The sequence below is a fragment of the Falco cherrug genome, chromosome 1 (assembly GCF_023634085.1).
Source record: "Falco cherrug isolate bFalChe1 chromosome 1, bFalChe1.pri, whole genome shotgun sequence".
In the NCBI taxonomy this organism is placed as follows: domain Eukaryota; kingdom Metazoa; phylum Chordata; class Aves; order Falconiformes; family Falconidae; genus Falco; species Falco cherrug.
In genome coordinates, this window is record NC_073697.1 from 58,254,836 (window position 1) to 58,380,811 (window position 125,976).

Sequence of the window (125,976 nt, forward strand, 5' to 3'; positions counted from 1 at the left end):
TTGCACATATGTGTAGCGAGCCAGATCAGGATATTCATCTGGCTGGGAAAATAAACAAATTAACAAAACCAAAAGTAGTGTTGCAGTTTTTTGCTTTGTTTTGGAGCTTTTTGCTTTTGGGGGAGATTAGGAGCAGTCTTGCTCTTTGTTCTACCTTGCTACCTAGCTGTCCATGTGGTTACACTGGCACAAAAGAAAGGATGCCAGGATGTCTTTGTCCTTGAGACAATGCTCGGCCAACCACGATCTGATTGATCTGCTCTATGTATACGTGAAGTATTTCTGCGTTTTGTAAACTCAGGCTTCAGAAGGAAAACACAGGCGTGATTTTGTAGCATCTGCCAGCCTGGAGACTTGTATAGCGGTTTACAGCTAGTGGTGTAACAAAGGGGATATTTATACCTTCTTGAGATTGGAATGAAGGTGCATGTTGTAATGGGCCATGCTCTCGTGGGGCAGGCCTTTTCTGGCCAAAGCATACATTCCCTTGTTTAGCAGGCAGAAGCAGAAAACAAAGTCTCTTTTGTGTTTCCCTATGGATTTCTTTGCAGATCTAGTTTTTAAGGGTCAGGGATTATACTTATGCGTTCAAGTATTCAAAAATATTGTGAGCTGTTGTTTGTCAAACCTACAGTGTTATTTTCTTTATGCTTATGGATAGCAGTAGTTATGGAAGCTACAATCTACAGAAAGATTTGTAAAACCAGGTGGTATCTTTCCTTTTAGATGAACATAAATGGGGAAAAAAGTACAAACCTTTCTGACTTCAGATACAACCAGATAGGGTTTTTCTGTGCCACCTTTTTAGAACTGTGTCAGTTTACAGCTCTGTAAGGCACGGAAGAAGATTTCTTTTCGAATACGTTTTTATTCTGAGTCAGCAGTCTATGTGCTTTTTATGGTCAATGTGAACAAACGGGCACCCCTAAAGGAATTGTTCCTCTCAATCCAGAATTAGAAAAAATCAGATTAACTGTAACTCAATGGTGCCCCTATTGGGTATAAGAGTTTGGGATGACACACACAGACGCGAATGCCTGGCATGTAGAATGTTAGAACTACTCAATAAGTGAAACCTAGCTTATACTGCTGTACTCTATGATAGAATTATTATTTTTTTCAAAGGTGGTGGTGTAAAATATACCGCTGCTAAGGTAAATAAAAGATGGTGCAGACAGGAAAATATTGGAGGGGCAGAAAGTTCTACTGAAGTAATTTCAAGGGGTTAGTGAACAAGTAAGATTTTTAAATAGTGGGTCTTTCATTGCTCTGACATGGTCTTTGTACATGACTTCTGAAGAGCGAATTCATTTTCTTAAGGACTCAGTCTTCTTTGCAAAACAGGCAGTTGAAAACATGAGATGTTGCTCTGCAAAATATATAGGCTGCACTTAAACATACTGACTGGTTCACTGAATAAGGCAAGGAGTCATAAAAAAAAACCAAACCCAAACAGGTGTGTGATAAGTTAATTCAGCACTGCATACTAATGCATTGCTCCAAAGGGACAATTACCTTAAATCTGGCACTTACTCAATTCTGAGTCCTTGACTTTCTTTTAACTTAACCTCTTGACTTCCCCCCCCCCCCCCCGCCATGGGTAATTTCTGATTTAATAATCCTCTATCGTGTGCAGGTGGTGCTGTAGCAATCCCTTCTCGCCCGTGTTTCAACACGGAGTAGGGCAAGGGAAGGCTGTTATCCCCGCAAGGGCACGAGGTGGGGAGCCCACAGCCACAGTGGCTGCAAGGTGCCTTCCCGCTCCGGCTCAGCGAGGGCAGCGCCCTCCGCGCCGCCAGCAGCGGGCAGGGGGGGCCGCGCGCCCATTCCTGGGAGCGGGAACGGTAACTGCGGGGAGCGAGCCGGGCTCACCTGCCGGCGAGGAGCCGCCGCTGGCCCCCGTGCCTCCTCACCACCCAGCCTGCTGGAACAGCGACCCGGCCCTCGGTGCGCAGCGGGGGTGGGCGGGCTGCCATCTTCTCCTCGGGAGGAGGGAGAGGGGAGGAACAAAGGAGCCTTTCTGAAGTAGTTGGCGATTGGGCTACCCCGAAGTTGGGTTGGCAGAGCAAAAGGAAGGTGGCGTAGCCCGCAAGTCTTCCGTCCCAACCACCAGCTACCTGTTCCAGCCACGACAACAGGGCACCGGCTGCCCGAGGGCAGGCGTTACCCGAGCAGGTGGGGCAGGTGCGAGGCTTGGGAGCCCCCGGCATACGGGGGCCTGGGCTTGTCCCGACGGCGGGGGCGCCGAGGGAGCGGCTCTGAGGTGCGGCGGCCGGGACTGGCTACCGTCCCCCCTCAGGCTGCCGCCGGAGCATCCTCGGTACTGAGATGGGGAGGGCGCGCTGCCGCCGGTGCCCGCGCCGCGTAACGGCCGGCAGCCGCGAGAGGAGAGGAGAGGGGAGGGGGCGAGCGGCTGCGGCACCTGCCCGCCGCCCCGGGCAGCAGGGCGCTCCCCAGCGGGGCGGGCCAGCCTCGGCGGCCTCGCCCCCTGCCCCGCTTACCCAATCGTGTCCGGGCGTGGGCGCGGCCCTCGGCCGCCGTAGCCAATCTGAGCTACCGGTGACACAAAGTGGTGCTCTCTGCACGCGCTTTCAAGGCCAGGAGAAACTGGCACCGGCAAAGCCCAGTCAGAGCGAGGGGGGGCGGGGTCGGCGCAGCCTGGAGCCCAATGGGAGGCCGGGAGAGGGCGGGGCAGGCTGCCCGGGGCAGGCAGAGGGAGAATGGCAGGAGCCTCGTGCAGTAGGAAAGCAGGACTTGCGGCCCCTCAGGGCGGCCCGAGCCAATGGTTGGCGGCGGTGGGCGGGGCGGGAGGTGTCCCTGCTTGGGCGCCGTGATTGGGAGAGGGGCAGAGGGAGCCGGGCCGGGCAGGGCAGTGTGTGCGCTGCACGAAAATGCACTCGGATGCCGCCGCTGTCAGTGAGTAGCGGCGAGGCTGGGCCGCGCGCTCCCTCCCGTCCGCCGCCGGCACGCGGCGTCACCGGCCTGGTCTTTCTGCCGGCGGGCGCCGCCGCCTGGGTGGGGGCGGCTTCTCCTGCCCCTCACCGAGGAGGCTCGGTCGAACGCTCCGCCGGGGCTCCCGGTGACGGGGGAGGGCGTCGGGCCTGCGGGTGCGGAACCGGCGGGGAGAGACGCGTTGTGCGTACCTGGGGGGGAGGGGGGCTGCTGCGGGTACGGCGGGGGCCCGCGGCCCTCGGCGGCCTCCCCCGGGGTGCGGAGGGGCCGGGGTGGGGCGGTAGCGGCCCGTGTGGTGGCGTCGACGGGTGAGGGGAGCAGCACCGGCGGGGGCTGAGGGCGCTCGGAGGGTGTGACGCAGTTTCCCCGACCCGGCTGGCGAGCGGGTGAGGCCGCGGCCGGCCCTCGAGGCTCTCGGCGGGGGAGCCGGGGCTGCCAGCGGGAGGGCGGGCGGGGGCTGCGGAGCTGCTCGGCGGCCTCGCTACGTGGGAGCGGTGCGCTTGCGGGGGAGAGGTGGGTGGCGGTTGATTTAGCGGATTCCGCCGGGCCGGTGCAGGAGAAACGGGCTGGGAAGGGGACCGGGGGCCGCGGCGCATTGTGGGAGGTGGAGTCTCCCCTGCGGCTGCCCCGCGCGGCGGGCTGCTGGCGGCGGGGCGGGGGACTACAACTCCCAGCAGGCGCCGCGGCGCCGCCCCTCCCCGCGCGGGGGGCCAGCGGCAGCCCGGTACCCCACGGCCGGCGCGGAGCCCCCGGGGCCGGCGCGGCCTGCCCTCGGCGCGGGGCGGGACGCGGCCCGGGGCGAGGCCGTGTGGCGGCGGGGCGGGAGTAGGGGCGGGAGTCGGGGCGCCTGCTCTGCCGGGGCGCGGGGAGGGCTTTGTCTCCGCAGTGTAGTTTCCGGCTCTGCTCGGGGCAGGCGGGACCGTGTGCTGTCGGCGGGGCAGGGCAGGCTGCCGGGCGCGGGGGGTCACACACCTGCGGGGGGGCCGGGGAAGGCCCTGTCCCCTGGAGGGGTGAGGCTGTCATCCCGAGCACAAAGCGGTGTCGGCAGAACGATGTTCCCGATTCCTGTGAAATCTGCCAGGAACATGTTCTTACTGTGCAAGGAGTTGCTGCTCTGAGACACTTTATTACTGCGGAGCCAGCTTATGGGAAAGATAATGGAAATGGAAGCTTTGATCCTACGTTAATGAATGATGGCCTGATTTTTGGACAAAGTCCCGAAAGCAATTATGGAAAGAAACGCTGCATGAGGCCTGCCTGGGTTTTCTTGAATCCTCCTGCGTTTCTCAAAACAAGAGATTGCACAGGGGTAGCCTGGTAAAGGCTCTGACTGTTAAGTTTTTAGAACTTGAGTGGTTCTGGTATATTTTGGCTTTATATTTAGGGATCGTTGTATGTTCGTGGCTAAGGTAGCCATTAAAGCACAAGTAACTGCCTCGTATTGGAAATGGAAGGATAATTATTCTAGAAAATGCCTTCTGATCAGTATCTTTTGTCATGTGCTCTATCCAAACAGAAAGTGCAGATCTTCATGATACACGTGTGAGCTGCAGTTACACATATTCCAGTGCTCCCTCATGTAGAATGTTAAGACTCTGTGGTGATTTTTTACACTTATCTGCATAAAACAAGAAGAGTGCTGTTTCTCAGCCTTCAGCTGTTACTGGCTTCTTTAAAAATGTCCTTTGGCATGATTGAATCTTTCATGTCAATAGTTTTTTCTTTTTTTTGGGGAGGGGGAGGTGGGTGGGGTGGGGCAGGGCACAGTTTATGGCCTTGTGTATGTATTATTTTAAATAGGAATGTTGTCCTAAATTAACCTCATTATCTCTAGCTTCATAGTAGTTGGGTTTTTTTCCTCATTGATTTCAGTGCTTGAAACTAAGTGTTAGCAGCATGTCTTTACACATACAGAAGCTGGCTTACGATTGTTTCTTGATTGAACATTTCTTTTGAGCCTTCTTTTTGATACTTGTTAGATTCTTAAATGTTCTTATGATATAAACTCCATTAATACATTTTTGTTCAGTTTCAATTTTACTTTCCAGGACTGAATATACTCCTTTCATATTGTATGAGAAACATGAACTTTCCTTTTTTCTGTTGCAAATGTTTGCTTAAAAGTTTCTTGCAACTCCAATAACTGTAATTTGAAATGTCTTTTCTGTGCAAGGCCATGCAGTAAATTTGATTAGGCAGGTAAACAGTCTTCCTTGCTCCTTTTGATTTTTTTTTTTTTTCATCAGGATAAGATTTTGTTTATTTGCAGCACTTGATTTAAATTTTTTTTGTCTGAGTACTTTTGGTGCTAACTTTAAGCGAATTATTAATCCAGTATTTTCTTTCATTTTTTTCCACCTTACTTTGGTAATATTGAAAATAAAGACTTTGGTTTTTTTCAAAGCATTATTTCCTAGTTTTGTTTGGGTCTTTGAAGCAGAAGAGGAGGACTTCCTTAATTTGTCTGTCCTGTGCTTGCCAAAAAACATTGCACTAGGAAGTACAGTACATCCCACGAGAACATACAGCTCTTCTCTCCAATCTAAATATTAGAGCATTTAATAGTGTGGTTATTTCTTTTGCAATAAATAAGACTACTAACAAGCTCTTCAACCAGAACCCTTATTTCAAATGTGCCAGCATTTTTCCTATACTGTCCAATTAAGCTGTCTTATTTTAAATCATAGGTCTGAGATGAAACAGAATTTCTACTTGCGGCTCATAAAGAGAGAGAAATAAATATCAGTTTGCTTAGTGTTTTGTATATATGTATAGTTGTGTATATATGCATATATAAATACACATATTGTTAGAGCTACAAGGCTTTTAGCTTGTCCTCAGGCCAAGCCCTGGTGTGACATACGCTTTGGTATGGCTTGATGCAGATGTGTGGCTGCACAGACTGTGGGACTCAGTCTGCTGCAGCTGCTCATCACTGCCCATTAGTTGTAGATTACTGCTTCCCTTGCTCTACTGGTGAAATGGTTTGCAGGAGCACTCTCTGATCCACTCAGTCAAATGTACCTGGGTTAGCTCTTGCTATTTACTTAAATTGTCTAAACTGACAGGGTTGGTTGGTTGTTGTTGTGTTTTGGTTTTTTTTGTTGTTGTTGCTTTTGGTTGGTCTTTTGCCTTGAGTGGTTTGTGGTGTTTGCAGGGCTGTAGGGTCAGTAATTTTTACCAGAGAGGAAGAAGCAAACAGCTGGGGCAGTAATGCTTCTGATTGGCATAGCTGTTCCTAGGCTGCTGCAGATCCATCATGACGAATCCCAGATCTGCGTGGTGCTGGATACCCTAGTAGTGCGTACTTGAGAGGGTTGCATTTCTGCTGAATTAGCTAGAGCACAAGATACAAAGTTTTTATTAGCTTTATGCCCTTTGTGGGATGCCAGATGACACCTAATCTGGCATGAAGTTATGAGTAGTGCTGGCAAACAGCTTTCAGGCCATAGCAGCTGATGATGCAAAACTCACTGACACTTTTTTTGAATTAATTTGATAGTCGAGTAAGAGTTAGACTGGATGAACACTTTTCATCAAATGGGTGCAAAATTTGTTCTGTATTAAGTGCTTTGTAGCTCAGTTTCCTGTGTTCTTGAATTGTAGACTGAAAGAATGTCTCTTCACAGTTGGAGTAACATGGAGTTGCTGAAATGCTGTTTGATTTGGTAATACATGCTTTAGAAACAGATTTAAAGTAGCTGTAATTATCCACTGCTTTTATTCATTATTTTCCAACTGTGGCTGGTCACTCCAGCTTTATATTATATATTCTGGCAAGAATCTCCATTAGGAATGCTTATCAAATACATGTAGTAGGTATACAAGTGGTATTTGCAGCAACAGAAACACATTTTGCACCAGAAATACACTTAGTGTTAGGTCTTTTTCTAGAAAAAACAAAACACCTGAACAAAACCACCCCACACCCCCCAAACCAAACTCTGACAACCCCTATGAGCCAGTGTGCAGGGGGTTTTATCCTACATGTTCGTATAGCAAATGTTGGCATAGCTCTTATTTATTTCAGAGTCTATATAAAGTAAATGGAAATGCATTCAAACTAAGGTAACAGTTATACAACTTTTGCGCTGCTTAAATTGCTCCAAAATTTGCAATGAACTTTAGGCTGCCGTAGCTCTTTTTGTAAACAAGCCTTCAGATTAGGCTACTTTTAAAATATCTAGTTAGACCAAAGATTTGTTCATACGGGAAAGAAAGATTAATGCTTTTCCCTATTTATGTAGCATGCAGTAATGTTAAAATATTTTGTTGCAGAAAAAGTGAGTAACTGATTACATGTGGTAATACCAAATGTTAGAGTTAAATGTGAACAGTTTATCTTAAAATGGTAAGTAGGGTGTTTTTGTTTTTTTTTTTAGTGTGTTTAGTCATTTCAACCACATCTTGTTGTTTGGGCTTTTTGCCGGTTTTCTTTTTTTGTTTGTTTTTGTAATAGTTTAAATCACTCTGTGTTTAGCTTTAGAACATTTTAGGCTGTTGTGTTTGGCAAATGTACACAAATTTGCAGCTGTGGGTTTGGATGCCCCTGGCATCAGCAGTAGCTCTGAGCTTGGTGCAGCTCTGTATGCACATACAGGAGAAACATCCTGCAGCAGCACCATGTTTTAGCTTTAATGGCTAGGCCCTGTTGCTCCTCAAGCTAGGATGGATTACCCCATTTAATTGCATGTCCTTACTATCCAGGCTGGAATTCACTTCTATTTTCCTTTGCTTTCTGAATCGTACCCGGTGTCCAACCCCACCAAATCAAGGGAGATCCTACTTTTCAAGCCTGTTCTTCTCTGTCTTCCCTTACCTGCATGCTTGCTCTTGCATCATGGGCTGGGAGAGAGAGGTCTTTTCTGCAAGCTGCCCCTGCTAAAGGGTAAGGGTGTCACTGCCTGTGCAGATTCAGCTACAGACACGCTGGAAATGAATTTTTAATCCTGTCTTTGACAGGAGTGCAGAGTCAGTTCCTAGTTGCTCTGTACTGTGGTTTGGGAATCTCGTTTTTTGGGTGTGTTGCGCTGTTTTTGTGTAAATAAAACTGATGCACCTTTTGTTTTCTGTATTTAGTAATGAATATGAAATTGTGCTTCCTGAATATAAGTATTGAAGGCTTTCACCAAATGTAGGTTTCAGATCTGAACTTCTAAGTTCATTAATCAATATAAATTATCTTACCGTTAGGGTAATTTTGTAAGACTACAGAGCATAAAATGGTGTAGTTCACAGAAGATTAAATAATTCTCTTTTTGATAAGTAAAGTTTATTTAAAACTGATCAAGAACACAGTACTTTGTTTCAAATAATAAAGACCTTGTAATAGTACTGGAAATAATAATTCAAAGGAAACCGATTAAATAAAAGCAAAAGCGTAAACATCCCACTTTAATTTTCAGGAATGAGTCTGTCTAGTACGTGTTTTCTATCTATTTTTTTTTCTGTGAAGGTTAAAGAAAATTACCCACAATATTTCTACTGAGTCAGATCTTAGCAGTAATAAAATTACTACTACAACTACATCCATAGTTAATTTTTAATACAGAGTTCTATCTATAGCATTTATATGGCATGTCTGTCTAGGATAAATATTTTTAGACCTACTGTTACTGTGAGATTTTGTATAGATACTCTATTTGCTCAGAAAAATAATCTAGAATCTTTTAAAGGAAACTTGAACTCAGCTGCTGATTTGGTTTAGTACTATTGTTAATTTTTCACTAGGTATTTAGTAGATTGTAGTGCACTCTGTAGATGTGTTTTGTCCAAGCTTTAAAGGGATAATTTTGATGGTGGGAACTAAATTAAAGTTTTTGTTCAGGCAGGTACATGTGTATGTGTTAGTAGGCACTTTTAAAGGCATTCATTTATGGTTTCATTTGAATAGTTTGGCAGTACATTGTTCCCTCTGATAAAAAATTGGATTTGACCTTTAAAGTTTTTTCATTTCAGATAAGGAAGTGGAGTATTCAAGTTCAGTTCGCCTGTGTCATTTGCTTATATTTAAGAGATCTGAGTTTTTTGTTTGTTCATTGTATTTGATATGTTTGCCTTAATTGAGGGGATGTAGAACCATTTTTGTCTATAGTTTGTTATGGAAACAAGCCCAGCTAGCTGTTTTTTCTTTCGTCTTACCATAACTATCAGGTCTGTAGTGTAAACCCTAATCTATAATATTTTAAAAGTTATTTTTTAATTGTTTGCTTTTTACTTTTAAATTGCATGTAATTGTGACTAATGGACTATCCCAGAATTTAACACTTAACAGTAAGTTTTAATGATAAACTATAGACAGGATTTATGTTTCATGATACTAGGTTAGCTCTGGCATTTCTTTCCTTTCTGGATTTGCAATTATTTTACTCAGATTTTTTTTTTCCCCTGTAGCTGTTACATTTTGAATTACTGCAGAGTGTTTAATAAAATTTTGAAATTTCTGTTGCTTCAATCCTTGCTAATGCCTGCATGAAAAGTAATTTAATCAACAAAATATGTACACTTGTTTGACATACACCTCTTAAAGTCAGAGCAAACATTCCAGCACATCTCTTTTCAGTATTCATGAAGCAAGCAGGTTTCCTTCTTCTGATCCTGGGTCAATAAACTGTGTGCTACTTTACTAGAAACAATTTTTTTCTGTAGGAAAAAACCCAAAATATTTTCAAACCAATTCATGTGCTTTGAAACTCCTGTATTCAGGTGGAAAATAGCTTCACACATGATGGCTTTCTTCATGTAAAGTTCATATAACGAGCTATTGAGTGTGTAGCTTCATGTGATGCATCACTTTTCTCATAGTGGGGCTCGGATACTGTTTAACACATTGCTGCTGCCACGAGAGACTAATTTGCTCCCACTTGGGAGGACCTTTCCTATTTCTTGCTCTAACTCTGCTTATCTGGTGTTCTGGTGATCTTGGTGATCTTGGAGATCTGATTCAGAACTCCTTGGTGATCTGATTCAGACCACTGAGTTGGCAGGGTTTATTTGTTCATATTTTTTGCAGCTAAGGTTCCTGGGGTGGTGGGCTGACCAAGGGGGGGGTCAGGCCAGCACAACTTGGAGGCCGCATAAGCAAGTGCGGAAGTTCGGGAGGTGGAGGGGATAGTGCGTGTTCCTGAAGCATACAGTTGCAGCCAGCTGTTGAATCGCTTTTCATGTAGACTACACCATTGTCCCCTTGCTAATTTTCACGATGATGTTATTGGAGCATAGGAGGTGTTCCTTTTTGGATTCTGTTTCTTCAAAACCTTTTTTTCAAAATATGCCTTTTCAATGGGATAGGATACTTCGTGTATTTTGCAATATAGATATAGCAGACACTGTAACCAGTTCAGAAGGTGACCCAAACTGTAATTTTTAACTTCCATAATTCAAGGCCTGCTGCATGTATTTGCCTTTATAACAGTTACTGTAAAAGAAACCTGGGTTTGGTTTTGGATAATATTTCTACTTTTCAAGCTTCCCCTGTGGGAGAGAGAAAACTTTGGACTCTGGTCCTCTGTATTTGTACAGATGAACCAGTCTCTGTGGAACTAAGGTGTGACATTTGTTGTATAAGAGCTGTAAAATATATTTGTGTAACCCCTCTTAAGTCCATCATGATTATGTAACTTATTTTTAAGTAACAGCTTAAAATTGTAAGGATATTTCCAGTGGATGCGTGAAACATACTGGTATGATGTGCTTTGAAATGCCTAGGAATGTCTTATTTCAAAGGCAATACCTAATACATATAATACAAATTTTAAAATACTTTTATATTTTCTATCTAGACTACCATCTGAAATTATTGTTTGATACTAGTTTAGAATAAACTATCTGCTCAGTGGTCTCAGCTTGCTACCTTAAGATAGAACTAGTTTCTCTAAAGACTCACGTTCTTTATAGATTTTAGGCTGAGCAACAACAGAAATTTTAAAGTTCATATTCCACAAAGCTTAGTCTGATCTGGCAGTTCACAAAATCTTTTATTTTAACCTTGCCCTTCTCAGAATGGCTTTTATATTCTTCAGACCCCCCCCCCCCCCTTTTTTTTTTTTTTAAATTCCTTTATGTTGCATTGAAGGTTGACTAAGAAACTCGGGGTTGGTTTTTTGCAGAATGGTTCTGCTTAGTATTGTTTGACTAGCAAAAATGGAACTATTGAGCACTTAATGTAGGAAGAAATTAGCACCTGTTCAAAATGCAAGATCTTCCTATCGTATCTTGGTAAGATGATCTGGATTGTCTTAGACTTCATGTAGATACGTACATCTGAAGTTGGAAACTCCCATGTTTGGCACTTCTGATTTACAGAAACTGTATTGCTGGGGTGGTGGCTTGGGGACAATACTTTAAGAAAAAGGTAGCAATTAGTGAAATGATACTCTCTAGCTAACAGAATAAATGGAATGCATGATTGGTATCTTTTAAATATTTTTTTTTATTGTTCACCACGACAGAAGAATTCCATGACAATGTCTGTAACAAGTACACTTACGGCAGGTGGTTCCTTCAGATCCACTTTTTAACTTCATGTCAGTGTGGCTCGCTGAACTGGGGATCTGATATTTTATGACAATTTCTTGACCCTTAGATTCTCGGTCATGTTAAGAGCATGTTTTGAGAGCATTCGTTTGAAATGCTAGGAATGGAAATGTGGAAATCATGGGTTTGACCTTACTTGCATCTTTTATCAACTGCTGGGAGAAGTCAAATCAAATGTCTCACAGTAGAAATGCTCTAATGCATTAATTGAGTGGTTACATTAGGTACATACAACTTCACACTTACAGAAGAATTTTGCTTGAAATACTTTGCTTGTTGTATAACACGTCTCTGTTTAGAGTGGGTTTGCACATGAGTTCTAGTAGGGTAGCTAAATTACTTGCAGTTCAAATGGAAATACTCTATAGTAGTTGGCTGTCTTTGATCCCTGTCAGCTGGTCTGGGTCCAGCTTCTGAGCTTCTTGTTGGTTTGCATGCTGTCTGGCTGGGTCACAGTTGATCTTTTTTATAAGTACTTATTTTCCATTTTTGTCCTTGATGTTTCTAGCAAAAATAGGAGATTTAAAAGAATAGAGAAAAATTAGTCACTTTTTTCAGCTGAAGCTAACTCAAGTGTTTTATTTTTGGAGCATGGAATCAAAGTTAACATCTATGCTATGGCTTCTTTGCTGAAGTGTCAGAATATTTCATTTTCAGTTTTATTGGCTCTGGTCTTAACAGCTGCTGGATTGTGACCTTTGGGTTGTTATAGAAAAGTCATGTTTCAACTGTGTAACTGTATTCCAGTCACTTAGTTTTGCAAGGCAATTATTATAAAGAAAAATATGGGTGTATGAATAAAATCACCTTTTTAAAAAACTAGCATTTTTAGTAAGATTTTAGAATGTTACATGGTATTTAAATTGGGTTTGGAATAAATGAACAGAAGAACTGGGTAGCATAGAAATTAAAGCGATTCTCAGTTCAAAGAAAAGTAGTTGTGTATATACATATATATTTAATATAATTTTGTATTTAGCTGTAGCTCTCTTTTGCTGAGGGTCACCCATGCTTTAAGAAAAATGCATACGTAGAATATCTTTTACAGATTTCACTTATTACACTTGGTATTGAAAATGTTGAGGCGGCTTTTATTTCATAGTTTTGTGATGATTTAATTAAATGACCAGAACATACTAAGATCTAGGTTGCTACAGCTGGAAATCGGAGAGTTTAAAACTTTTTTTTTTTCACCCCCATCTCTAGATTTTCAACTGAATTCTCACCTGTCAACACTGGCAAATATTCACAAGATTTACCACACCCTCAATAGGCTGGTAATGACTTGCCATTTTCTTTTATCAGAATAGTTAGGGATTTAGTCCAGAATGTTTTGTGATTGTAATTAAGTGATTACACTTGTAAAAACTAGGACTGCCTTTTTGTAGAAGCTGTTAGTTTTGAATCCCGTAAGAGATAAGCAGTATTAGTAAAAGGTGAAAGATTATACTCTGGGGGTCAGAGTGGAGCTTGAGCACTGTTCACTACAATATTGGATTTAGATGTCTTCACAGAAGGAGCTTTCCTAGATACACCAAATAATGGTAATCATCATTGTTACCCAGTTTCTTACAGTTCCTGTGGAAAACATATTGAGTGAGCAAGCTTTCCTCTTACAACCATACAAAAAGTGAAATGATGATATTTTTTTTTTAAGACTATCCCTGCTTGTTTGTTATGCAAATGCATTTGTTTATTGCAACCATAGCTGGAAATGCTGATATAGCTTCTGTGTGTACACCGACAATTTAATTGAAAAGACGCTGCCTAAAAAAAAGGGTAATTTGCTTCCAAGATTTCAGCTGGTTTTTAATCAGTTTTATTTAGAATATGTAGTGTGTTTGTCATTAAGCAAAGCCAGTTCTGAGGTGGATGGTAAATTCAGTGTTTCTAATGCTGTTTATTAATGGAATTGTTCAATACAGCAGTGCAAATTTCCCCATCCAATGGATAGTTATTTCCACTCAAATATAATTTGATATGTTGATTTAAAAAAAAAAATATTCCAATTTAAAGATTATCCTTGAACTTTTTAGGTAAATTTGCAAGGGTAACTTTTTAAATAAATATGAACGGAAAACACAAAGGCTCTGCAGTGCTAGCTAGATGCTCCTCAAGTAATTAAGATTAATATTAATATCAAATAAAGGTTAAAAACATTACTGAACAATGAAGATCACCATTTTGTTTAACTCTATCATTCCTACTCTCTTGCAGAATCTGACAGAGGACGTTGGTCAAGACGATCACCAGACAGGTATTTATTAGGGATGTAGTAGAAATGAATTGAAACAATTTAAACATGCTTCATCAAAGTTGTCTCTCTAACATAATTGAAAATGGTATTTTAGAAGGCTAAGGGAGTTTTAGAAAACAAGTGCCAGGATTTTTTAAAGTTTTCTTCAAAATAGATGTTTGTGCTTTTTTTTTATCCAATTGTGAAGGACTCACACAGGTTTCAGCAGTATGTCATTTTACTATTTCTTGGTACTTTAGAAGACTTTATGGCAAATTGCTCTCACTCATTGGACTCAACCCATTAGACTAGCAGAATATCCATGTTCTTAGAGTGTTTTGACTCTTGAAAGAGCTTTAGTGAGAACAGAGCAGAATCAAGACCTCTTGTGGCTATTGTGATGCCTGTGACCGAGTTTAAATGCTGTGCTCCAAACAACCTGGCTTTTTGCTTGGGTGGTGTTGATGCAGATTGTTCCTGTTTCAGTGTCTAAGTCCAAATCTGTTTTCTGTTAAAATAAAATGTCATCATTTTTCAAGGCCTTCATCTCAGGTGCCGTGTAGTAGCTTGCTGCCATTCTTGATTCATCAGCATTTGTGCTTTGTGACTTGGTATCTTGCAACATTTGTTACCTCCTTTTGCACTTACTACTTATGAGCTGGCATCTTCCTTGATTTTCTTCCTTCCTTCCTTCCTTTCTGTGTTTCAGGCGTGATACCTAAGGAGGAAGGAAAATAACTTACTGGCTTCAAGCCCTGATCACTCAGCAAAACTGTTCTTTAAAACTGACCGTATCTGTCCTACCATCTGTCTCAAAGTTTTTCTCTATCCTGAGGTGTTGGCTATGTTTGCTGATGTTACCTTGAGAACTTAAGAAAGAGGGGAGAGCTGTTAGCTCCTCCTGATGATTTCTGGGATACACTTATATTTCCAGCGCACTCTTAGCCTAGAACAGTGAGAAGAGATTGCGTTGTTTGGGATCTGACAGAGCTCACTTTGGGCTTACGTACCTTCCTCCATGTTGTGACAGGTGACTTTATTTCATAGTCGAACTATCTTATCCTAGACACAAAAGGCTTCTGTCAAATATTTTCTAGAATATTTTTTTTTTAATTTTCATGATACTTGAAATTGGCTGATTATGTAAATGAAAAACCTCTGCAAAAGAGGTTGAGGCAGGTAGTTCAAGATAGTCAGAGGTTTTACTCTCTGTGTGTTAGAACTGATGTTCTGTCCCGTCTCCTGATGGAGGCTTGGAATTTTCCCCTTGGTGATACAGGTCCTCAAATTAAACACAGATCCATAATGATTTCATGTATGAAAACACATTCCATAATTTTTGTTTACTTTTGATCACAGAAAGCTGTTGTGAAGCATTGAGGTAGTCCCTTTCTGTCACCAACCAGTAAGAGTAGGTGTGCTTAAGGTATTTGGAATTTGTCTTATGTCTTGCCTAGCACTTCTGTCATAAAGGTCAGTATAAGAAATTAGCCTCAGAGCATTCATTATCTCTGTTGGAAGGTGTTTGAGCATGTTACTGGTTTTGATGAACTGCTTTATATCCTATTGCCTGCATCGTGTTGTTCGAATTGAGACTGTCTCAGAAGTTTAAACATGCCCATTGAATGAGTTTGGGCACAAAATCCCAGTAAAGAGTGTAATTTTTTAAAAATGATTTAACTTTTCAAACGAGGAACAAGTGTGAAATGAGAACTGAAAGTAGAGGCTGACACTTGCAAGCTCCTCGTCTTTAGATTTCATTATGGTATTTCTTAAGCTTCTGCCCTGTTTTATGTCTCCTTGTAGAGGAAGATGAAGCCCCAATGTCTGTGTAACTTCCAGGCAAATTCAGTTGGAATGTGTGCTTGGTTTTCCTCATACGAGGACAAATACATGTGCAAGGAGCTATTTTGGCCATTGTGAATGTAGTACAATGAAGTCTCCCGTTTTTGTTTTGTATGGGACTTGACACTCCTGAAACATCTTACTGGAGAGCCTTATCTAAATCTAAAAAGAATTACTTTTGCAAATTGTTTGATTTTGATATGTCTAAATTTTTGAGTCTTCTATTTTCCAGTATTACTGACTACATAGTAAGAAGTGTCGAGAACTATTCTTTTGTTACGCAATTTATAGAACTTCATGGGTGCTATGAATTTGAGATTCCATGTCCAGAACTCATTTGAAAGTCATGTTAATAACTTCATTTCAAAATATTTTTTGAGTGTTGCCAAACCCATCTAAATATTTATTTTTTTTTTTTAGTTTTGAGATTTTTTTTTCGTTTGTTTTTTTAACACCCAGTTTTCTGGAGCAAACCTTAACTTAGATTACTCCTCATTTTCTGATATAACTGTCCTAGTTAATGTTACTAGGTTGTGGGCCCTGCTTTTGGGATGACTTAATAAATGCATATCTAAATTTGTTGAGATTTATAAAAGCTATTTTTAAAAAAATGAGTATTTCAATTTTAGGTTAATACTTATTACGAGCTCTTAATGCATATTACATTTATTTCAAAGCAGTTGTTCTGAGCTAACAATAGATGTACTGGACATCTAAATTACTTTAAGCAAATTATATCTTTTTAAGTATTAACCAGGTTTCCTTTCTGGAACTAGATCTTAGATACCTAAGAGCTAGAGGGTGGCGGTTTCAAAATTCCTTCAATGATTTGGGACCTAAGATGGATCTTGCTTCGAAATTCCTATAATGATTACAGCCTCATAAAATGTGTTAGTATTTGGTGTGCATGTATATCTGAAAAATAAGGTAGGCTGTAAATGTGTCATGGGCCATTGCCTTTTTAGCTGTTTGTAGGAGTAAGAAAAGCAGGCATTCAGATTCTGTAAATAGTTTCTTCTAGTATGTATATGCATTAACTTAGAAAACTCTCTAGAATTTGAAATAATAGTTGTTTCTATGTCATAACTACAAACCTAGTGACTTGTTAATAGCTTACAGTTATGATTTTGTTATTAAATTGTGACCTATTTACCTATCCAGACTAAAATGTCTTTAAAAGTAAAGTACGTTTCCTGTTGTTACCTAGCTTTTTTAAAAGAACAGAGGTAACTTCTTCCAACAAAAACAAGGCTTCATTGCTATTCTTGAGGCTTGTGGGGGGAAGAAAATTACTTTTGCCTCTACTATTTTTTTTGTTTTAGAGAAGAAAACTCTCTTGAGTCCAAACCAATTCTGTAGTGTGGAATTCAAGATAGAGAAGATGATTTTTCCTTTTACAACAAGATTGCAAGTTGTTTGATGTTTTGATGAGTCCCTTGGTTTTCTCATCTTGTATCTGAAAAACGATGATTGTTAACTGTGCTTGTGGTGGTCTTGTTGCATCATTAAGTGAGCAGCTATATCTTTTCCAATTGCTTCGGCATTCACAGTATATAATTTTTCCTTTGAAACGTCCCTCTAAGCATCAGAAGAGCAGGATTATTCACAGGCATTATCTAGAGAGAAGGTGAAAATTACATGTCTGTAAATCACTTCTGTAGGGACATAGCTTGTAGAATTCTCATTTATTGACCTCTGCTTTTTCTTTTTGTTTGTTCTGGTTTTGTTGCTATGCTTGGAGTGTCCCTCCCATGTGGTGATTATCTTGCATATTGGTTTAAATTTCTTAGGGTGAATTTTAGCTCTTGAGTTGATATTTCCCTTTGGTAGCTTTGTCTCCTGCAAATTTGTAAGTACGGAATAGAATGTTTGGCAAACAACATTTATACTCGGCAGGCTTTTGGCTGATGGTGGCCTATTCAGCAGCCATTTGGAGGCTCTACCTTGCAAATGCTAGCTTCAAGTGTCAAAAAAACAGTGAGAACTAGGAGGGTTCTGCCAGTCTTGAGTTGAGACCCAGGAGTAAGAAAACTTTGAAGATAATCACATCAGAGAAGCTGCACTTGGTAAGTAAAGTTCCTGTCAAAACTTTGCATGAAGTCAGAGGAAGCTGCATGTTCATTTGCAGATGACCAGACCTTTGGGAAGTGAAATGAGTTGTGAAAGGCTAGACCTAGAAATGACATTGGAAAGCTGTATGTAGGAAAAGTTAATATTGATGCTACTTAGTGAGCTATACACCAAAATAAGAAATTGCAGGAATTTAAACAAAAAAAAAACCACCAACCCAAACTCTGGTAGTGTTTAGCTTTAGATGGAAATAAGACATGGAAATATTCTGCAGATTGAAGCCTCAGAGTTTGTTACAGGGAAGTAACTGCCCTTCAAATTCAATATACTGATTCTAGTAATAAAAGGAAATACTTTTGAAGTCACATTCTTGTACTGTGTTTTTAGTAGTTGAGGGAGATCGTTCAACAGTTAAAACGTAGTGAAGACTTGGTCCAAACCTGTGTTATTAATATGTTAAATCTCTGAAAACATGTACAATGTATTCGTTCACCTGGTGTCTGTGTGTGTGTTTGTGGGCGTGGGGGGTGTACATATGCATTTAATAGCCTTTTGCCAATTTATGAGCTATCTCTTTTCTTCCTTTTTCTGTCAGTTTGAGAGCTGCAACTAGATACATTCAAACCAAGAAGGGGTACAAGTTTTTCATGTGAGACACTGGAAAAATTGCGTTATGGTGAATTCTATTATCAGTTTGAGACTTTAAAACAAGTTCAGTGATCTTCCTAAAAATGGCTTATCATTTAATGAGGAAAAGACTTCAAGCAGGAATTCTTGGGTTAAATTTTTTGGTTTGTATGGGGTTGCAGATCTGACAAAGTGGTTTCCCTGTTTTATAACTGTTGTTTTCACTTTTTTGTTTACTTATTTTCACTTTTCAATTTATTTTTTGTCTTTTGCTATGCCTTTCTTTTCACATAGGCCTTGCATATTTCTTTTTGCAATCAAATAAGCAGTAAGCTGCACAAACCCTGGTCGGGGTGGCGGGTGATGGTTTTTCTTGCATTTTACCAGCATCCAATGCCTGTAGCCATCATAAACAGGTTTTTTTTTTTTAATAGAAATGCATTTTTAAACAATCAAATCTCTCTCAAAGGAACGAGATAGCTACAGGTTGTACTCAAGTACATACATATTTTCCAAAATTAGGTGTTCATTAGCACACGTTTTCATTTATTGAGTTTAGTGTGTGTCCAAGACTGTTGGCTGTCTCTAGCCATCTGTTAAGTTCTGCTGTCATCTTTAGTGTTTCTAGTTTGTGTAGGTGTTCAAAAAATACTTACTGGCAGAGTCTTTAGAAGCTTGATCTAAAAAGCCATAAAGCATCACACTTTCTATAACTTCTGGGAACACAGTTTTGTGGTATCATTAATTTGCAGGCGTAATCAGATGGCTCAAATGTCGTTCAGCAGGTCAGGATCCTTTGTTTGTTAAATTTGGTTTGTAAAATGTATCAGGTGTGCTGTGAGTTTTTGATGGTCTCTGGCTTACCTGTTTCAAATATATCTTGATATTGGTGAGAAGAAGATAAATATTATGGTTAATTTTGTTTTGTAACGTATTCTGGACAGTGCTTCTACAAGTATAGTCTTCTGACATAGCCATTAAGATTTTTTGATGTGATAGTAGTTTATATAGTGTAATTCTTGGAAAATTTTGATAAGTAGTTAAATTATAATTTGAATTTACAATACTCATAAAATTCTTTTTCTGTAAGATAGTGTAGGTATGGCCATACTTTCCTAGGAGGATGCTGTGGTGGGGGAGCTTCGGGGTAAAAAAAAAAAATAAAAAAAAAGGACCATATTGGAAGAATTTTTGAATTGGGAAGAGTATTTCTTGAACTAGAGAGATTAATTTTCTTAATAGAATTTAATATAAAGGTAAGAACAAAGAAGGTGTACTAAGTGCAAAAGCTTTATTAGTTGAAACAAAATTAGTTCATCTTGATGTAAAAACTGGTCTGAACATGTTGCCTAATGCTAGGAAAAAAATCCATACTTTCATATGCATAACAGTTTCAGTGCATGTTTAAAATAAAGTACATGTAGCAAAGCCTGTGAGGCTGTAAGGTTCCTTACATGTGTTTCTCCTATAACAGGAGAGAGACTTTCAAAGATACGAAGAATAGGTAAGCAAAAGATTGCTGTTAGTATTTGTTGGGAACTGGGCCTCTGATTTCAGTCTGCTCCCTTGGTGTCAAAAAGTAGTTGAAGTTTTATTGCTTGCTTCTGTGCTGTGACTTAAAAGATTTTGTGGATGTCTTAATAAAGCATAGCTAAACTTGGATGCGGTTGAAGCTAAGAGAAGGTAGCTTAGGCATGCTGGAGTTCTTCATATTTTCTTGCAAGTTTCTTTGGCATCGCTTTGTGTCTGAATTTTTATACCTCACCTCTCTCTTCCTTTCCTTTTAAAATTCTCTGCGTAACACTTAGAGCTTTGATAGCTCTTTGAGTTGCTCTTACACACACCTTTCTCAGGTGTCCGTGTGGTGTTCAATACATGAAAGTAGGACAAAATTTTGCCTGGAGTGTTAGCCTACTGTTTTCATGAGACAGCAATGGCAATTTAATGACTTGCTGTGGTCAAAAGGGCTGGTCCTGTGCTCTTTCTTGTGCTAATTTACAGAAAGTTGTTATTCTTTTTTGCTTGGGTTAATTATTCTACAGGTTTGGTGAGCTGGATTGGCACACTGAAGAGTCACCAGGGACATAGGAGTGTGTGTAGCTGAGAGAGAAGGGGAGGGAAGGATTGCCACTTGATTGGCATCAGTGTCTTGAATTGGCTGTTTCCTATTTGGGGACCCTTATTCTTTGAGAACTATCCAGATGATACAGCCAGCCACTTACGTTTTTTTCCCCCTAGTGGTTGCTGAATGTCTCTTCCCCTGTCCCCGTCCCTGCCAAAAAAAGAAAGAAAACAAGAAACCAAAACCAAAGAACGAACAAACAAAAAGCTTTCCTACCCCGTGCTCTCTGTGTCATGAAAAACTTGGGCCTTGAAAATAAAAAGGTTCTGTTTTCTAGAGGTAGGTGCTCTAGTTTTTGAGTCACATCTGTATTTCAAAAAGTAATGAACGACTCTTAGAAGTTCTGATTTGAATAAATGGCTAAAAATAAGGATGCCTTTTTGAGGACTGAAATACCTCTTTAGGATAGTCTCAGTTCTTTCCTTTTGTTAGACTGAAGTAGCAGCACTACCGTACATTTTGATACAGTGCTTTTGGCCTTAACTGAAATCTGGTGATAGAACACCATGTAAAAGTGAGACGGATTTTGCTATTGAAAGAAGACCGTTTCTTTTGTACTTTTAAAATCCACTAACTTCCCTTCCCTTCCTTTCCCTTTGTAATATGCCTATTAGTGGACACAGTTTAACTGGTCTGCAACAGTTTCATTTCTTGTACTGGTGTTTTTAATTCCCTCTGTAGGAAGTCTCCGGTCTTGCAGTTCATCAGACTGCTTTAGTAAAGTGATGCCTCCAAGGAAAAAGAGGAGACCTGCAGCAGGAGATGATTTATCTGCTAAGAAAAGTAGACATGATGGGTATGTCATCTTACCATGAGCTAAGACTGATGGAATATCTAAAGTTGAATAGCTGATATGATCGTGTTTTTAAATACTAATGGAAATGGTATTCAAATTCGCTTGGTTTCTCAACGTGGAACCATAGCCTGTGATTGAACTGTGGGATATTGATAAGCACATCTAGGTTCAGTTTGCATTTCACCTTTTTCTAGTTGTACAAGAAGCTTATAGGGAAATTCTCCTTGCTCTAGTTTGCCAGCTGTCAAATAGACATAGAAGTTGGTTTTGAACAAACAAGTAAGAGATACAGTAATATCTTTCTGTATACATGCATAAGATCTGGATTGGGCATTCTCAATTTGCAGCCTACCAGAAAAGTGAATGTAGTTGTAGTCCACTCAGCTTTCATTTGAAGCCCTGCTAGTCTCTCCCTGCCACGTTGTGATTTGACGCTGATTGTGTAAGGGAAAGGTGAAGATTGCACAAGCAAGGTGATAGCCAGTGGTAGAGTGGTGATGGAGGCGGTGCTACTCAGCTTCCCTCTGGGCAACAGAAGTGCAAGCATGTTACAACTGTGTGCATGAGCAGTGTGTATTCTTTTGGCACGAGTGCTGCATAACTGAGACTTCTGTAAGTGTTGGATTTTCAGTATGTGTATTTCAGTCAGCGTCAGTCATTCAGAAATCCTCAGATGTGCTCCTTGTGTGCAAGACAGTCGCTATTTATATGCCCTGAATTCAGAGCTTGTGGGAGTATGGGACTGTATACTCCTGCATGATAGGTGCAGGACTGTCCTCACGCTGAAAAGTGAGTGACGTTTGCAGCCAGAAAGTTTGCCACTGCGTCAGTCAGTGGAATTTGAGCTTTATTACGTTCATGTATTACCGGTGACTCAGAAAACACATGCTTCCATAACAAGTAACTTCAGGAAGGGAAAAGATGCGTTTCTCTCCTGTCAGGCTGGGTGCTTTTCTTTTTATTCTCTAGCATGAGTTAGAAAAATGCTGGTAGCCAAATCAAGACTCTGGTTATGCCTCTGTGACTCCATTGTGTTTAATAGGGTTGCACAACTGTAGCTGCACTGGAATTTATTAAATGATCTGTTGATGCAGAAGAAGAAAGAGATTTCAACTCTCCCTTTCATTGCTTTGCATATGTAACACCTGCAAGAACAAAAGAGCAGTATGTGTTCTTAATATTTTTTTTTGTTGCTTTTCAGAAATAATAAAATACAAAAGCTAAATAGTTGGTCAGAGGACATGTATGCATATCTTTGAATAACCTGTCGATAAGGGAGTGAAACAAGGACAAAATGTTTCTGGAATCTAAGTAGGGAGGTTCATGAAAATTGACTCCACCTCCCTTTGCCAAGGCACTGATGGTAAAACAAAACAACCCAAACCCCCTAGACAGTAAGGTTGTCTGTAAGTAAGAGATACTGATTTGTGTAATGCAAATATGAAAATTAGGAGAAACTGATTTCTTACTCTCAGTAGTATGTATATATATAATAATTTTAAGAGCTTTTTGAAAGCATAATTTGAAGGATTTTTTTTAAATTTGCCTTTCAGTTTATAACTAATGGATCTAGTCCTCATTCTACTGCCATGTAGTGCTTTATGAAAAAGACTGCAGCCCGCTTTTAGAAGCGGAGGTGAAATCAGATCTGGTCATGGGCCACAGAGGAATACCCTTCTCTCCTGTGGTTCCAATTTTTATCTTTCTTCCTTCTTTTTTGGCTTTCCCTGCTTCCCACTGTATGTTTCTTTTCTTTTGGTCTTTAAGAAAACAATTTTTATTTCAACTTGACTGGCAGTATGAAATCATTTGCTGAACATTCAGTTCAGTCTTGGAGCTCTTATTTTCTTTCAGGGAAGGATTTCTTCAAATTTGGCTTATGCCCCTGTAACCTTTTGTGAACAAGTTAGACAAAGAGCAAGCTGCCTCCCACTTCCATGCTTCTTTGTCAGGCAGAGCTCACGTCTGTCATGTTTGGTCTTTGGAGGTCAGGTATCTCAGTTTGTCTAGCAAAAATCAATCTGAAATCAGGAACCTCTGCAGCAGTGGGCTTTGCAAATAACTAGGTCTGCCACAGCAGTTTGTATGCGGAGAATGGTGTATACAATAAACCCAGTATAGATAGTGCAGTGCCAATTCATGGAATGAGGGCTTGTAGGCCCAGTACTTTACCGTTGCCTCTGTTTTAGTGGCATACTTCTCAGAAGCTGTATATTCGTAACTCAGGATAAACCTTCAAGGGACTTTAGCCTTTGTGGGTCCTGTATTAAGCAAAAAAGGTAGTAAGCAAGCACCTGTTCTTGAATGTCTTGGTTTCTGTGAAAAAATACGTGTGCTCTCCAGAAGAGACCGTATTTCCTAACAGAGATGATTTGTTACTTCAAATGTTTATGGAATTATGCAAGTTTTGTATGTTTCTCAGTGACAACTTATCAGGGCGACATTAACGAACTGATTCAGTAATGACAAGTCTCCTATGTGCTTTCAGTGTGAAAATGTGAGGTAGTAGTCTGAAGATTATCAAAGGAGCATCATCATTAACATAATTGGTGTTATAGCTGAGACCAAATGTTGGATTCCTCCTGGTTTGTCCATACAAAGGAAATACTATTTTTTTTTTTTTTTATCCTTACATGGGTAATTTTGTTGGGTGATGTTTTCAGTCTTCACTATTTGTGTTGTGTTCCTATAATCTCTTTTTGACTATGACAGTAATATTTTTGAGATATGTATTCTTTCTAGAAAGTTTATTTCAGCAAGGCTCTGTGGCTGAAATACAAGATGATTTCTGGAGGCTCTTATCATACGTTTCAACGCATCTGATACCAGGGAGCTTGTTAATAGCCTTCACACTGAGTTCTGGGCTGTTAGGGATACAACCTCATCTTGGAAGGATTAGTGGAATAATGGCAGTGGGTACTAAGGGAAAACATTTATAGGAACAAATCTAGTTGTTAGTGAAGTCACTTGGAAATGCTGATTGCATGCACAGACTGATGATGGAAAACAAAGATTCCAAACATGTTCTTTAGCATCCCACCCTTATTATATAAGAGCTTGAATTCTGTTAATTAATGTTTATAACTTCACCTTGAACCATGAATGGCAGTGTTTCAGTGGGAGGGAAGTTTTATACCAGATAATGTATGATGAAAAGAACTGGGTGCATTTATATCTGGATAACAGTAAGGTTTATCCTGTCTTGGAGAACAGCCGTTGAAAGTAAACAGTTTAGCATACACTCACCAGAACATAACGACTTGAAGACTTAGTTTGTATTTTCTTCTTGAGTATCACAGTCTTGACTTTATTTTACTTAAAACTCTCACAGTACAGGCTATTTCTACATTGAAGTTAAAAATACATTTTCTGTACATTGCCATTCCATCACTATGTTAAGGGTCTTAAGAAAGGTAAAACAAGTTTTGTGTAAAGATACTTGCTAGATAGGGATTACAGAACTCATTGTATAATTACCTAATGCTCTGCATCTGTTACACAATCTCTAGCCAGATACTAGCTTTTTCTTTAGGGAAAAATGAACTCTGTAACGTAATGTCTTCTCTTTTTTCTGATAGTCTTATTTAAAAAATAATTCTACTCCTTATTCCAGAATCATGCTTACAGTATTGGATATTTGGACCTTAGAAGGATGAAAACTAGGAATATTTATCTGCTTCCCTGAAAGTTATGTTTTCAGGCAATTAGATCTAGAGTCTTAATTTAGCCTGTATGTGTGTATGAACCACATAAGGGCTTATTAACATGCAAAATAGATTTTCTTTATTGAGTAATAAGCTCCATACTCTATGGTGGAAAAACGTAAGTTTTCAAAACACAGTCTACACACTGTTGCTAACATGGGAAAGCGAAATGGCAGTGTGTTAAGCTTGGAAGTTTCCAAAACCTGTAGCGTTGAGAGGATTTTTGTTCTGTTGTGGTTTACTAACTGGTTTGCTCCTGCCCCGTGCAGACAGGCTGTGTTACCAGCTGTCACGGGTATCTAGACCTTATTCATTGAAGTAGAGATTTTCAAGTACGCACAGGTATAATTTTGCCTGTATCTACACCTTTGCAGTGAACTTCACCTAATAGTGCTGAAGAAACTTAAACTGGATGTGTGACTATCATCATGTACACTGTTATACATACTGCTCCTTAAGTAAGCCTGATGAAGTTCCAAACGTTAATTTAAATGTTTAGAGATGATTGCAAGTCTTTAAATAGAGAGAGATAAGACACATTAATTCATAAAACTTACCAGTCAGGTAAATTTGTCCTGAGGGTTGCTTTAGACAGTCTTTGTCATGCCTTGTGAATTGTAAAACATCTCTCCCCCATCCCCCCTCTTGTTTCTACCACAGTACTTATGAAACTATTGTAGAAATCATAATTGTGAATGAATAGGTGAGGCTTTATAAAAATGCTCCCATTGTGATGCAGGGATGGAAATTCTCAGCTGAAATTTTAAATGTAGTTAATGGAAGTAGAAGGGGACTGCTTCTTCAGTCAAATGTTTGCATCTTACAAAATATAAATAATCTGAAAGCAAGTAGTTACTCAGTTCAAAGCTTAAACAAAATGAGGTAAAGGTTTTTAATAAGTTCTGGTCACACAGAAACGAAACTACTGTTGGTAAATCTCTAGATGTTTTCATTCAGTAAACACTGACCATCTGAAATGAGCAGGCTGAAAATGTTCATGAGGGAGTAACTTTTGACTTACCATAATAAACTGTACCTTTTTTTTTTAACTCCTTCCTTTAAATAAGCTATTACCAGCTTCCACAATCAAGAGAATGTTTTGTGTGACCTAAACTCTATGCTTTCACTGATCTCAGTTTTTGAATATTCTGGAGCCACACAGCCCAGAGCTGCTGCTGTGGTAGATGGATCTCTAAAAAATTCCAGTACAGCTGAAGCATGCTCAGAGCAGGAGTAGGTAACACAACTTCGAAGGCTGTGGTAGGTTGAAGAGAATTACTGTGACCTTGTGCTTTTTGCTGACAGGATCCATGTACTCTTACAATGACTTGCCTAGTCACCCCGTAATAGCTGGATGGAATTTTCATGCTTTTGCTTTCCCACCAAATCAGTTACAAATGGAGGAAAATAAATCTGGAAAAGATATAGATGATTGTGTATTTAAAGAAACATTAAAGGCTTAGACACTCAGGGTTTTTTTTAGTTTGTTTACATCTACCTATAGCACTTCCAATTATAAACTACGTTGTCTTGTCTTTATTGCGGGGATATTACAATTACAATATAAGAATATAAGAATATTTCAAAGATAGTTCAAAAATGGATGTTATGAGTTGGCCATTAGGTCATGATGGAGATGCAGGCATTTCTAAGAAATTAACTTCATTTAAGTATGGTTCAGTAGTTAATACAACTTCCATAAAATTCAGGCAGGTTAATCTCATGTTGCTTTTTCCCTGCCCTGTCCCACATTATTTCCTCTCTCTAGTTGGTAAAATGGCTGTTAAAAAGAGAGAATAAAAAAGATGAAACTAATGCTCCTGAAGGAGATACTGGTTATAGTATATAGAAATATTTTTTAAGTCTGCTGTCACTTCCCTGACACTGTGTCATGCTAAACTAATAACAACTATTATTTTTCAAGTGAAGATTTTCTTCTGAGTCTTTTTACCTGCATGTGTGTCTCATCTGAGAAACAAATACAGACTCTCTTCCCATAGAAAATGTTTTTTTTTTCCTTTGCTGTTCCTGAAGGGGCAGCATATCGGGCTCAGACATGGAGGAGTAATTCTAAATGCGAAAGCTCAGAGTTTGCTGTTGTCCAGTGGTGATAAGTATAGCAGACACTCTGGGAGAAAGTTCTGCACTCCCCTTTCTAGCTCTGGTGATGGAGAAAATGTCCTTTGGCAATCCTGTTCCAGTGTCAGCATTCTCTTATGGTACAAATTCTGGTACAAGAAGTACCAGGTATGCTCACTGGGCCCATTTTACTGCTCTCTGCACTCCGCTCCCCCTGCTCCCCGCCCCCCCCCCCCCCCCCAGTTTCTGAGCAGTATGTGCTTTCACTTCTGGTCTGGGATTGAAATTCTGCAGGTTCCTCTTGCAGACCATCAGTACTTAAGCAAGTTATCAAACTAATGTGGTCAGCATAATGGTTGTGCATCTGTTTGAAGGTACTGGTGCTGGTCATCTTGGGGAAGCTGCACTCTGTTGAGGAGTTGCTGTTTGAAACTTGAATCTGTCCAGTAAATGTGTGGTGCTCCCAAAGTATTTAGATACCTACCTGGTGTGCTCTGGCAGTTTGTGTTTGTCCACATAGCAAGAGACACTGTCCTTAGCACAAAGACAAGGCATACCATTTTGCAGTATGTACGGAAAAATTCCAAAGATACGAGAATTAATCTTAAGATGCAAAATGGATGCCAGACGTCCCTGGCAGTTTGCTTCTCTCCTCTGCACATATGATTCTGGAGACAATCAGATCTGTATTAATGATAGTTCAGAGGGGACAGTGTTTGGAATCACCTTTACCCTGTGCTGCCAGGTTGGCCTTGCTGTGATAATTGAACCAACCTAGGCTGTAATCTTAGATACTTGTCTAGTTACTTGCTTGTATCTCCCTGCTCATCTTACTTCATCAAGCAGTTCAGAGATTAGGTCTATCTTGCTAGTAGAAATAGCTGGTTTGTCTAGACCGGGGGAACAAACTCATTTGGTGTTTGGAGGTAGCAGGGAGAGAACAACCTTCATCTTTATACATGAGAGATCACTAATACCAGGTTTGCACTGGTGTTACTTGTTTCTGTCATACTCCTTTTCAAGTGATCCTTATCTTGCAGAATACGTGGTCTCGTATTGGCTCCTTTAGGTTGAGAGAAAGGCATCTGAGATTCATCCAGCCATCTTTGTTGCGTAGTTTTATACTTCTGACTGTGCACAGTCTGTTTACATCACAAATGTGATATGATGCCACCTGCACTTTTAATGAATGTCTGGCTAATTAGCTTGCAGCAGAGACTGGAATAGCTCAAGATTGTCCTTTCTGATTTTATTTTATGAGTTTGTGAAGGAATTTCTCTTACTGGCACAGGTTGGAAGATCTGTAATCAGTCCTGGTTTCTTAAAAATCAGGTGGGATACTGAGTTTTTTGAACAATGGTAAGTTTTGAGGCCAGAGCATTTTGCTTGGAGTTACATAGCCGTATGTTGGGCGCATGAACTTAGTAACGAATACTGTGGTTTCCCTGTGGTTCCTTAATAATGAACTTTAGCCTTAAACAGAACAAATGACTTTCAGTCTTATGAAAACTTGCTATGCATAGATGCAGTGAATGTATAAAAAGGGCTGGGATTTTTTTCTGTTCTCATTCACCATTCCTTTTGCACATACTGCTGTCATTGGTGTCTTGGTTCAGCCTACAGTATTTAGCTCTGCTACTTGTAGATGCAGGAATCTTTTTTATGAAATACTTGAATGACCTAGAGCACTGTCAATAAATTTGTTTCTTGAGGGTTCCTTTCGAAATCCACTGTTCACATACTGACAGTGTGTTGATGAGTTATGTGAATGAGCAGGGCAAGGCACTTGGTTATCACCCCTTTGTCAAAAAAAAGAAAAAAGTCATGTGATGAATGTCTGTCTTTGGGAGCTACATTAGTTTTGTATGTCCTAGGTCCCAGCAGTGCTCTTAGAGATTTCTTGAATTAATAGAATAGAGTAGAATAGCGATGTGGACTAGCTCCTGCTACAGTCAGTTTTTAACTTGGTATTCTAGTTGGTTTTTGTCAAGTTTGTTTGCTTACAAAAAAGGGGATACTGAATAATTGGACTTTTGCCAGAGTGGTGGAATGTCTCCTTTCTTTGTCTCGAGACATTTTTTTGATTTCTCTGAATTTAGAATAGCCTAAAAAATATCGGATAGGTCTTTCATAAACATGGGGTTCGTTCTGCAAGTATGAGTTACCAGGCCTTTTTTTTTTTTTATTGGAAAAAAAAAATTGTTCCAACGCTGACTTAACACCTTAGTTGTTTACTTACTGGACGGTGCTGTCAGCCTGTTTTTTGCAACTGCAGTAAAGCTTATACAAAGTAGGCAATTCAAGTAGAAAAAAGAGTTTTCAAAATAATAAAGAAACCCTACAAATTGTAGGTATATTATGTATGTTTGAGACGTGTGACTAGCATTTTCCTGCTGTGTGTGTTTGTTGCAGATCAATGTGTTTCGGTACAGTGTTAATTTTTCTTGCCATCTCAAAATTAAAGAACCTCATTTGTATTTGTCTTCGAATTAGCAATTTGTCATTTTGCTCTGACTAGTATTTTCTAATGGTTAGTGGATTTAAAAGAACTATGACAACAGACATGGAACAGTTCTTTGAATTACTGTCAGTATGATCTGTGTGTCATTGACTTCTAGCTACAGTGCCTCATAGCTCATACCTGAGCTAGGTGGAGGATAGTAGGATCAGTGTACTTTAAGCTCGTAAGTATAGACATTTTTTACATCTCTTTCTAGAAGGACAGAGTAGTGATGAGACTAACTCGAAATTAATGCCTTCAAGTTGTCTGAAAATTATCCTTGAACCAATTAGCCACTTGGTTGTCCTCCCCCAGCAGAGTTTGACACAAGGGAGGAAGGGCTGCATGCTTACGACAGCTGCATGGCTACCTCCTCTAGTCCAAGCCATTTGTTGCTCAGCTCTTCTAGCCTTTACGAGCCCAAGCTAACTGCAGAGCGGTGGGAATGGATCAGAGACTATACGTGCAGCAGTGAACAACTACTTGGACTGCTGTGTCTCTTTCCTCTAACAGGCACAAAATATATAGTTTATGTTATAAGATTAACAGGGTGGAGTAACTTGTCAACTTCTGCTATGCCTTCCCTGCTTTAGGTGTTTCAGGTACTAAATTCAGGAGACTGGTAATTCAGTGTTGCTTTCTGCATGTAGTTAAAATTCCTTATGCTCCTTGTCGAAGGAGAGCATCACCTCGCCAGCCATCAGTGCGGGGAAGGGGAGCTATGGATCTAGCTTTTCAGGTAGTCTTTACACCGTGATGAATGGGGTTCCCTGAGTTACTATCAGTGAGGATCTGTAACCTGGTCTCTCTGGTTCTACTGTGTTGCCAACTTACTGGCTTTAGGGTAGTATGTGTGGATCATGCCTCTTTTGGCCTTTAAGCCTTTTGTAGGATCTTTTGAGGAGGCAAAAAGAGTATATGCAGTTCTCCTTAGTTAAAGTGCACAAAGGATGTGTGCGCCTACAGGTAGGGTCTGTGTTGACTGTGACATGGAATTACTCTGGGTTTAGACCCACAGCCGAGTTGCAGCCCATCAGTTGATTGTAATAGTTACTGGTGTGCGCAAGTTTTACTTGAAATTACACAAACCACTTTGGGGTTGGATTTGAACTAGTCTGTTATAAGGAAAGTTTATGTACATGGATAACAATTATGAATCAGCTGAAATGCGACAAACTTGAGCACGCACAGTATTAGGTTCAGTGATTCTTACTCTGTTAAGCAGTGTCCCAAATGACTGGATATGAGGACAGTGTGTTGGGTAAACTGGTTCATGAACGGAAAAGTACTGCTGCTTACAGTGGTTGTTGATTAAAAGATTGCTTTACAAAAAATGGATTAATTACTTGTATCTCTTTCTTTAAGTATGTATAGAAAATATGATTCGACTAGAATAAAAGCAGAGGAAGAAGTCTTTTCGAGTAAGCGATGCTTAGAATGGTTCTATGAATACGCAGGTAAGGGTGAAATGCAAATTTCCTAATAAAAAACGTATCTATATTGGAATATAAAAACTGCATTAACTGAGCTTTTCCAAGACTGAATATAGAGGCTTTTTTTGTAAGGGTCTTAAAGAAGGGTCTTGGTTTATATTTTGTGTAGTGTGAAGCTGAAGAGTTCAAGGGGCAATTTTGTCTTTGTCTCTGTTCTATAAAAAGAATACAGAAGGTGTGAAACAAAATGTTTGGGAACATGTATACTTCACTATTCAAATATATAGTTAAAGGTGTACCTCTGTCTAAAATATTATCTCTCTGACTTTAGAAGTTCTGACATCTGCCATGTTAGTGCTGAACAGTACAGAATTATGCTTCAGAAGTGTCTTTAATTTTAAAAAAAAAATAAGGTGGGGGAGATAGTAATATTACAGTTGTTCCTGCTGAATCTGGTGCTTATGGTTTCAAGGAAGGAAGTGAATCAATTCGAGTATCTCATACTAGTCTTGTTTTTATATAGTTTTCCATCGCAAGGTGTAGGGAAGATAGACTGAATTATTTATTCTTGCCCCTTTTGTATGACAGCTTTCTTCAGGCATTACTTCTAGGATGGTTAATTATGATCTGCAATCACAAAAGATGATCCTTTAATAGTGAAGTTTGTTGTTGTATTCATTTCCTTACATGTAGTTTTCTGAAGGGGAGAACTTGAAGTATGGGGGAAAATGATCTCATGACTGTAAAGACCAAAAGGAAATTAAATAGGTGATTGACAAAATAAGGTTGTCTTGCAGTTTTTCTGATGCTGTCTTGGATAACATTGCTCACAGATTGTTCTGGTCTGTCTGCTTCTTATGCATAATGAAGAATGACTTAATTTGATGTAATAAATCTTTCTTCTATTAAAATCATATAAACAAAATTAAATACTTTGAGATGTCATTTGTCTGTGGCAGTCTGAGAGGAGATTCAGACAAATACAAGTCAAAACTAACCTGTTAGATTCTCTGCCTTTTTGACCAGCTTGATCTACTTTTTTACTCTAGCAACAGGGATAACTCATTTTTGTTCAGTTTCATGGAAAGACGGTATGAAAGGAGGGCTGTATATGAAAAAACTTTTGAGTTTCCATTGGATGCATATACCAAAATAAACCAGAGAGAATTCGAGAGTATGATTCTGTTTACAGTATTCAGTAACACTCTAAAAAATGAGTTTTCAAAAAATAATCTTTTTTGTGTTCTTGCTTCAAGTCTTCTCCTTTATGCAGACAGTTGACACTGCATTTGTTTGGGATTTTTTCCCTGCTGTATCTTTACATTGCAGAATGAGTCTAACTTTTAAAGACTGTTGTTTACACTCAGAGAACTGAGAGGATGTCATGAGAAGGTGGGAAAAGACACAATTAAACCGTGTTATTTCTAGAATATTAGGTCGCCTAATAATAACTCACAGGTTGCTCATCCCTTTATAAAACCTTTTTTTCTTGCACATGTGATCTTTTTATTGGATGAAAGTAGACATTTCAGCCTCTTATGTTTTTTTCCTAAATGAACCCTTTTAAATGTGAGTAAAATAATTCCAATCAAGTAGTCCAAATAACTTAAAATGTACCTAAAAAAATAGAATGGCACAGTACAAGTCTAATGCCTGTATAATTTTTTCAACAGAATATTGTAGAAGTTACAAATATCTTGATTTAACAGCATCTATTAATAGTAGTGCATTTTAATAGCATCTGTATTTTGAATCTTTTTTTTTTCTCCTTTTCAGCTGGCAGAGAAATAGCTGTAATTCATGTTTTCTTTCCCCCTGCGGTTACTAAAATTTGGATAATGTGTGGCTGTGGTATAGCAATATGAATAAACAGGAGCAAGAGATTTTTATTTTGGGCTCTTTCTTTGATAGATAATGTTATTGTCTCATACACTATCTTTATCTAAGGAATGAGATTCTGGGAATGGTAATGTCTTGTATCTTGTGTAGCTGTGCGTTACATTTTTATGTGATATGATCTTATGATAACCGTAGAGATTCAAGCCAAGAAATGAAATGAATGCCACTAACAGTCATCCACTCATTTAACCGTGGTAATATTACGTGGCTGTTGCGCTAATCTTAAGTGCATTCTTGAAGATCTTATAAATGTACTCTTCCAAGATTATCTCAGTAAATGGGTAGAATAAAGGATATTGTTAGGAATGAAAAGTTGTTTTACAGCTTTTCTGTCTCTATTTCCAAAGGTGAGATAAAGACGTAAGTGTATCCAAGTCGGATAGGAAGTGTGGAAAAATTTATTGCATAAACAAACAAAACAAACACAAAATCAACAAAAACTTATTCGGAAGTTCAGGTTGTACTGCATGATTGCATTTGTCTTGTGTGGTAAAGGTCAGACTGTTTTAATTTTCAGAGATAAGTAAAATGCATTTTGTTTGCAGGCACTGATGACATTGTAGGGCCAGAAGGTATGGAAAAATTTTGTGAAGACATTGGAGTTGAACCAGAAAATGTAAGTTCAAAGTCCATTCAAAAGATGTCTAATCTATTATGATGTACATGAGCCAGTCTTCTATCTCTTATTTTTCCAACAAGAATTAAAAAATTCTTGGCAGTTAAAAGAAAAATAATGAAATATAAACCAGGGAGGTTTATGTATACATTTGGAAACAACTGTATTTTAAACCCTAAACTGTCAACATGTAAAACCTCAATTTGTCTTTGCTGCCACTCCTTTTTTGCTTCCCCCCACTTAAAAAAAAAAAAAAAAAAAAAAAAAAAAAAAAAAGATATGTAAAATAACAAACAAAAAAACACCACCAAGCTGATGGTTGTCTCTTCTGAAACAATGAGATGATGACACTGGAGATTATTTAATGTAGCAACTACAAAAATATGAAGTAATGTTTTCTTCAGGTTTTCTGGAGAGAAAGGGATTTCAAATGTGGGCAGTATTAGCACTCCCATTATGCCATTTCAAAACACAAATAAGGAATGTATATAATTACATATATCTATTTTATGTGTAGTTATATACAGAACTAAATGAAATTCAAAAAGGCATAGTTGTGCCTTTTACAGGCTTTTTCCTAGTGCCTTATTTTTGCTCTTTATATGCAAGTCCCATCTTTAGTAGCATTCATAAAGCATCTTCTCTAAGTAAAATGAGAATTGTGGTTTTGAAAGATTTACTGGAAATATAAGATGTAATCTTCTAATTTTGGAGGGTATTAGTATAATAAACCCTTGAGATTTATGCAAATATTTGGGTATATAAGTAGGTATTCTGATTTTGCATAAAAAATGTACAGAGCTGCCCTAATATTAGCTAGTTAATGGCTGAGTTGCAAATTTAAATGGCTTGATTTTTTTTTTTTTTTTTTTCCCTTGTAGTCTGCAGGGTCAGGTTTCCTGTGGATTTTTCCATGTATATATCAGAGCTGTTTTTTTAAGTTCCTGGATAAGATAGTAATCTTATGGTATCACTTTATCTAATTTTGCTTCAGTCTTCTATGTGACATGTGGAAAGGACTGTCTTTCCTTTTGGGCAAAACTGTATCAGCCTCTGTTTTGATGTGTGTTAACGTCAGTTCACCTAGTTTTATTTTAACATCTACTTGAATTATACTGCATGGTCAGACCTGCAAAATTAGGTAGGTTTACAATACCCTGGGGTAGCTGGATTCAGGTAGGATCATTATTAGCTTTAGAATAATTGGATTTCACAGAGCTCATGGATTGCAGCTGATGTTCATCTACATGAGTTTAACAAATGTCAAATGTAACATCATCAGATCAATACTTAAAATCTGTAGTTGTTTTGGGAAACCTTTTCTGTAGCTTTGGCACAATTCCTCTTCTTCATTGCACTGCTTGCTAGGTGACTCTGCATGCTCCCTTAAAGTAAAGTGGCTGGTGGTGACTGATGTTCATGCTCTTTGCACTGTTAACTTTTCTTTGTTTGGACCATGTACGGGTTTGTCACTTTCAGGTTTTTTAAATTCTAAAATACAGTCTAGCAAAGTTCTGAACCGCATTTATACAAGTAAAGCATTTGTAGCCTACTAAACAGTAGTTATTTGAAAAATATGTGGATCTCTTTGTTAATTTCTTTGTCTTAATTTTTTTTCTCTTTAAAACAGGTAGTTATGCTTGTATTAGCGTGGAAGTTGGATGCACAAAACATGGGCTACTTTACATTACAAGAATGGTTAAAAGGAATGACATCACTGCAGTAAGTGCTTTGAAAAAAACTCTTTAAGTTTGTTAAAGGAAACCCAATGTTTTAGAAAAGACATACGTTGATGTTTTGACTCATAATAGCTAAAGCAGAGAGTTCTGCTGTGGAGTAGAAGCCATACATTTTTGGTCCTATTTATGATGATACGGCCACTTAGAGACAGCTTGAAACCTGACAGCTGCGTGTCTAAATACAGTTGGATTAGAATGTCTGCAGTCTCAAGAAAACAGATATGCTGGGAGCTTCGACATTGTTTCTGTCCTCAAGGACACCTGTCTTTGTCACTGGATTGGACCTATCTGTGAGATACTGGTATGTTGTTAGAACATATGTAGTTTAAAATGCTAAATAATACAAAGCTTTTCTGTGACTCTGCGTTGTCATGTTCTTCCTAAGAGTTGCTTTCTCCAGTTGAGAGCTTATCTTCATGTCATAATTAACATGAAGGTACTTGAATAATTGTGTTTCATAGAGAGTTGGAGAAAGAACTATGTTTTGACTTATCTTCCAGAACAGAATGGCTGAAATTGTGTAGGAAGTTTTATAGTTCCAGCAAAACTATAGAAAGTATTGTTTCAGTGCTGTGGTTTACTGGTTGTTTGTCATGTATAGACAAGCTCTTGGTTTAATCTGTTGGAGAGTGCATTTTCTACAAAGCGAAACAAATTTTTATCAGAGTACCAATGTAAGGCTTTGCTATTTTGTCTAGATCCATTTCACAGTGTGGGTTTAATCAAGGCATTTTATGCAGACAAACTCATAAACATGCCTTTGTACAGAGCGATGTATTTTGGATAGGTTAATGGAGGTACATGTTAGAGATTCTTTTCTAAAACATTGGATATCTATATAAGAATGCAGACTCTGAATTTGCTTTGTGTTTTTCTTGTAGGTGTGATACTACAGAAAAATTGAGAAATTCTCTGGATTACTTGAGATCTTTATTAAATGAGCCTACCAATTTTAAACTTATTTATAGATATGCATTTGACTTTGCACGGGTAAGTACTGTGGAAGACCAGAATCTGAAATGAAAAGTTAACTTTCACAAGTAATAATTGAAATACTGCATACTTCTGTTTCTCTTAAGATACCATCAATCTTGTTTTCAACAAATAGAACGTTAATGTTCTAGAAAAGTAGATGCAAAATGCCAGAAACGGAACAGGAATGTATATAGGATTCTTGATGCTCAGTGGCTTAGTGTTTTGATGTGTTTTTGTTACCTTCATAGCTTCAAGCTATTATGTGACTTCAAGGAAATCATGTAAGCCATATTGGAGCTTTGCCACTTCCACTGGCTTTATAATTACCCTGGGTTTTCTTCTTACTGATTGGATTTTGTGAGCATATACGTATTTAAAACAGGAAGGCACTTCAGGCGTTTCTGAAGGCGGTAAAAATAACTAACATGATAAAAGCTGGATATGATATAATACAAATACCGGTTCAGAAGAGTGTTGGAAGCTCATTAATGATGTTCTTAGTATTTATTAAACAATATCCCAATATCAGTCTTCCTACTGTAAAATACATATTGATAAAATTGTACCTGTATTGGAATCCATAATATGCATAAGACTATTCCTACTTAAAGGGAGCAATAAAAGAACTATAATTTTCTGAATTGATATGGAATTTGAACATCGGTCTTGCTAATGTGATGAAATCTACAGAACATGTAACATAAAAATGATCACAGGCAAAACTGAAGCTCAGGTTTCAATGAAGGATAATCAAAAGCACCAAGAAAACTTGCAGGAAAAAGAAGTAACGTGAGAAAAATAACAAGAAGTTGAACTGATAGCAGTTCTGATCGTTAAGTCTGTCATAAGTATTCAGATTTGTGGTACATCAGTGCTTTCTGCATGTCATCATGCAGAGATTTACAGTAGTTCACTTTTAAGCAAGGAAACCTACAGCTGAATAGGACAGAATGCATGGTATTAGTTAGTATGAGAGAACAAAAAGCCATATCAACATCTTAATTCCTTCTTTGGTGTGTGAAGATTTATTCTGCAAGTTTTGCTCAATGTAAGATGTAAAGGCTAGAAATAACTAACGTTGCCAAAGAAGTTCAAAATACTGATGAAATATTAGGAATAGATAGCAAATCGGTGCCAGCTGACAGCCTGTCAAAAGTAAGTGCAGAAACTTAAGAGCATAATGGGTGGAGTTTTTTCGAGAGGTAATGAGCTGATGTGACAAATATGGTCTTGGAAAAATACTGAGATACAGATGCTGTGACATAATTTGTGACAAGAAACCCCAGATTGTAGAACTGCAAGTCAAAGGCATATCAACAGGGGAATTGTAAAAACAGTATTGCATTAATAGAATTATTGAACTTTTAGTACTGTGGAGCCAGGGGAAGTCTATTGGAGAATGGCACCCAGTAAGAATAGAAATTAATGTTGACAAAGGCCGATACATTTATCTAGATGCAGCAGATGAATCTACATAATTTTAATCAGAATAATTGAAATGACTGATAGAAAAAAAGCTGATGGGAACGGTTTTGGTTTTTTGATTCAGAAGATCGTATAATTTCCATCCTAAGGGTAATAATTTCAGGGAGGTGCTCCATGGCAGAAGTACTTGTCTAAACTTCTCAGGTTTTAAGAGAGAATTTTTGAAAGCTTCTGTTGAGATTCAGTATTTAGTCAATGAAAATAACCATTATGCATGAATTAAGTCGGCATGGATTTGAGGAAATAATTTAAAACACCGTATGTTGGTATTAAGCACAAATACCTTTCTTACTCCCTCTTTGACATTCATTGCCAAGTCTGGGAACACACAGATGCATGTATTTCATGGCTTAAATAGGTCTTTTATTGAAAATATTGGGAGGGGTGTGTGTGTGTGTGCAAAATCTCAGAGTGTCTGTCATCAATATAAAATGAATACTGAAATTTATCAGAGTTTTTCAATGTTCTTTCCACTGTATCCAAGAAAGAGAATGTAAGTATCTGGAATGTATGTTAAGAATGAAAGTGGAACGTCTGTCATGGCAGATGTTCCATTAGGCAGTTGGAGGCGGGTATAAAGGGCTTATCTGAACAATTTTGTCTGAGCAGTATTTTGAGAGGGAGAATGTAGAAACTTAACAATGTAAGGCATGTAAAAATAGCATGTCCAAAGTAAAGGCAACAGAGCTTGATTTCATTAACACCTGAGTGTGTGGGAAGAATTCAGAGTATAAACAGTATGGAAAATAAAAGGTATGCTCACAGCAGTATAATTTTTGCTTAAAGGTGTTTGTGGCAGAAGTGTAAATAGGCCTTGGAAAGAGGTTTAGTTTTTAGAATTACTTGATGTTTGAAATAAGTGAAAGAATTGTATCATATGAATACAAAAAAGCCTTTGCAGGTTTGTTTTTCAGCTTTATTACTGATTGAAAAGCTTTCTTCATCCTGGAATTTGCTTTTTTCCTCTAGATGAGATTGGGGGAAGTCCCTCTTGGGTTTAGTGACCAGACTGTAAAACAGCTACTGATGTTTTCAGAGTTGCTGGCCTCTCTATTTCCCTTCCAAAACAAATCTACGTTAAATTCTGTCTACACAATTTTAGAATTGAGGTGTATTGTATGAAATGGGTTTCAAGAAGAGAGGATAACCTTGTGGCTAAGGTATTCAGTTGTCGGAGAGCTGGGTTCTTGCTATACCAAATCCTTCCTACATGATGAAAGACAATTCAGTTATGTTTTGAGTTTGGGATTTTTTTGTAATAAAGGTGTGTATTCTATAATACACACAACTGCACTTGTACAAGTGAGGTGTAGGACTCAACTCCCTTTGTCTTGGGTAGCTGTCTTGCACTGTTCTATTAGGTACTCCCTCTATCCTGGATATCCCTATATCCCTGTTCTTAATTTAGATTTTGCAGTCTGCAATCATGAGTACATATACAGAGAGTTCAATGTCTATAGTAGCTAATATGGAAATTTTGTTTTGATTTTGTTATCATCTGAATTTGTAGCTTAATGCTGTAACCAAGGCGTAAAAGAGTAGGGTTTTATGTCCCATCTGTCACCAAAATTTGTTTACTTTCAAGACAACAAATGTAAATGGATAATCTACTTAACAGAAAGGAATTTAACATGTACACACGTTACTTTTGAGATGTGCAGAAGTTGTGTTACCAAATATATTAACTTTCCCACTGATTAGATGTAGTGAATCTGCTGGGTACTGCTGCTTTTTCTTAGCAGAAACAAAAAAATCGCCCCCTAAGCCTTAATATACTACTACTATGTTGAAATAAAACTGTGACAGTTCTGAGAGGGGTCTCCATGTGCTAGTGTATTATGCTCCCCCTGTTCATTTGATAATTAATTTTAATCTGAATTTCATGTAATCAGTAGAATAACAGAACAAAGAACCTCCTTGGCTCATTCTTGCATAGTTAGTGTTACCTGATAGCTACTGACAGTTTGTGTAGTTGTAATAATACCACAGGAAATATGTGCAGTGATACTATTTTAAGAGTTCTCTGGCTAAGCAGAGGCATATATGTGAACATGGGTATGGGTCTAATAGCCATTGCTTTCTAGAAAGGTCTGAACCCACAAACAGGAGGGTATGCCTCATCTGCGATAGTGGTGACAGCTTTTTTGGAAAGTTTACGAAAAGCAGTATCTCTTTATAGCAAACCGTTAGCTCTGCAGGTGAAAATTTTACTAGGAAGTTGTTTTACTAAAAACCACTGTTAGACACTGCTATTAATTATTTTTTTAATTTATTTTATTTGTGGGTGAACTGTAGTACAGGCAGTGGGGGAAGTGAAAAACCCTGAACTCATGCTCTTCTTTCCTTTTTGATCTTTTCCTTTTTTATGCAGGAAAAGGACCAGCGCAGCCTAGATATCAATACTGCCAAGTGTATGTTGGGCCTTCTTTTAGGAAAGACATGGTCCCTTTTTCCAGTATTTCACCAGTTTCTAGAGGTATGAAGTTTGAAACAGTGAAGTTTGAATAGCAAAGAAATTTTTGTTCTAATTTAGAATATACTAACCTCCAAAGCAGTACTTGTAGCTGGTTATCTTTCCTTTTTTCCTTTTCCCCAAGTCCCTATGCTGTTAAGGTTTATTTAATGCAGGACAAAGTATAGAATGTCTTTGATTTGCTTTTGGACTTTGATTTTACTGCTGTATGTTTGTCCACTAAAAGATGTCTTAATCAGAAACGTGGATTATTCAATACTGGTTTGACTACTTAGTAGTTTCTTTAATCCTGTTTAGTTTTAGATGGTATACAGATTGAAATAACTCATCACAAGGCTTAAATTTTCTGGAAGCAAATCTGAACTTGAGGGAGTTGAAAGTATATTTTAGTAACTTCTGTTTCTTGCCTTAAGCAGCAATCAAAATACAAAGTTATCAATAAGGACCAATGGTGTAACGTTCTTGAATTCAGCAGAACAATTAACCTTGACCTCAGTAACTATGATGAGGATGGAGCCTGTAAGTACTACCATATGTTGGTGTTCTAAAATAATTTATTTCTCTTAGATAAATCATTCAGTGTCCTTTTACAAAATTTTGTAAAATACAGTTATTTGATCTCTCTACAGGGCCAGTGTTGTTGGATGAGTTTGTGGAATGGTATAAAGGAAAACAGATGACATAGAAGTTTAACTATGCACAGCCACTCAAGAGTCACTGTTACCACAGTTATGTCAACCATTAGCCATAAACTGCTATTTGTATCAAAGTGCATGCTGCTTTTCTTGCACTGCATCCCTTTTGCAGGGAACTTTTGATGTTTGCTATTTAACAAGCTAGCTTATGCTTGCTGTGTAGCATTGTTCTCTTTGAAGGCTGCTTTGCATTTTGTATTTACACTACAAATTGGTGAACTTGCCAGCGTCTTCACTGTGATTATGTGTATATTGCTGTCTAAATTTTGTATATGTGTATAAAAAAAAAAGCTTCACCTAGGGATAATTTCTGCAGAAATGTATTGTAAAAATAATTTTGTGGCATATTTCTAGTCATCACTTACATGTTTGCTGAAACTTAGGTTATTTTGTTTTTCTTTTGGTCTCAAATGTAGCATTTCAGAAAATGAAATGAACAGACTGCTTGGACATAGTTATGTAAAGAACTATTGTCAATTTTAATGTTACTATTTGAGATGCCAGTTTCTGAGGGGAGAAGACACGCTGTGACTTTCTTCACTGGAATTCGCCAAACCTGACCTATTGCTTAATAGGAATGAAACATCGGTGTCTTAAAAAAAAAAATAAATATATATATATATACACACACATATAAATATTAAAACACTGTAATAGTTGTACATGCCACAGATGATTTCCATTTGAAGAAAAAAGTATTGACTTTTTAATGTTCAAACTGCAGTAGTCATTACAGGTACAAATGAACAAATTAAAGTACCTTTTAAAAATGGGTTTTAGACTTTCGTAAATTGCCTTTGGCATACTCCTTTTGATTTTTTGTCTACCGAGAGTGTTTGGTCTATGTTGCGATCTAGCAAAATTGAAAGTTCTAGCTACAAGTAGTGGTTTGGGGAATAAAACCTGCTCACCCCTAGCATATAGATAACAGAGGTTTGAGGGGTTTTTGTTTGTAACATTAGTCTTTCCCAAGGTCTTTAATTTTGTGTTTCTAAGTAATTAAAAATATGATATCCAGTAGCCAAAACATTACTTTTTCTTTCATGCTAGGATTGGAATTTCCTAGCAGAATGTCCATTGCAGGCAATGGGCATGTTAAACACCAGCATTAGATGACAGTACTTTTTAGTAGGGACCACTGCCTATTTCACTCATTTCTTTATCTGTATAGGACAGTTCTAGTGATTATTTTGGGGAAAATGAGTGAATGGAATTATGTTTATGTTCTGTAATTGTCACGTTGTCTTTGCCTTACCCTTCTTTATTAAGTAATGTTAGTGTTGATTTTTACAAATAGGTCCTCAAAGTATCCGGTGCTATTAAACTTTGATCCCTAAGCTTTGATCCCTAAGGATTTATTAAAATGTTCCATATTGATTCACGGAGCATTTAACAAAAAAGGGCCAGTGGATGTTTTGGAATGAGTAACATTACTTTTCTGTAGAAGTACTTTACAAGGTATTAGCGGTTTTGTTATTTCTGTAGAATGCAATCCAGGGGAAGGGGTGGGAAGCATTCTAGGTTGAATGTGAAAATTTCAGCTGTATTGAAGGTCCTATTCTGCCATCACTGAAGTCAGGAACAACTGTCATTAACTTGACTACTTTCAGGATTAAGCCTAGTTTAGCAAAAGCACATTAATTTGCTGCCCTGGGCCTGGAGGTTGTAGTTGTGGTGCTGCAGGTGGTCAGTTGTGTTCAAATCTGGTTGTTGTTGGGTTTTGTTTGTCAAACTCAGCTGCCAAAGACAAAAAATGTGTGTGTGTGTTTCTGTGTGTTTGTATATACATAAATATACAATATGTATGCATATACAAAACCTAAAAGTTCATGATGCTAAGAATAAAATACTACCTTTCCCTGTGAAGTAGTCATGTTCAGATTTCCATGACAGTAAACAGCACTCTTTCAGGCTAATAGTGGTAAGACATACATAGTCATTGCTTTGTTACGTACTAATATGCATAACGTTAATTCCATGTTTGATGCCAGTTTGCACAAGAAATTAATTCAGTGGAGTGTGGTATTTAATGTTTACAATAAGCCTCTTACTAAAACACATGCGTTTTATTAAGATTTTTGATGTAAATGTGTATATTACCATAGTATAACCATAAGGAAGTATCAGTGGAGCTGCTGGTGTAGTTCTTAGAAGGATGAATTTAGAAGCAATAGAACTTTTAACAATAGGCTAAATTGTGGTTGGTAACATTTTAAGTGATACACTGTAGTTGTTCTGAAATGTTAAGGTAGTTAATGACTCCAGAAAACTGTTTAGCACAAATTGGCATGAATCCTGCAACAAATACAAGGTTTGCATAAAAGGTTTTGTATATCACAAATAATTTGACTTCCAATAATGGAAGCAAGAGCCAAAGACACTTTTAATCTATTACTATTATAACTTTCATAAAACAGGGTCAACAGAAATCTGTTCAGCTCAACCAGGTGCTCTTTTTCCAAGTTTTGCTAACGTTTAGCAGAATACAGAATTTAACTAAAAACAAAGAAAGAAGAGGAAAAGGACCTCAGAAAGTACTCACACTGCATAAGTAAACAAACTTTTTCTCTAGGTAAAAGTAATCAGGAGTGATGGACAGGAAGAATGTTTGGAAGTGAATGAGATGCTGCCTTTTTTTTTTTTTTTTTTTTTCCTTCCACTTGCAGGCACGGTGAATCTGTAGTCTTTAGCTGGTTTGTAAACATTTATCTTCATAAAATAAACCACAAATTCAATTACAGCTAGTAGACAACTTTACTGACATTTATAGAGAACGAACGGACTGAGATGGACCTGTATGGCTTGATAAGCTTCCCTGTGCTATCCATCCTTCTGTTTTTGCTATATGTGCTGATAAAGCAGAGGATCCTAATGTTGCCATTTCTTGTATTGTGGAGAAATTACCTCTAATTTTTAATTAATTGTGGAAACTTTACTAAGCTACTCAGCTTGCGTTGTATTTAGTACAAGTTTGGCGTTTGCTTTTTTGTTTGTTATGCATCATATAGTTGATGTAGGGCTTTGTTTTGTTTTTCGTTTTGAAAAGTAATACATGGAATACTGCTGACTTCTTGGACAAGACACTGAGAGGTCACTGTGGAAGAAGCGTCACAGGTCTTACATTAATCTTTCTGGTGTACTATTGCTGTCCTTACGGCAGGAACTTGATGATCTGTGTGCAATTCATGCTTGGTATTTGGGAGATGTAAAGTGGAAAGCCAGTTAGTGGAAGGAAAACAGTGTCCAGATACTATAGCAGTGGACACTTTCTAAGTTGATAGATGACAAACATTGGAGCTCTTTGGACTTGATGATCTTGAAGGTCTTTTTCTATCCTAAATGATTCTGTGATTCTATGAATATTAGTAACCAAAACATTCCACAAATTAAATTTCATTCTACAGCAAAATAATATTAGGTGCTTAAAACACCACTATAATTCTGCGTTACTGTTGTTTTTTCACCTTTTCAAGGAAAGCAAGCTGAAGAGGATGGAAATTACGGGAATACTTTATGTTCTTTGAGTTACCGTATCATAGGATATGAGTAACACTTCATGAGTTTTCAGTTAACCTGTTCAAGGTTTTCTTTCAGGTACAATAAATATTTGGGTTACCTTTGTGTAGCAGTTTCTAACATTTGTAGAGGACTGGAGGCTTCTTCCATTTCCCCACAAATATGTGACTTACATTTAATCACAAATATGCTCACATGAGCAAAACTTGTTACAGCTCATTAGTACTTGATTAATGTTCCCAGCTTTCTTGAAGGGCAAGAAATGGACATCAGTTGTGTTAAGGTTTTTCCAGATTTCTGTTGACCCTTGGTCACAAGTCTAACAAATTGTTTAATACTCTTGGAATTCATATAGACAGCTTTAAAAGTTAGCTTGTGCCCTGGTTTTAATTATAACTGCTAAAATACCTCTTTCTAGGCCTTAGATTTTGTCCTTTCATATTGCTGTGGAAGTCTTTAGAGTCTAGCCAAACTATTTAGTTTGTTGTCTGTAACTGAGACCAAAACCTGGCTTTATACTTTGTTTTTATTTTTTAAATTCCCATCCCCCCACCCCCCACCCCGTGTGTGTACATACATTGTCACAAAATAGTACCTACTGACACTGCTGTTGCAGGAACAGCAGCTAACTTATAACTGTGAATGCTCTATGTCTTAGTAATTTGGATATTACATAAATAAGGTGTGCTAAACTCCTGTGACTCACGACCTGACAAAAGTACTGTTATGCCACCTAACATGAGCTCATCTGTTTAATTTTTAGGTCTTTTGCTGGTGTTGATGTAAAATGGCATCCCACAAATAAACAGTATTTGTGTTGGTTTCAGCAACTGACTTCAGATTTTTCTGTGGCTCATACTTCAGAAATTCTCATCTGAACTCACACCATGTCAGCTGGCAACCTTTATCATTTAGTAGCAGAGAACTTTATGTACAATCTTGTCATCCTTATTTCTAATAGTAAGGTAAATCAGTATTTAAAACTTGGTTGGAAAAAGGTATGTTTCAAATGGAGTGTGTAGATGTAAAACAGTATTGTAAATACAAATGTTTTCAATGAGAAGAGTCCATTTGAGCGGGAATGTCCCACTCATCTCAGCCCACACTTTTTGGCCCTTGAGGTCCTTGTAGCAAAGCTGTTGATGTATAGGCTGGATGAACAGACAGTGAAGCAGACTGAAAACTGGCTGAATGGCAGGGCCCAGAAGGCGGTGGTCAGCAGTGCTAAGTCTAGTTTGAGGCAAGTAACAAGTGCTGTACCCCAGGGGTCAATGCAGGGATCCAGTCCTGCTTTTTCATTTATGACCTGGATGAGGGGCTAGAATGCACTCTCAGCAAGTTATCTGATGACCGCAAACTGGAAGGAGTGGCTCATACACCAGAGGGTCATGCTGCTGTCCAGAGGGACCTCAACAAGCTGGAGAAATGGGCTGAGAGGAACTTCGCAAATTTTAACAAGGAGAAGTGCAAAGGCCTGTGCCTGGGGAGGAGCAACCCTATGTACCAACATATGCTGGGGCAGAAAAGGGACTGGGTTCCTGATGGACACCAAGTTGGAAGATGAGCCAGCAATGTGCCCGTGCCACAACGATGGCAAATGGTATCCTGGGCTGCATTAGAGAAAGTATTGCCAGCAGGCTGAGGGAGATGATACTTCCCCTTGCTCAGCACTGGTGAGGCCACACATGAAGTACTGCGTCTTCTTCTGGGCTCTGCAATACCAGAGAGACACTGACACCTTGGAGAGAGTCCAGCAAAGGGCCACGAAGATGATGAAGGGGCTGGAGCTTCTCTCCTATGAGGAAACGCTGAGAGAGCTGGGACTGTTTAGCCTCCAGAAGAGAAGATGCCGGGGGTGGGGGTGGGGGGGTGGGATCTTGCTAATGTATGTAAATATCTGAAAGGAGGCTGTAAAGAAGATAGAGCCAGACTTTTTCAGCAGAGCCCAGTGATGGAACCAGACAGTAATGGACACAAACGGAAACACCGAAGGCTCAGTTTGAAACGTCAGGAAACACTTTTTGGCTGTGAGGGTGACTGAGCACTGGCACAGGTTGCCCAAGGAGGTTGTGGAGTCTCCGTCCTTGGAGATACCCAAAAGCCATCTGGACATGGCCTGGGCAACTGGCTGTAGGTGACCCTGTTTGAGAAGAGGGATTGGACTAGCTAAACTCCAGAGGTCCCTTCCAACTTCAGCTAGTCTGTGATTCTGTGCTTTCTAAAGGCATATGCTAAAGGCAGTTCTCTAAGTTACTCAAATGTAATGCTGGAAGAGAAGGGTGGTCTTAGTAGTATTTAAATGGGGTGATATTTTGAGTTGAGGGTCTGTTCATGACCTTAAATGCTTGTGTTTTTCTTACTTTTTAGAAGAGATTTTATTTATTTGACTTGTCATGAGCTGTTGCATTGATCTTTTTAAAGCAAAAGTGATAGTACCTAAGCAGAGCAGTAGAAAAGCTGCTAGCAATGACATGAAGACTACAGCCTAAATGTCCATAATACTTTCACAAATGTAGTCATTGAAGGAGCCACGATTTGAGCTACTAGTCCTGAGGTTCTTGGCTTAAAATAATATTTTAAATTGAATATATATTACAATTAGAATATTGTGATGTAGAGCCCCTTTCTAGAGAAGCAGCTCTTCATTACTTTCATACTGGTGGTGAAGGCTGGGATTGCCTTCACCAGTTTTCAGAATGTAGCCTGCTGCTTGTATTTATCAGATTCCGTACCATGAAATCTTCAATATTAATACCCAAATATTTTCCGATGTTAATTTTATGTAGGTTAAATGTGAATGTCTTGTCTTTACATTCAAGGGTGGTTTTCCAGGCCACTTATCAGCGTGCTCTGGAAAGACTGAAATGCTTTGTACCTGCAGCAAACAACTTGGTAATTACACAAGTATCATAAATACGTGTTTGAAAATGAGAGCTTTGTCTCATTCTGATTACAATATCTGAAGTTCTCAATCTACTCTTAAGACTTCAGTATTTTTTCATGTGCTGATTCACTGTATGAGGGATACTGTGTCCTGTCAACCTTGGGGTTCAGGGTGCCATTGCCCTGTGAGAAGGGTTTCCTCCACTAGTACCAGCATCGTCTTGGCTGCTTCCTCATGCTTCATTTACGAATTCATACAACATATGCTCAGCCACCTTTTTTCTTGAGTAGTCTGTTTACCCACTATCAACTGTGATAGTAACGTAAGTCTTAGCTGAACATTAGTTTTGCTACCTGAAGTTACTGATGAAGCTAAAGAAGTTTCAACATCCCTAGGGCAGGAGCAGTTGCAGTTACGTCTCTCTGTAACTTCTATGCAGGGAAAAAAAAGGAAGGCAGTGTCTGTATGATGTATACTTATACCCCATAACAGCAACTGGTTTTGTACTAGTGTAGGTGTTCTAGACTATTCTTGGTGACCAAACCAGCTAAACTATTGGCATTTTCAGTGTGAACAAGATGTAGTAGATTGATAGTTGCCGAAAGGTAAAGAAAAGTGAGGGGGTAAAATCTTAGAGGGAGTCAGTGAGTAGGGGACTGTGTAGCTATTGTATAGAGAACACATGGCAAAATAGGATGGACGGAGAGGAGCCAAGTATGAAGAGTACTGCTTGGAAGCCACAGAAAATATAAAAGGGTTTAAGACCAATTTCTAATGAAGTGAGGAACTAATATGAAGGAGAAGCAGCTGAGTGTTTGGGTTTGAATGAACAGGTAATAAGAGTGTCTGGAGAGATCAGTAGGAAAGGAAAGGTGCAAGATCAGGCAGAAATCTCAAGGAAAGTTTGAGGCAGAACATCAACAATATTCTGACAGTAAATTAAATACTTTGTCACGTTAAAAAAATCCTGTGATGAAGGAGCCGATATTTTTTCTGTGATGAGAACAGCAGATAACCTTTTTCTGTAACTTTATGGCATGAAGAGAGGCTTAGAAAACTTGCAGCTTCTCACAAGTAGTGTACTGTCTGCCACCACCGCAGCCTTCCTGTGATCAGTATAAAGATGAGAAAATTATTTGCCAATATATATTTTGAAAGTATGCTGAACCGTAGCAGAAGCAAATGACAAAACATTGCTGTGTATGAGACATCAATAGAACCGCTCAGGGTTTTTTGCTTTTTTGCTTTCCCCCCATGATCCACAAAATTGGCTTGCTTATGTAGTTGCATTTCTTAACTTGTTAGCAGCTAGTACAGCCGAAAGGCAACAGGCTTTGGAGAGGTCTGTCAACACAGTGTGTGAAGATTCACATACCATAAAGAGGGATCTGAAGTTTTATGTATTCCGGTTGTAAAGTTGCTTTGGCTGCAAGTAACTTCTGTGTATAATGAGCTTTACTGAAAGTTGGTTATGGGCTCTAAGGAGAGCACTGGTGGTGAGGAAATACTGTTCTGTTTTCTGCTCCTAGTGGCTATATAGCTGTTCCTATGAGGAATCGTGCTCTGATTACCCAGTCCGAGACAGACTCAAAAAACACAGTTGTGTTTTGTGTCACATACTGTTCTCTGAGAAGAGCAGCCTTAAATTCAATAGAAGCCAGGGCATTATGTGAATATTGAGATTGTGTGGGGATTAGGAGAGAAAAATTGCAGTAGAACAGGATGTAACATTTACAGACATTTGTGTAATCAAGTAATGAGTTGTATTGGGAAACATACCTTATTTTAGAGTTACTGTATTTTTAACACTTCTGGGAATGCTATGATTTTTGCAGATTTGAGTGTTTTGTCATTTACTACTTGTCTAGTCAGACTGTATGAACAATTCTGGACAGTTAAATGTGTAAAGCTTTTTCTTGTGTTTGAAAAACAGAAAACAAAATCAGACCCTTAAACTCATGAGTAATTTGATGGCAAATTATCAGTTTCTTTAGAAGGTGATTTCATCCTTGGTTCCTGAGCTGACTCCTACCGAAGAAATTAAGCCAGTACCCGCTCTTAAAAAATTTTCTTAGTTATCAATTTAGATATCACTGATTACTGGTGCAAAAATAATAGAAATCTTCTAAGAACTAATTGAAAAGCAAGAACAGTAGATTCATTGCTTGTAATTTGATTACAGATGTTATTGACTGCAATTACTTGCAGATACTGTGGTGCCCTAAATCAAATCCGTGCAACACCTGCCTGAAACTGCTATATAATCTCTTCTGAGTTAGTTATGTTAGAGGTTTTGAGAAAATAAACTAGAAAAAGTCCCCAAAGAAGCCAGCAGGAGATCTGAATGTAGGTGACTTGGCTTAGAAAATACATAATTGATAATTGTGATGTTAGATATGTAGAACAATTATTTAACAGAAACTCGAGGTGCTAAAGAAAATATTTTTCCAAAGATCAAATAATATCTGTACTGGTCTCCTTACTTGCCTGTTACATTTTTTTGCAGTACTTGATTTTCTTTTTCTTTAGTTCCAAATATGCAAAGCTAACAAATTATTAGCTTCTGTCAGCATCTCTTTGTTCTTTTCTAGCTTTCTCTTTAAAGGCAGTTTCAAAGATGTACTGTGCCGTTGGACTTGCTCCTCATCTGGTGGAATTGAAATGTGTTCCTTCTGTTCAGAGTTTTTAGTGAATTAATTGTGTCTTGGTAAGAGTTTTCCCAGAGTTGCTGCCCAGCCTCCTACGTTTTCTGGGAACACAGGCTTGTTTGCCTTTGTAATGACTTTCCCTTTCAAGGACTACATTGATGATACTGTGTATGTGAAAAGGGCCTTGGGCCCTGTTCAGAGAAAATTTTACCTTAATTTGTTATCTTTTGGCTTAGAAAAGGTTGCTGTATATCAAGCTAGTGTTATTTTAACACACAGTTTTGAGCTGCTCTTGATTTGCCTCTCAGTAAAATTTTGAAGTGGGTATAGGATCCTTTTTTATAGAGAATTAGAGTTTAGCAATAGCAGATTATTTTTTTTTTTTAATTACCCTGCCTGTGTCATCACATCTACAAACTACAGGCGGTGTCCCATCAGTAGCTAGATCTCCATGACTGACTTTTCTGCAAGGCTTGAGGTCTATTCAGTTTCTTTGAGAAAGAAGGGTTTCATTCTATGTCTTGCCAAGTTAAAAAGTAATTTTTTAAAATGTAATTGAATACTGCTTGGACTTGACCTATCTTTGCAAAACTGTGGGAATTCAGAGACACTTAATCTACAAATTTGGTTCAAAAAGCAGAAGACAGTAATACGTATAATTTCACTGTGAAGGGTGAGTCCCACAGGAAAACACAATAATAATAAATAATGTAATGATAATTTCAGTTACATTTATTTTAGACAAAGAGAAACAGAACGGCACATATCAGAGGCAAATTCTAAGGAAATCTAATATCTTGGTACCAATAATAATGAGAAAGTAACTCAGCAAAAGCATTATTATCAGTTAGAACTACTGAGTAGTTTACTCATTTGAGTATCCTAGAGCTGTTTTTCATAGAAATTATTCTTGGTTTTTTTAAAAAGTACCCTTTAAACAAAAGTCCATGGCTTCTGGCCTGAATTACCCTTTGGAATGACGGTGTTTTTTAAATGGGATGGATCCAGGCTTTAACCTCTCATGGTTAAGTCTAGTTCCATAAGTTGGATTTCTGAAGTTAATGGCAGATAGAAAGTTGTATTGGGGGATGGGGGACGGGGGATGGGGACACAAAAAACCACATCCCATGGTATTTAACAGTTATTAAAAGCTAGATACTTCATTTTAAGACAATCATTTTTGCATCTTACTGGATGACAAAAATTCTCTGGGAGTTCTGCATCTCAGCTGTTGAAGTTTGTTCTCCTGCTTTGCAAAACATTAGCAAATCCATCAAATGCTCTTTTCTTTTTAACAAAAAACTGGTCCTGTCTTAAATTGGTCTGACCTTTTGGATCGAGTTTTTCACTTGAATTTTGGAGACTGACAGCTGGAGAACTGTTCTCCAGTCCTGTCAAAGTAGTGTCATCCTCCATCTTGCTGGAATCTGTGCTTTTGGACATTGTATTTTCTGTAATTTTTAGTGGGAATGAACATGAACTGCATTGTGTGCTTTCATTGAAAAATCCTTGTGGGACTGAGAAGGAATATGCATCCTTGTCTCTCTGATCCAGTTGGAAATGATCTTCTGTGTTGAAGGCTGATTGTGTTTTCCCAGGAGAGTGAAGATGCAGCAAATCTGCTGTCAGATTGCAAGACTGGGTTTCTTCGGGCAAACTACAGTTGCTGGTATCCTATAATTCCCTGTATTTATCACAGCTTTTCTCGTTAAAACCTCTTTCCATTTTATCTGCACAAGCCTTAGTTGTGTTCACCTGTTTCCCCTGTGGTAGCGAGTCGTCCTTCTCTGTAATGACTGTAAAATGTTTTTCAGCTGTGTGTTCAGGCAGAGATTGGAGATGTGACTCATTGCTGGAATGCAGTAGTGATGTGTTTTTAACAATTTCACTCAAACCGGTATCATTAGGAGCAAAAGTAAAATGTTCGTCCTCAGATGTACTTGTGTTTCTTCTTAATGTAGTGCCCCCTTCACGGTGATTCCTTTCAGCCTCTTCAGGAGTGTTCTCTGTGGCTGTGTCATGCACGGGAAAATGTAACGAAAGTAACGTGTTACCAAAATCTGTACTTTGGGGAGAGAATCAGAGATAGGGCTTTGTACTGTTGACTCTGCATTAGTAAAATGATGAAACTTATCAGAAACTTCTTGACTTGAAGAACTAATTGTGACTGACATGCTTATGTGGTCACTACATGTATCAACGTAAGGTGATGCTGTTGCAAGCTTAATAGTGGTTTCGAAATACATGCTGTTCTCATCCCCATTTTTCCCAGTATGCTGAAGTTCAGCAGCAGTTTTTGGGGGCTCTGGCAGTGTTGAGAACTTCCCAGTTCCACTGTTCATATTGGCTTCCTCTAGTGAAGGTTGACAGAACAGCAGGTTGTTGCTAACTTCAGGGTGTTCCAGTTCAGAGTCTGCTAAAGAACTACAGTTGCTCATTGTGAATGGAGTCCCTTCATCTGAAGAGCTATCACTAAATATATCTGCTGAAGCATTTTTTTCATTTGTACGTTCCATTTTACAGTCGTACTTTGTAGGAGGAGAGTTGTTTGGTAGACACTTAAATTCTCCATATTTGTATCTCTCTTGCAGCTACAGGGTAAAATATAATTTCCCACATCGCTGGTTATATTTATGTTGCGGTTTAGACCCAGTTGTTCATCACAGCTTCGCCTTCCAGGCATATATTTTGTAGGGCTCATGGGTTCATTATGTTAAACGATACCACCTTCTTTCAGAAGAATCTGGTGTAGCCTTTGTGATTTCAGACTGGAGCAGGCCAGAGTTGTTTATGTCACTGTTCCTACAATCTTGTGCAACTGTATGTGTTTGTATTGTGAAAAATGGAAAGCCAGTTTCCCCCATGAAGGATAAATCCAAATCTGAAGAGTCGGTGTGATGCAACTGCTAGCATTCAATCTCCTGGATATGGGAGGGAACCTGCTCTTCTCTGAGTCTTCATTATTTGCATATTTTGAATCTTTCCATAATGAAATGTCATTAGTCATTAATTTTCTTGGTGTTACTTCATTGCTGTTCTTGTAATTTACCCTTACAGAAAATAGTCTGTTATCATCAACATCTATATCTTCATCACTGCTGGTACTAGTTTTGATGTCTGAAAACACTGGGTTATTTTATTCACACTGATCCCATTATTGCTTTGTTTCTGGTACTCTTCTTCAGTATTTTGTGCGTGTACACTGCTACCGATGACATTTTCATGCAAAGTAGAAGTTTCCCCAGGAAAAATACGTGTGTTTCTTGAAGAATTCTCATCACAAATGAACAAATCGTGCTGCGCATTTGTTGGTTTGCTTGCAGAGCATGCTCTGCACAATGTTTCACCTGAAAAAGCTTGATTAGAATAAGTGTGTTCTGAACCCCTGAATCGTTGCTCCTGCACATGAATTTTCACAGGCTCACAAGGTAGGGTCTAGCAAAAGCACCCAGACAAAAAGCACAAAGCTTTTGAGCACCGAGAGGCAGGCAGCCAGTGCAAGGTCTTGCTCTGTTCTTCCTTGTCTGGAAACAGTGTTGGTGTCCCAGGCTTTTCTAACCAACAATGTTGAAACCCTTTCTTTCACCTTTGTATTGTAGATGAGATATTTCTTTGCTGTATTAAAAATACACAAATATAACCCTTCAGCAGTTTTCTCAGCATTGTGTATCACTAAATTATTCATTTTATCCAGTGTCATGCAAGGAATGCTATTACCTTTTGAAATTCTGCCTTTAGGTGCCTACCAAGTGACTCCATTACCTGAAACAAAAGAAAATACAAACTAAATCTTTCTTAAAAGTATAGGATGCTTGGTTTGCAGGGTCAAGTTATTTCTGTAAAAACATACTCTGACCTGTCTTTGATAATTTTAACTTTTTATTATAAAATATTTTTTTTTAATCCATCCACAGTCATTTTACATGGTACCAAGTATCTGTTAAACCATCATATATTTCCACCCCCCATTTAAAACATAGTACGTACGGGGTCTTAATAGCAGACTTTATGGGAAAAATGGTGTGGGTGAGGGAGGAGGTGACTGAAACTATCTCTGTTCTGGGTCGTACTAGAACCACCTGCTGATCTGCCTCATGGAAGATCCGTATTTCTAGCCAGCCATTCTCCAGCATGACCATGGTCACTGTGTGCAGCTGTGAGAGGAGATGTCACTAGGTTAACTGTCAGCTTGTCAACCACTACGATTTTCTTACAGGTACTGCTTTGAGTGCAGCAAAAAGGTTTGAAAACGGAGGACTGTACCTACCAAGCAATTGTTCCAAACTTCCACTAGCGTAGGCCATGGCTGGTTGTTGGCTTTTGCAATCCGTTTCAAGGTTGTATGTAGATCTTCGCCTTTGGATCTGCTTGCGTTCCCAGTTGAGTTTTGGTGCGATCCAGCATGTTGATTTTAATTCCATAATCAGTTTCTATGACTTATTAATAGACAAAGCAGGTGGCCTTTCTGATAGATCCTACATATTTTCATTTGGGGATAAAGTGTTCCAAGGGGAAAGCCTTATCCACTCAAAGTGGTATTCGTCCATTAGAGTTAAAACTTTTTGCCTTAATAAACCTTTAAGTCTGGTCTTAGTTTTCCTTCTGCATGGGAAGTCTTCGCTCTGCATATTTTGTCACTCGTACTTCAAGTGCTCTATTGTAAATGCTGGATTCATTTCCTAAGTGAACTGTATGCTACAGTAGCTGTACTTTTTTTAGAAGAAATATAAATCCTTTCCCTTGCAAATAAACTTCCATTTCATTTTGCTGTAACTAAATACTAGAAGCACTATTGTATCCTTCTCGGTTTCCTACATGTCCCAGAACTGCCACCCCACTATTTGGTCCTTTGCTTACTTTCGAAAATTAACTGAGATTTGCAATTTATTTGTGTATAATTTGGCATCACTTACTACTTTAATGTAAGGAAGGAGATGAAGACTCTTTTTTGGGAAACTTGACTTTCAAATGTTCTAATATACTACTTTCCAATGAAATAATTTGCATGTTAAATTGTTGTTCAGTTATTTTCAAACAGTGTCTTTTGAAACACACTTTTTAAACTGGATTTCTTTGATCATTCTTGCACGCATCTGGATTTTAGCAACGTATGGATGGAGTCCCTGTTTTACATACCCCTTGTGTTGTCCAAGTTACAGTTTAGCACTGATGTCTTCCCTGCTGGGATTACAGCCCTTTTGAGCAAAACATGGTTGCTGCAGTTTAAATGGAAACCTGGCAGATACAGCAGAGGTTTCTGTGTGCTGTTGGCAGATTCATTGTATGAAATACTCTATTCTTTCTTTGAGGAGTCAAAAAGGAAACTAAATGACTGTTTGAAAGCATTTAGTCTGCAGTTAAATATCCAGGCATTGTATGACAAATCCACTTCAAGTTGAAAGAAGTTCAAACTGATTACTATCTGTGGTAGAGGGGTTGTCAGAGCATTTCCACGGAGGTCCATGACCTATTTGGAAATAATCCGGAATGAATTTGACAAGCCTTACAATAGAATCCTAACTGCAGTATCAACAATATCATTCATTTTAGTATACAAGCACTTTTGTGGTTATGGAAACAGTACACCTGGTTAAGATTTCAATAATACTGTTCTAAGCTTTTGAATTTTAATGAGAATTTTAAATTGTGATGTATATAGAATTCTCCCGTTGTAAACTACCTCTGTGTGAGTGGGAAGCTGCAGGGCTCTTGCTGTGGAAGGGATGTGGGTAGAAAAGGATGTGTGTGTGTAAGTCAATTATGGATTGGTTTGGGACATACATAAATGGTAAATATATAGTTTTACTTTGTGTATTTACAAGTGTGGTGGGCTTTCATATAAATGAAACACAAATATATAAACATAATTACTTTCACCATTTGCTTTTGTTTTTATAATTGTATACTAACATAATAATCGAAGGCCAATGTAATCATGCTGAATAGTTGATAATTAATATATTTAATGGTGATTAACACAAAACACTGAAATAGTTGTAATACTGCTTTACAACCTGTAGTTTGTTGAGATCCCTGAAGGCATCCGGATGAATTTTAGTTACCTTGTTTTGCAAGTCAATGTCCTTCAGCTGTGAACAGATTTGAAAATCATTCACATCAATCTGCCATATGTCATTGGATGACATATGGACAGTTTGTAAAGATTGCAGCAGGCCTAGTCCTAGGAAGAACAAAACTATTTTACATTTCAGGTTCTTGTTTTCCCAGTTGTGTCAAGTGGCTTTTTAACGTTCTTTGCAACAAAATTGCTGCCATTCCTGTCTATTGCAATGAGGGGCTGCAGGCTTTCAGTTACTGTGTCTTTCCTATTCAGTGGTTGCCCATTCTAAAAGTTGCATAGCATCAACAGCAAGCACGTTAATACATTCACAATTGATGCATGTTTTAAAACCTCACATCTCCATAACAGCAGTAACGATCCATTGTCCTGTCAAAATTAATTAAAAAAAAAAATAAAATCACAAAACTGTGATCTCTGTGCTTTGAGCACGCTTCTCTGGAGAACTGGGGCTAGGGAAGGAGGTGTATGAAAAGGGTGGAATATACTCAGTTTATAAAATCCAGATGTGTTAATTGTACGTAAAAGATGGATATGCAAAAGGTGGTACAGTATCTCCTAGTCATTGCCATCTGCACGTTCACAGGTGTTTTTCATATGTGGAATCGTTTGAACCGTATTCACAGGATGTAAACCTGACTGGAAACAAAACCATGGTGTTGCTTATTCCTGCCTGCCTGTCAGTTACCGAGCATGATGGTATTTTCCTCAGCATATCCTAGTTACGACAGCATCTGTCTCGCATAAGTAGCCCTTTTGAATACTGGAGATACCTCATTTTTCTCAGGTGCTGTGCAGGCAGCCCCCAGAGCTCCAGCCTGCAATCCAGCGGGAAGGCAGGCACTTGGACACTCAGCGTCTCCACACTGGGTAACGCCCGAATGGCACTCTGAAGTGACTTTTGATGATAGAGCATTGTTCAGAAGCTACTAGTTCTTAAAAATTTTGCTCTTGTCATCTGGTTCACTGGAAATCTCTTATTCCAGTTTGCCATTCTGTTTGCTGAGTAATTAATCTTTGGGTTTCGTGAAAAGTGGAGGAAATGATTCATGCCTGCTGTAAAACTGGAGGTAGCTGATAGGAACGGTGTGCAGAAGTTCTGGCAGTGCATAAATCCTTCTTGCACCTGCATGAAGCTAAATTTGTGGCCAAAATACAGAGTGGTATAGCAGCAGTGGGCAGCAGCCTGACGCCTGGAGTGGTGGCTGTGAGAAGGGATTCTCTGTGGCCAAACCCCTCTGCCTTAGAGCTTCAGTTCATGTTTTCTTATCAGAGCTTTAAAACTAGAGTCTTAGTGAAGTATTTTGGAGGAGGAAAATAAACTTATGAACGTGTACGTAAATTAATAGGGGATTTAAGTATAACTTGAAGTATGGTGGTACAATGCATAGCAATTTGACTTTTAACATCTAAAATTGAGTCTCTTAGATCAACCCTTTTCTATGTCTGACCCACTGTGGCATTATCGATCAAAACAGATCAAATCTGTATCAATTTTATAATGTAAGCTTTTCTATACTGTCTTTATGGGAACCTTACAGACACTACAAAGTAATTGGGCAAAATGGTTTCCTGCATGCCAGACAATTACTTAGTTTCAAGAAAGGAGAAAAATAGAATGTCAAGGACCTTGTGTAGGTGCAAAATTATCCCCTTTGTCTGCCTTTGTGAGATAAGCCTGCCCCAGGCTTAGTATTTTTACAAAACCTCGAGCTAATGAATCTGATGATGTTACCAGAGATCAGTTAAAGTCAGCAAAAAATATATAGGATAGTGTTGCTGTTACTGCAGCTTCTGCTTCCTTTAGGCACTGTTAGGACAATATGAGTCATCTGTTTATGAGGACAGAGGCTGTCGTAAAGGCTATGATGCCTAGCGTAGTTCAGCGACTAGCAAACGTTTTTCTAAAAGTCTGTCAAAACTCTACAGCCCTCTCGTTAATATGTGTCACTTTGGGTGTCAGATGGCACGGAGCAAAATTGTTTTGACTGAACAAAATACATTTTCCTGTCTTTGTGAAATACTAAAATCAGAGCAAGTTTTATTCAAGAGTATTGACTTTCTGCTTGAAGAGTAGTATGAAACTCATTAACTGTAATTTTCTTGATGTTAAGGTTCATGACTGGGTGGTGGAGGCTGGTGTTTTGCCAAAGATCCTTACTTCCCTTTCTATACAGCAAGCAGATACTGCTCGAGCTCTCAGAGGATATATTTGGTGATACTTGACTGATGTTAAGGCACGGTGATTGCTAAGACTGTGCAAAAAACCCCACCCAACCTATCTGAAACAACCTCTTTGCTTCAGTCTCTGCATGCAGGCGAAACTTTCCCTTACCTTAACTAAATGAGACAGTCACATTCGGAGTTCACAAGGATGTAGTGAATCATATCCAAAACCAACTTACCCCTTGGGAGTGAGGTCCCTTGAAATGGACTTTGAAATGCTTACCTCTTGGAATCATGTTAAGTTTATTTCTTTCAACTGATAATACTTTCAAAGCAGGCAGAAGATGGTTGACTTTTCCATACTTTTTAGACCCACATGCAGGTGTAGGTGTGTCCAGTGTGAGGGTGTGGATGGCATTACCACCGAGGCCTAGAATTTCTAAAATGGGTAAATTTAGTAGGAGTTAAGGAGAGCTCAGAAATCAGGTTGTTACTGAGGTTCAGGTGTTTTAGCATCCATTCTTCATTTTTTCCACCAGTGCACAGAAAAGTTTTAATATTATTGTAGCTAAAATCAGCCATTATTGCTGTTTGTGATATATCTTCTGTAATAATGACATTCTGGTAAAAGAACAGTTCAGTAAGAACTCCCCATCCCGTCGGCACTCTGAATGGTGATGCATATGAAGAACAACCTGCTATGACTTGGTTCCCACTGATCCAGGAAGATTAAAGAAAAGGACCACAGCTATAATACTCAAGTGAAGGTTATCCATAGTATCTGTATGTAAAATGTAAAATTTTGGTAAGTTCAGCATAACAAGAGTTAAATAGAAAGTGGAAATACTTTCTATTTAAAAAAAAAAAAAAAAAATCAATGCCAAACAAATAACCAAAGCATTACCGATGTTCTGCCTTAAACATCCAGTTTTGGAGTCTTGAATCTTTTTCAAAAAATTATTCATAAACTGGTAACCTTCCTCCTCCCAAAAAACAATCCAAACCTTTCTTTTCCAGCCCTTCGGTTGAGAAATGCAGCTTCTCAGGAACTTGTGAACTAAGAACAGTGGAGACTTTTGAACTCTACTTCAGGTATCCTACACAATTACCACTGAGTGAAGTCCACCAGATACAATCCATGATCAGTAGGTATGGAATGACTTTCATACTTACAGTTAATAAAATACTAGTTTCCCTGTCAATAACACAACAGTGTATTTTTAATGAAAAACTATATTCTTACAAATAACACTTCTGAACCACAGCTGCATCTTAGAATTTATTGTTTCATTTCAAAACAAAGACTAGAAATTCAATTGTATTTCACCTATTGAAACAACCCCCACCTTTACACAGGCCGAGAACTCTTCACATCTGTGTTGTTTCAATGTGCCCAGTACGGTATTTTACAGAGGCATACAGAATGTACTTTAAACACCCAGAATCTTAAGTGCATCCGTGGGACTGAAATAAATAATGTGCCACACAATGTTAAATATGCATAGAAAAATGTACCTTAGGCTGTTAGAAGATAAACAACAAATACATGCACCACACAAGGCATGCGTGGTGCCAACATTTCTCAAACTCTTTACTAAAGGCAACAAGATTATCTTAGCAATATATAAATAGTGGCTAACAAATTGATCGTTTATTTTAGTATGATTGGTTTGCTACGTTTTGACAAGAAGTCCACGCTTCAAAACCAATCCTCCAGACCATGATTTAAGAGTACCTTTGTGACAAATCTTTCAGCTATGTTGCATACAGTGTTTTAAAAAGAACTCTTGAGAATATCAAGAATCCAATACTAGCATACAGGCATGCCAGTATTAACCAGAGAAGAGCCTCAATATGCTCTTCGCCTGTAGTCCACTTGACCAAGGCAGTATCTGTCATTTTCAGTCTATTTCAGCTTTGAGGATACTGCTCCTTATATTTTTATGTGTGTGTATATATATATACACAGATATATATAAAAATGAAGTGACAAACTGCCATTAGCATGAGTGTCCTCCTCTTAACTGTAACAGATACTAATTGAGGCGCTACTTAGCAGCAAAGATGTGTGCATGTTTTCAGCAAAATGTGTGTTGGAGTGGTTAATACACATTAGCTCTACTATAACTAGGAAGTTCATGAAGGTAGTATGCAAAATATTAGTACTTTCCCGTAATCTAAGTAATTCAATGGCTTTTGCTACATTTTATTGTTTATTCTGGTTTTGTTGGAACAGCTCCACTGATGTCCAACCCCCAAAACCCCAACAACTACGGAACATCAAAACCTGGCTTTGCCTTTGAGCAACGAGGGAAATGTGACCCTTCTGAGCTCCTGTGTGGCATACTGCCTGACCTAAGGATCCCCCTCTAGGAATCGATTCCACCCATACACATCCTACACGAGGACTTACTGGCTTCTAGTAAATACAGGAATTGGGACCTTAGATAGGAACTTTTTGTTGCAGAAGCTGATTTGCATTTTGTGGAATTCTATGTACTTTTGAGAACTACAGAACAAGGGTAGATAGTTTATCTTCCCCTAACAAACAACCAATTCTTAAGTTAATGTGCAATATTAGCACAGCTTTTAGGAAGTGTGTGCTTATCTAGAAAGAACTTGTCAAAAAGCTACTTGCAAAGTCACCTTTGTGGCCTCCATTATTAAGGTTACTTGATGCTACTGCAAAACTACTTTATATGGATGAAATACATGGGGTGGGGAAAGGAGGATTATAATGAGCTGTTCTATTTTTAGTACCGAACACCTTACCTCTTCAAAAGCAGTTACAAGGCTATAGTAGTTTCTATAAGCCGATAAACCTTACAGCTCACCATAGACACGGTTTCACTGTTGACAAATTCAAATACACATGTATTTACTCTGCTGACATAGGATCCAGTACCATCCCATGTAGAATTACAGGCCAGCAATTTAACTTCAGAATTTAATTCTGAGGTTTCAGTAACGCATCAGTACTGACATTTATGAGGAAAAAAGTCTGATCTCGACACTGCTGCAACAAGTCATGCTTTAGATTATTACCTGTTGAATAATGGATTCACACACGGTTCACGTTAAAGCACCCAAGAAAACACCTTTCTGGGGTAGTGAGCAAGTTGTAAGTACATCTTTAAAAATGTACTTCTAATATAAACAAGTTTTATAAATACTTCACATAAATTAAGCAACTGTAGAATGCCTAAACTGCACAGATAAAATGGGAGCTCAAGCGACACTTCCAGTAATGGCAACACTATTTCAAAATTGAAGTTACATTTCCACACTCCATATTACTTTGCAAAATTACTTACGCTAGTACAATGGCTTTTCTAACTACATGACAATATATGGCAGAAATAATGCAATATTTTAAAGTGAATCTGCCATTACCCCTCTCTTAGGAAACATATGGTATACCACGTAATTTTTGGGAAAATCATTATATCAACCTTTGGCAAGAAATGAAGACAAAAATCAGCCACTTCAGCCATCCTAGGCAAAACCACTTCCAACAACAAATTGACGTTCCTGTTGAAGTACTTCAGATTGCAGTTGTGTTCTCAGCAGCCTTTAAGGTCTTGGGATGCAGGACAAAACCCTCCTCTATTGGCAACTGAAGGCAGTCAAGATGGTTGCTAAGATCACATTCTTTATATATATTCTACTGATCCCAATTCAGGAAGGTACTTCAGTATGCATGTAGACTGAAAGCTTACTAAATCAGTGCCGCTGTTACAGCTAACAGGATGATGACATAATACTGCTGACTCTAACAGCCTTTGCTTAAAAATATGTAATAAATGTTAGTATAAACTGCTGTAGAAACAGAAATCCTTGAAGGCATGCAGTTACTTCATACAAATATATATAAGCACAAAAGAGAACTCCCCTAGCAGTGGTTTCTGTTTTAGTGTGTGGCTGCACATGGATTGACAGAAGTCTGACAACCTATATTATAACCTGTCACCTGAACCTTGAACAGCGTCCCATCCGCACACATACAGAGCTTGAAACGCAGCCAGTTCCCGTTACTAAACTGCTCCCCGTAGGAAGAGCTTGGCAGTCGCGATGGGCTGACCATCACAGTTCCGTTCAGGATAATGCTGTTTTCCTATTAAGAGGGAGAAAAAAAAATTACAACTTCTAATTTAAACAAGGCAGGTTGTTTTTGAAAGAGACAAGCTGGTTTAACAAATAAATGGCATCTTTAGGATGGCTGTAGAAGTAAACAGAATAAAAAAAGAACGTATGACAAGGTTTCATTTTTTAATTAAATTTGTGAATAATGCCCATGAATTTCTCAATTATAGTCAGCAATGTACTTTGCTGTTCCAGGAGACAGCAGTAGTGCGGCTTTTCCCTTTACAGACCTATTAGCAAATACAGTAAATCTAAAAAACACGGACATGAAATGGGAATTGGTGTTTGAATTCATACATGAAATTCATTCACATGAAATAAAAGTGCATATACCTCTATTTTTTTATCCTTTTAACCTTTTCCATCATTCCGTATGCCCTGCAATCTTAACAGTCTCCAGAAATTTTAAACGTATGCTGGCAAGTCTTACTACGGCAGCACAGGAGACAGTGCTCCTGTGTGCTCTGCGCCTCTGTCAAAGGTGGCTGACCCCAGTAAAGCCTCCAGAAGAAAAGATGAATTCGCCTTAGTATTCGTTTGAGGCCAATAGCTTAGCTTTAATGGCATTATGGGTTTTTAGTGTCTTCTCAGTAGTAAATCTTTGTTACCTAAAAACTGTCGAACCACTAATTAACAGCAAAGCAATAAACCACCTTTAAAAATCCTACTTGGTACAATGACGGCAACTAAACTTTTATGCGTGACTACTTTATATAAAACTGGAAACCATATAAAGCTACATCAGTTTGTTACCAGTCTAAATTTGAAACTAAGCTGTTCAAAAAATGTTCATTTGAAATACTTACTGCTTTAAGTTCCATGTTCCCCCCCATTCGAAACTCAATGGTCTTGCCTGTGATGAAAACACCTTCATTTCCACGGACAATAGCACGGCCATCAACCTTTATATTTAGATCACTGGTTGCATTGCTGGTAATCTAAGAACATACACAAAACCCAGCATATTACAGATCAGTGGAAATGTGTCAGTTGGGTTTCTCTGAGTAACTTTAATTACTATAAAAATATTGCTCCACAATTTAATAAAAAACTTCCATGTACTTTTTGCCCTTCTGCCATTATGCCTATGAAGCTTCTGTCCATTTGTTATTTTCCACATTCACATTTAAAAATAAGGATTACTTAATTTTGGAAGGTATGTGAAGTATTTATTTTTACAATAAAAATAGCAATTCATATGACAATTTTATGGGATACACATTTAACACCTGTAGCAAATACAGGCTTCCTGTTAGGACCAATTATGTAAACTTACTCCTCTGTTTTCATTTAATGCCTTCCTCCTATGTATTTATAGGTTTGTGGTTTTGGCTTTTTTTTTCCTGGAACATACTATTTAAGTGTTAGTCTGGCAGAGAAAACATGAAGAAGAGCAAACTAAACTTCTCTCCATCCCTAAAAGGATTGCTCAACGATTCCTAAGGCACACTCAGCCCTCTGTAAAACCACTGATAAATAAAGTATATTTAATGTAGAAACCCAAATAAGAACTTGTTTAACCTAGAAGCCATGAACTGACACACCTCCTATGTTGCTGTGATTGTTCTCTACCCCTTTACTCAGACTCCTGAAATTCTGACTGTATTAACGCTTATCTCCAATAGAAGGAAAATGAAACATTAAGTTCTAGTAATTATTTTTGTAAGATCTTACTTGGAAAAGAGAAACTTTTCCTAGAAATTTTATTCTTGAAAGTTACCCATGCACAAATGGATAAATACTTAATAAAAAGACACACAAACCTAGTTGGCACAGTATTCTGGGTACTATGCTCAATTAACGATGTCAGTTTTCATTTCTGTTCTAATTTTTAGGGTGATATACATTTTCAGAGCTGCATTTTTAGCTACATTTAGTCGAATTTCTAAATATGCTTGAAAGAGCAGATTAGTAAACTTTTTTCTTAGTCTGCAACTAAGGCGATTCTGTAATGAGCTTTTACAAAAAGTAAGTGGTAGTTAAGACGGACATACCCTCTCTGTAGAGGCCTTTTGTACATTCAATATTTTAACTCCATTTGGCAGATGAAACTCATGAGTTTCATAGTCTGTACTGAACAAGGTATTCTGTGTCCGTGGGTCAACAAATTCCATGCCAATATCGCTGGTAATAGAAGTTTTGTCTTTTTCCACACTAAGCTTGGTTGTTCCTTGCTGAAATACAATCTTCAGAAACAAAGTCATGAAGTTAGTGATGTTTCAAGTATGTTTATTAATAATGTGAGTGCAATTCCATAGTGTTGCTCACAAGCTTCCAATTAATGATATAACTTACAGGCTGATTATTTCCAGTGATCACCAAATCTTCATTACGTCTGCCTCCTACCGTGCTTTTATATAATGGATGTATAACACCCATGTCAGAAACTTGCTTAAACCGCAACAAGCCACTCTCATGGAACTCCATACTGTCACAGCCATTGGGACCAATTCGAATTACTGCCCAGATGACTAGTGTAATCTGAAAGAGAAGCACACATTCTCAAAGACTGTATTAACTAGAGGTTTTATTTGAAATAATTAATGCCAGTGCTTAAGTGAGCTTTAGATGTGAATTTACTTTAGTCTGTGTAATTCCTATTGGAAACATCAGAACACATTTGATTATGAAAAGTATTTTACATGATTTTTAGACTCATCTGAAATGGTAACTAAAATAATTTGTGTATATATATATATATATATGGAATTAAATCATGGCCATTATTAGATCTTTTTCCTGTTTAAGGGTAACCATTAGCTAAACAAATTTCCTGAACAAAGCAGCTCAGCTCAGGATATACTTACCCTTGAACTACAAGAAAGCACCTTCACAGGTGGATGTCCAATTGTGAAAAATAATTCATTAGTACTTAGCGATCAAGCAATAAAAAGGTGGCAGTTATAACAACGAAGGTTTAAAGTACAGTGGCTGATGAATTCTGAATGCTCACACGCAGCTCTGTTGTTATATGTAAAATGTTCCTGGTGTAACAGTTTACCATGAATGCATCTGTACTGCACTAATGACACTTTGCCCATTTGCTGTTACTGAGTTCTGGGAATTAAGAAACACTTTCGAGGTTCCTAATTCTGTGTTGCATAAATGGCAGGTTCCTTGCTGGGGACCATGATAACTAAAATAATCATGACTGGACTTATAAGATTGTTTCATATAATTTTGCTTAGACTACAAAAGAACAAAAAAGGAAAGGAGAAAAAATGAGAAATCTCCTTCAGTACATTTTAAGTCCTTCTCAGCCATACTGGAGTAAGTTCTATTCTCTAATAAATCAAAATGAAATATGCCCTAATGTTGCTTACAGCCTAAGTATTATACTCACAATCAGATTGATGACAGCCAAAATAAAGAGAAGAACAATCACACAAATGGCCAAGTTGCCTTTCCTGCCACGTAACCCTGTCTTATGGAGACGGTCTTCATCAATTGGAATGTATCCTGCTTTAAAGTTACTGTTGTGCTCCTTATTAATGTTCCTGCGTTCCACAGCCTTCTCCCGCATAGACTTCTTCACTGGGCCATTAGAACTTTGCTATAATAATACAAAGCGTGGATTAGCTGTTACAAGAAATGTAAATCCACCAAAATGACACACATGTATACATGCAAAAAATATAAATTTGTACTGACTAGTAGAATATATTAGACATTATGTTCAGCGGTATGTTTCAGTTTGCCGCCCTGTACTTACGAACATTTACACCCATTGCAATCTCTACTAACACAATGAATAAATTAAAATCCAGATATTTTCAGATAATGTATGCTTTTATACCTCACTTTTATCATGGCAAATAGGAACAATTAATGACATTCTTGCAGTAAAAAAACCCACAACAGCTGTAAAGAATTCCATCAAGTTTTAACTCTTGGGGATGATACAGGACATAATCCTGCAGGTCATTTACCAATACACAGGATTTTAGTTCCCTCCATGCTAATGCAGGATAGACTCTCAGTAAGTCTATCCAAAAGGAGTGTGGCAGATCCAGTTTTTAAGCTCAGTCTGATAGCACAGGGTTTGAATTCAACTTCTACTGCCTGCATGCAGCGTTAAGCAAAATACCACAAGGCTTCAAACTCGGCACGGAGAAGCTGGCCAGCCTAGCCTTAGTTTTGTCATTTGAAGATGCTAGATTGGAAGGGATATCCCATCAATGTAACAAATTAACACATAGAGGAAACTTGTAGGGAAAACGAACCTTAGCTGTCGTTTTCTACGTTTGCCCAAAATTTTGCTCCACCTCCCTCGAATGGAACACGTTGCTATTTAAGGGTTCAATACTTCAAAGAAGCAGCTTGATCCTTTTGATAGGATTAAGTTTGTTCATCTACTGATGAACCTTAAGCAAACTATGTTTGCATGTGTCTATACTGATGGAGCGGGTAAAACCGTCTTGTTTTCTTCTGTTGCCAAAGAACAAGGAAACGGTGTCGAGCAAGGTGCCTGACCTGAACAGCTCTACGGAGGGCTTCCTCAGAGATGTTCGGGAAGTCACTCTAACCCTGCACAAACTCAGAACTGGCTAGACAGGGAAACAGAAGAGGTCTGTGCCCTGGGGAAAAGGAGATGGAAATCTTGTACAACGGGACAGTGAGGTGTCCTCAGGACAGCCTGTTCGTGGAAGGAGGCGATGGTACCACGAAACTCCAAAGCGGTTTTTTCACCTGGCAAGGCAGCACGACGGAAGACGGCGCCAGGACTAGGAGAACGCGGCTGAAATGGTGACCGCTGGAACAGGCGCTGGAGCGTCCCTGCGGCCCTGGGCAGCGCTTCGGGCGGCAGGCACCGGCGGGGGCGGCACCGGGCCCCCCGGGCCTCCCACCCACCGCCGCCGAGGCTCCTGCACAGGCTCCCTCCGAACGCGTGTCCCGTGGAGAATGGGGAGCTCCCGGAAAAGGGGCCCTTCGCCCCGGCCCGCCCCCCCGGCGGTGGCAGCGACACCCCTCCCGACGGGTTTGGCTGCGCTGCCGTGACAGCTCGGACACCGAGCCCGAGCCGCGGCCGTGCCCACAGGCCGCCCCGCCGCACAGCTGCTGCCCGCGTCGCTCAGCGCGGCCCGCGCCTACCTACGCACGACAGTCACGTTCCTCTGCCGAAACGCCACGACACTTTATTTCGGAAACAGCAAGTGCTCCTGTGTCACAGACCCCGCGGCTGCGGGCTGGCCCGCCGGGCTGCACCGCGTCCCGCCCCGGCCGCGGGCTGCCTCTCCCCCGCCGAGGCGGCTGCCCCGCAAGGCACAGGCTGTCCTGGCCCCGCGGCGCCGGGCGCCGCTCGGAAACGCCGTGCGGGTGCCGCTGCCCCCTGGCCGGCTGCTGCGGGCGCGGGGGAGCTGGGCGGCCGGGGCGGCCCCGCACGCCCGCCGCGCCGGAGCGCTCTGGCACCAGCCCAGCCCCGGCAACGGCCGCGAAAACGGCACCCCCTCCGCAAGCAGCGGCCTCCGGCCGGGGCGGCGGCGCGGGCCTCGCTCCCGCCTCGCTCCCCCCTCGCCCCGGGGCACGCCCCCGCCGCCTCCCCGTGCCTGCGCCCCTGCGGGGACAGACCTGCTCGGAGGCGCCCGCCGCCATCTTCCTCCGCTGCTGCCGCCACCGCCGCCGCGCAGGGGCCTGCGGGCGCCCTCTGGCGGCGCGGGGAGGGCGGCGGCCGGGCCCAGCCGGGTGCCGCTCCGCAGCGCTGCGAGACCGGCTCTTGCCGCCGGCTCGCGAAACGCGGGACCCGGCGGCGCCACCTGCCGGCTGAGGGGGTACTGCCCCCGCGCACCCCGCCGGGCCCGAGGCGCGCCTGCCTGCGTTGCCGTGGCACCCGGCGCCCGGCCTACGTTTCAATCGCGTTCCAGTCGCGACTATAAAAGGCGGCGCGCACGGAACGCCGCCCAGAGCAGCGGGCAAGGCCGGCGTTGCCATCTCCTCAGCCGCGCCGCTCGCCCGCTGAGGGCTCCAGGAGGGACGGGAGAGGGGAACCAGCCCAGCCCCATCCCACCCGCGGGGCGAGCCATGGCCGAGGGCTTGAGGAAGCTTGTCGGCGCGGAGAGCGGCCGGTTGCTGCAAGAGAAGCTGGAGAGCTGGTACCGGGACTACGAGGTGGGCCGCGGGCGCTGCGCGGCTGCTGGGGGGGCCGCCCGGCGAGCGGGCCCTCGGGGGGGGGGGGGGGCCGGCCGGCAGGCAGCGGCGCCGTTGCCGCGGTGCCCGGGCCGCGGGCGGTTGCCGCGGTGACGGTCGGACGCGGAGCGGCGGCCCCCGCCGCCTTCCGGGGGTGCGCTCAGCCCGGGGCGCCCGGCCCCCGCCGCCGGCCGCGGGGGGCAGGCAGCGGCCCCGGTTGGGGCTCAGCGGCCGCCTTGGGACGCTGACCCGCACGTGTGCCCGGTGCCTGCAGCACTCGCAGCTTCAGCGGTGCTCCTCTGTGCCGGTGCCTAGGCTCGCCGAGAGCGAGGGCTGGAGGCTAAAAGGGGCGTTTGAGCCGTAGTGACCGAGTCTGGATCAGAGGAGAGTTTTGCGGTAAGAGATCGGCAGGTGGAAGGGCCGCAGGTGAGGGCGTGCTCGGGGGGAATCGCCTGTGGCCGGGGGCAGTCAGGAAGAGGTGAGGGGAAAGGCTGCTGGAAGTGAGGAGGGGGCTATCCAGCTTCCCAGCTCTTCTGGGGGGGGCGGGGGGAGCTGTTGGCGCTGAGCAGCTGCTGCAAGACGGGACAGCTGCAGGAGGGCTTTGGGGGGGCAGTTCTAAGGGAGGTTTGGGTAGGGGCAGGAGAAGGCTGCAGGTGGATGCCGTGGGATGCACGGAGGAGCAAGAGGTAACAGGAGACTGAGGAGGCGAAGTGGTGGAAGCAGTAGCGAATGTGTGAAATCAGGGCAAGATGAGATGAAGTGACCTCTGATTTGACAACTGTCCGTTTTCTCAGTGGAAAATCTTGACAGAGTGCTCGCTCCTGTGTCCCCAGGTGTCATTAGCTTTGGGATACTGATGGTTGGTTTGGTCATGAGCCTGTAGCCATCTACTGTGTGCTGGGGTTGGTGAGGAAGGGTGCTGAGCAGATGCAGCCTTTTCAAGGGAAGTCAGTTTGGTTTTTGGTGGTTTTTTACGTGGTATGTAGGAGTTACGGTATATTAATAGCTAGTTTAACTCTCTGCAGGACTCTTGGCAAAGGACTGTTTTAAGGAGGCATTTGAGGGTAGCTAGTATAGTTGCCATGGAGTGCAGGACACCAGAGGAGCAAGAACAGAGGCGTGCATTTTAAGATCTTCCACTTGGATGGTGGAGGTAGACCTTGGGAAGGCTGAGCAATGGTGGGAGCTGAACTCTCCATTATAACTGAGGTGGGGGTAGTCTCTGTGGTCTTGGAAAACAAAGACTAGCAGTTTCAGGCTACTCTTGCAGAAAAGGAGGATCTGGCAGGTGGAAGCACCATGGGTGTTATGTCAGTGTAACGAGCTGGAAAAATGCATTTTGGAGTAGTGTTCGGGTGGAGGTTAGCAGGGTGAGGCTGGGCTTCTTGAGGCCAGAGGAAAGCATGTGTTACAGCAATCAGAAGACAAGCTGGCAGGGGCATGGGTGGGAGTTACAGCTGTTTTGGAAGCTTGTGAAAACCGTATGGAGCCTTTAAAGCCTGAAGATGTAGAGGGTGATCCATGCTGAAGACGATACGCAGGTTACAGATAAAGATTAAAGAAGCAGGTACAAAGTGTGTGTTCCCCTGGCAGGTGCAGCAGCATCCTGGACAAATTAACCCCATCAACTCCTTTTTGGGAATTGCATTTGCTGAAAGTGGTGTAGTTCTGCTGTTTTTTTTTTCTTAGGCTAACGCTGGATTTTGCCCGTTCTTCAGGAGTATTGGTTTCAGTTGGCAACTCTTAAAAATCAGATGAAATTGCATGGAGGCCTCCTGTGGATGTTGACAAAGCAAGATAATAGCCTTATATGTATTAGTTAAGCTAATATGGAAAACCAGAGTTTAGACTAATGTTTTTTCATCCAATGATCTCCCATCTTATTGTAAAAACTGTGAAAGATTTTAACACAGATCTATAATTATGATCCTTCTTTTAGGGATATTTATGGTTGCCTCTCCTTTATGAATGGGAAAGGAGTAAGTTTTCTCAAGCAATGAATTAACTGGGTAACAGAGGTCCTGATGTCTTGTTTGTTTGCCTATTAACAGTGTGAACCTTTTACAGATTAGTATTCTAGCGGATGCAGTAAGAAAAGGTTGTGAAGATGTAAGGGGGGGGGAAGTTGTGATATAACAGGAATGATTTTAAGTAAGAAAGCCCACGCAGAGGTATTAATACAGATTAATTTACAGACTAATTCCTGTGATCAGAATCTGAACCGATGCTGTGAAATAATACAACTGAACTCTGAGATTCAAGGGCAGCTCTTCACAATCCTCAATGAAACATCTCGAGAAGGTAAATCAGTGCCTTGTCTTATTACTAACACATTTCACAGGTGTCATCTTTTCAAGCTCTGGCTCTTTCTATGAGTGTTCTCACAACTTCTTAATGTATTTATTTCCTTAGGCGGGCATTATGCAGGTGTGGAAACAATAAAAACTCGTCCCCTGCCATGGCTAGGGACTTGTTTTTCCTGTGCTACTTCAGGAAGGCTCTTTGAAACCAACCTTTCTCTCACTCAGGTATGTAGGAAACTTAGGTTAAGGGAATAGAATGGTGTGAATTTATACCTGCAGGAGAACTTTAATGACTTTCCGTTAATAATAGCCTCCTTCCCTGATGGTGGTTTTTTTTTAAATGACATATGTCATGGAGACAACTGTGCTATTTGTCAGTCTCATCTTATGTTTCCTTTGAAAGGGAAATCAAAGAGGTCATTAAAGTTACTTTTGGCCTTCTAGGGCTTATGGTGTTTCACAACAAATGACAATATGAAGGAATGTGCTCTGTAAGACAAACTATGTTCTTGTATCACTGTCCTTTTCTAGGAAAGAATTATGCTACACTTACATTTGCAAAGATGTCATAGAATGTTATCTCTATTAGTAAAAACCTAACACTATGTAAAAGTACATGCGTAAGCTGAATGTGTGGGTGAACTCCATGCATTCAACTGAGCTTTTTTTAAAGAAAAAATATCTTTGTTTTGTAGCTGAGCATTAGAATATCTCCGGGGCAGGGGCAGCAAGGGGAGTAAGTGCTCATGTCCATCATGATACCACCACACTGAAGGGGTTGCAGGACTAACAGTTTAGCAGAAGACGTCTGCTGTGGCTTTGTGCTTTGCAGGGAAAAAAAAAAGCGTTGGTTGATGCAGTCTAGGGGAAGATACTGAGATTTGACAGTGATGTCTCCATGTTCTCTGACTTCTCTTTTTTTTTACACTTCTGTCAAAATCTTTCACAATTAAAATAAGGGATATCACTTTTCGTTTGTCCTTAAGAGTCAGATTCTGTTGTATTGGAGGAGGGTTCTGCCAAAAAACCCACAAAATGTAAAATAATGATGTTATGAAATGACAGTACACCAGTTACAGACTTGTCGTTGCATGTGACATTAAAATTTTCAAGAAAAGTCTGTTGCACAGTTACTTATTTAATTCCAGTAGTATCAGGCAAATCTACAGGTTGTTAAAGACAGAGCTGCATGTGTAGTGGTGTGCTTTCTGAAATGACGATAGTTGCTGCCTCTGTTCTGATAAATTTATCTGTTACTTCGTGTACATGAATTCCCAAAAACTTGAGTTGGTGGTATAGCCAGTTGTGATTGACTGGACACCCCCCTCCCCCCCGCAACACATCTGCATGAACACTTTGTTCAGGTGATGTGTATACAAGTAGTAAATCTGCGTATGCAGACCTTCCATATTCTCTGTCATGGCATATAAAAAGTGAGTATTTTTCCTAATATAACTGAGTCTTTGTTTTGTGTGCCTGGAAGGTATTGCTTATGTCTCTAGAAGGTATGCAATTGCTTTTGTTTTCAGTTACTTTAGAAATAGTGTTTACTGAAATGTTTAGAAATGTATCTGCTAATAAAGGTATACTACATTCTTGAAGGATTCTGTAAGGCAGAATGTTTGAGCAGCGTGATTTTGTGTTTTGCTGTAGGATTCAATTGAGAAAGACAGGCAGCTGAGAGAGCTGGCCAGCAATCAGGCTTTTCAACTGCAAAAGCTTCAGGAAGAACTGACTTCAACTCATCTACAGCTCGACCATATAGAAGAAGAGTAAGGGAATTAACTGTGATTGTTCTTGTTTGTTTTGTGGTTGTTTCTTGGTTTTTTGTTAACAAGCCATATTTTTCTCTTGATATCTAAACAGTGATGGAGACTTGTAAAATGTTTCATTTCTGGCTTAAAATCAGAGCTTCAAAATACATCTAGGCTCTGGATTGTCCATGTGTGTTCAAAGTGGGGTACAAATGATAGTCATACCCACATTCATAAATTGACTTGGTAGGTTTTGCTTCTGGCAGAGGAGTTTGAAAACATGCCAGTATTCCAGATAAAAGGGTTTTGTATAGTGCATGACCATCCCAGTGGAATTATAGTCAGTGAAATATTACATGCTGAGTAAACTCTGATAAAAATAGAGTAGCTATGGTGCAACACTTACTGAAGGACTACAACATATCATAATGAGTTATGGTATGTAATTGGTGCATGAACATCCAAGAAGTTCAAAATTCAGTGTGGTAAGATGGTGGAAGAAAGGCAGGTTTTCAGATAAGTGACTAGGTCTGAACAGTTTTTGTCCTGGTGTATAAAACATGTTTTGTGGAGCACTGTGGTCTCAAAATGACTTAATTGTGTCAGAAACAAATTTGTGCAGTTGATGCCAGTTCCAGGGCCACTTCAGAGGTAGCTCCAAGTGACAGACACTTTCTCATGCATTCTGTTATCGTGAGAACACTGGATGTTCACAGTCCTTCAGTTGGTACAATAAGTGTTATAACCTAATGCTCTTGCTAAGTCATTCTAAGAATATCAGGTTCTCAGAACTGCAAACTGTATTAACTAGACTAAAGAGGTTCAATAGAGTATTTCAACCTGTATCCTAATCTTGCAGATGCCGCCTGCTTTCATAGAACTGTAGAATCGCAGAATGGTTGAGGGTTGGAACCCCTCTGCTGTTGGCAGAAACATCTTCCACTGGATCAGGTTGCTCAAAGCCCCATCCAACCTGACCTTGAACGCTTCCAGGGATGGGTCACCCACAACTTCTCAGGGCAACCTGTTCCAGTGTCTCACCACCCTCATGGGAAAGAATTTCTTTCTTGTATCCAGTCTGTCCTCCCTCTTTTAGTTTAAAACCACTATCCCTTGTCCTAGTGATAGGACAGGGGTATAAAAAAATAAGGTCTCTCTAACTTTCTAAGAAGTCCCCTTTAGGTACTGGAAGGCTGCAACAGGGTCTGCCTGAAGCCTTCTCTTCATCAAGCTGAACAATCCCAACTCTCTCAGCCTTTCCTCATAGGAGAGGCTGATCGGATCAGATCTCTGATTGTTTTTGTGGCCCTTTTCTGGACCTGCTCTAACAGGTCCCTACTGGGAACCCCAGAGCCTGATGCAGTACAGCCAGTGAGGTCTCATGAAAGGGGAGTAGAGGGGGAGAATCCCCTCCCTTGACCTGCTGGCTGTGCTGCTGTTTATGCAGCTGAGGATATGGTTGGCTTTTTGGGCTATGAACCCACATTGCCAGCTCGGTTTCAGCTTTTCATCTACCACTATCTCCAAGTCCTTCTCCACAGGGCTCCTTTTAAGCAATTTTTCCCCACCAGTCTGTATTGATGCTGATGAGTACCCTGATCCAGGGGTATTACCTTGCACTTGGCCTTGTTGAACTTCATGAAACTGACATGGGCCCACTCTGCAAGCATGTCAAAGTCCCTGTGGATGGCATCCATTCCATCAAGAGTATCAGCTGCACCATTCAGCTTGGTATTGTCCACAAACTTGCTGAGTAGGCACTCAGTCCTGCTGTCAATGTCATTAAAAAAAGATATTGAACAATACCGGTCCCAATACAGACCCCTGACACGCACCACTTGTTGCTGTTTTTTTGGACATTGAGCTGTTGACTGCAACTCTTTGGGCATAGCCATCCAGCCCATTTCTTATCCATCAACTGGTCCATCTGTCCAACACCAACATCCATGTGTCTTCAATTTGGAGACAAGGATGTTGTGTGGAGCCATGTCAAAGGCCTTACAGAAGGCAAGGGAGATGACATCAGTTGCTCTTCCCTTATTAACCAGTGCATATTGTTATCTGTTATGTCTCGAATAAGCACAGCCGTTCTCGTTTTTCACTATTGAAAAAGTCTGTCAGTCAACTCAGAGTGAGTTAATGATCAGTGCATCGCCCTGAAAAGCAGATGAAGACAAAAAAATTTTGTGATCTCACAGTATAAATTAAACATCAAAAATGGCAAGGTTAGACAGAGATGGACCCCATAACATTTGGAAAAAGAGAGGGTTTTGTTTGTTCTTGGCGTTTCAACTGGTTTGAAAGAATTGGGTAATCTTACAAAATAATTTCAGCCTGGGAGGTTTAATAAACAAAGGAATTACTTTATAGAGAAGAGCGATGGGAGATTGGTGGATCTTATTCAAGTCTATACTTGAAGGGAGGATGTAAAGTAGACGGAGCCAGGCTATTTCCAGTGGTGTCCAGTGACAGGACCAGAGGCACAAACTGAAACACAGGAGGTTCCCTCTGAACATCCGGAAACACTATTTTATTGTGATGCTGACTGAGCATTGGCACAGGTTGCCCAGAGAGGTTGTAAAGTCTCCATCCTTGGAGATATTTAAAAGCCATCTGGACATGGTCCTGGGCAACTGGATCTAAGTGGCACAGCTTGGGCAGGGGTATTGGACAAAGTGGCCTCCAGAGGTGACCTCAGCCATTCTGTGGTTCAGGTGGATGTAAATGTTGGTTTAGTGGTGAGGCATTTCATCTTAAGCTCCCGTGTGGATAGAAAGAGATTATCTGATGAGCTGAGGAAAAGCGTTTGATGGTCAAGGTGAGAAGTACGAGGAAAGTTATTCACTAATACAGACAGGAGTGAGTGTGTGGCAATTTGCAGTACAAAAGTCATTTTGGGTTAGCCCCTATGAGAAGTGGGGAAATTAGTGATAAAGCTTTTGTGCAGTTTTGTGGGTTGCATTTCTGTGTGCAGTCAGGTCAGAGAGGTGTTGGCTGTGATCTGCGAAGGTAGTACTCTAGAAGGTGGATGGTTGGGAAGGGGTAATTCAAGCAGAGATGAAGTCGCACATGAAAGTTTCAGAACTGATCCTTTCAAGGCGGTGCAGTATGAAGCAGTGATTATGTAATTATTGGCAGGCAGGGGATAGATGCAGAAGAAAAAATTCATGTCACAGGATACCCGGTCTATGGATGGTGAAGCGAAGAGGGTCCCCCATGGAGTCGGCCAAGTCATGACAATCACACCAATACGGCTACACGCCGTGCTCACTTTATTAAGCAAACAGGTCATATTTATAACTTAAACCAACCGCTCACACGACTCGACACACAGGTGATTGGATAAAAGCTTCCGCTCACGTGGGTGTCCGTGTTGCTGACTGGTGAGCGTGCTGCAGGCGCCTGATCACAGTGTGCCGGTTTCGCGGTTCCCAGGACTTGTTCTGCACCTGGCTCCTTGTTTGTGCACAGCTTGTTTTCTTTCTCACCCTGCTTGTTCCAAGGACAAATTAAAGTTGCTCTGCAGCTTCAACTAACAGGCCTGGGTTGTCCAACCCGGACAATGGTAACATATGTCCTTGGTCCTTTAAAAATCCCTCTACAGTGAAGTCATTCTGAATGCTGTAAATTGTTGAAACTGATGATGAAACTGGAATTGTCTTAATGAAAAATAATGGGTGATAGCTAAATAATTCTGCTATGGCATAGTCAGATTTATAAGTTGTGTGCTGTGCTGATAGTCTGCACAAAGCCCACTGTGATTGTTTTCATATGTTAAGTTGGTATGGGCTTGATCTGCTTAAACAGTCAGTTTGTCATATTAAATTCTCTGGTAGAATCTCTGCCTTTACCATGAAGGTTATTAATTTTTCTTGCAGTCTGGCAAAAACCCAGTTGGCTCTTGAAGACACAAAGACCAAATCAGCCACTACTCTTTTGGCAGCAGAAGACGAAATTGTTCAGCTAAAAGCAGCGTAAGAAAAATTGAATCTTGGGTTATTTGTGGCAGAAAGTCAGCAAGTGGGTTCTGTTTATTCTACACTGTCCTATGCTGTAGCAAAAAATAGGACCTTAACATCCTGTAGCTTTGTTTCTTGATGTTATATGGAGAGAATTAGCCTACGTAGATCTACACGAGAAGAACCCCTATTTCTGAACTTCTACCCTGTATTCTTTAGGCTAGAGAAAGGATTACTTTGAAACCAGCAGCCTGATAGCATTTGAATCTTGTAGATGAAGTTAAATAGGAGAGAACTGTATTCTGAATATAGCTGGAAACCATCGTTTGCAACTTGCTACAATGCTTTTGGAAGTACCGTGCGTGTCAAATAACAGACACTTCAGTCTGTCTATCTTCAGATAAAGTTCTTTATACAGTTTTTTCTTTTAGGCCGTTTTTGCTAAATCCTTTTGCCTGTCTGAATGGAAGTAATGGCTATTGGTGATATTGATGTCTCTGGTTTAAAAATGTTTTTTGAGTTTTTAAGTGTGTTTGTCACATTGGGAAGTTAATCTGGATCGGTAAGGATGCAGCTGGGGGAACTACCTTTCCATTTCAATACAGGGGTCCTTAAAACTAATTTCCTTTTGTTGCTTGACCTTCAGTAATAATAATTCACTGTTATGAGTTGTAGCGCACATCTTTTTGTGGTTTTTTTGTTGGCTTGGTTTTGGGGGTTTTTGTGTGTTGTATTATCAGAAAAGAATACAAAGGTGGTTGAAATGAATTCCAATTATAGTTACATATAATTAATAACAAGTCATACTTATTAAATAAATACTTGCAGCTTTTCAGTTAAATAAGTGCCACGCTTAAAAATGGAAGAAACTTGACTTTTCTGCTCACACTGTAGGAAAGGATATAACTGTCCATGAGTTTATCTTTTCATTTTAGGGCAACTGAGAGGATGAGCTACTCCTCATAAACATAAGTAGACAAAAAAACCCTCAGGCTATTAGAGTTTCTACTTACAGTATCAAGTTAAATATCACTTGTTCATCTCTGGATGTTTATCATTGCTTCTAGATTAATGTTAATTGTTGATTTAATCCATGGACTTTTCCTAGCAAGTGTTGATCACTTTGGATTTTAATTTTTTGGGTGGCTATCTGGGGTATAAATTCATATTCCCATAAAATGGGCTTTTTGATTCGTTGGGTGAAAAGTAGCTCATGTAACTCCTTGATTCTTAGATATAACCTGACTGCTGTCTTCCTGATTAAAATTAATAGTAGGGAATAAAACATCTCACAAGCCCCATGTGTAGGTCTTAATGTAGACTGGACAGAAGTTCATGTTGCCATTTGTATTACTGACAGAAAAACAGAACATTCACATCTTCTGTGAATCCAGGAATTCCGTCTTCTCCGCATGCTTATGGTTCATTTTGGCTCTCTACATTTGCATCTTCTGTCTGGGAGTTCAATCTTTGATTAAAGCAAAGGTGCTATTTTTCATGTTTTGTGCATCATCTTTTCAAAAACTGAACCATTTTAGTTGGGTGAAATTGGATTTGCCTAGTCTTTGCCTACCTGTCAAAAGCAGAGTCCTTCTAAAAGTAGAGAAAGTGAAACCAGGACTGATCTGTGACACCTAGGGCAGGATTTTTTATTTTTTTTTTACACAAGGAACAGTTTGCTAGCAGTATCCTTTGCATCTTTGTAAACCTGTGTTTTAAAACTTTTGGAATAAGCTGATGATCTCATTCCCCTTGTCTATAGTCTGCCTGTCTCTTATATTTAAATCAAATAATTTTTTGCAAGGCATCTTGGTCTCCTGGGCTGTTAGAGCAAATGTGGTCTAGACTCAATCCTATAGCCAGTGTAAGCGTTTGTTATATCAAGATATTAATTATAACAGGATTTAGCTATTTGCTGCAGAATTATGAAGGAAAATACAGATTTTTTTAGATGAATAAAGATCAACATTTAAGAGCAATTGGAGGTTCTTCAGGGGAAGGCAATAAATAGTGTAATTAAAAAATGTTGTTACATGCAGACTTAACAAATTCCTATTAGTACTATTATAAATGGAAGCTTACTACTAGGGTGCTTAGACTCATGCTAAAAGGTCTAATCAAACTTAACAAAGCCAAGTGACACCCTGTGAAGTAAACACCTATCTCTAGAACTTGTCTTCCCGAATCTACTTTCCTTTTCTGGTTGTTCTTTAAATTAGAATTATTTATCCCTCTTTTACTACTACTATGCTAGCAGTCCTTGCTGGAGGAGCTGACTAAGGATGGCCATGGGACTCTAAGGGTATCTGCAGCTTTTCCTACCCAGGTTAGAAGGACAGTCTTTTAGCAGATGTGCTGGCCTTACTACCTGTGTTGGAACAGGAAGCTTGTTAATTGATAGGTGTTGTTTTCATTGTTTTGGATCCTGAAAAATCTCACCATGGTCCTTCGGTAAAAAAAAAAGGAGGGACAGACTGAATGCCTCCAAAGTGAAAAGAAAGCAAGCATCTTTCTTTTTCTGTTTCTTTTGGGGTTGTGTGTTTTGGTTTGGGTTTTTGTTTTTGTTGTTTTTTTTTTTTTCTTTTCCTTTTGGAGTAAGGAAAACAACAGTAACACCAGTGTTAGGAGGGAAAGTAGAGATGTTAGGATACTTTCTAACATTAAGCATAAAGGGCAAGACAAATTTGCTTAACTGGTTGGTTGACAATGATTAAAAAGCACTGCTTCTCTTCTGGAGAGCAAGAGAGGAAACATTAGCTTTTGATACTTCTTCAGTAACATCATTGGTGATATCCTTTGACTGACTAGTATATTCTAGCAAAGAAAGGAACCTGAGGACCTGATATAAGAAAATACCTAGTCTTAAACTGTAGGAAAGAAAACTGAGCTGGTTTAGTTAACATCTTAAATACGAGAAAGAAACAGATTTCTTTCTTAGATTTCATCATCTGAGGTAGTGCAAGAACACGGTGTCAACCAGTGATCTCCCTGTAACACAAGTGTAGTGTATCCAGTCTCTTGCCACAGTAACGCTTTTACATTAAGACTATGCTTTTTAAAAAATTCTTGATTTCCCTGTGTTTCAGCATAAGGAGCTTTCTCAATATTTCTCCTCTTTCTGTTCTTTCTGTTTGATGGTGAGGATTAATTAATAGATGGTTTGCATTGGTAGAAGAACATCTTGTGACTGACTTTATTCTGTGTGTTTAAGTCTGAAGACTTCCCATGCCCAAGAGAAGGATGCCCTGAGGAAGTTAGCTCGTCTGAATGACTATGAGCGGCAGATTCAAATACTGCGGGATGAGATTTCTATCCTGGATGCCCAAAAGTCTGTTCTCCAGAGCAGGTAGAGACATTATTCAGAGAAGTCACTGAATCGGAGAAATTGTTCATGTTGGGTAGCATGAATTTCCTCCTCATTTGAGACTGAAGTATAAACAAAAGCTAAGCTTTTGTACTTTGTCACGAAGGAACATATACTCTTTGTTTTCTTCTAGTGCCCAAATGTTTTAATTTCAGACATCTATGTTAAGTTTCTGTCAAAACAACAAAGAGAGCAGCTTTACAAAATACATCAAGAGCAACTGTACGAGATAAGAGATTAGATTTGTTTGTAAGTCCTCTTTGAATACTATATCATTACAGGGCAGAAACTGTTACATTCTCACTTGTTTGACTTTACAACTCTTCAGTAGTACTGAAAGAGGAACAAATCTCCCAAGTATTCCAAGTTTAAAGTGTGTTTCCCCAAAGCAAAGTGCTTGGCTATACACACTTTAGGAATTACTTTGTTATTCAGGCTGTAGCCCATAAAACGGATTGACACAAATGCCTTCATATTAGACTAACCATCTGCAACTTTGTCTTTCATTATGTTGGCTCAAAATCTCGGCTTACCCTGGTAATAATTAAATTGACACAAAACTCTGTGCACTAGGCAAAAGCATCTGAGGATGGTGAAGTGACCACATGTGCTGCGATGAGAGACAGGACGCTGTTTGATGCAAACAAATGTCAATTTATTGTACAGAAGCACGAGTTTATATATACTTTCAGAAGCTGTGCGTTTTAAACAGATTGGTTCTTTAAGCTAAGCATTGCATACTAGGCAATCCCTGATTGGTGGTTAACTACCAGCAATTAACAGCAAGGTGTTACCTTTCCTTGGTGCCATCCTTGGCGCCATGCGTCCCCCACTCCCTTATCCTCTCTCAGCATGACTCATCATGTTAATTGTTGTGTCTATTCACGCTCCTTGTCCTCCCATAAAAGCTCGAGCACATTCCCCTCAGCTAACTGATTGCCACGCATGGTCCTAATTTCCAGCCCGCTCCTGCACACATGCTCTTTACATGTCTGTCATAGGCTTGCACGGAGCCGTTCTCCTTCCCCAAGGCACAGAGTGAGCAGGTCACCTGGTTCATTTCCACTGAGGAGCTGTTCACCTGGCCAAGCCAGGCGTAAAAACGCTTCACGTCGTGCCTGCCTGGTAGCTCGCTTTGGTGACATTTATGCTCAGGAACGCTTGGATGCAGAGACCCTTTTGAGGACGTACATCAGTGATGTGGAGATGGTACAGAGGATAATATACATTGCAGCTGTGGTAAGAAAAAAATATTTCTTATTTTACAGGCCAGCAGTGTTTTATAAGATATTATGGCTAGATTGGATGAACATCCAAATATCGGCCAATATACATAATCGGATTGAATTTCCTTTTCAAATTTTGACTCCTGTTGGCCCATTTTGTTAGGAATTTTGCGGCAATTCCTATAGCCCTTAGCAACCAATAAGTGTCTTGCATATATATAGGGTTCTGCATATATATATATGCATATAATGCATATGCATATAATAAGGGTTCTGCGCCCCCTACGATACCCAGGAGTTCACACCCTTGGTTCGATACCAATGTCTGCATGGGGTTTTGGACCTACCACCCACCCGTGAATCCTAGGACTTTTACAGTGGTGTCTTATCGCCCTTAGTTACTGGTAAGATTGTCCTGCAGGGGGCTGAACCCTTCACCCACCTACATACCCTATAGGAGTCGAGATCCCACCCACAAATCCTATAGGAACCGCTTTGGTCCTTACCAGCCAAGTCCCTCATGGGAGTTTGGAACCGTGGTTAGAAGACCTCCACACTTGCCTCGGAACTCAAATCCTGGCTCCAAACCTAGAGACCGTTTCCAGAAGTAGGTTCCGTCTCAATCACACTCTTACACACAAGTAACCGATCCCACCCAACCAAACGGTGTCCCTTATACTCACGACTCCATGGTCTTCATTCGGATCTTCATGCACCAGAATTACGGGTCCTTTATACTGCAGTTTTTCCCTAGGAGCTCCAATCCCTTTTGGTTATTGTTTCTCTTTTGTTTGTTGATCTCCGGAGACTGACCTAGACTGCTATCCCGAGCCACAATCTGTGGGGCGCCCCTCAAAAAGTCACAGTTCAGGAAAGCACAGCGAGATCACGTCGGGGTCACCGACTTGTTATAAACAATAACAATTAAAACAATTTTATTTTGGATTCAATCAATTTAAGTTGAGAAACAATAAGCTAAAACAGTGCTGGGTGCACGGAGAACTCAAATAGTTCCACCACACGCACACCTGAGTCCTAAAAGCAGCGTGTTTTATCCCCGGATCTTGACCAATCTCCTCTTGCCGGATGTTCGTCCCGCGCTTTCCCCATTGGGCCGTTAGGGTACGCCTTCTCCTCCTACTGGCTCTCCTTTGGCGTGCTTTTTCAAATCTCAAGGTCTTTGTCTCCTTCGGCGGGCCTTCTCTGGCGTGGTTTCCTTACCTCCTTCGGTGGGCTTTTCCAAGCAGCGATTGCCTCAGGGGAAGGGGAAGCCATCACATTGTCTCAAAGGAGAACCACACGCACCCACTCACCACAACTGCCATACAGGTCCCAGATTTACACAGGTTACAACAATTACACTTAGCACAGCACACTCAATTTTTGACATGAATCATGACTGCGTTTATCACACTACGAGCTCAGTCTAAAGGAATTTGTTTTCATTTTTCTGTATTTAATCTTCTTTTCTATAAAATTGACGTAGTACATACCTGTGTTGGAGCGGCAGCGTGTCTCTTAACGTGTGTGATTCCAAGAACGTTTAACTTATGGAAGTTTTTTTTCTCACAACTGTCATTCAGTTTACATTCTCCAGTTTGACCTTTCTTCCTAACAGACAAGAGGTGCTCCTGTCTGACATGTTAGTCTGTGCCACATAAGATGCTTGTTAGTGAATTCTGCTCTTGATATCTTTAAGTGTGATTCTACTGATCATGGGCATGTGATGGAATGCTACATAAAAATAGAAGGTTAGGTGGGAAGCTTTTCACTCCTGTCTTCTGCAAATAGATCACACTTTAATCGGAGAAGTCTTCCTAGATGAGTACTATTTTTAGCTTTCACTTTTACAGCAGCATTTTCTATTCCTTCTTATAATGATGATACTGGATTAAGTTCATTCTCTCAGATAATAGATAAAAAAAATAATCTCAGTCTCCTGGATTTGACTAGATGTTCTTTAATTTTGCAGGAGTCTTTTCGTGCTGCAAAGATGGCCTACAGACAGTTCAAAATACGTGTAAGAGAGACTCTGTCTCTAGGTCACTCAGGGCCAGAGTCACTTGAAGACACTGTCCTGGATTATATAGTTCGCCATGAGGATCTGTATGACGTTCAAGCCAGTGTCAATGTAAGTCAAGGGCAGTGGGTGGGGAAGTGACGTGCTGATCTATTTCAGTAGCTAATAAATTGGAAGTGTGTAAACTAGAAATGCACTGTAACCTGAAGAAGGAAAAAAGTTTATTGCATGGATTTTATGTCTTGTAGCAGTTTATTTTCCAAAACAGTATGGTGGTGTGACCCAGTAATTACTTGTTTCGTTTGCCTTGATTAGAATGTTTGTCTGCCAGAGTAATATTTTTGGTAAGATACAGTGTAATGATCGATCAAATAAATGTAAGCTAAATTGCATAGTTCCTTAAATTCTGTGTTATACTGAAAAGCTGCATCTCCCGCTTAAGATTGTTGTCAATGATGTAGCTCATACTTTATTTCTAAAATAATAGCACATTCTTTCTGAAGCTAATATTTTCTGCAATAGCATAAGACAACATTGCTGGGAGCTTTTTATACTGTTTTTTAAATGTAGAAAACTGAGAGGCATATTTAGCAGGGATTTCCATACTGCCCATGAGTAAAAGTGTTAGTGAGCTCAAATTACTTAATTGTATTTATTTCCAGGAAGTAATTCGCTCCATGAACATCAGCCCAAAGATTTCATTGCCACCAGAAATCGATTTCATTGTGATCAGCTCTTTGATTCGAGAGTTGTGCCGTGTGGCTTTTTCAATGCAGACACTTGTTCCTCCTCTTGATATTGCCTTTGGTACTGATGGAGAGCTTTTCAGTGAGACCAAGTAAGAACTCTTTTCTTTTCAGTCAGATTCTTACTATTAAAAAACATTAATCAGATTTTATAGTATACTTCTTTCCTAATTAATATAAAGGTTTAAGATTGATGCTAAACACTAATTTGGGACACATATTCCTGGCCTGAGGTGAATTTGGTATGCCTTTAAGGTTTCTGATAGTGTATAAATGCTAGGATGTAGACCAGTGTTAACAGCTCTTTTTAATGAACAGCAGAGCTTTCTGGATAAACTTCAGTGTCTAGAGCATATTTAATTTATCCTTGAAGAGGAAAATTATCATCAGCCTTTCTTTCTCTGTCTGCCACCAGTTTTTACAAAATGTGTGCAACTTTGTTCCTCTTTTCTGGCCCATTTTGTCAAAGTCATGTTTGCTGAGATCTGGCAGTTGGTATCTGATACCAGGATCATCAGCGTGTGTGCTGCAACCTCCAGGCTGTGGCTGATGTACAACATATGGACCATAATACACTTCTATCTCTTCTGGTGTAAAGTTGAGCAAGAAGAAAAATTACTTTTAAAAATGGGAATTTTGTTTAATGAATGCACACCATATTGTAGTTTTTCTTTTTTCCATTGAGTCAGGGCTGGCTGCTTTGTTAGCTGGCAGAGAGCTGTAGGATACTTGCATGCCTTCAAGAAAACTGAGGGGATTGGTATCTCCAAAACAATTACTCTCACAAGCAAGAAAAGCCACACCAATAAGGATATTTCTAATAATAGAATCATAGAATGGTTTACGTTGGAAGGGACCTTAAAGATCATCTCATTCCAACCCCCCGGCCATGGGCAGGGACACCTTCCACCAGACCAGGCTGCTCAAAGCCCCATCCAGCCTGGCCTTGAACACTGCCAGGGATGGGGCACCTGCAGCTTCTCTGGGCAACCTGTTCCAGTGCCTCACCACCCGCACAGTAAAGAATTTCTTCATAATATCTAATCAAAATCTTTTCTCTTTCAGTTTAAAACCATTACCCCTTGTCCTATCGCTACATGGCCTTGTAAACAAGTCCCTCTGCAGCTTTCTTTTAGGCCACTTCTAGGTACTGGAAAGTTGCAATAAGGTGTCTCTGGAGCCTTCTCTTCTCCAGGCTGCTCTCAGCCTGTCCTCATGGGAGAGGTGCTCTGGCCCTTTGATCATCTTCATGGCCCACCTCTGGGCTCACTCCAACAGCGAGTTGTCCTTTTATGTTGGGGGGCTCCCCCAACTGAATGCAGTACTCCAGGTGGGGTCTCACGAGAGCAGAGGGGGAGAATCACTGTACTTGACTTGCTTCCCATGTATCATGCAGCCCAGGATATGGCTGGCTTTCTAAGCTACAAGCGTACATTGCTGGGTCATGTTGAGCTTCTCATACACCAACACCCCCAAGCCCTTCTCCTCAGGGCTGCTCTCAATCCATTCTCCACCCAGCCTGTATTTGTGCTTGGGATGGCCCTGACCCCTGTGCAGGACCTTGCACCTGGCCTTGTTGAACTTCATGAGGTTCTCAACAAGCTCTCAAGCTTGTTGAGGTCCCTCTGGATGGCATCTCTTCCCTCCAGCGTGTCAACTGCACCACTCAGCTTGGTGTCATCAGCAAACTTGCTGAGGGTGCACACAATCCCACTGTCCATGTCACCAACAAAGATGTTAATGCTGGTCCCAATATCGACTCCTGAGGAACACCACTTGTCTTCACTTGGACATTGAGCCGTTGACTGCGACTCTGAGTGCAACCATCCAGCCAATTCCTTATCCACCGAGTGGTCCATCTGTCAAATCCATGTCTCTCCAGTTTAGAGACAAGGATGTTGTGTGGAACGGTGTCAGATGCTTTGCACAAGTCCAGGTTCATGACATCAGTTGCTCTTCCCTCGTCCACCAACACTGTAACTCCATTATAGAAGGCACCAAATTTGTCAGGCATGGTTTGCTCTTAGTGAAGCCATGTTGGCTGTCACACAGTCAACTCCTTATTTTCCGTGTGCCTAATCATTTAAAGCAGAGTACAGACCAGATGGGGAAAAGAGCTTGAGACGTCAAGGAGAGAAACAGAGAAAATAAAAATAGCCCTTAGGAGAGTGCAGAGTCATACATGACTACTTAACAATCCTGTTCAAGTACTGGGCAGTTAGCTATTTGATACCCAAAGCTGTTGGCTGAGCTGAGAAGGCTGCAATGCTATGGTATAGTCTTGGGATGCTTTCTCCACCTACCTGATGTCTGTGGCCTTCAAAAACAGGTGTTTATACATGCTGCTGTGGGAGGCATATACGTGCATCTGTCCATCTACATAGTGAAATATGTGGCATATATATGTGGTACACAGAGATGGAGCAAAACTTGTAGAAATTAAAATATCTCTGGTAGTTACGTGTGATACCATTCTATAAAAGGGCTGGTTAAACCTTATTGTACCCTATATCTTCCTCTATGCAGAGCTTCACGCCTCTGCAGCGTTGCTTTGTGAAAATTGCTATTGTATATGCATTACTAATGTATAGATGCATCGCTATTTTGTATTTCAGTTATTTGGTATTTGGTTTGAGTTTTAATCCACAAAACCAGACGTGTATTATTCAGCCAGTGTTGCAGACTTAGGGAGGTAATATATATCTGGTATGATAATACAGGCCTTCAAAATAATTTTTCTTAGCTAAAATGTGCTGTTTCATTATCATCGTTTGAGGATCTTGCTAATAAAATTGCCTTTTATGTCTCATAAGATGCTAGGATATAACTTTACAGTTGAGATAGAGTATTTCTGTAATATGCTCTACAGGGGTCTTGTTTTAGCAAGGTATTTCAGGGAGATGGGATGACTGTGTCTGCCAAAATGCTCAGAAGATTTAATCTGTCAGTGGACCCAAGGACCCTGGCATGTGTGGGGCTTATGTAAGAATATGGTCTAGTGGTCTTCTAAAGTGGGAGATGAATTTATTGGAGCGTCTCTCAGTATAAGTAGATAGTATGTTCTGTTTAGTCTGTCTTACAAATACATTCATTTTCTAGGTTCACTTAATGAATACTTATTTTTGTGATGTGGAAATATTGTCAAGATAGATATTTATGAGCTGTAGCTAGTATTCTGCTTTTTATCAGCACTGATGAGTTGAAGCACCATATTCATCTTCTGGCACTGATGTGCAGACCCTTCTCGTCCTCTGTGTTTCAATAGGTACCGTCATAGTTTTGGCTCTGATTTCACAGCTGCCTTGGTGGCCTATCATGTGTGGCCTGCTCTGATGGAAAATGACGTTGTAATTGTGAAAGGAGAGGCAGTCACAAAAAGAGGAGCTCTGGTATGTGTTTTTTTTTAAGGAACGTTAAAAAAGTAACTGGATTTAAACACTTTCAAAATTTAAAAAGACAAATTCTTAATTGTTTCCTATTTGGCTGGAGTTGTGTATAACTAGTATCAGTTAGGTTTTGGTGCCTCATCCTGTATTTAGGATGAATGGTTCTGTTTGCCTTAATGTGTTCATTATGCAGATGTATGGTTGTTGGCAGAGGCTGTTCTAAGGAGAAAGTCTGAGGTGTTTACGCTCTGTCCTCAAGCCTTGTCTCCAGCATGGCAAGTCTGCTTGCTGAGTTCATCTTTATTAAATGCCCTCTCTCAAAACAGGTTTGTCAAACTCTTCTCTTACAGTGGTCTCGCAGAAGTAGAAGCCGCAGCCGTAGCACCAGTCCTCTTCTATCTCATCACGTAAGCCCCAGCTGAATGCTTGTAGTATAAACAGCACCAAGTATTTTAAACTCAGAATGTTGGCAACCTTTTAAAAATGCTGATGTGCTGCATGTAGATGTTAGCGTTGGGAGTAAATGCCTTTGCTAGGTCTGGAACGAGGTGAAGCTGAAATGACAGATGGTTATTGCCTGGTATAATTTTCAGTGGAGATACTGTATGAGAAGTAGATCATAGTTACATTCTCAGAAGTATCAACTGTGGATCTCGGAATGCTTTCCCCCTACTCCCCCTTGCTTCAGTACCCTTCTGAATAACTAATTGCATCATCTGGAAGTGTTTTAGTCATCTTGCAGTACATATAGAGCACGTGGTCCCTGCCTCCTGGAATTAGTAATCTGAATTTACCCTATAATGCCTTAAAGGAGCAGAAAATCAGTGTAAGGTGGGCAGGAGTGGAAGAACGGAGGTGGTACTAGTAAGATGTGTGAAACCTTAGCAGAGTTCTACTTATGGTATAGTTACACAGTATCTAATTATTTTTATAAAACTCATGTCTATTTTTCTAATTGTTAGCCTGTCTTATTAAATTAACATAGATGCCCTCAACTTAAAATGTGACTATTGAAAATGTGAGAGGCTTTGGGTAAGACTCAAGTTTTTGTGTGCGTGCAGGGTGTGGAAGAAAAACTAGAAATTTGTTGAATTTGACTTTTCACGTGTGGAGCTGCCCTAATAGACACATGCAAACTTTTTGAATGTTGATGAGTCCCCACGTGCCTTTCTTTCAGTTCTTTAGCACACCTGAGTTTCCTTTTCTGTTTGTCTTGCAGGTGTCTCAAAGCCACAGTCCTTCACCAGTGAGGAGCGGAAGCCCAAGTAAGTGGGCGTATTAGTTCATTATGACTCATGTTTTCACATTAAGCCCTTGAACGACTGAGCAAAGAGACAGAAAAATGTGGTAAAGGTCCTCAACTCTAAAACACTTGTCCAAGTTTTATTTTTAGAATGGGTAGCTCCTTTTCTTTCTGTGTGTGGAAAAAAGCTGAAATTTCTGACTTGGAGAGCTTGTTTTTCACTGTACTCGGAGCACAGTCATGAGTTCTCCCTGCTGGTTGCCTTTATTGTGGCCAGTTCTGTAGTAAGTAAAATGTTCTCTTCCCTAAACAAGAAACAGCTGCAAGTCTGCTGGCTCCATGCTTTTACAAATCCAAAGTAGTGATGGTGAAGTGAGGGATTTCCAGTAGTGTGAATGTGTGCCCATTCTCAAGCCCAGCCGATGTAGAGATTTATTTAAAAAAAAAGTTGTACTGAAATGTGTCTTTTTCTTCAATAGGACGTTAACTGAATGTGTTCCTGTGAATCAGTACATCTGGATCCAATGACTTCACTGGTGCCTTTTCTCTTCAAGAATACCTCAAATCTCGCAATAATGTGAATGAATGGCAATTGTCACTCCAAATGAAATTTGTGTTCAGTGTGGTCTATAGAAATATAGAAGACTTATTTATAATTTTAGAAACTAATTCAGCCCTTCTAATTTAAGGAAAAAAAAAAAGGTGCTTGCAATACTTGCAAAAAAAGGATTATACTTATTTGGCAAAATTTGCAGAGCACTGAGGAACCCATGATGTAATCCTGCAGATGGAGATAGAATTATTCCATCTAGAATGTTTTCCACAGATACCAAACAATGCAATTATCTTGATAGGATGTTTAATATAACCTAAATGGTGAATGTTGCAGAATGTTGAGGTTAGCTGTTACTTGAAAACAGTTTCATTAATTGGTGCTTATTTACAATTTTAGAAAATAGCAATAATCTTAGTATGTGCCAGACTCACACAGCATCCTTTTAAATACTCCTTGCAGTTAACTGAATTTTCTAACTACAGTGCAAAAGTTGCACAGAACAGTCATAAACTACCAATACTCCAGAAATCTACAGGACTTCATTGACATATAGTTCTGAAAGCATGGGTATATGCTTTAGCAAGGCAGTAACAGTCCTTGTTAAATTCATTGTTACTTAGAAATTAATATCATAAAAAACCCTTGCAGTTTGGAACTTAAAAGTATTTTGAATCTGTGCCACCGACTATTTGTAAGCTTGAAATATTTGCTTGAGATGGTCTAATCCAGGGGTCCTCAAACTACGGCCCGCGGGCTGGATACAGCCCCCCAGGGTCCTCAATCCGGGCCCTGCTATATACAGAACCCCCCCGCCCCCCCCCCTGCCGGGGGTTGGGGGGGGAACCAAGCAGCCGCAGATGGCTGCCTGCCACTGCATCCGTGCGCCGGCCCCCTGGTTAAAAAGTTTGAGGACCCCTGGTCTAATCAGTATCACTTTTAATGGGCTTTCATACCAGACTGATAGATTACTAATTCTTGAGAACACGGTGAAAAAACCTTGTCAAATTATCTCTCACTGTGGGTGTTTATTACATGTTAAATGTAAAGATTAGAGACATGGAGAGATTTTATTCTGGCACTTTAAATAGTTTGTTCCCCTTGTAAATGTTTATTTTGATGTCAGCATTCTTGGTTTTGAGAGAACGGATTCTGTTTTTCTCCAGAACCTAATCCGTAGGGCCAGCCATGAACACAAGCCACACAAATGACTGCTTGGGGCCTTGTACTTTTACACAGAAACATAGGATTTGTCATAATGGAGCTGATGTGTAATTCACCAACTCCACTGTCTTATTCCAGTCAATACTCGATGTTTCAAAGGTATGTGGAGCTTTCCCCAGATTCATCTCAACAATTTTGCAATATAAAAATTGCTTTCTGCCTCCTCTTTATCAGCCTATACCCAGGACCGTGACATTTCATTAGTACTACTGTAATAACATGAGCAAAAATATTCTTAAGTCTGAAACTGTTGAGTTCTTGAAAATAAGTTACAGGAGCAGATTTTGTGATCCCTTTTCAGGGATTCTATGCAGATTTACACACCATGTTCTTTATCTCTTCTTGTGTGGCTTAAGACTTTGGTGCAAGGCTATTTGGCAGAGGACCAGACTTCAGGCAGACTCATTGGTCCCCATGAGCCATGGATTGGCTGTGACTCTAGTTCTACAGACTTATTTTCATTGGAATTAGGCCCATAAGTAACCAGGGAGAGCAAAATGAGGTCTTGTACATAGTTGTTCGCAGAGCCACTCTGAATGAACTAAGGGGACACAAAGGCACACGCACGTATGCAGTGTACTTCTTGTTATCTAAGCAAGTCACGAGAGAAAATGCTAAAGCAATACATTTCCTCTTCAAAGAGCGTGATTGTTGGTCACAGCTATGGATCTGAGCTTAAAGTAAACCTGCATATTTCTGTGCTGATCTCATGACTAAAACCACCACAGCTCTGGAAAAACTAAGCACCTGCAACCTGTGTGGCAATAGAAGACAATTAGCTATCCTGACTATGGTTTTGAGCAGAAAAATGAAGATTTTTTTAATTCTTGGTTGTTTTTTTAAAGGTAGGTGTTACATGTTTGTCTTCTGCATGTAATTACCAAGACATGTCTGTGTTACGATTTTGAGTTGAAATAAGTTTCTGTAACAACTCTGAGAAAACTGACTACATCAAGGAAGTGTTTTTCTTGACAAGCATGAGAGGCAGGGTGGTTCCAGACTTGCGCACACTTGTGATGCCACTAAGGACTAGTATTCACAAAGATCTAAATTTGCCATAAAATTGTCAAAAAGACAAATTTGCAGTGCATGGTTGACCACCTCATCTTACTCTCCCAGCAGGTACTTAGAGAACTAGTTAGTCTCAGAGTAAAAGAGAAAACTAATGAAATGACAGCCAAAATGACAGCCATTGACTTGTTTTGGTAGTGAGAAAGCAGCTCTAGGATTTTTTTTTTCTTTCATAATGTTTGAGAGCAGAGCAAACTATTTTCATCAAAATAGGAAGTCAGTGCACAGCATGGTAATGCTCATTTAGTTAAACTTTACTCAGTTGTACTCCGCAGCCCATAGTAATGTTATAGGAATATACTGTTTTGTACTGGTTGCTTGTGCAGCTCATTTATAGCCAATTAAATCTATAGGTCAGATAGAAGATTGCTTTTGGTATCAAGTCAGACACTAATAGCTCCTGTTCTTTTTATCCACGTGCAGAGAATGCATACCAATAAAGATTATATGGAATTAACCAGCAAATGCAAAATAACTTATAAAAAGGGACTTCTGTAATTGCTTTTAAGATCCTATGGAAGAATGGATCATGAATGGGAAATTTACTTGGTATATGATGTGAAATTTACTTCGTATTTTAATAAGAGTTTTTAAAGTCTTAGATAAGATTTTTTTTTTATTTTTATTTTTCTCTAAATCACCTGGATAATGCCACACTTGTAAATACTGCAAAGTAGAAAGAGTAAGGGTGGATTCTAATAGGTGACTGAAAAAAAAAAAAAGAGCCAGTAAGGCTTCTATTATAAGATTGTTTTTGAACAGTATGATCATGATCAAAGTGTCAATAACAGGAAAATAAGACTAGATTTTGAGCTAATTTAAACTCTTTGTAGATGGACTGATGGAGGTGAGACTGCATGGGGTGTAAAAAAGCACCACATTTGGTCCAAGGTGTTTATGTAGAACACCTTTGTGAGAGGTTTTGAGATTGCTGGAGAATTGCTCCTGCCTGTCAGCTCTTTGAAGGCTGATTATGTCTGTCTTGATTCAGAGGCTGTCCTGGAGTCAGCCTTAAGATGTGGATGTTTTATCACATATTTCTGGGAAAATACAATGTCATCAAAGTATCTTCAGTCTTCATTCTTCAATGTTTGCAGCTCAATAACATGAAGTCGAGATTCATGCAGAGCTAGCAGATACTGAGGGGAAATTGCTCAGCTAAATTTGCTAATGCACAATTAAGATTAAAATTCAGAAATTACCTTGGATAGATCCTCCTGGCATCCTGATAGGAGAAAGTTGGGGTCAGGAGGCTGGTGGAGTCTTCCCATCTAATCTAGCCAGCAGTGAACTGTCATGCTGATTGTCTTGTAGGAGGTTCTGAAGATGAATGATAGGTTAAAGCAAAAATACAGCCTGAAGAAAGTAAATGTGAAGGCCAAAAATTATCAAAATGTTCCTTGGGAGACATATATGCCTGTACATCCTCCAGGATTTGAGCCTTTTAACTTTGCTTTTATATTGCATGTATTGCTACTGCAGAAGTTTATCATCCTGTACAAGTGCCATCGAGATTAAATGCTCTCTTTCAGCTTTATGTAACCTTTGTCAGCAATTTTTGATTGGTGTTAAACTACACAATGAATTTTTTACTGTAGCATTGAATAGTTTGTTATGGCTTGTGGCTACCTTAGCTTGGCTTTAGATTGAATGTTTGAAGTTTCAAGACTACTGTATTTCTTTTAGTCATGCAGCATACTAAGCAAGTATACTAAAGAATTGTACATTTCATTTTATGCAGGTTTTTGATAGTTTTAAACAGCACATATAGGCAAATCTCTCAGGCTTGTGCTGATATACAGGTGTATTGTTTGCAGCTGTACAGAAAAGCTGTACCTTTCACTCACAGAGTACAAATATAGAGCAATTGGTGTCAGTTTACTGTTAGCAGACAAAAGGCATGAACACACATGAAGTGGGTTGTGTATGTGTACTTTCTTATGGCTTTGAGAAGGAAGCGTTTATGCCTTGCAAGAACACAGTTCTCAAAGTACTGTTTGTTACCTGCTTGAAAGTAAAGTGTCAGCGTAAAGATGCTGTTTACCACTGTTAGTACTGCTTCCTCTGAAACTTTTTTGATAAAGGGCTTTGGCCTGCATTCAAAGTTCTTTGTTTTAAAAGAAAAAAATGTATATAATAGAGACATAATTTTAGGCTAATTTCTTCCCTTCACAGTAACTGGCATTTAGCCTTTTTCATTGGAGGAATATAATCTATCACAAGCAGGTATGATACTTACCTTTGTAAACTACATCCAGGACCTTCAGTAAAAACCCGTCTGTGTGTCGATATGTGCACCTCCAAGTGAGCATGGACAGGACAAACATTTATTATTTGGAAGCATCAACTTCTATTCACAGAAAACATTTTGCCCTATGGATTTTTATACACTATGCACTTTTTATGGCTGACTTACTGTAATTAATAAAAAATAAATGGAGTTTTAAAAGTGACAAGTATTTTTCAAGTCTATTTTCTGGTACAGTGTGATTCTCGGGTACTTTGTTAATGAAAAAAGTAAGGTGAAACTTTGCAGTTTAGAAAAATCACACAAAATTTATTGCATAAAATGACTATACAATTTTTTAAAATATTAGAATATGCAGTTATGTTAAATAGCTTACAACAAAGATTGATCATAATCTCTTGTCACCTAAATGTAACATTCAGAAAATCTGAAGGACTATTTTATCAGCTTTCTTCTCTGTTTCTTAGGGCTAAGCTTTATGACTGCTTTCAGGGTAACATGTTCATATTCTAATACTGCGTGTAGCGCATGTTGGGTAGAAAGCCTTCCTTTTTGCAAACATTTACGCATGCCTTATGGTTTTATGTGTTGATCAGAAATTGAATGTTTTCTTCTTTACAAGCACTTCACATGCTGCAGGTAAGTGAGTGATTACTGTTCAGGCTGAGGTGAGTTGCTTACATCAGGCCATGCGAAGTACCAGCTGGTTCAGTGCAAAGTCCCCCCCAGGTGCACTGCTGCTGGCTTCAACTTGATTCTGAACATCGCACCTTTGCTCAGAAAAGAAAACTTGATTATTCTAAATGCTTGGCAGGAATCTGCCCAACTAAAACCAGACACAGACAGAGCTGTGCCAGCTCTTTTAATGTAGAGATACAATTAGGTGTTTTGTTTTTTTTCCAGTCAGTGTGTGGTGTCTTGCTCAACCTGAAGAGCTTGTGGTTTAAACGAAGTACTGTCTTCAAATTCATCAGCTAATAAATCAATGAAATGCATATGAAATTTTGAATTTAACCATTTTCAGTTGATTAATACTAGTTAGTACCATGTTTTTCTCACCCAGATTGGAATTTCAGGAATGACTAACTGCAATCTAAATAGTATGTCCATTTCAATTAGCCTGAATAAACAGCATGTTTTAAATCAGTACCTCAAAACTGTATTGTAAATTGGTTATTTTGTTAGGGAATTAATAAAATACCAAGCCCAAGGTCTTTATATCTTACACTAACAACACCTGATCTGCTTTGAATTTAGCTTAAACCACATTAAACCAGATCTCAGTTGCAGTTATTGCAAACAGGCGTCTGATGCCAAACCTCCACGTGATAACTGTTCTCTGTAAGCTTGAGGTCTTTTTTGTTGATAATGCTGTAACAATACTGGCGCAATTTATTGAAAATTGTGATATTGTTCATCACAGGAATTTTAAGCTTGGAAGCGTGTGTTTGTCTTACATGACATGTATAACAGTTCAGGGAAACAGTCTAGAACCTCATAGAGGAAGATCAGTGTGACAGTTTCTTCTCATTTTATAATACGGGTATTATAAAGTACAAATACCAATTTTGTAATACTGGCAAGAGCATACAAATGATAAATTAAGGTAATATTTTACTGTTTTTCTTGACGCTTGGCTTCACTGGCAATGCTGAACAGCACCACAGAAGCACCAGCCTGAGATTAATTCTTGAGCATGTCTTGAACCACTGAATGCAGGCTGTAAAAGGAAAGTTGCTGTGTACAGGGCCTATTTAATTCCTTTTCCAGTTGATATATATGGGATGGCTCCAGAACTCACTGCTTTTATAAGAGATCTACAAAAAACCCACCTGTAGCGGGGTTTACCTTTATTTGCTTACTAAGAAGCTTACAAGAGCCCAGATGGGGTTACAGCCTGCTGCAATTTTGGTGGGAGAGCCCTTAACACCTTTGAGGAGTCACAGCAGAGCAGCATGGCAATCGGAGAAGCAGCCTTGCAGAAAAGGCTGGAGTCTGAAGCAGGCAGCTAGCTTCTGGTTAACACCCGCTTTGTGGGAAAGGGAGCCGATTTGGGTTAATCTGTTCCCTTCTTCACCGGGGAGCCAGGCACGCGGAGCCTGCTGGAAGAAAGGGCCTTGTTCCTGGCACGCTTCTTCCGCTGCTCATGGAAGAAACTGATGAATCCACCTCTGCAAGGTGGACATCTTAAATGTAAAAAGGTTCCCAGTACTCCCTGGTATGTGAAGTGCTGGTTTTGGTTTGGCTTTGCAGAAGCCGAAGGAAAAAGGTAGAAAGGCACAAAGCCAGATAAAATGGACTGAAAATGTCAATAGGAGAAGCTCGGTTGAGATGTGACTTGCAACTCTGTGTGTAGCACGTGTGCAGCAGACCTGAGGACCCATGGCACGTGCTTGCCCAGCGAGGCTGGTCTTGCTGGAGGACGTGGTGTAGCATCGCTCTGCTGGCAGGCAGCGTCAGGTGGAGCTCGGCGGGTGCCCTCCTGCCCAGGGTCTCCCCTGGGCTCTGCCCGAGCAGGGTGCTGGGGCTGTGGTTTATAGGAGAGCACCTCGGAGCAGAGCAAAAACCTTGCAAAACCTTACCACAGTGCCCAGAAAAGGCAAGTGGGTGTTTTAGATTAAAATTTACGTGCTAACCTGAGGGAGCCAACTTAAGAAAACCAAACCCAAACAAAAATAATATCTATTTTTCTTGAGATATTTGTGTGGAGAAGGGCTCCAAGCTCCTTTGTCCACCATAAGGCACGAAGCAGAGTATTTCCCAGAAGATGGCACTATTGCCTTATGCACAGAAAAAGCAGGTTTGGCTTCAACTGCAGTTTCGAAAGCTCATTGCCAAAGCGAGGTTTGCAAATAAATGTTACAGATCTGAGCAGTATCAACTGGTGTCAAATGGAAAATTAGCTTGCTGATTGATTTGTGAGAGGTTGCTGCCTGATAGGGATGTGAAAAGTCTTGACATGTGGGTGATGAGGTGAGCATTGCTGTCAATCCGTTACTGGAGAAACTGTTGTGGATTTAGGGTTTTTTGGGGTCAGTTTTTCAAAATTAATATGGTGCTCTAAAGTGAATGGTATTTACCTGGTCATATTCTTCTCAGAGAACTTTGACTTAAAAAACCCTAAGCTGAAAATCACATTGAAAATTAACTACTTTTAACATTTGTCCATAATTTATTATTTCTAGTTCTTATCTAGTTAAAAAAAATGTCAGCCTGCAAATTGTTATATTTTGAGCAATTGTTTAGTTGTCATGGCTGGCTAGCAAGTTGCTCCACTACTCCCTCTGTATGACTGAAAGAAGTATTTTCCTGATAAACTTTGCAAAGTCCCTGAACCAGAAGCATACTCCCTGCATTTAGCTGCACCTTCTGTTGATTTTCTAATCAAAGATGGGGACAATCACATTTCCTGAACCATCAGGATGGAGCTGGAAGGAGCCCTGCTGTCACAGCAACTGCTTTGCATAATCACGTTCTTAATCTTATTAATTGCTGTTTAAAAAACAAGTTTGTTTTGCACCACCCTCTACCTCTTGTTGCAGCGTTGTTCTAGAATTTCACTTTTCCAATACTTGGAAATTTTCTTCTGATTCCCAGCCCAAAGTTATTCACTTCCAGGCTATGTGTCTGTTCTTCTGCCAGAATCATTCTTTATCTTCAGAAGTCCTTGTTCCCTCCTTTGGTATTTGCTCTACTGATGAGAGCAATCATCTCTTCTCTTCTCTAGGTTTTGTTTCTCTAGGCTAAAATTGCTAAATCTCTCTATCTCCTCTGAAGAAAGAGTCTCTTCATTCCTTTGATTATCCTATTTGGGTGGCCCTGGGTATATTGCTGTTCCAATCCATCTTTCTTGAGCACAGATGACTAGAAATGGTGTGCAGTATTCAGGATGAGTCCTGACAGGAGCTTTGTGCTGTATATCTATCCATTTCACTGTGCCATTGTATCATCTCTGTGGGAAGTGGCTCAGCATCTGTGATCAATTAATAAGCTTTATTATCCTCAGTTGTTTCAAACTGATGAGTCTTTTTTTTCTCCTAGAACATCATTTCATCCACACACTTTTTTGTGGGCTTTTGATTTTCCATCTCTGAATGCTTTTCATATGGGTGGCATTATTTTAGATTCTGAACTTTGGATACCCGTTTGCACACATATCGTGGCAGTGGTATCTGCAGATGCCATAATGCATCATGGTGTGTTCCTCTATTACTAAAAACTACTACAGGGTGATGCCTTGCTCTGCTTATATGGACTTTGTCAAGAGAAGAAATCAATGCAGAGCGTCACTACAAACTTGTGAAATATAGGGTACCATTCAACAGACAGAAGGTCTCTGTCAGTATTAACAGAATGAAATACTAGGAATTCCTCATGAAAAGAATGTAATGTGTGTACCTGATGGTTTGCAGCAAGAGCTTAAAATAAGATTGCAGTATTTTATGTCACCTAACTCCTTGCCTTTTGATTGATCAATGTTGTGGTGCTCACATCTTAAGAAACGCTTTTTTTTTCTCAGTCATGTTTGTCCATCTTTTAAATTTACCGAGGGCCATCATGGCCATCTCCACAATATGCGTATGGCACTTGTCACAGATTCAGATATCCTTGTGAAAGTATTTTCTGTGATGCTTCTGGATTTGTGCTCTTTCTCTGCAAGTCCTGGACCATCTAGAGCTTTGAAGTCTGTTTCTTTGTTGGATGGGACTTTCCCCAGGCTGGGGATGACTGATGCCACCACTTCATGTCTGAACCGTGCAACCGGTAATAGCCAAGCAGGCAGCGTCTACAGGGCTCCCATTCTTACTGCAATATCCTGTTAATGTAGCTAAGTCTCTGCCTACCCACAGGAGGTAGTTATTGTCCCCGTGGTTCTTCCTCCACATTTCACCTACTGTACAGCTCCTTGCCTCTTGTGGACTAAAATCTTTGGGGCAGGGACAGTTCCTTACCTCTGCTTGTGCAGCAAGCAGGTAATGTGATTTTGCAGGTAATTTTGCAGGTGATGTGTCTGCGAATGCAGATGAGCAGATGCAATTTTACTGTTACCATTGTGAGGTGGCTGTGGACCCGTCCACCTTCCCATTGCACAGCATCAACTGCTATCTGTGCTTGAGCATTGTGCAGTTCAAACAGCTCTGCCACCTAGTATAAATAAAAACAACCTAGGCAGCTGGATGAGCGTTTACATGCACAAGTTCCTATGAGCAAGAAAGGCAGGCAGGGCGGGAGGATTAGAGGGAATAGCATCAAAAGGAAGATTGCCTCTACCTAGAGAGCCTCCCTAAGTCACCCCTGAAATGGGTGGGCCTTAAAGCGTTCCTGCAGGTAATCATTGACTTTTCCCGTATTTTTGAACAGGCTTAAAGGTAGCCTCCTCGTTCCCTCCATTACCATGGAGTGCATGCAGGGGCCAGAGCTGCTTGGGAGATTTGGTTGAGCCAAGGACAGGTTTTTCGCCAGGCAAGCTCTTCTCCCCAGCTGCTCTCTAGGAGACTTCTCAGAACCTGAATAGACAGGCTGTTCTTATAATTATTACAAGGCCAGGTTAAAAAAATATATATAATATCAGATAAATGAAGACTTCAACGAATGGTGAAAGTTGCCTGAGATAAATTGGTTTTGGCACCAGTTCCTTCTAATTGAAACAAAAGTCTGAAAAGACTCCATCTTTGGCAACAATAAAATGCCAGCGCTGGATAAGATACAGGTAATTTTTTGTGCCTATTAACTGCTTCCTACAATTAGCACGTCTGTCTTCAGCCAAATGCAGCCTGACCCTGGTATGGTAGGAAGGAGAGGTTCTGATTAAAATGCAGGCAGCACCCATCGCTTGCCCTACTGGTCAGGTCAGTGCTTTACCACCTTCCTGTAGCTGCCATAAGAATAATTAATAGAAAGTTTCAATACCGAGAGACTTCCAAACTGTCCTCAGGATGCTGCGGTGGGCATCAAGGTGCTTTGTTCTGGTTGCTTAGATGCAGCAGCTACGACATCTCTATAAGCATCTGGGTGGATGAGCAGACAACTGAAGAGAAAGGAAAGAGAAAATCTCTTCCTCTGGGGTCCAAGGTACCAATTCTTTGCTGGGGGCTTAATTTGCTGATCCAGAGTAGTTGAAGACACATGTGTGCAGGGCCTTCAAGTCATGGTTAGAACTACTTATTTCTCGGCTTGTTCAGTAATTAGCAGTCATGATGCCAAAACCCCGAGGAAGTCTGTCCTTTCTGTCCCATGAAGCGCCAGCCTCAAGCCCAGGTTGTCTGTGCCAGCAGCGCGGGGACAGAGTGCACTTAACCTGAGAGCTGGGGACAGGCAGCTGGCTGAGGTCGCGGGGGCCCTTCGCCCAGGGACCGCAGAGGCTGGGGAGGCCAGAAGCATGTTGAGAAAGCAGTGAGAACAGCAGACAAGACCCACCTGTGCACATGCGTGCAGGGGGCAGGTGGATCCCCAAGGGAAAAAACATGCAGCCAGAGGCTTTGGGAAGCAGTGCTGGGCTTACAGCAGTCCAGCAGTAGAAGATGGGCCCCCAAAACCTGAGAGATGTGGCTGTGGGGGGAGGCACGCGGGCAGGCGCCTGGAGGAAGGCTCTGGAGAACACCCGTGGATCCACGCATGGGGAGGGGACGTGCTGGAACCTGCGGGACCCAGATGAGGCAGGCAGGCAAAGGAGGGGAATTTTGAGCCTATTATTTTCACAAGGAGAATGTGTGAGCCGGGGTGTGGGAGAGCGGAGGATGCACATGTGCGTGCACAGAAGGGAGAGGGGCCGGGAGCAGCCAGCCTGCTCGTCCCAGAAGCAGCAGAGGCGGGGGGTTCAGGCGATGCCTCCTAAGTAAACCAATTGTAAGCAGCATTTCAGACAGCATGGCGTGAGAGCTGGAGGTGACATCAATGTTATCATCCCAGCTGGGGGTGCAAGACCTCACCCCTTGACAGCTAAAGTGTGGATATTTAAGCCTTAAGAAAATAAAGGCACACTACAGGCTAAAGAGGCTGTTCAGCATACCCATTCTGAGCAGGGCGACATGCTACTGCACGTAGGGGCATCCGTGTGTGGGCCAGGGGCCGTACTCTGGGCATGGCAGCCCCGTGGGGAGACCTGAGCTAGTCCTGGAGGAGCTCAGGTGTCACAAGCCATCGTGCCCTGCCACCGGGATTGCAGCCCAGGAAGATTTCTTCAACTGAGGTTCACAGATGTGTAGGAAAACTGCAATTAAGCAAGCCGTGTACAGGAAAGTATTCTCAGAACTTGTTTAGCTGCTGCCACAACCTGGTGCTGTCAGAAATGACCGCAGAGTGGCTGTGCTCCTCCTCCGCTGCTGGGCTTTGGTTCAAGGGAAGGATTTCTTATGGCTATGCTATAGCTCAGGGTGCCTACATAAGCCTGTTTTTCCTTTGCTTTGTGTGCAGAGTGAGGGTCTGGGCCCAAGGCTGCTCTCTGACTAGGCTCATTCCCAGTACAACTCCTCTCCCAGCCTCCTCTGCCCCCCAAGAAAAAAAAATTCTTAATCAAATATATAAACACTGGCAGCTTTCAGGTTTGTGTTTCTTTCTGAGTCTAATTTAAATGAACAGCAGACATTTTATGGGCTTTTCCAAGTGAACCTACAGGGGCTTATTTGCTTGAGTCTGACTTTCTGACAGCTCTCTGCAAGCCTAATCAGAACCAGACTTACTCTCATATGAAGCAGAATAATATATATTCACGCAGCTACAAAGAACCAATCTAAATGTAGTAAGTCATAAACCACTACTATGGCAGCAATCATTCAGTCACGTGCATTTACTACACTTGGATTTTAGAACAAGTGGTCCATTTGTTTTGTTCCCATTGTACGAGGAAAGTTGTGGTGGCAAGGAGCTGAGTAAACATGCCTTATGTCTAGAAAATGCAATACGTGTAACTTGGAGTTTGTAGCCACAACACAGAGGATGCCTCTTTGCTCCTCCACCCAGAGGCGGGGGCGCTGAGCTGATGTCTCTCAAGGTGAGGTGCACCAAGGTCCCTTAGGGGAAGCTTCTGGGGGCGAGGCACTTCTTTTGAGCTGGACAGGACAGACTCTAGGACCAAGCTGGATTTAAGGGAGATTTGTCTTTATCATTTTTGTAACTCATCATTATTCAATACATAGACCATCTTTCTGAAACGTTCTCAAGACTTACTTCCTTTAGACAGATTCTGGATGGCACAGTTAGAGTAAGGAATACTGTGGAGACATGAAATACTTAAAATGTCTTGTTGGAAGTTAAACACTGACCTCTAAAAGAAGACTTTTTTCCATTTTTAATTATCCCACAGTGTTCCCATCACATAATACCACCTCTCTGTACGAGGATGCGTTCATGTTCAGTTCCTGACATCTGGAAGAAATTTCTCCTTATCTGGCGTGTGCATTTTCAAGTGAAATGTGAAAAGAGGTGCTGAACTGATAAAGCAGAGATGTGCCTTTGGGCTGGACCAGATGCTGAGGTGCTGCAAAGGAGAAGGCATTCTGCTGAAAACAAGGAGGAAGGGCAAGGAAATTTGTAGGACTGGGCCAAGCTGGAGGAATGGTAAAATCCTGTGCCCATCCGGGAGGCGCTGGGCTGTTAGTCCTCCTTCACCTTCTAACAAAGGCATTAAGTTTGTCTGAAGCTGGAGAGACTTCAAAGAGCTTTAGATTGTGAGTTTTCCTGCCTAGTTTAGATTTCAGTGTTTCCAGTTTATCGGTTAAACTGTTGTGTGACTGAAAATCCTACCTGTTAGGTGACAGCCAGCACTGGCTGCAGTGCTTGTCATGTGGTCCACCCAGTTTTCTTAAAGCTTTTGCCTTTCAATAAAGATCAGCTATTCCATGCTGAAGCCACAATTTAGCACTTGCTGTATTGCCTTGGTGATTTTAGGTTTGATGACAATTGCTTTTGCCTAAAAATATCCACATTATTTGCAACTACCTGTTGCAATTCGTCTAGAGGAGACATTTCAGCTCATGGGCTGAGATTACTTCAGACATTGCGCTGGTCCAAAGGGCGATTATTGACATGGGGCATTGAGATCCCCTTTCTGCTGTCTCCCAGTGATTTGGAAGGAAATGTCTGATCCTAAAGAAAAGCTGTCTGGTCTAATTCTTTCAAAACCAGCCTGGGCTCGAGCAGACCAATCTTTTTGATTTCTTGTCCAATAAGCATGGGCCTGTTCATTACCATTGTGCAGAACACATCAAACTGGGCTGTTGGGATTTGGTGGTATTTGAGGTCCATCTGGCACAGGATGCAGGGGAACACCTCCCACAGAGAGCAGTAACAGGACCAAGATGCGGTCATACCATCTCCTACGTGGTCGTGTTTGACCACCATAGAGTGTTTTGGGTGGATGCAAAACTGATAAATGCATTTTGATTTGTTGCTTTTTCTAGTGACTTAAACTGAGTGGAAGGTGAAGATCAGCTTCATCTGTGTAGATTAGACTGGGATTTTTTGTCCCCCCTGGTCACTCTTTCAGAGTGTTCAGACCTGCAATTTTGATTCAGGGTCTGTTTAGACGGGAAATTTTAGGGGGTGTGTGTATTTTTTTGGTTTTATTCTTTTTTGCGCTTTTTACTTTGTCCAAAGCCAGCACACAGACAAATGTCATTAACTGCATGGGCCAGGTATTTTGTCTGAAGTCATTATTTTTCACTGCTCTCTGCAGAGCATTATCACCGAATATATATTTTTAACATGTAGTAACTGTTTGATATGTTTTCCAGGTTTGGTGTCTCTGAGTACAATGCATTACAGTATAACTTGCTTTTAGAAGGGTGGATGACTATAGATAAAACATTATCTTGCTTTAAAAGTATGGAAGTGCTTTTTATTCTTGTTTCTATGAGTAATATCTAGTTTTGGCACAAGAACACCCAACACAGTATAAATAAAATTCTTATAGATACTTAGACTTTTCATCATCATTTTTGAAAATGTAGATGTGTTGACATTTTACAAAACCACCTTTAAAGTCTTTTTGGATGGACCATTTATGCTGTATCTTTTTTTAGGCTTTCATTTTAATCTTCCAGCCTGTACAGTTTTATAGGTGTCATGATGACTCTCGGAAACAGGATTTTCTGTTTCTTTTTACTGCTGTTATAAACAAAGTGATAGTAATAGCTGACTGAAAAACATCCGAATTTGTTAGGGTTTTTTTTTTACCTCTCTGTGTAGAAGATGAAATAATTGGAACCTCCTGAATGGGTTTTTAGCAAGACTACTTTTCACTCTGGACAGGAAAAAAGACTTGGACAGAAGCAATAATATTACTTTTTTATTGCATAAACTTTAGGGTGTTTAATGGTGGCTGTTGCACTGGATTGGAATAAAATGCAAACTTTTTTCTAAAAAAAAAATTATTTAATAATTTGTGCTCAGTTATGTGTGAACTTGGTCAACATTTGAAGAGTCTCACCAGGGACCAATTTGCAGCCCAGATTCTGGTGCCTTCCCACCACTCGAGAGGCCAGGGCAGTACAGACAGCAGAAGGCATTTTTACAACTGTACACAGAATTTTGTGTCACGCAGGCTCATGGAGTGTAAAAAGCCTTGTTTAGCAAAAGAAAAGTAATTTTCCAGGAATACTTAGAGAGTGACACTCAATATATCAAGGGTTTCATTTGCAAAAAGTTGGCTGAGTAGGATATCCTTAAGAATGGGTGCACAGGAGAATATTCCGCTTGCATGTACACCGGGCTACAGAGAGGACCCCACTGCCTTGTGCCCTTCCTTAATATGAGAGGAAAGAGGAAGGTGCATATTAAGTATTTTTGTACAGAAGAACATCTAGTCACTCTTTAAATAACCTTTCAACAAAAAAATAAATAATTTTGCCCATGCACTTGTATTAATGATTAGTATTCATGTTCTGTGTACAGTTGGGGAAGTGGCATTTTTGGCAATCGAATGCCTTTTCTAATGGTGGCATAGAGGAACGTACAGTAATAATATTAAATTAGATTACATTGAAAAAGCAGATCTGCATCAGTTGGAGAGAGCAGGTTCATTAGTGAAAGAGGGAGGCATAATAATTCACGAGACCAAACTGATAAAACCAGCAACCTCCCAGACGAGATTTAGCCATTCCCTTAGCCAGTTATTTCTCATGGGAAACCCTGATCCTGCAGAACAGAGTGTAGCCACATGAATGAAGTGTGAGTTTGCCCCTTGCCAGCAATAGCAATCGTTTCTTTGTCTCATTTGAAAGCAATTTTGAGATCCTGTCTGGGTAGTTTTTTTCCTTCTTGTGTCAATAGTCTTCTCCTTTCCCATCATACCACACCTGAGTCAGAATATCAGCATCCAAACTAATTTCTTTTGCAGATGATGCTGGCAGTGTTTACTGGTGCCTCTGGTTATTTGTGGTGATGTAAATACTGCTTCGGTGCTATGTGTCACCCACAAATCACAGCCTAGTGGTGACCTAACAGGTGAACCGTCTGGTTGTGCCTTTCATAAAGGGTTGGTTAGTGCACAGTAACAATAAGAAGGTTTTCTGCTGGACAGAGAGCATCAAGGTATATGTTTTTCAGACTCTTTATTTAGACATACCCCAGATGTGCTCCTTGCTGCTTGGCAGTCACTGCATTCCTCAGATAACTCTGTGATAATGGTAATATTAGCAAAAACCTAGCTACCGGTGGTGCACAGCAGCTTTCAAGTATACGGCAATTTCCTGCTTGAAAAGAAGGAGATTCAGGTATGTTTTTTCTTGATTGTCTTACTAGGAGGATTGTCTTACTTATATGTCTTCAAAAAGAGGAAAACAGAAGGTGATACATACACAGACTGTGTTTTTGCTGCCTCTCACAGACTGCCAGCAGACAACAGCAAGATGTAGGTTTCGCTACTGCTATGTTGTGTTTTTTTTAAACTGGATACTATGCCAAAGTTTTAGTTTTCTTTCTTCTTCTTCTTTTTTTTTTTTTTTTTTAAAGTAAGGTGTACGTAGGGGAAACTTGAAGTTTTCTGCTGAATTATTTCTTGCCAAGCTTTTTCAGCTGCAGGATATAATGGAGGCCAAACTCTTTGGAACTTATTAGGACTGTCAGTATCATCAAGGGGAATTGCACAGTGTAAAACTTATGAAACTATGCCATAGCACCTATGTGTAACGGATGCCTGTAGACATATATATATATATATATAATGCCAGGGTGATGTGGCATAACTCCATGTTTTTCTTCAAAGGCAATTGCTCTGGATTGCTGTATACACGGGTACATACGCATACACACAGGAGAGAGAAAAAAAGAAATATCTCCTCCCCCTGCGTTGTCTAATTCTTTGAAGACAGCATCTGCTCATAATGATATGGTCATTGACAGGCAGATGTTCCAAAGCTGGGTTTAACTATAGCGTAAATCAAGATTTCAGCAATTCCTTTATATTTCAATATGGCACTTTCAAAACATCGTGTATTTTGAATTTAGGAATATAAATACAAATGCTTTCAGTTTATCTCATGCTTTAGCCCCACTAGTGGGGGTTTTTAATGATTAATTCCTTTGTCAGGAGCCACGGTGTATGGCACAGCCACAGTTCCCAGTGGAAATGAAAGCTGTGATTTGGGTCATTTGTTCAGAGCTGTGGTTGTGCAGGCTCCCTCTGCCTTGGCTGGTTTGTGCAATGCACCAGCATCTTTACAGTAGTTCCCATCAGGATTTGTAAGGAGGTCTTTGTTTACCAGAAGTTATTAGGAGGAAGACATAGCTTTCACTCAAATAAAACACGTGACTACACTCACAGCCAAATCAGCTTTTATGAAAATAGTTTTAAAGGTCCTGCTTACAGCAAAGTGTGTCAGGAAACGTGTGTTTGGGCCAGAAAGTGCAACCTATGTTTTTGTCTGACACCCCAGGAGAGGAGAGAGGGGAGCAAGGCTAAATATAAAGGAGCTACAGGAGGGTGTTGCCTGCATTTCACCATCTTCCCTTTCCCAGTGGGAATCTTCCTGTGGGGACGGTACAAGCAGCAGGTTTCAGGCTGTGGAAGGGGGCAGGTCCCCAGCCATAGCTGTTTGCCACCGAGCTGGGCTCCAAGCCTTGCCCAGCATCTGCCAGCAAAGCCCTGGCTGCCTCGGCTTGCCTGCTGTGTGCTCGGGGGGAAAAACCCTGCCCACAGCTTGCCTGGTGCTGGGGTGACATGTGAGACAGACACACAGATGGGCAGAGGATGACTAAGGGACAAGCGTGTCTGGTGCTCTGAGGAGCCCATGCCTCACCCCAGAAGCTCTCTGAGCTGCTCCATAGAGCTGAGATTAACTCAGAAGTGCATTATCCTATATAATTCTCAACGGGCTTTCACAGGATGCTGGTGGGGAGCACCTCCTTCTGCAGGACAGTCTGCCAGCCAGGGATGCTCTGGCCCAAGGAGACCATGCATTGCACGAGACCTTGGACTTCAAAGTGAAGTAGGGTCAAAAGACTCCCTCTTTTTAACTTGAGGTTTGGGGCACTCTTGGGTTTTGAAGTTTGACTTGGAAAGTAACCCCTGGCAAGAGAGGTGATTTAATTGTAAATCTGCTAGAGTTTTCCAGAGTTACAAAGCTATATAGGACCCTGCAGTTCTGTACTGTATAGCTGCAGAGTACACATGGTGGGATTCAGCTGGGTGAGAGCCAAAGCAACATTTTGTCTCTTATTGACAATTATTTGTTATAGACAGATGAAGGAAACACCTCCCTCAACAAACCCTGATTAGCTTTTCAAGCTGGGAGATAATTTGTCCATAGTTAAACAGAAGATATTTATAGAGACATTAGCTGGTTGTACAAAATACTTCAGAAGTTTGTTTAGAAGTGATTGAAATCAGATGTTATTGAACTGGAAAACCAGCCACACAAGCTAAGTCTAGAGCCCTTGGTCTGTCTGTTGTCTGTTAGTGTAGTGCTTTCTTCTTCCAGCAACATTACCAATTCAGGGCAGTAACATCCATCTCCCGCCTTTCATTGGTGGGTATTAATAATTCAGGGATTAAACTCATCATTGAAGAGGGGCAATTTCAGTGGGTTTTAATGAGAAACTGCTCCAGCTCTTAAATTAAAATACATTTAAAATATTGAGAAGTCAAGCACTCAAGCAGCAGGAAAACCAGTGTAGCCCCCAGCTAAAGCCCCCTTTTCTGGCAGTTGTAAACCTAGCCAAGGGAGTGATATGGGAGGTAATGAATGGAGGGCCCTTCCCTGGCAGAGTCCTGCAGGTCAAAATCCACTGCAGTGAGCTACAATTAAGAAAATGATGCGGTTAGCGTGAACCAGGCTGTTCTGCCCCCATCCAGCCCTGCTGGCTGCCCCATACCAGCTCTGATTGCTTTTGTTCTGGCAGCCCATCTTCTACCCCTAAGCAAGTTGTGGGCCCAAGTACAATGGCATGTTTTGTACAAGCTGAGTGAGTAGAGCAAAAAAATGTCATTAGGGTAATGAACTGAACCTGTCTCATGTGAAAAGGAGCTTTCCAGATGATGCACTTCCCACTGAAGGCAGCTACGCTCCATTGGTGCCCTTCCTCTAGGCCATTTCTGCAGTATATTGCTAAACAGAAGCATTGCTTTAGCTCCTATAAAATACTAAAATAGATCACTGATTTCAAGGAATTAACCACTAGGCTGATAAACACCCAGTTGGTGATATTTTATTTTTGGGTTGGTTTGTTTTTCTTCTTATATATAAGTAATTACCACTGGTTAAATAGCATACCTAACTTGCCCATATTTAAATACTTTAGGATAACCCTTCTCACAACATCCTCATTTTTGCGCTACATTGACAGCCCCACAGCTCAAGCAGGCCTCTGGAACTCTGTTTAATACCTGAGCAGCTCAGACGTGTGCTCTTCCTTGGCATATTCCCTCATGGGAACACCACAGCCTCGACCTCTAATGGGGGTGTCCCATGGGTTGATGTCTCCCAGTAGTGGCTGGATTCCTGGGCACATGCTTCCTTGATGAATAGCATGCAAAATGCTTTCATAACGAAAAATGCCAAAGATGCCTTTAAAATATTTGGATCCAAGATGCCTGAACATGGAGTAAAAGGAAAACCCCTCCCTATTTAATCTCAAAGTCAGAAGTTTATTGCTGATGTTTACACAGATGCCATAGAGCTGGAGCCACTGCACATCTGGGGAGTAGGCGGCTAAATCTCCTGTTCAGTTTTTTGCTGGAAACACAGTCAGAGGAGGTTGCCTCACAGCATGAATAAATCAACATGTTGTCCACAGGAAACAAGGAGATAGCTGGAATGAAGCATAAATAATGTAATACTAACATGGAGAGATTATTTCATACCTTTTTTTCAGAGGGCTATAGTGAATGGGTTGCTGGAAAAGTTCTTAGAGAGCTGTTCCAAGTGCACAGTTATGAATGATCTCTTCACCTCCATGTAAAAGGCTGGATTAGCAGGAGTCCACATGGCTGCAGACAGAAAGGCAGGGGAAGATGCAGGAGCGAGAAGACAACACGGAAAGATCTTTTGACATGTTTTGTCATACCTCTGGTTAGGGGAATGAAAGGACAAAGACTTTTTGGTTTCAGCAACATGAGAAAAAATGATTTTGCCTTCTCCATAAAAGTCTCCAGATTATAAGAATGAAGAATTGTGCCATTTTTTAGTTATCTGCTTTTCCCCATAAAAGAAGTTCCCATGGTTTATCTTTGACAAGAAAGAGTGGCTAAAACTTGCTTAGAGCATTTAAAAACCTATTCCTTCCCAACATTTTTCTTTGAGCAAAAGCTCTGTCCCTCTACTACTTGCTTGCACTTGGGTATTGAAGGAGAGGTACCAGCCCAAGGGCAGTGTTGTCAGGAAAGCCGTGTTGGTGCTGAGAAACTCAACTATTGTCATCAGAACAGGCAGTGTGAGGTAGCCAGAAGTGATATCAAGGGGGTGTCTCAGCAGTCACAGTCATAGCTGGGTGCAATTTTGCCTTGTGCTCATGCCTGGTACCTACTTCATGGTGGGGCTACATTGCTTACAAACCTGAAGTCTGCAGAACATCTTCTGGAAGTACTGACTTGCCAGGTACATTAGGAAGACTCATAGAAGCCCAGGAAGAAGGTGACTGGAAAGCACAAGTTCCTTTTGCTTCCTAAGAAGCAAATCAAACCACTCACATGATCAGATCTTGGTCCTTGCTGGTGTTACCACTTTGGTGTTACCTGGTGGTAACACCTGGTCCTGGTGTTACTGCTTTGCAAATGCATTGCAAGCCAGCTGCGCAGGGATGCTAGTCAGAGAGCTAAATCACTGACAAATGCTATTGCAGGGGGTTACAACTCGGATTTGAATTCCAATGACTTCCCTTTGTACCTGGGGCAAATTGGTAGCTTCTGAGGCAACATGATTTGAGCAAAAAGAAATGGTGAGTTTCCTGAATCACTCAGTTGTACATGCCTATTGAAAGTGTAAAGCATCCACACAGACCAAGGGAGAACGAATGAAAGGCGCTGGGACAGTGTCCTGGTTTCAGCTGGGATGGAGTTAGCTTTCTTCCGAATAGCTGGCGCAGTGCTGTGTTTTGGCTCTGATGTGAGAACAATGTTGGTAACGCACTGATGGTTTTAGTTGTTGGTGGGTAATATTTATACTAAATCAAGGATTTTTTGGTTCCTTGGGCCCTGCCAGTGAGAGGGCTGGAGGAGCATGGGAAATTGGGAGGGGACACAGCCAGGACAGCTGACCTGAACTGGCCAAGGAGGTATTCCATACCATTGGATGTCATGCTGAGTATATGGGGGAAGAAGGAGGGGGGGAACATCTGGCATGGTGTTTGTCTTCCCAAGTAACTGTTACGCGTGATGGAGCCTGGGTTTCCTGGAGATGGCTGAACACCAGCCTGCTGATGGGAAGTGGTGAATGAACTCCTTGATTTGCTTTGCCTGCATGTGTGGCTTTTGCTTTACCTATTAATTTGTTCTTTTCTCAACCCTTTTACATCCCTTTCTGATTCTCCTCCCCACCCCTCTGGGTGAGGAGGAGTGAGCGAGCGGCTGCGTGATGCTTGGTTGCCAGCTGGGGTTAAACCACGACAGACCCGTACAGAATTAAATCGCGAGAACTCTGGCTGTGGTCAGAGTCTCTATTTCCCAATTTCTGTGTTTGAGGCTTCTGAAGTAGCCCATGCTTGCTAGAAAACACCAGAAGAGCAGTTGTCAGGGGCAATTTCTAGTTCTACAAATAGCATCAAGGGAAGGAGGTATCATTTCTTCTTAGGCCCACATGATTCTTTGAGAAACCTATCAGTTCTTTTCCTCCTCAAAAACACCTTCATCTCTTACCAGCACTGTCTGGCTGCTTCTACTCATGCCAAAACCTTTATGTGACTGTAAAATCAGAGTGTTCCAGCTTTTCCAGGAAGGCTGCAAATTGTCCCTTAGTACTCCTGAAGGCAAAGAACCCTAGCAGGGAAAGAGACTGTCCTGAACAGAAGATTGTCCCAGGAAAGCTGTGTCAAGGGTAATTTATACTCAGATGCTTCTCATCTTAGGGGTCTTAGGTTTTATAGTACCAGTCCACCATTTTTCATGGCTTTTTGTGTTCCTGTGTGGTAATGCTGCCCCCAAACCATATATGGAGGCATTTGTGTCCAATGTTACAAGTTTTGAGGTACAAGACAGGAGGGGTCATAAGGAATTTTTAAAATTCCAGAGAAGTTTCATTGCATTCAGGTGACCAGGGAAATGTTCTCCCATGTTCACTAAGTGTGTGCAGTTTTTCCAGGATCCTGTAAAAGCCCCAAATGAACTTTCTGTCATGACAGAGCACTACAAAGGTCTGCACATCTGTAAAGCTGGAAATTTGGCCGTTTCTGCAGTCTTGTTTTTCTTTTGTTGGTGGAAATTCCCTCCTTGCTGATTATGCTTCTCTGAATGTTGGGGTTTTTTTCCAAGCAAGCCACAAGATAGAATTTAGAGTCAACAAAGATGGTTAGAGAGGTCTTTCACCTATTCCAAAGTGATCTCTGTGTCCTACAAGCTGTTGCAATCACAGTCTTTTCTATTGACTCAGACCCCATGCTACAGGCTTTCCCCTATCTTCTGGGTCCATTTGTCATTACTTCCTTTTAAAATGGAAAAACAGGTGGGTCCACTACAGTACGTAGGGTAGCATCCATATGTGGTACAGGACATGATTCCTTCACAGTGGCTTGCACTTCTCTGTGGCCAGCCCTAAAAGGTCTCTGATGTCATTGTTCTTTGCCAAGTGATGGCTAAGGTTCTTGGAACAATTTTTAATAGCTTGTAAGATGACTTTGTCCTTTGCAGTTATGAAATGATGAGGTAGTTGTTTATGGAGCCTCTTCCCCTTGCATCAGTCTTTGCTGTACTGCTGCTCTATAGGTGATAATATCTGAGATAAGGACAATTCCTAAACAAAAAGTATCTTCAAGTTATGCTGAAGGCATTCATTTAAGTTCCACCGCATGCTATGCTCAGCCAAACTGAATCTAAACTCAAGGAGCTTCTACCCTGGAATATTCTTTCTTCTCTTTTCTTTAGTGGTTTTTTTTCAAGTTCACATCTTCAAGGTGGAAACACCTTTCTGTTCATCTTCCCAGCAATTTATGTGGGCTGGATAACAAACTAAGATAAATAAGCCTCTTAGCGAATGGTCTCCTTAAACTAGCAGATGTTTTCCTTACTTGAGCTGACATAATCTGATCTCTACTTCCTGGATCTCTGTAGGTTACAACAAGGTTGTGAAATTCCTGTCATAGCAAAATTCTCTGATGGGTCCAATTCATTACCCAGGGCATGACTTTTAACTGGGTTCTTTAGCTTTAGGTTCTTTGTGGATCTAATGCCTCTTAGTTTCATCATCACAGCAGCAGCTCATCTCTGGAATATGTGTGGAGAAGGCCCAGTGGATAGGCAGATTGGGGTTGAATTTGTAATGAAGAGAGAAGCAAGGAGACCAGGAGAGACATGAGCTCAGGGGTAGAGCAAGGAGGTGGTGAGCACTGAGCCTGAAGGCCAGGGTGTTAGACATTGCAGTAAAGGCTAAACAAAGCTTCAGTCAGTGGGTCAGGAAAAGCTGAGGCACAAAGGCATTTGGGCTGAAGCACAAAGAGGGGAGATCAGAGCAAAGTGACAGGGTCTGGGCAGACAGAAAGCTTTCAGGAAGATTTTTTTGGCCATTGCTGGCTGTAAGCTGTTGTTTTGCAGAGAATTTCTCCTTGTATTGAAGGTAGAGGAATGGCTGGCTGAGGAATCAGTCACTCCAGCAAGACTCAAGTTAGCAACTTCCATATTGATGTAAAAGCTCCTGGACTCTTTTGTTTCTTGGAAGGTCTGTTCCACAATAGGTTTTCAGTCATGCCATGGCTTTGCCTTGCTTCTTGAGTGTGGAAGGCTACAATGCCTAGCTGCCTTACTGCTTTCTTTGGTGAAATCCCCTTATTTTTAAAGAGCCTACAAAGCTCACTGGCTTGAACACAGGAGCAGTCCAACCATGTATGACTATTTCTTTTCTTACAGTCCCAAACCACATTTTTTAGCATATATCCCAGAAAGCTCTCTGGTGGCTTTCTCCCAGGGTCACATACCAGTGACCGTGAGTGTGCCTGCATTATGGCTCCTCCCTTTCTCTCTCTCTGTGCTTCTTTTGTTGATGTAACACCCCTGTAATGCCAAGCCCCTACATCCACATGTTCCAAATTTTGGAGTAGCCTCTCCTGTGTCCTTAACCTGGGCAGGAGGACACTTGCTGAGGCTTCCAGTGACCTCTATTGACTACTTGTTTCCAGAAAATGAAACAGTGTTTTCTGTCTTAATGACAAGAGGCTATAACTGTCTTCATGACAAGACACCGTCACGGTACGAAGACAGGTGAACACGGAGTTACTCAGCAGCACCTATCCATCTGCATCATTGAGGGTTTTATGTGTATGTGAGCATCCTCAGCTATGTGTCTGGGGAAGAACTGAACACATCGGTTGCACCTGATGAAAATAAGGCCAGTCTGGTCTCCCTCTAACCATGCTCCAAGTGGTTGCCTAAGGAAAGAAAGCATGGAAGAGGAGTGAATCTTGTCCTTGCAGCTTCTGGGATCTGCTCTCCGCTCTCCCAGGGGTGAGATAAGGCTTCGGGAAATCAGTCCCTTCAGGCCAAAGGAAGGCAAAGTTCAGGGAATCTCCTGCTGGCCCTCCTATTTCCATATTACCAATTTCTCGACCATGGCCAATATCCCACAGGCTGTTCAGTGACCCCAAATTCATGTAATTACTGAGTTAAAGTCAGACTCTTGATTGTCTTCTGGGTTAACAACACTATTTGTGGTTTGGTACGGTTTAAACGAGTTAGTGACCATAATCCTGATGATGAATAATTTTCTGGTGGTTTCTGTGCTTCTGTTGACAGTAATGCTCTTTGCCAGAGGAATGAACAGTGACTATACTTTATATTAATTTGCTTTGAGGCATTAGGCCACAGCTAATAATTCTGCCCTCTCTAAGCTTTTGTTTTCTTTAGAAAACAGTTTAAAGATTGCTTGGTACTCTTGTTCTTTTTTTTGGCCAGACTCCAGCAAAACAAAGTCTAGAAATTACTTTCTAATTAAAACAGTCCTTACTGAGAGCTATCAAGCTATGAAGCATATCTGTATTTTCAACTCTGAACTTCCTTCCTGAGGACATTGTATGTTTTAATGAAAAAGAACATGATTTCTTCAGCAGTTTTTTTTCTTTTCCTGAATCACAAAGATAAGGTCTGTCACATATGTTGTGTATCAGAGAAGCACTCAAATGGTTAAGAGAAAACCAGAACATTTCAGTCAGCCAGTTTCATTTTGACAATTTCTTTATTTCTTCAGCAAAGGGGGGAAAATAACTGACATGAGCTGCAAGCCCTGCCAAAACAGACATTTGTTTTCCATTAGCTGCACATACCCTTTCTTAAGGGCTTACTATGAACTGAGACACAGCTCTGGGCATAGATCTGGTTTATGTAAAGCATTTTTGATAAGTAAACTTCACACTCAGAAGTTTACTGTCTGTTCCTCTGATTCCATATGGATTACCTCTCTTCTTAACACCCAAGGATTCTGAGCCTGTCCCCCCTGGGAAGAGGTGTCCCAGAATAAGAGAGAGTGATGAAGTTACGTGGCATCAGGACTTCAGAGGTCCTACAACAATCACATCTAAGAATAATATAGTAGTTAAAACTTTGGTGTCGTCTTTGGTGTCATTCTCTAGGCTTAAAAGATGCTCCATCTGGGCTCCGGTGGGTGCTATAGAGAAAAGCATAATTCCTCAGCTGATCTGCTTAGTAATCTGCAGCAAGTGAAAGGAAAAAGTGTTCCAGACATTTTTTATTTTTAGCTGAAGTGTGAACTGGAAGCAATCTTTCAGCCAGTCTGTTACCAGCAACCTAGTGTGTGCATAAGCAGTAACTTTTTTAGAAATCGGGCTTTTGCATATTCCGGGGGCAAGAAGCTGCTCATGGCCACATGGATGCTGGAGGGCTTCAGAAGTAGTTATTATTTATACTTTTAGATTGAAAAAAACTTTGTAGGTAAAACTCACCACAGACTTCAGTGGTTACTTTTTCTATGGTGCTGAGCAGCACAAGTGCTGTGAGAGGTCACTGCCTCTGAAAATGCAGGTCATTGATTCTTTGGATAGCACAAAACCCAATATAGATGGCAAGAAGAGAAAGTGAAATGCATTGTTCGTCACTACCACAACCCCTGAATGCAACTGAATTGTTGGAAAGCTGAAGATCAGAAATGCTTTATCAGCCCACAGGATCCCAGGCTGTACCCTGTTCCCCATCATGAAGAGCTGGAGGAAACAGATAGGGCTTTCAGCCTGTTCTGGAGGTCAGTGGGCTTGGACGCCCTTTGAATGAAGAAGGAGGGATTCTTGTGTAGCCGAGAGATCCGTGCAAGCTGTGCCCTGCCAGCAGATGCCTCCTGAGAAAGACCGTGGGAGGCTCCTGCTGCTGGCTAGAAGGAGGGCAGAGGAAAGTGGACAGGCAGGGATGTAGTGCAGTTCAAGGTCAACAACATGCTTGGCAGGGCATCTGGCTTTAAACATGTCCCCCAGCTGGAGGTCAGTAGCTGAGGTTGGCTGTATCAGCCTTGCCTGGCAGGGCAAGTGGAAGAACCATGGTTTCTGTCTGTGGGGTCTCTCTACAGAGGTTTTTGGCTTGGGTGGGAAGGGTGAACATCTGAAAACAAGGTTTGAGACTGTGACTGAAGGGAGACAGGACATCGTTTCAGAAGGATGCTCTGCAGAAAGAGTTGGAGGACATGAGCAAGGCCAGAAATGCCCTGCTCACTTCAGAGGAGGCTCCACCGTGAGCAACGACACAGTGGCTTGTGGGCAGCCCTCGAGAGTCCCCATTCATAGAGTATGAAGAAAATGCATTAATTGGAATAGGTGCTAATTATTTTCCAGTCTTACAGAAGAGACATCAGGAAGACATAAATTACCTCTGTGATGAGAGAAGAGATGAAATGGGAAAATCTTTACCCAGAAAAGCAAGAACTTCAGCAAGCTGTAGCTCAGGTTTCATTTTGGCCACTGTAGTGTGATATGGGCAGTGCTGCCCAGACGGGCTTCTTTGCTATTTAAAATTTTGATGAGGCTGATATTTGACATGCTCATGCTGCTTGTGGTATAGAGAATGGGGTAAGTTAACGGATGACTGGGATATAATAGTGGCTCCCAGAGCGAGGGGCGTTCCACCTCCGATGGTATTTTGAAAAGGTGTTTCTGCCAACTAAACAATGGCAAATGCTTCTTTGGGGAACCAAATAGGAACAAATCCCTTTTCTTTTAATGAAAGGGATTATTTAAAGGAATATTCTGTTTTCTGAAGTGTTTGGTTAAGCTGTAGTCAGCTATATAATTATTGCCAAAATAGTCAATGGATACAAATTTTCTAGCATCTGAGTACTTTTAGCTTAAGGAATTTTATTTCATCTTTCAATGAGATTTTTTGGCAAATTATATTTCCCCCCTATATTCAGTAGCAAAGACTTTCTGTTTTCCAGGGTAGTAACTCACATAAGATGGTCCAAATGAGATCACGAAGTTTTTAATCTATACTTTTTTTTTTTTTTCAATCTTTTCTTCTCTAGGCACATATGTTCCCTTTCCTAAAGCATGTTCATTCTGAATAACTTATGCCAATTCATCTTCTGGCCAAAATGAAGATAGCAAAGCTTATTTCAAGATTTTCACTGTTGCTTTTTTTTTTTTAAACTTAAATCTTGCATTGAGGCTGTGGAAAAATGTATATTGTATCATTTAAATGCATGTGGAGACTTCATTTCTACAAACTTGGGCTTAAATCAAGTGTTCCTTTAACCCAGCCCTCAGCTGTGCCCAACTGCCCATGAAGTGCAGTTTCACCAGTGCCCTAGTGCTTCATCATGAGAGCACCAGAGCAGGTACCTCAGCGGCCAGGTCTGGTGCTTGCTCTTTAAGCCACCTTCACAAGCATGTCCCAGGCTGCCAGTGCTGGGAGCAGGAGTGGTGCTGCAGCCAGCTTGTCAGCCCCATCATGACCCTCTGCCACCTTGGCTGGCATGACACAAGACAAGGACTTCGTGGGTGATGCGCTCCTGGAGACTGATGCTGCCAGAGGGAGACCTGGCACAATGAGTGGTTTGTTTAATTCTATGCTGGGATATCCTAAGCCTGAAGAAAAGAGGTGCAACCTCTTTAGAGGGTCCCGCTGGAGCACAGTCCTGCCCTTTGGCCACCCAAGCAGGATGGAGGCAAATGCAGGACATGCTGCTAGGACCAAATCTTGTTCCCAAGCTTATACTAACCTCTTTTCCCAGGATCAACACTTTTTGCTTAAAGACACAGCACTTGTAACCTGTGCATGGGGCTCAAGCTGCAAACAGAAACTACCTGCACCTACCTGTAAGCCCACCTCAATGCTATCAGGCCAGAGTGAGTAGTCTCTGTTAGACAACAAAGGTAGCTCTCCTCTCTGCTTTCCCCATGGAGGAGTGTAGAGGAATGAAGGCAGTGGGTTGATTAGCATTGATAACATGCAGCTGTGGCCTTGCCTCAGAGGCAGTGGGTTGATTGACATGGATGATGTGCAGGTGTAGCTCGTTCCTGCTAAGTAGTTAAATAGCCCTGAGGATGGTGGGAGAGGTGGTTGGATGGAGGAGGAGCTGTGTGGTTTGGCCTCTGGAGGAAGGAGAAGCAGCATGGACAGTAGACTGATGGCAAAAGCCTTGTTACAGCCTACTGGTTTGTTTGTGCTGCAACAATTTGTGCCTTGTGTGAGGTGAACTGAGCGGGACTCTGACTGCAACAACTGCTGTCTGATGTAGCTGAGACAAGCAGGAGAACCTGTGACCCATAACAGACACCATGAGAGGTGAGCCATTGGCATCTAATCAATATGGGTGTATTGCAATATTTGTTGTCCATCTTAACTCAAATTGCAACTGAGGAGGGCAGTAGGCTGCCTGCTCTCTCCTGCACATTCCTGGGGAATGGGGTAGAGGAGCAGATGGCATGTCTGGAATACACAGGACACCCATGCTGCAGCAGAACAGAGTTGAGGTGGTTGCTGCCCAGAAGGACAATGGGAATGGGGACCCTTAGGGGTGTCTGCAGAGCAGCATGCCTGCGTACTCAGGAGCTTGTGGGCACAGTGGGGCTGCCTGCTGCCGAGCACTATGTGGCCCTCCTGATGGTCCCTTTTTATCCCCACAGCTCTGCCAAGCAGCTATCTGGGCACACTGGGTACCTTACTGCCTGATTTCACTGGCTCCTAGGGTGTCCCCACAGATGGATTTACCTTTAGCAAATGGGTGAGGGAACATCTATGATGTTCTCAGCATCTGTGGAGGGCTATTTCCACCTCAAGAAAATTCCTTGGCAATGGTGGATCTGGGTAATGATGAAGCTGCTGGATGCAGAGGCTGGGAGAGGAACCTGACTGTTATTTATTTTTCCTTTGCTTTTGCCTTGGTGGGCTAGGCTGTCACAGCCACAATTGTGCATGTCGTGGCGATGGAGACTTTCAAGGAGACATGTGGTGAGCCCTGGGGGATTGGTGCTCATTTCTGTGAGCTGTAAATTCTGTAGGGCATCTCGGGGCTGAGACACTGCAAGGTCACTTTTTGGTCCTAATTGCCACCACTACGTAGCTTGTCCTTCTCTGGGTTATCTGCCTCAGACTAGTCTCATACGGATGTCCTCAAAGCCTGACAGACTCAGAAGGATTCCAGGTGGCTCCACCAGTGTGGGATATGCCTGTCTAAATGAGTGTGCCCCTGGGACCGGGCTGTACCCTGTTCCTCTTGGCCAGCAGAGAAAGTGCAGCTTTCTGTGGGTTTATCAGCCCAGCTCTATAGACATCACCTCAGTGTTTAAATTTGTGTCTAATCTGATCTGGCTCCAAAAAGAAGCATTGCTCTAGCTAAGGACTCTGTGCTTTGCGTCCCGGCTCCAGCAGTCAGGGCCAACATTTTGCCACGAGCCCTGGCCCCAGCAAGGGCTGGCCTGTGTCCTATGCTCGTTTGCTTCCCAGCCCCCGAGGCCGGCAGCCCCCACAGCACCAGGAAAGGTCGGCTGACATCTGGTCTTGCATCTTGCCAGCAGCCTCTACGTGAGGCCGCCATGGCTGCTTTCATTAGGCAAGATGCAAAGGGGCTTGCAGCGGTCAGCACTGAGGTATTTCTGTACTTAAAAAGACTTATTTGTTCTCTGGGGAGATTGCCCTGTGCTTAGATGTGTTATAACCCTACCACCTACGGACCTCAGGTGTTTGACTCATCTGCATTCAGCTGCTGTGTGGGCAGCAGAGCGGCGTGTCTGACAGCCACCGGGTAGCTGTGTAGGAAGCAGGCAGCCTCCAAGAGGCTGGGGAATGACCCGGGAGGAGACAATGGGATCTGGTTTCAGAAGAGCTGGAAACTGGCCCCTAACCCTTCGGCTGAAGAGCGCCTTCTTTCTTCCCTCACTTGGTTGCACCTGTGAGCCTGTTGGGCAGAATGTGGAGGCATGTGCATGTCCCTCCTGGCACAGCCCTCTTCCTAAGAAATCTGACTCCCAGAGCTGTCTTTGTCTCTCTGGAAAGGGTGCATGAGCACATGCTTTCCAAGCAGGGTGGTGAAAGAGTGGACAGGCCCCTGCATGATGGGTCTTCTCCCATCTTCATCACCAAGAGGTGGGGAGCACAGGAGGGAGAGGGAGTCACTGCCGTGTTTGAATGTGGTTTTGGTAAGCAGCAGCCCAGAACACCTGCCCGGTGGGAAAATGACCAAGGGAATAGGGAGAAAGAGGCAGCTAGGTGAAATTGATAGAGAAAGAGTAGACATTTGGCAAGGCTAGAAAGGAAAAGAGAATTCAATAGTCTTAGGGTCAGAGGCAGATGGATTGGTGCAAAAAGTCCTGGAGGCTAGAGAACTCTGCTGATCTATATGCAGATGGTCTGGCTTATGGCTCGTTCCTCTGAGAAGCAGCATCATCTCTTAGGACTGTCAGGCTGTGGGCAGTATCAGGTGTGGTGGAGGCCAACCAAACTGATCTTGTTGTAGCTGTTTGGGTGGGGCTTGCCTTGCACAGTGAAATGTGCAGTGATTCTTTTGTCATCCTCAGTGTAAGCCTTGAGCCCAGCTCCATGGCAGTGCCACCTGGAATAAGGGGCTGAAGGTGCACTTGATGAACTCTCAGCAGAAGCCTAGGCTGAACCCTTCTCAAAGGGTGTGACTGTTGGAAAGGAATGACTGAGAAACAATCATCAGAAAGTGAATGCTGTTGCCAGTTGTGTGGCTGAGGTCCTTTCTCCTGTGGATATCTCTCTCACTGAACAGAGAGGAGGAGATGCCTGCCTGAGTCACCTGTCACCCATGCTTAGGGTCTGCGTGTGAAATGCTGTGTGTTAATCATCTGTAGTGTCAGATGAGGGTACAGGGAAACATTATTCTTGAAAAAAGCATGGGTCTGCCCTGGGAACTGTGCAGATTTGTGTTACAGCCAAATGAGGTCCTGTCTGCAAGGAAAGAAACTGGGGTATTCCTGTTGAGATGAGGTGGGACAAATGGAAGCGCTTGCAGGAATTGATGAAGATCCAAAGGAAGGAAATGGCATGTGAAACATTTGAAGCTTTGCAAAAGTAGTTAAGGCTGGTACTGAAGCAGAGACCTTCACAGGATTGAAGGAGCTCTGGGGTTTGGAGATTCCTCGGAAAGAACAGATAAAATACTTCCAGGAACAATAAAAACTTTATTTGTGAAGGAACAGTTGGATAGATGAGAAGTGCAGTTGCAACACCTCTGGCCTAGAATAGGAAGAAGAACTGATGAGGTGATTAGCAGCCTGACTGCCACAGACAGGAAGGATTTTTTGCAGAAAATTTTTTGCAAATTATGATCAAGTTGGCTCTGGCCAACTTGGAACTTGTCAGCTGATCTCAGCAAAGACTGAAAGAGCTAAAATGTCAGCTCTGCCTTTAAGGAGTCAAAGACCAAAGTAGAAATCCTCTGTGTGAACATGGAATTCAGCCAGATAAAGGACTTGAGTAAGACATGAAACTTTTGTAAGTTTCCCACTCTATTTATAACCTTCTGTGCTGCAGAGGGAAGAATTCAGAATGTTACAGCTCATAACTCCTGAACAGGTTTATTTAACTTCAGTGCTAGAGCTCAAATGAACGTTAGGAGGATGGAGATTCTTTTGAGCAATAAATGTGAGTTGTAGAGGGAGCCTACAGGAGATTGCGGCTCTGCGGAGGTGACCTCAGCTATCCAAAGTGAGGCAGAAATTTCCAGAACCAAAGCAGGCTTTTGAGCTCACCGAGCCAGGAGAAGCTGCCTGGGGGATCTCCCAGGAGTGAAAGGCAGAGAAAAGTCTCAGGGACTGAAGGTGGCTGCTTGTTCAGTCTGACTTCAGAAAAGTCAGCTTGACCTTTTTTATACTTAATGAAACAACATTCATTTGTGCAGGAAATCACCAAATTCGGAGTCTTCATTCCAGTTAGGAAGGAAAATGTAGAAGTTTTTTTGAATTTCTGACAAATTGAAAACCTCATTTCTCATGCCACAAGGCTGCTCTTAAAGTACAAACCAAACCTGTGTCCTTTAAAATTAATGGCTGCAATGAAACTGAGATTTTTTTTCCTATTTGGTGTTCCAGACACAGATGTTTTTACTTGGGTGCCAGAGTTACTGTAGTAGTCCTTTACCTGCAACAGTGAGCATCAGTTGTCCACTGTCCACCCATCACTGCTGAGGTGACCTTGTGAACAGCTGTTCCTCCACAGGTGTATTCACACTTGTATCTTACAGATCTGTTTTATCATTAATTTCTAAAACATTTTTCTGAAATTATGGAAAAGGAATATAGTAATCAGTGACAGGTGTGGTAGTTCTGGGGTGAAGTCCCTGCACCTGGTTTTCAACACCTGAGAGAACTAACAACTGAAGGAGACATCCCACTTCCAAATGCTGCCTGTTATGAACTAGCCCCTTTTGTGTGAATTTTTTTAGGAGTGAGTAGCATTGCAAGGATAGGGGTTTTGATCCAGCAAGTAGCTTAGCACCTTGGGAACTGGCTCAATCCACAGCCGTGCACCAGAAAGATCTAATTAACATAATAAACGGGGCTATAAAAGGCAGCTGCCAACTAGGGTGAAAAGGAAGAATGTGGTTTGGAGGAGGAGGTTGTGTGTGTTGGTCTGATGCTTATGTCTTCTGGAAGAAAAGGGTGTTCTGATTAAGATGCTATGAGATCGGGTGTGTAAGGAGGCATGGATAAGGTGAGGATTGGCTTGTTAGGGGGTTTAAGCACCATACTTACTCCTTCTAAGAGAGAAAAGCGGTGTTTAGTCTGAGGTGGGAGAGTAGCCGAGTGCCCTGGGAGGTGAGGACTTGATGGTATCCTGCTATGGGACAGGCCAATCCCAAATCTGGTCATGTAAGTATCTGAGGTGTTTTCAGAACTCCAGATATTATTGCCCTGCACTGTGGGAAGTGCTTGGAGAAAAGCCAAAGAGAGGAAATACTAAGGGTGTTGCTGGTGAGTATGAAGAAGAGCGTTAGGGACATTGTGCTGTGAAGTTCTGGCCTGTTCATCCCTCCAGTGCTTACGGTGGTGGCAGCAATCAGGAGGCAAAGAGGTACTGTCACCCTGTCCTGTTCAGAGCAGTGAGTTCTGTGGGTGTGGGTAGCCTTTACCAGGCAGCTAAAGACTATTGCAAAGGCCTGCTGCAACCCTGCACCTGCAACCACTAGCACCATATAACAAGAACCTAGACACAATTCAAAAGTTATTTCCTAGTACATGGTTCTGTCATCCAAGACTGAAAATAAGAGAAATGATTGTATTCTTTTAATTTTAAGGTCACTTATGCAAATATTAGCAGGATTTCAGTGGGACCACAGGATGAAGAAAGAAATAATGAGAGGATGCAGGAAATGCAAATGGTGGTAGTCCAAGGATGCAACAGGAAGCAAGGAAGAAGTCCCAGAACCTGACCAGACAAGAAAAAGCTCAGGAGATTTAAAAAAAATTGAAGTCCCCATCTAGACTGTTGCCCTGGAAATGGTGCCATAGCTTAGCAAAAGGGCTCACTGCTATTGTTAGATATGGCAAAAATGAGTCTTCCAGCTGTAAATCAGTAACTCCTGACCAGCTGCTTCACTTGTGTTATTACAAGTTCCTATGCCTGCTGTATTCATACCATTCAGCAGATGTTCTTATATTGTATTGTTGCTCTTGGCTTAGTGATCAGTTATGGTTCCTGGATGTAGGCAATCCTCTAGATTACATAATCCTTCTGAGTTTCTCCTCGTACTCACCCCCAAGTGTAGCTGTTGGCCTTTTGGTCTCACATTTCCAGGGCAAGCTCAGCTGCCAGTGTAAGGACCAACTGGGTGCTAAGGCAAGCACAACACTTGGATTGTCTTGGTCCTTTTAGCCCTATGCTGAGTCTATGAGGTGAAACTAGCTCATAATCCAGTCTTCCCCACCTTAATTAGCAATTACAGTGATTCCTAGACTAATAAATTGCTCACTTTTTTTTCCTCCAAAGTGCTATTTCAGTTGCAGCCCAGTGGAGAACACCAGTATTAATCCTGATAACCAGTTCTGATGACAGAGATGATGAACGCACAGAGCTGGGGTACAGGATCCTATGCAAGTGAGCTCCTCTGAAGGAACCCAAGCATCTTCTTCCCAATTAACTAGAAGTGAACTGGAGTGTGCAAGTTTGGATCAGGTACAGGTGGCACCCAAATTATACTTAATGTAAGTTAAGTGTGCTTATATACTAAAAGCCATTTGGAGTTGCTTAAGGACAGTTGACAAAATTCCTGTCTTGGTGAAATGTCTTTCTCGGCACATTTCAATCTAAATGCTATTAAGCTTCTATGCATCATCAATAAGATTTCTTTAGGATGGCAGTGAATTATATCGCTATGGCTGTTTGTATTGTGAATTTCCCCAGGCAAGGGGAATACATAATCATTTGATGATCAGCAATTTCTCTTGGCCCTGAGAGCAGGTAGCTCAACCAGGTATTTTAGCTGTACAGACTGTACTATTTCCTCTGTTAGTCGGTGTAAGAACTTCTCTGTGTGTAGCTTTTGGCCTAGAAACATACAAAAATCATACTAAGGGCAACTTCAGTATATGCTGTAACACTCTACTTTCCTGAAGTAGGCATTTTGGGCAACAACTTCAATGTTCTGAGTCAAATGGATATGCTCATATAAAAATCCTCTGCAGTAATTTAATATAATAAAAGTGTAAGATAAGGACTCTGTCATGAATTTTTTCCAAATTACTTTTCCACTCCACAGAGCTATGTACTATACAATAGAATTGCAAGTTCTTTAGCTTGTCCTTGCTGTTTCATTGGTTTTGTTTTGGTTTTTTTTGGCAATAAACTGTATCGGGGGCAGGAAAGGAACTGTTTTAGGACCAGTCTCATCAGAGCTTTATAGATATCTAATGTAAGAAATGTGTGTGTAGACTTGCTGGGACAGATTCATCATCTTGCTATGGCAGAATCAGTACTGGAGCGTTGTGTAGATTGATTTCTTATGGTGGGATAAGACTTCTCCGACTCTTCGTGTTCTCAGACAAGGCAAAGCAGCCTGATAGTGCCCTGTTAACTTAGGGTCTGCAAGCACTGAGATCATGAACAGGATGGTCTGACTTGCTCGTGGGACCTAGGGTACTTCTGTGCGATGTGTGGTGTCTGTTACAAGTCGAGATGGAAATATGGAGCCAGCTGACAATCTGACACAGGACATTTGATAGTCTGGAGGGTGTCCTGGAAGCTCGTATGCGGTGTGTCTAGCTGTCTGGCTCCGCACTTGGTTGTGTGAGAAGGAACATTCGGGCCCTTGGCAAAACTTTACCCTTTAAAGAAAATTTTAAATTGCTGTAAAGTAACTAGTTTTTATGAAACAGACTGTGCATACCCAGTTTTTTAATCACAAAAAAGCAGAAAACTCCAGGACCTATTGAAGCTTCTGTTGTAATAATTATTCTTTTATTTTCCTTTCCTATTTGTGGCACAGATCACGTGGATTTTCATAGCATCTGGCATGCAGTTTTCACTGAAATAAGAACTATAAAGGGCCTTATTTCCCTTAGGAGCTCACATGCTAATTAAACGTGTACTACTACAGCTGATCTGAGCCAGATGAAATCAAAGCTTTCCTCATCCATACACCTTAACTTTGAATGCCTTCAGTTCTCAGGGATTGGATCAATTTGAAGGCTTCAGAAACCACCTGTAGCTCCTTGGAAGCTATAAAAGGTGAAGAAAAAATATGATTTACACCTGCTGAACAAGCCATAAACTGAACTGTAGTTTGCCAGCTGTCATCCATTTTTGAAGCTGGCTTTAAAGCACTGTATGGTACATTCATGCCTTTCCTCACTCCCTTTTAAGAGCTGTGTGTTATGAGTTTATCCTCCTTACTATTGTCAATAGTACTACTATGTTCTGATCATCATGTTCTTTAGGATGTATTGCTCCTTTAAGTTCTCATTCTTCTGAGAGTTGCATACGACTAGCAGCAGAAATATTTCTGGTTTCTGCCAGGCAAGATGTTATGGTTTATATAGTAACATTTAGCATCCTTCTTTATGTGGGTTCATAATTTCTCACAAGCTTGAGGCTTTGAGTTTTGAACTGTAACTCTAGTGGTTAAAGTCTGTATAACTTTTTGGAGAAATAAAGCCTCTGTAAGTGAAGCTTGATTAACTGTTCCAGTCACCTCTAAGCACACCTGGACACCATTTGATCCTGAATAGCAGATGTACTTGTTGCATTGTGCCACAGCCGTAACCTAGTACTGGTGCAGTGACCAGCTGAATTGACATACGGGTTCCCCTCATCAGGATGACAAGAATCAAATACTTTGGATGAGGTGCTTAGGGCAGGGTTGTCCAAACTGTGGTCTTCTGTTGAGCTGGAAAAGTCTGAACACTTCTCTGTCAGGATACCACAAAGTCTTGCTGCTGCTCTTCCAATGTGTAGGTAGGAAAGCTTCACAAGGTGTTCTCTACACTTTAATGCAACTGTGGAAAGCCCTAA

At 40.9% G+C, this 125,976-nt stretch overlaps 4 protein-coding genes across 21 annotated transcripts; 2 read left to right on the forward strand and 2 right to left on the reverse strand.

Moving 5' to 3' along the window:
- Window positions 1-2,786: 2,786 nt before the first annotated feature.
- DCUN1D4 (defective in cullin neddylation 1 domain containing 4) lies at window positions 2,787-41,555 on the forward strand. 15 transcript variants are annotated; one of them, XM_055700989.1, is made up of 14 exons: window positions 2,814-2,916; window positions 11,061-11,169; window positions 12,694-12,764; window positions 13,705-13,744; window positions 17,465-17,634; window positions 19,740-19,769; window positions 21,069-21,183; window positions 30,832-30,923; window positions 33,344-33,414; window positions 35,045-35,136; window positions 36,035-36,143; window positions 39,985-40,089; window positions 40,503-40,605; window positions 40,716-41,555. In XM_055700989.1, the coding sequence occupies exons 7-14, from the start codon at window positions 21,113-21,115 to the stop codon at window positions 40,769-40,771; spliced, it is 699 nt and encodes a 232-aa protein (XP_055556964.1). In that variant the 5' UTR covers window positions 2,814-2,916; window positions 11,061-11,169; window positions 12,694-12,764; window positions 13,705-13,744; window positions 17,465-17,634; window positions 19,740-19,769; window positions 21,069-21,112; the 3' UTR covers window positions 40,772-41,555. The 15 variants fall into 15 exon arrangements, with proteins under 15 accessions (XP_055556958.1, XP_055556968.1, XP_055556959.1 ...); XM_055700990.1 differs by lacking the exon at window positions 19,740-19,769; XM_055700988.1 differs by lacking the exon at window positions 17,465-17,634.
- Window positions 41,556-45,231: 3,676 nt separating this feature from the next.
- Window positions 45,232-59,194, reverse strand: LRRC66 (leucine rich repeat containing 66). The gene is given in 13 exon segments (XM_055724020.1): window positions 45,232-51,894; window positions 52,002-52,377; window positions 52,380-52,554; window positions 52,556-52,731; window positions 52,734-52,962; window positions 52,965-53,222; window positions 53,225-53,301; window positions 53,304-53,591; window positions 54,966-55,296; window positions 55,844-56,010; window positions 58,358-58,536; window positions 58,538-58,691; window positions 58,694-59,194. Coding segments are annotated over 13 exon segments (3,450 nt in total). The 5' UTR covers window positions 58,893-59,194; the 3' UTR covers window positions 45,232-51,053.
- A 146-nt stretch (window positions 59,195-59,340) lies between these two features.
- On the reverse strand, window positions 59,341-67,951 carry SGCB (sarcoglycan beta). 3 transcript variants are annotated; one of them, XM_055700981.1, is made up of 6 exons: window positions 67,786-67,951; window positions 65,561-65,770; window positions 64,513-64,698; window positions 64,212-64,403; window positions 63,024-63,155; window positions 59,341-62,188 (listed from the first exon to the last, which is right to left on the reverse strand). In XM_055700981.1, the coding sequence occupies exons 1-6, from the start codon at window positions 67,807-67,809 to the stop codon at window positions 61,985-61,987; spliced, it is 948 nt and encodes a 315-aa protein (XP_055556956.1). In that variant the 5' UTR covers window positions 67,810-67,951; the 3' UTR covers window positions 59,341-61,984. The 3 variants fall into 3 exon arrangements, with proteins under 3 accessions (XP_055556956.1, XP_055556957.1, XP_014142465.1); XM_055700982.1 differs by lacking the exon at window positions 67,786-67,951 and adding an exon at window positions 67,309-67,720; XM_014286990.3 differs by lacking the exon at window positions 67,786-67,951 and adding an exon at window positions 66,441-66,993.
- Window positions 67,952-68,012: 61 nt separating this feature from the next.
- SPATA18 (spermatogenesis associated 18) lies at window positions 68,013-93,644 on the forward strand. 2 transcript variants are annotated; one of them, XM_055700979.1, is made up of 13 exons: window positions 68,171-68,322; window positions 70,536-70,641; window positions 70,753-70,868; window positions 72,297-72,415; window positions 76,276-76,371; window positions 79,568-79,702; window positions 80,722-80,959; window positions 82,919-83,077; window positions 83,629-83,804; window positions 86,978-87,101; window positions 87,449-87,505; window positions 88,318-88,363; window positions 88,821-93,644. In XM_055700979.1, the coding sequence occupies exons 1-13, from the start codon at window positions 68,236-68,238 to the stop codon at window positions 88,826-88,828; spliced, it is 1,467 nt and encodes a 488-aa protein (XP_055556954.1). In that variant the 5' UTR covers window positions 68,171-68,235; the 3' UTR covers window positions 88,829-93,644. The 2 variants fall into 2 exon arrangements, with proteins under 2 accessions (XP_055556955.1, XP_055556954.1); XM_055700980.1 differs by lacking the exon at window positions 88,821-93,644 and having other exon boundaries at window positions 68,013-68,322; window positions 88,318-88,380.
- Window positions 93,645-125,976: the final 32,332 nt, after the last annotated feature.

Coding starts and splice junctions, on each gene's coding strand:
- SPATA18 (XM_055700980.1), top strand. CDS start 68,236: ATGGCCGAGGGCTTGAGGAAGCTTGTCGGCGCGGAGAGCGGCCGGTTG. Junction 72,416..76,275: donor CTCGACCATATAGAAGAAGA/GTAAGGGAATTA, acceptor TTTTTCTTGCAG/TCTGGCAAAAACCCAGTTGG. Junction 79,703..80,721: donor AAGTCTGTTCTCCAGAGCAG/GTAGAGACATTA, acceptor TGTCTGTCATAG/GCTTGCACGGAGCCGTTCTC.
- SGCB (XM_055700981.1), bottom strand. CDS start 67,809: ATGGCGGCGGGCGCCTCCGAGCAG. Junction 65,771..67,785: donor CGGCGGGCGCCTCCGAGCAG/GTCTGTCCCCGC, acceptor GTATTATTATAG/CAAAGTTCTAATGGCCCAGT. Junction 62,189..63,023: donor GGAACATGGAACTTAAAGCA/GTAAGTATTTCA, acceptor CCCTCTTAATAG/GAAAACAGCATTATCCTGAA.
- DCUN1D4 (XM_055700983.1), top strand. CDS start 2,892: ATGCACTCGGATGCCGCCGCTGTCA. Junction 21,184..30,831: donor AAGAAAAGTAGACATGATGG/GTATGTCATCTT, acceptor TCTTTCTTTAAG/TATGTATAGAAAATATGATT. Junction 40,606..40,715: donor CTATGATGAGGATGGAGCCT/GTAAGTACTACC, acceptor ATCTCTCTACAG/GGCCAGTGTTGTTGGATGAG.